Source organism: Felis catus, chromosome A1, assembly GCF_018350175.1.
Source record: "Felis catus isolate Fca126 chromosome A1, F.catus_Fca126_mat1.0, whole genome shotgun sequence".
Taxonomy (NCBI): Eukaryota; Metazoa; Chordata; class Mammalia; order Carnivora; family Felidae; genus Felis; species Felis catus.
The window spans coordinates 202,003,285-202,147,463 of record NC_058368.1 but is presented as its reverse complement, the minus strand read 5'-3'; the positions used below and the strand labels follow the sequence as shown (position 1 = coordinate 202,147,463).

Sequence of the window (144,179 nt, the reverse complement as noted above, 5' to 3'; positions counted from 1 at the left end):
AAATATTAGGGATAAAGAGGGACATAACTTAATGATAGAAGAATCCATTCAGCAAGAAAACTTAACAATCCTAAATGTGTATTCATCTAACCACAAATCTTCAAATACATGAACCAAAACTGACAAAAATTAAATGAAAACTAGACAAATTCATGGATGTAGTTGAAGACTTCAACACTACTTTATCAGTGATCTAGTAAACAGAAAATGAGCAAGGTTATAGAACTGAATATCATCAACCCATAGGATATAATTGAAATCTATAGAAGATTCCTTCCAATGAAGGCATAACACCTAGTCTTTTCAAATGCATGTGGAACAGCTGCTAAATAGAACATATCCTAAACTATTAAGTAAATTTTAACAGATTTAAAGGAAATGAAACTATACCAAGTATGTTCTCTGTTCATAATGGAATTAAACTAAAATCAATAATATAAAGATTCAAGGGTAAAGTCTCCAATGCTTGGGAACCAAACAACTCATTTTTAAATAATTCATGGTTCCATGAGTAAGCCTCAAGGGAAATTAGAAAATAATTTGAACTAAATGGAAATGAATTTACATATTATCAGAATTTATCAGATGCAAATAAGGCAGTGCTTAAAGGGAAATTTACGGTATTAAATGTTTATAGTAGAAAAGAAAACTTCAGGGGTGCCTGGGTGGCTCAGTCAGTTGAGCGTCTGACTTCGGCTCAGGTCATGATCTCACAGTCTGTGAGTTCGAGCCCCGCGTTGGGCTCTGTGCTGACAGCTGAGCTTGGAGCCTGCCTCAAGATTCTGTATCTCCCTCTCTCTCTGCCCCTCCCCTGCTCATGCTCTGTCTCTCTCTCTCTGTCAAAATAAATAAAAACATTAAGAAAAATTTTAAAAAAGAAAGAAAGAAAAGAAAACTTCAGATCAATAACCTAAGTTTCCACTCTATGGGACTGGAAAAAAAAGCAATATGAAACCAAAAAAATTAGAAGAAAGGAAATAATAAAAATAAAAGAAGAAATCATTGAAATAAAAAATCAAAAACAATTCTGAAAATCAAAGATACTAAAAACCAGTTATTTGAAAATATGAATTAAAAAATGTAAGTTCTAGCAAGGCTCACAAAGAAAAAGAAGAAAGAAGACAAGAATTTCCAACATGGGGGGTAAAAGAAAGGATATCACTACAGAGCATGCAGATATTAAAATAGCAATTAGGGAATACTATAAACGACTCTATACATGGAAATTCAACAACTTAGATGAAATGGACTAATTCCTTGAAAGTCATTGGCTATCAAAACTCACTCAAAATGAAATAAATAATCCGAATAGCTTTATAAACTACCAAAGAAATTGAATCTATAGTTTAAAACCTTCTGAAAAAGAAGTCTGGGTTGTTTTACTGGTGAGTTCTTAAAAAACATTTAAGAAAGAAATAACACCAATCCTATACAACATCTTCCAGAAAACAGAAGAGTATAGAACACTTCCTAATTCGCTTTATGAACCCTAGCATTAATGTGACACTAAAAGTGAGAAAAGACAGGATAAGAAAATACAACTACCTACCAACATATTTCATGAACAAAGAGGAAAAAATCCTCAGGAAATATTCACAAATTAAATATAGCCACGCATAAAAAGAAGAGTGAACCACAATCAAGTGTAGAATTACCCCTGGCATGCACAGTCTGGTTCAATGTTTGAAAATCAATCAATCCACCACATTAACAGTATAAGGGGAAAAAACACATTATGATATTTAGTGCAGAAAAAGCATTTGACAAAATTCAAGATCCATGCATGATAAAAACTCTCATGTAATTCAGCATATAAAGGAACTTCTTCAATCTTATTTTTTTAATACCTTTTAAAAAAATCTACATCTAATATCTTACTTAAAGGTGAAAACGAAATGATTCCTACCTAACACTGGAAGCAAGACAAGGGTGTCTGCTCTCACCCCTTCTATTCAACATCTCACTAAAGTCCTAATCAGCACAATAACACAAGAAATAGAAATTAAAGGCATACAGATTGGAAAGGAAGAAATAAAACTCTTACTACTCATGGGTAACATGACTGTCTATGTAAAATTCTAAGAAATCTATTTTTTAAAATTCCTAGAACTAATTTAGTGAACTAAGTAATGTCACAAGATAGAAGGAAAACATACACCAATCATATTTCTACATACCAGCAACTGGAAATTAGAACCATTGGAAACCAAAATTTTTTAAATCATATTTACAATATCTCCAATATGAAGTTATTAGGTATGAACCTAATAAAACATCAGCATGATGAAAACTAAAAAACACTGACAAAAAAAACTTTAAATGGCCTAAATAAATGAAAAGGTATATTGTGATTATTACATACTAAAATTATTTAAAATTTAAGCATTTCAATAATATCAAGTGCTGCTGTGAATGTGGAACAAAAGCAACGCTCATACATCGTTGTAAGAATGCAAAATGAAACAGCTACTCTAGAAAGCATGTGACGGTTTCTAACAAAGTGAAATATATATTCACCATGTATCTTAAAAGTGAAAGATGAAATACGACCCAGCCCTCCCACTCCTGAGTACTTGCCCTAGAGTAATAAAAACATATGTTTACACAAATGTTGTCGACAGCTCTACCCATAATCCTCCAAAACTGGAAACAATCCAATGTCCTTTAATAGGTAAATGATTAAACAAACTGTGGTATATCCATGCAATGGACTCAACAGTAAAAAAAGAACAAGCCCAATATTTGCAATGTACTGAATGAATATCAAAAACATTATGGTGAGTGGGGCACCTGGGTGACTCAGTCGGTTAAACATCCGACTCTTGCTTTCAGCTCAGGTCACAATCTCACAGTTCTTGAGATCCAGCCCTGAGTGGGGCTCTGTGCTGACAGCTGGGAGCCTGCTTGGGATTCTCTCCCTCTCTCCCTCTCTCTCTCTGCCCCTCCCTCGTGTGCTCTCTCTCTCTCTCTCTCTCAAAATAAATAAATAAACAAAAAAAAAAAAAAGAAGCAGCAGCTAAACTGACTTAAATAAACGAAGGTTTATTTTCATATCTAAGAAGCCCCAAAATAAGCAGTTCGGTTACCAGGTCTTGTTTGGTTAGCGGCTCATGAATGCTTTCAAGGCCACAGGCACTTTCTATTTTCAGGTTATTAATCTTGTTGACTTTTCATCCTAATCCTTGTTGTCTCTTGGCCAAATATGACCACTGGGGCTTCAGGCATTAAGATCTTGCTTAAGGCTGGAAGAGGGTGTTAAGAAGAAAGCTGTATCTGCCCTCATTATCAAGAAATCAAAGCCTTTGCAAAAGACCACCCACTTCCAGCAGACTTCTCTTCACATCATTGGCCAGAGTGAGTCTTGACCCACCACTGTATCCTGGATTGTGTTTCCAATTAGGAGTGAAAGACTGGGGGGTTACCTTCATTCAAAAACTCATGATTCATCTCCAGAAGTTGCTACCCTGCGGTAAAATTAAGCAAACCACCACACAAGTAACTACTTACTTCTGCAATTAAATAGACTATGAGCTAAAGTTTGCACATTTGTTATTTCAACGCAATATATGGAATGTTTTTAAAAAGACTACTTCACTTTTGAAGTGAAGTATTACTTCATTTTTTCTAATTAAATAATCATTTCAAATCCTTATCGCAAGTTTTTAATACATCCAGCCCATATTATAGAAAATGCATTTTGGATAAACTTAAATTTATTTCACATCAAAGACTTAAAAAATACAGGTAAAGAAGAAGTGTGCATGAATGTACATGCAGAGAAACTACTGCTTTAAAGAAAGGAAATTGATACAAATACCTAACAGAAATGTTAACAGCCAAAATGTTTTCATTCTACACTCAAATCTTTTTTAAAAAAAAATTTTTAAAGCCACCTTAAGAAAGTATTTTCTTCAGAAATGCCTGATGTCATTTGCTTAAGAACTCCATAAGAATATTGTCAAAATACAGGGGATCTGGAAGAAGGCAATAAAGATGTGAAAATACATTCTCACAAAATTCACATTTCCTTTTTATTTTAAAAGTCTGCAATTGCTTTGTTTTGTTTTGTTTTGTTTCAGTGCAGCCCTTACTCATTCCTGATCTCACTTTCATCTTTCATGTTCTGCACAAAATTTCCAACTAGAGAAGAAACATTTGGTACCTTGGGCTGTTTGTCCTTTTATAGCCTTGCTGATCTTTGCGTCTGGCACCTCCTTACATTTTCTGGTTTCCCTTGGAGTGTGCAAAACCCAAAGAAAGGCTTATTTTTGTCCAAGATGGTGTCAAAGAACAGTATCCAGTGTTCATGTAAGCACCTGCCAGTGGGTCAGCATTTAAATAGCTCAGGTGGAAATTCAAAGAGAATTCAGACTCTTTCTTCAGATCTACTTTTATGAGTGATCTTGCTAACCTCACATCACATTTTGTTTTTAAAAAACGCTAAGCTCTACTGAGCGGCATACAGATAAATCAAATATAAACTGCTAAACTACGTGCGTACCAGCTGTAAAAGATACATCCAGTGTCTGGCTCCTGTTGGTTACTTTCCCCTTAGTGGGGAAAAAAAAAAAAGAAGCCGTTGCTCTGAGCAATTTCTAGTAACTCACCAGTCCTATTCGAGAGTAACAAGTTTCTTTAAGGATGGCAAACCATAAAGGTAAGTTAGATATGCTTGTGAAATTGCACTCATCATCTACAAGAAGGCAAAACATTAAAAACCTATCCTCCTCACTCCCAGCCCAATTTCTGGCATTTCGTTGAGGTATTCTAATAAGAAAATAAAGATGATTCTCTACATGCATGCACCCAAAGAAAGGCATTTATGCTGGCAAACATGTTCAATGAATAGATTTATCTAAGTAGTATCATTGCAGGGAATTTAATCCAATAGCATAGATTAGGTTATAAACTTATTCATCTGTTTCTGTGATTTGTAAGTCCAATAGTTTACTTGAACATGTAATTCACTAAATTCTAAGTTAAACTGTAAAATTACCAACACCTCCTTTTACTCTTAGAAGATTAATTTAAATACTGCTTCATCAAGAAAATAGTATCTATCATATATAAACTTCCACAAATCAGTGACTTTTTATTCTTACCTGTATCTTTTTTCACGAAATTTTACTAGTCCTTGAGTTCAACCCCATGCTCCATACTTAACTAGAGGTATGACCTTGAGCAAATTAGTTATTATATCAGTAATTCAATGTCTTTATTCTAATGTCAATATATTAATAGCACTTACTTCAAAGGATTATTCTACAAAGTAAATGGATTATTACCCATAGGGTATTAAAACAGTACTGATAACATAAGCCATCTCTAATGTTAGCCTTTATTGTTCTTTTGTCTTTTCCCCTAGATTATAAATTTCCTTAAGTAGTGGCACTATAAAAACTTTAACAGTAGCTAACAAACAGTACTAGCAAATAAATGCATGTCCAATGTCAAATGTGTAAACTTATATATCTCATGCCATATATATATAGTATATGTGTATACTATATATAACCTCACATAATATACATATATTTATATGATACACTTACATAATCATGTATAACGCTTGCATGAGTCCCATAAGATAGATATCTTCATCTCCACTTTAATAGATGAGGAAAAGAGGTTAAGGGAGATTGTATTATCTGCCCAAAGCCATACAGCTCATCAGGATTCAAATACAGGCCTGTCTTTCTATAGCATCCCTTTCCCACTACTGCATACTATCTAAAGTACCTAAGACAATTTATTCATACCACCAAAACAGCATTTACTAAATAACTAAAATTATTTCGTTTTGTCTATCTTCTCCACCTCTGTGAATGACTCAGTTAGCAGGTAACATATTATATTACTCAATTAATTAATGGCAAGCATTAAACACATAAATCAAAATGTGGGCAAAGAACAAAGTGATTTAGAAGGTAGGGACGACCAATTTTTAAACAATTAATTAATGTTTGGTGAAGGAAAAGTCACAGATGACTCCAAGCTTTCCAACTTAGCCATTAAGATTTAGAGCTCTGGAAGAAGAGAGGGTTTGGGAAGAAAGATGTCTAGACAGAGTGTCACAGGACAAATAGACTTCAGTGCTCAAAAAGAGAGGTCTGCTCTAGATATAGGTATAGGGTTCATCATCATATAGGTGGAGTAAAAAATATTGGAAAGGAAGAGTTCACTCAGAGATTTATTTTTTTAATTAATTATTTATTTTGAGAGAGTGTGTGTGGTAGCATGAGTCAGGGAGGGGTGGAGGGAGAGAGAGAGAGGGAGAGGAAGAGAGGGAGAGGGGGAAAGGAAGAGGGGGAGAGAGAATCTTAATCCACAGCCCTGGGATCACAACCTGAGCCAAAATCAAAAGTCTGACACTCAACTGACTGAGCCACCCAGGCTCCCCAAGAGTTCACTCAGAGATTTAAATGAGATTTCTTTTCTTACAGCAGCTCCAAAGCATTAGCAGCCTACATAAGCAAACCAAAATCTAAACCAGAGTCTATTCCTGTAAATACCACTTGTATCAGAGAAAATAAAATTTATAAACAACCAATCACAAAGAGGCAACTACGCTTTCCCAAATAAGGCAACTGCTTAGGCTGTACCTAATCAGTTAATTTTCTTGCTGTGCTTCCACATCTGCTGTATAAAAAGCCTTTATTCTAGGTTATGCTAGCAAAGTGTTCCTAACCACTTTTGATTTTGTGCTGCCTGATTCAAACTAACGGTTGTTCAAATTCTTGGGAAAAATTTTTTTTGCAAATTCTTGAAAATTTTTATGTGACTCAATTTATCTTTTGACAGAAGGTAAAAAATGTACATCACAAATGCAATACAACTGTGTCACATTTTAAAAATTGACCTTGCTTATTTTCATCTAAGATTAAAAGACTGGAACTTGGCACAGTTTCTAGCAACTTCTAAATAAAACAGCAGCAAATAAGGTACAGTAAATAGAATAAATCAATTTCAGAATGTTAAGAAACTAAGGCTGTTAGGACACTAATGACCACCTATCCTAAGTGGAAATCCATTTTATTGTCTTACAGGAATCTATTCCCCCCTCTCATAAAAAATGTATCAATTTTTCTTCAACAAAAGAACCTTTCCCTTTAGGGCATGTCCTTGATAAGACTGTAAATCAAGGGGCTCAATTCTCCTCTGACCAATGGGTGGACAGATGACCTCAGTTTGGTCAATAAAATTTGGGTTATCTCTCTACCTGAAACTGAATCTTGTTCAGAAAATATGCTGATGGAACTCCTTCAGAGTCCTACAGGTAGTTAGCAGCAAATTAAAAAGAAAATCCTACTTGTGCTTTCCAGAAAACTGCTCTATTTTGCCCATACTTTTCAATTTCCTATGTGCTAAAATATTCTATACCAATCGCAGGAAAGATATATCACCATATACCATATTTGCCCTCCACTGACATTATTCAACAGAAAAGATCTTTTTCACTCTATTTGTATGACAAATACCTACACAAAATTTCTTAAATACCCAAATACTTAGTAGCCTACAAATAAAGGCTGTTTAAAAATAACATTCAAGATACTTTATAAAATATAGTTGTACAATTGTACAGTATAATGAATAGGAGAGGCTTTCCAAAATACATAGCTAGCTCACAGCCCATTATCTGCCTCTCCTGCTATTTTGGTGCGAATGGCACGATTATCATTAAAAACAACTTATTTAAGTGTACTTTTTATTTACCAGTAGCTGGTCTCCTGGGACGAACTCTATACACCTCGCAGCCGCGGGAGGGTCAAGTGCCCTGAGGCTAAGGGAACAGAGAGTTGGGGTTGCCGAGGCCTGGGACCCTGGCTGACTTCCGGCTGCATCCCAGAGCTCCGCACCAGAATCCGGAGGGCCACCTGCAGCCTTCGGTCCTCAGGGAAACAACAGTTTTGCGGCCCACGGTCCACGCCTGCGCAGTTCACCGCCTCAGTCTGCGCTCGGCGGGTGCGCCCTTGCACAGTATTTGGGCAGCAGCCCATTCTCCCCACACCTGGCCTGGCCCCTGGAGCCAAGCGCCCGCAGCACTGTCTCTCAGGGGGATGGAAGGGAAGGAATTGGAGTTTTCCTGATAAGCCAAAGGAGTCTGGGAGAAGAACATCTGCACCTGACATCCCGTGTTGACTCCCCTGCCGGCACCCGTAGATCTCCAAGATCTCGAGATATCGGGCTTTTTCCTGGAAGAGTGGCTACAGAAGCCGTGCCTCACGCCTGATCCAGCCTTTTTCTCAGCCTTTCCTGATGCTGAGCGCATCCCAGCCCCTTCTCTCCCTGCCCTTCCACCAGGACCTGCGCTTCTTCCCCCCACCCACCTAAAGCCACATAGTGCACCCTGCGAGATATCAGGGTTCCTGTTTACCTTCCTGGGGAACCCCACCCTCCATCCCCACACACATCCGCACCACCAGCTCCCGGTTCTCGCCCGCAGGCTTCCCCCATGGTATTCAAACGAGGGAAAACTTCCTTTTTTTCTTTTTTTTTTTTTTTTAATGTTTATTTTTGAGAAAGACAGATTGCAAGCAGGGTGAGGGACAGAGAGGTGGGGGGGGGGGGGGGGGGGGGGGGGCCGGGAGGGACACAGAATCCAAAGCAGGCCCCAGGCTCTGAGCTGTCAGCAGAGACCCAGTTGTGGGCCTGGAGAGCTGTGAGACCATGACCTGACCGGAAGTCCAGCATTTCACAGTCTGAGTCACCCAGGCACCTGGAGGAAAACACTTTCTTATAGAGGAGCTTAGGTAAAGGGGTCAGGTCCCCAAGTGCAGAGTGCTGGCTAGTTGGCTGGGTCTGAAAGAGATCAAATCCCTGGGGTTGTCCTTCAGGGGAAAAGCTTGAGGAGTTGGAGCAATAGACTCCTGGGGAAAGTTCTAGACCTGACCCAGCTTCAGGGAGGAATAGCTGGCCTCAAGGATAATGGAACCATGAATTGGGGATGCTACGACCTTTGACCTTGCCAGACAGGCATAGACCTACTGCCTCAGGAGCCTGCCCCTGTATCCTGAGTCTTGGGTCTCAGGGCCCTGGGCATCCTGGAAGGTGATAGACTCCTGGTAGGTGCATGTGGAGTTCCCTCCCCAAACACGGCTCATTTGGCCTTCTTCCCTTCGCACCTCTGTTGAGACAGAATCCAGCTCTTCAGTCCTTGCCCAGCTCCTGGGAAACATCGACATCCAGATGGAACTTTGACCATTGTTTCCAGGGAAGTTTCAGAGGACTCAGGGTTGCTTGAGAGATGGTGTGAGCCAGACTCCAGAATGATGAGTCTGGGTAGAGTTGCTTGAAACGCCTAGTCCACCAATTTGTTGTTGGCTGTGTCCATACTTATCTTCTTGCTTGGAGATGGCAGGCGGAGAGGTTGTCTCTTTGAGGTAGTTGTGGCCGAACACCTCCGACATAGTCTCCTGATCAATCAGATGCCAGCAAGGGTGGGAGGGTGGTGGAACCTGTTAGGAGATGACACAAATGGGCAAGTGAGCATCTAACGTGATGAGATTCATTATTAGAGTGGGATGGAGGAGGGGCTGAGTTTTACGGCCAAAATAGCAATTATGGTAATTATGATTATTGTAAATGTTTGTTTATGCATGTAAATTAGGTAACTTTAAATATAAAAAAAGACTATCATTAAGTTATACATCTGCATAAACAATAAACAAACATGTAAACAATTATAATTTCTTGATTCACCATTGTAATTATTACCTTTATTATTATTATTATTATTATTTCTTCAGGTTTCATAATTGTAGGAGCAGCAACAAAACACCCCTGTAAAGTTTTTCTATTAAAAAAAACTCCCAATTGTGGCACCTGAGTGGATCAATCAGTTAGCCTTCTCACCCTTGATTTCCACTCAGGTCATGATCTCATGGTGTGCGGGTTCCCCTCTTCACCACCCCCACCCCCTGCCCGAGGCTGGGTGCCAACAGTGAGGAACCTGCCTGGAATTCTCTCTCTCTGCCCCCTCCCCCTACTCACACTTGCATGTGCGCGCACTCTGTCTCTCTCTCTCTCAAAATAAATAAAGTTTAAGGAAAAGAATCCCCTGGTTTATCTAAATTTACTTAATACTCTAGTTAGCCGTTTTAGATTAATTGTATCTTGGGTAACATAACCAATAGTTCAGAATGAGATATTTGAGCTTAGTTCAAGATCTGGGAAAGGTAGTTATGAAACATATCCTGACAGTGGAGAAAGGGTTGCCTGGAGAGATCAGGTCATCAATTATCACTATCAGTCCTGGACACAAGTCTGTGGATTCTCACAGTAAGTAAAACAGTCAGTCACCAGATGTTAAGGAAAGTGGAAAACTGGGATGGGAAAGCCCTAACTCTTTCTACTTCTCCATAATCAGCAAGGAAATTCCATGACAGAAGACAATGGAAATTAAACAGTCTTCACCTAGTGTAAAACCAGTCCACATACCAGGCAGTAAATGAGAATTGTGCCATGAAGTGATTTCATAATGCAAGGCTGGCTTTCTATAAAATGTCTAAAATTAGCTCTCAACAGAAGATTTTTTAATCTTCTTACTTTGTCTTTTTTTATTCCCTATTCTTGCCTGTTTTTCCACTGTGCCCAATATATATATGTATGTATATATACATATATGTATGCATATATACATATATATGTATACATACATATATATGTATATATACATATATATGTACATATACCTATACATATATATATATATACATATATATATATAACTGTTTTTCTTACAGGTGGATTCATTTCTTGCAAGTGAGAAATTTCTAATATTTTATAAGCTGCCTTCCCATTTCTTCTAGCTTTTTAGTTCTAAATGATACAGAGATTATGTATATGCTTAGAATTTCTTTAATTTTTTTTAAGAAAATAGACTCAGATCCTCAACAAGATATTAACCAACTGGATCCAACAATACATTAAAAAAATTATTCCCATGACCAAGTGGGATTTATACCTGGAATGCAGGGCTGGCTCAATATCTGCAAAACAGACAATGTAATACATCACTTTGATAAAAGGACAAGAACCACATGGTCCTCTCAACAGATGCAGAGAAAGCATTTGACAAAATACAGCATCCTTTCTTGATAAAAACCCTCAAGAAAGTAGGGATAGAAGAATCATACCTCGAGATCATAAAAGCCATATATGAAAGACCCAATGCTAATATCTACCTCAATGGGGAAAACTGAGAGCTTTCCCCCTTAGGTCAGGAACATGACAGGGATGTCCATTCTCACCACTGTTATTCAACATAGTATTGATAGTCTTAGCCTCAGCAATCAGACAACACAAAGAAATAAAAGGCATCCAAATCGGCCAGCAGGAGGTCAAACTTTCACTCTTCACAGATGACATGATACTCTATATGGAAAACCCAAAATGTTCTACCAAAAAACTGTTAGAACTGATCCATGAGTTCAGCAAAGTGGCAGGATATAAAATCAATGCACAGAAATTGGTTGCATTCCTATATGCCAATAATGAAGCAACAGAAAGAGAAATCAAAGAATCAATCCCATTTACAATCGCACCAAAAACCATAAAATACCTAGGAATAAATCTGACCAAAAAGGTGAAAAATCTATACACTGAAAACTTCAGAAAGCTTATGAAAGAAATGGAAGAAGACACACACAAAAAAATGGGAAAAAGATTCCATGCTCCTGGATAGGAAGAACAAATATTGTTAAAATGTCAATACTACCCAAAGCAATCTACATATTCAATGCAATTCCTATCAAAATAACACCAGCATTCTTCACAGAGCTAGAACAAACAATCCTAAAATTTGTATGGAACCAGAAAAGACCATGAATGGCCTAAGCAATCTTGAAAAAGAAAACCAAAGCAGGAGGCATCACAATCCTGGACTTCAAGCTATATTACAAAGCTGTAATCATCAAGACAGTGTGGTACTGGCACAAGAACAGACACTCAGATCAATGGAACAGAATAGAGAACCCAGAAATGTACCCACAAATGTATGGCCAACTAATCTTTGACAAAGTAGGAAAGAATATCCGATGGAATAAAACAGTCTCTTCAGCAAGTGCTGCTGGGAAAACTGGACGACATGCTCAAAAGTGAACCTGGACCACTTTCTTAAACCATACACAAAAAATAAACTCAAAATGGATGAAAGACCTACATATAAGGCAGGAAGCCATAAAAATCCTGGAGGAAAAAGGAGTCCAAAACATCTTTGATCTCAGCCACAGGAACTTCTTACTCAACACGTCTCCAGAGGCAAGGAAAACAAAAGCAAAAATGAACTATTAAGACCTCATCAAAATAAAAAGCTTCTGCACAGTGAACGAAACAATCAGCAAAACTAAAAGGCAACTGATGGAATAGAAGATATTTGCAAACGACATATCAAATAAAGGGTTAGTATCCAAAATCTATAAAGAGCTTATCAAACTCAACACCCAAAACACAAATAATCCAGTGAAAAATTGGCAAAAGACATGAATAGACACCTCTCCAAAGAAGACAACCAGATGGCCAACCGACACATGAAAAAATGCTCAACATCACTCATCATCAGGGAAATACAAATCAAAACCATAATGAGATACCACCTTACACCTGTCAGAATGGCTAACATTAACAACTCAGGCAACAACAGATGTTGCCGAGGATGCGGAGAAAGAGGATCTCTTTTGCACTGCTGGTGGTAATGCAAGCTGGTGCAGCCACTCTGGAAAACAGTATGGAGGTTCCTCACAAAATTAAATATAGAACTACCCTACGACCCAGCAATTGCACTACTAGGCATTTATCCATGGGATACAGGTGTGCTGTTTCAAAGGGACACATGCACCCCCATGATTATAGCAGCACTATCAACAATAGCCAAAGTATGGAAAGAGCCCAAATGTCCATCGATGGATGAATGGATAAAGAAGGTGTGGTATATATATAATGGAATATTACTCAGCAATCAAAAAGAATTAAATCTTGCCATTTGCAACTATGCGGATGGAACTAGAGGGTATTATGCTAAGCGAAATTAGTCAGAGAAAGACAAATATCATATGACTTCACTCATATAAGGACTTCAAGATACAAAACAGATGAACCTAAGGGAAGAGAAGCAAAAATAATATAAAAACAAGGAGGAGGACAAAAACATACGAGATTCTTAAATATGGAGAACAAACAGAGGGTTACTGGTGGGTTTGTGGGAGGGGAGATGGGATAAATGGGTAAAAGGCATTAAGGAATCTACTGAAATCATTGTTGCACTATATGGTAATTAACTAACTTGGATGTAAATTAAAAAAAATAAATAAATTAAAGGAAAAAAAGAAAAGAAAATAGACTTAGGGCACCTGGGTGGCTCAGTTGGTTAAGTTTCTGACTTCAGCTCAGGTCTTGATCTCATGGTTCATGAGTTGAAGCCCCACATCAGGATCTGTACTGACAGCTCAGTGTCTGGATTCTGCTTCAGATTCTGTGTCTTCCTCTGTCTCTCTCTTTCTCTCTCTCTCTCTCTCTCTCTCTCTCTCTCTCTCAAAAATAAATAAACATTAAAATTTTTAAAAAAGAAAAAAGAAAATAGAACAATACGTAAGAAAATAATTACTCATGACCCAGATTTTCCACTCTTAACATCTTATTTTTTGGATCACAGTTATCTCTTTTATTTGCTCTCTTGTTTCTATGAACATTATATATACTCATACAGAATCAAACAGTACAGAAAGTACAAAAAAACCTTAAACTTACCCTGAAACAACCACTGAAAATTTATCATCGTTGCTATTAGGTAATATCATCCTAATTTTTTGGAATACGCAGATAGGAAAGTGGAAATGTACAAGGTAGACCAGTACATAAATCACTAAGAAGATAGTAGATAGATGTCAGGACTATTTTTATTAAAAAAAAATCAGAATAAAGAGGGTTTTTTTTTAATTTAAAACATTTCATTTATTTGTACTTAATTTAAATGTTTTTAATGTTTATTTCTATTTGAGAGAGAGAGAGAGAGAGAGAGAGAGAGAGAGAGAGCATAAGCAGGGAAGGGGCCAAGAGAAAGAGAGACAGAATATGAAGCAGGCTCCAGGCTCTGAGCTGTCAACACAGAGCCCGATGTGGGGCTCAAACTCACAAGCCATGAGATCATGACCTGAGCTCAAGTCGGACACTTAACCAACTGAGCCATCCAGGAGCCCCTGTACTTAATTTAATAAGGAAAAAATAAAACTAAAACTTTGAATATATCTTCACTACAAGAAATATTATTTCCTAAAGAATCTCATCAATGTTGAAATGAAGAAAAACAGATTAAGATCAGCAATATTTTTATTATTATAAGTATGTCCCTTGCAATATTTTCTATATACTTATTCTAAAATAATATTCATTGTTTATCTGAAATCCAAATTTACCTACACATCCTATAGCAAATAAAAACATGACACTCAGTTAAATTTGAGTTCTGGATAAACAATAAATAATTGTTTGTTATATGATTTTTCTAAATGTTTTACTGTTTATTTATTTTTGGAGGGAGAGAGAGAAAGAGAGCTTGGGTCGGGGAGAGTAGAGAGAGAGAGAGAGAGGGAGACACAGAACCTGAAGCAGGTTCCAGGCTCTGAGCTCTGAGCTGTCAGCACAGGGTCCGATGCTGGCCTTGAACACAGACTGCAAGATCATTACCAGAGCTGAAGTTGGAAACAGGCAACTGAGCCACCCAGGCACCCCTCATTATAAACGTTTAATCTAGCAGCCCATATTGCATTGAGTTTGGAGTGGGATTAGAGACTGGGGCAGGCCATTCCTATAGGAGAAATACCTTTGAACTTTGAATCATTTCCCCAGTTCAGAACATAGAGCTAGAACTTTAATTCCCAAGGCCTATTATTTTCTTTCACTTCATCTTTACCAGAAAGGATCTCCACTGTGCTTCCTTAGAAGTTAGGGGGAAAGTGTATCAACATTCTATTTTTCTCCAGGTTTGGGGTTATTAGTAAAAATTCTCCACTCACTAAGAGGCGTTTGAGGTTTGTGGTTACTATAAGGAACAATACCAGGCTATGCTTTTCTTTTTTTTTTTTTTAAGTTTATTTATTTTTGGGACAGAGAGAGACAGAACATAAACGGGGGAGGGGCAGAGAGAGAGAGGGAGACACAGAATCGGAAGCAGGCTCCAGGCTCTGAGCCATCAGCCCAGAGCCCGACGCAGGGCTCGAACTCACGGACCGCGAGATCATGACCTGTGCCGAAGTCGGACGCTTAACCGACTGAGCTACCCAGGCGCCCCCAGGCTATGCTTTTCTATTCTGGTCAGAAATGTATGTCTCATTCTTTACTGAGACATTGGTTTTTGTTTGTATGTTTGCTCTGGTTTTAGAATTAAATGATGCTATTTACCCTATGTGGTGATGGTAAATTTGTGGTCAGTTTCTTTTTTTTCTTTACATTTTTTGTTCATTTATGGGAGATTTGACAGGGAGACTGGAGTCTATAAAGAAGTTATAATCTTCGGGACGCCTGGGTGGCTCAGTCAGTTAAGCGTCCGACGTCAGCTCGGGTCATGATCTCACAGGTTTGTGAGTTCGAGCCCCACATCAGGCTCTGTGCTGACAGCTCAGAGCCTGGAACCTCCTTCAGATTCCGTGTCTCCCTCTCTCTCTCTGCCCCTCCCCTGCTTACATTCTCTCTTTCTCTCTCTCTCTCTCTCTCTCTCTCTCTCTCTCTCTCTCAAAAATGAATAAACTTAAAAAGAATTTTTTTAAAAAGCTTTAATCTTCCCTCTTAGCTCATAAATACTACCTTCCGAATTTCTATTGACTCTATATACTTGGTGAATAAAACCATTTTAGGGAAAATCTTAGAGTAGCAAACAAAAGCTTGCAATGTTTTGGTTCTAGTATAGAGTGCCTAAAACTTGGGCCCTTTAATCAAACTGCCTGCATTCAAAAGTCAGTTCTACTTTTTTTCCTCTGGAAACTTAGGCCTGTCTCAACCTCATTAATCCTCATTTCCCCACCTTGTCATGGGCTGTAATAGCATTGCCTTTCTTGTAGACATTTTCTGAGAATGAAATGTGACAAGGCAATTACTTAACAGTGTCGAGTACGTAGAAAATGCTCAGTAAACATTGATGACTCTTATGATTTCAACCATTAAAATATATCCCCTATTCTTAGAATCACAAGACATTAGAACTGGAAGAAACCTTCACACTGACTTAAAAAATTTTAAATGCATGTGGTAATTTATTCTTTCTTGGTGCCATAAATAATGAATAAGACGTTGTTGTCCAATGTCACATTTTCTCAGCATCATTTCTTTCCTGGAAAGGAGGAGTTATTAAGAAAGTTGAGATTTATCTGTAGTAAGAACAGCAATCCTATATTTAGAATGTTTTTTTTCTAAACAATGTGATAAATTCAGGTGCTAGGAACCTTTTATATGTGACACAGGATTTTTTCACTGTTGGTGCTGTTGTGAAAGAAGGGACTTTGGGGGTGCCTGGGTAGCTCAGTCGATTAAGCAACTGACTCTTGATTTTGGCTCAGGTCATGATCTCACAGTCCTTTGGGTTCAAGCCCCGCATCAGGCTCTGTGCTGTGGAGCCTGCTTGGGGTTCTCTCTCTCTCTTTCCCTGTCTCTGCCCTTCCCCCACTCACATGCATATGCATGTGCTCTCTCTCTCTCTCTCTCTCTCAAAATAAATAAACATTGGGGTGCCTGGGTGGCTCAGTCAGTTAAGTGTCTGACTTGGGCTCAGGTCATGACCTCACTGTTCATAAGTTGGAGCCCTGCATCCGGCTCTGTTGACAGCTCAGAGCCTGGAGCCTGCTTTGGATTCTGTGTCTCCCACTCTCTCTGTCCCTCCCTCCCACCCTCCCCAAAATAAATAAACATCAAAAAAGAAAAAAATATATATACATAAAAAAGAGGGGACTTTGAATAAGGTAAAGATAAGACAGTATAGACGAGTAGACTCTAATACTTTGTGGCTTAAAATTAAGAGCAAATAAACAGAGGTTTTCAGCAATTGAGCACACTCTGACCCCCCCCCCCACCCGCCAATGACAAGGGATGTCCCTGCATAGTGTGACACTGTCTGTAGCTGGCTTTCTCCCCAGAAGCCTGTATGCTTAAGCTGCAATTCATGTACTTGAGCAAACTTAGGGCCCCAGAGAGCACTTGTTCTGTCAGATTTCATGCACAGACTTGATTCAGCAACCTGACAAGCATGGTTAGTTTTCTTGTCTGAGCTCAATTTTTATTTTAAAGGTGTTTCCACACTTTGATTTACTAAATGGTAAAAAGAGAGAAAAGAAAGAAAGAAAGAAAAATGGTATTTGGGGAGGATTCCAGCCAAACTATTGCTCAAAGCTTCTTTATGAAATAAATATGTGGAATCCATACAATTACGTTTGGACATAAACACTTCTACTGATGAAGCTAAGATTATAAGTTCAATTCCCTCATGGACCGATTAGTTTCTTTTGTTCTTCCTCCATAAATTCTACGTAGTCATTCATTCAACCATTTATTAAGTGCTTGGTACTGGCTAGGCCCGGGCCACATTCTAAGAACAAATCAGTGCTTAGTCAGGGCTAGCGTTAGCAATCAAAGAGCGTGTTCCAGTGACTGTGCCCCCAATTCCATCTGGCCAAACCGTAAATGTGAGAAAAATCAAAGGAAGAAAGCATAGAGAAACACGTAAAAATATATCATCATTTTTGGACACTAACCTATGGAGGAATCATTTTTGTATATAAATGAGAGCTTACTCATCTCAGCAGATACTGCTTTTATAAGCCAACATCCAGTCCACGGCAATAGAGGGTAATAGCATGAAGCATGATGGTTCTATTGCAGGAAGTTAGAGAATACAGAGAACAAAAGGCAAAATTGGATTCAAGATTCACAGACCTTGGAGAAAAGCACCTCATCAGTTGGTTAAGATGACTTGTTTATGTGACAGAAGTCTCTGTAACATTGCAGAAATGGTCTCTTGAGTAGAGTTAAAGAAGAGAGAAGGGCAGGATCAGACCATTCTAAATACATGCTAGGAGCACCTGGGTGGCTGAGTCAGTTAAGCATCCGACTCCTGGTTTTGCCCCAGGTCATGATCTTATGGTTTGTGGGTTTGAGCCCTACATTGGGCTCTGCGCTGACAATTCTAATAAACTTTAAAAAATGACATGCTAATGAAAAACAGATCTTTTAATTCACACAGCAACGCCAAACTATTTATTTTCAAGTTTCAAAGCTGAGTTATCATCTGTCCAGTGAAGAGCTCTCTTTGGATGCTATAGAAAAGAGATTTCTATCAGTTGTTTGGTTGATCATACTGTGAATTCAGTAGGGATTTTTAAAATATAGAATTATTTAAATGTTTTAAGGAACACTTAAAAAAAGAAGGGGCACCTGAGTGGTTACATAAAAAAAGGGGGGGGGGACACTTACAGTGACACAAATCATTATGTTATTTTATGGAGATCAAGACCATTTAGATATCCTCTGATGACGAGGAGTTGTACAAAAATATTTTATATTTATTCAGCAATTGAAGAAAAGCTTGTGGAAGTGAAATTAAGGGGAATCAATAAGATGGCCTTCCTGGAGAAAGAACAGACATTTTGCATGTTTGGGAACTATTGATTTTTTGGTAAGTTTTTTCTCAAAAAAAATTAATATTATTTCTAACAATGATATCCCATAATCCTGCCCCTCAGTGGGTGGGGCGGGGGGGGGGTAGGAAGAAAGAAAAAGAAAAAACAATATTGTGTGTAGAAAAACAGCTAATAAAGACTGTCATCTATCTTCATAGGAGGTTTTAAGAATCCAGCCATAGGAGGCACCTGGGCTCACTTGGTTAAGCATTGGACTCACGATCTCAGCTCAGGTCTAGATCTCAAGCCCCATGTTGGGCTCTGTGCTGGGAGAGAAACCTACTTAAAAAAAAAGAAGGAGAAGGAGGGAGAAGAAGAGGAAGAAGACAGAGAATTCAGCCATAGATTTTCAAAAGAAAGGAGAAATTTTCTATGGGCTGTATCAAAATCTTCATTGAATCTGCCCTCCCTGGGTAACAACACAATAGGCTTGGCCTGTTGTCACACACATATACATGTATATTCAACCACAGATAATTCTTCGCTTAAACTGCCTTTTATATGGGCTTAGATACCCAAAGGTCCATTTTCTCTGTCCGATTTCATAAGAAGCTTAAAACATGTCTCAAAAAGTTGGGTCATCCTTCATGAAATGAATATTTCCTTTCTCTCTCTTTTTTTTCCCTTCTTTTATTACTAGCTAACTTTCAACTCCTAATACATGAATTTTTATTTTCTTTCTTTTTTCTCTTTACTAGTGACTATTATTAAGACTTTCTTTTCATGTAGAAATATTTGTCATCAGAAGCACTTGGACAAAATGTAACAAAAAAAATTATAAAGCATTATTAGTATCATAATTTTAGGTAAATTTTAAATATTTGAAATAATGGTTAACTCATTCAGAAAACTTTTGTGTTATTCTCAAATTAGTTCATGTCCATGATTAAAATTTTTAAAAAAAGAACATTTAATCCTTATAAAAACCAACAAATCTTACAAAAAAAAAAAAAAACAGCCATTTCGCTAGAAAATGGAAACTGCACTCAAATGTACTTCTAACATTTAATGGAATTATTTCCATAAAGGTTGCACTGATTACATGTGTTCACAGGAGACTAAAAACCCTATGTCTTGACAGCTGATGCCTGCTTGAATGGCTTAGTAGTTTTTAGTACTCAGAACTAAAGATATTCAATTAGAAGCTTTTCTATGTGATTTCGCAATTAAGGGACTTTTAAAAAGCACTTTTGATAAAGGGGTAGCTCTATTCAGAACTTTATTTAGAAGGTAAAATATTCTAAAAGCTTTCCAGTCATTGATGGCAGCAATTGTAACTTCCGTCAGGATTTTTATTTTAGGGAATATGCAAATTATCCTCTATTGGACAAACATTTCTGGAAGGTACAAAGAATAGATAATACTTTTACCCATAAATAATCTAGCTTGTTATTTCCCAAGTGAACACTCTTCCTACATAAAGTTTGGGAAATCTATTCTGGAATGCTGTGTTATATATAAGCATGTATCCTCATCTGAACAGATATGAAAGTCTACCCTAGCAAGAAATGAGTGGACACAATAGTCTGGCACATCTATAGTAACATACAATGCCTTTACCTTTCATTCTAGAGTGCACCGTCCATCTCTGGTCAGCTCACATCAAAAAGCAAGCAAAGAAATGAACAAAACCAACAACAAAACCTCAACTATACATGCATATCTTGATTTCCAGCCAAAGTACAGTAATGCAATTCAACAGATAGTTGAAAACTACTACAGAAGCTTCAGAATGCATAATATTTCACAGAGGGAAGCTTCGAAAATAGTTTCAGTAGTGAGTGCCCTGTGCAACTTAGTATCAGTAAGCAAAGCCGTCTGCACTAGCTGACAGAGTTCATCCTTTTAATCAGACCAGCAGCAGTATACCAAATGGTAATTCTGCAGAAAAGGCACATGCTATTGGAAGCTAGAAATAGCGTATATGAGACACTGCTAAGAAGAGGTAAATAAAAGATTGTAAGAAGCATACAAAAACTAAACAAAACTCAGTAAAGAGACCCGCTGAAGTATGAAACAAGGGCTCCAAACAGTGGAGAGCTGGGAAATAGCAGCAAGAAAAAGATTAATTTGCCCTACAGTAATTATGAATCTCTTTTTCTCTCAATCTCTGTCACTGTCTCCCTGTCTCTCTCTTTTCTATGAAGCTTTTTAAAAAAGAGAAGGGAGGGATGCCTGGGTGGCTCAGTCGGTTAAGGGTCCGACTTTGGCTCAGGTCATGATCTCTCGGTTCGTGAGTTCAAACCCCACATCGGGCTCTGTGCTGACAGCTCAGAGCCTGGAGCCTGCTTCAGATTCTGTGTCTCCCCATCTCTTGGCCCCTCCCATGCTCATGCTCTGTCTGTCTCTGCCAATAATAAATAAACGTTAAAAAAATATTTTTTAAAGAGAAGGGAAACTCAAAAATGATACTCTTTATGTGGCTACTATTCACCCATACCAAACAAAACTATTCCCATGCATTTCAGAAATTGGGGGAAGCTCTGAGATCATAATGCAATATGAAATCTATAAAAATTGCATGATGTAATAGGTACACCTTTGACTTTCAAAATTTGCGTCTCTCCTTTTAATAGTTCATGATGTGTTGGAAAATATTTGTGAAATATTAATATGTTTTACTGGTATTTTCTCTCCCATACTCTCATTTGCCTTTTGCCATGTTCAAGCTCCCTGGGTTTTTCTAATGCTCATTTCCTCAAGAAAGGGAAATGTTAGGGGTGCCTGGGTGGCTCAGTCGTTTAAGCATCTGACTTCACCTCAGGTCATGGTCTCATAGTTCCTGAGTTTGAACCCCACATCAGGCTCTGTGCTGACAGCTCAGAACCTGGAGCCTGCTTCAGATTCTGTGTCTCCCTCTCTCTCTGCCCCTCCCCTTCTCACACTCTGTGTGTTTCTCTCTCTCAAAAATAAACATTAAAATTTAAAAAAAGAAGAAGAAGAGGAGGAGAAAAGGAAGAAGAAGAAGAAGAAGAAGAAGAAGAAGAAGAAGAAGAAGAAGAAAGAAAGAAAGAAAGAAAGAAAGAAAGAAAGAAAGAAAGAGAGATGCTAGTTGAGAGTGATTAGAGGATCTGAGAAAGAGGGGACAGACGCCGAACAGCCGAGAGAGGCCTGAAAAAGAATGAACACCACACATAAATTGGTGGGATCTGAGAATAGGCAAGTATGTATGCTGCTTCAGAAGTATAATAGCCCAGAAACAGCAATATTCCAGGGTAAGAAAAGATCTCTATCATGCATGGACAGACAGGGCTGTAAATTAAATCCTTGGAGAGAGCTCCCTCAGCTGGTCAGCCCTGGAGGCAGCCGAACAGTTCCTTCCACAAGAACGACATACAAACAGCAGAAAAACCCACTAGATCTAAAGTAGTGTTAAAGGCAGAAACAACATAAAGTTGTATTTCTATACATCATCTAACTTTTGCTGACTGAGACTTGTATTTAGCTAATTTTCAAAACACTTGTCACTTTAAAAATGTTATCATCCATCCATATGGCATTTCTAGGTTTACCAGAGGAGTTTAGAACATGGAATCTGGCTACTTGATTTTAAATGATGAGCTCAGCGAGTCACTTATCTGCTTTGTGTCTCAGTTTTCTAATGTACTAACGATAGCACCTACCTTATAAGGTTGTTATGGGATTAATACGTTAATATTTGTGCTTTTTAGGTGTTTGATAAATAAAACAAGAAATAAGCAAGTGACATAACAAAAGCAGAAACGAGCCATTATATTCAAGGGTCAAACAAAGGCTAAACAAAACATTGCAGACAGCAGGGTGAGGGAAACTACAAAACTACCTTCCTTTTAATGTTAAAAGTATTGTATTAAAGGGGTGCCTGTGTGGCTTAGTCAGTTAGGCAGCCAACTTCGGCTCAGGTCATGATCTCACGGTTCATGGGTTCAAGCCCCACATCAAGCTCTGTGCTGACAGCTCAGAGCCTGGAGTCTGCTTCAGATTCTATGTCTCCCTCTCTCTCTGCCCTTCCCCTGCTCATGCTCTGTCTCTCTCTCTCTCTCAAAAAACAAATAAAAACATTTAAAAAAATTTAAAAAGAAAACGTTTAAGCACAGTATCACCATCCATAAATGATCACTGTTAATAATGCGATGCCCTTTAATGTATATACATTTTTTTATTTTTAAAACATTTTTAATGTTTTTTTTTCATTTATTTTTGAGAGAGAGAGAGAGAGAGAGAGAGAGAGAGAGAGCATGAGTAGGGGAGAGGCAGAGAGAGAAAGGGAGACACAGAATCTGAAGCAGGATCCAGGATCTCTTTGTCAGGACAGAGACCGACGCGGGGCTCGAAAATATGAACCATGAGATCAGGACATGAGTCAAAAGTCGGTATATACACTTTTTAAAATTATGACCCTTTAATATATCAATATACCTGTTACAAATACACACACACACACACACACACACACAAATGTAATGATAACTGGATACTGCTGGTTCTCAGCTAATAATATTATGAAATCATTTTCATATACATGCATAAATGCTTCCCTCATTTTTTAATTCAAGCAATAAGAATTTTTAAATTTCAACTATGAATAAATAATGCCAAATAACTTTCCAGATCTTGCCATTTCCCAATCAGTGCACTAATATCAAGTTCTTATCTAAAAGCATGTCTTAAAGGTTCTTCTCCCAACTTGTAGAATAGAATTATGTATTTCCCCCCACCTTATATTCAATTTACTTTATTGAGTATCTCGAAAAAGTCACAAAACTCCAACTCTTTGCCCAACGTGAATTTTTGTATCGTATAAGGTAGTGTGAGTCTGACACCTGCTGGCTATCTGTGAAGTTACACAATTGTCACAAATTGGAATTAAAATTTAAATTCAGTTTATAAAACTCACTGCTTCCCTGTGAAGCAAAAATCATCAGTGTTTTTTTCTTTCTGATAGGAATTTCAGGTTCTACTTTTCTTAATAAATCTGTATATAATTTTATATTTTTGTGCTCTTGAAACGTGGGTCGATATTTTAAACAGAAGTTTTCAGAAAGATTTAAATTTCAATATTATTTAAATTTTATTTAAAAACTATCATATGATAAAATTTTGAACTGAGTTAAGTTATAAATATCCTTATAACTTTTATTGTAAAATAATGTAACAACCTTACCAAATTGATTATTTTTAAAACATTAAGTAAAATGAAGATATATTGCCCCGCCATGCAAATACAAACTATATTCCCATTCAGGAGTTTAACCAGTTTCCACCAGTTTCTATATGCTATGTTCAGCTTACCAGAGTTGTAATCAGAATGACTTGCATATTAATATTTCGGTCTTTATACTTATCACTACCTATTTAAGATTTTTTTTTCACGTAATCATTAGCATCTTCATTTTTCATGGATGCTTTGAGTATATGCTGATTTACTTAATCATTCACTTTTTGTTAAAGTCCTCACTGTTTCCAATTTTACTTAAAGTTGTACTGAAACGAATATCTTCATTGAAACTTTTCTTTACTAAAATAAGTGAGATATTCTTACACATCAAAAACTGAAGGCCACTGCCCAAGATGAATATTCTTTTAGGCATTTAAAACTAACATTAAATCTATTCGAATTCTACAGCAAAATGAGGTATGACAGAGATCTATGTTGTGACTCCAAATGTTAGCAACAGGCAACTATTCATTGAGTCCTCATTCGTGTGAACCACTGACTTAGTACAAGAAGGAATGAGAGTTGTGTCAATTCTTACACTGGAAAATACCATTTGTAGAGATGAGATGTAGACAAACAAATGAAAATATGATTTCCAGAGGAATATTCAAGGAAGGCTTTATTAATAAAAATTAAATTTAAAATGGAGGTATGAATTCCATTCTTTTCTTCCACTTACTTAGTTTCTATGTCTTAATGAAAGTAAGACATACTTTTCCGACATAATTTATGTCAGATGTGTTCCATGCTGGCTCATGATCTGGCTCATTAATATGGGAAACCTATGAGGTGATATGGCACATTGAAGTGGTATTATCTGGGATTTACTAAACAAATTCCTACTAATTAAAAAAAATATATAGCACAATGTAGTGGAAAGAATACTGATAGGGCTGAGTTTCTGCTGATGTAATTTCTGGATTCATCTATTCTTTTTTTCTTAATGTTTATTTTTCAGAGAGAGAGAGAGATTCAGAAAGAGAAAGAGAGAGACAGAGAGAGAGAGAGAGAGAGAGAGCGAGCATGAGTGGGGGAGGGGCAGAGAGAGAGGAGACCGAATCCAAAGCAGCTCCAGGCTCTGCGCTGCCAGCACAGAACCCAACATGGGGCTCAAACTGACAAACCATGAGATTATGACCTGAGCCGAAGTCGGAGCTTAACTGACTGAGCCCCCAAGTGCTCCTGAATTCATCTACTCTTTGCAAGATCATATCCAAAAGCAGTTCAACCCACACATTGCATATCTCTGCCTCAGTTCATGATATATTAATAAAGCGCACACGCACGCACAGAGTGGCTTTCAAGATTGTTTAAGTAATAGAAGGAATTTTATAAAGACGTTCAACATACAAAGCAGCTAAAATTTCAGGGGCAGGAGCCTGTGAGAGCCTGACGGATTTTCTCAGCTCCTTCCTCCACTCTTGCTTCATCTCTCAGAAACTTGACCTTCTTAGAAGAGATATGTTAGAAAGGAAAAGGGAATCCCTGACATCTGAGAGCCAACCTGACACAAACAGGCCATGGCGCTTTTAGAAGCTATCCTGGTGCCCATGTTATCTTGTTGGACATAAAGAATCTCCCAGAACAACAAGGTCACTCTGCAACCAAGAAGGTGTGTGACAAATCAAGACCTCTTGATAATTTTGTCTAAGCAGAGAAGAAAACAAGGTCAGTGGGCAAACAACAGAATGTCCAATAGCTTCCTCCCTGGGCCAATATGACTATATTAAGTATATCACTTCTTTATAGTTCGGAACTCTACAGTAATATACTTTATCTGCTCCTTCTTTACCAAGTATGACTTTACCCTAGCTCTGTTCCGCCCTCCTTTTAGGTAAGGTTAATCAAGATGCACAATTGTATTGTCCCCACTTTCTTGCAGCACCTTATTTAGAATCCCTGCTTACTTGGATCCTTCCCAAATCGCCTAAAACTCATGCCTTGTACAGTGTATGTTCTTCCAGTGTGTTCAATTCCAAGTGTGTTACTGGTAGTCTTTGATGGTATGCAAGCAATTAATTCTTATATGTTAATCTTCTATCCTGCAAACTTGCTAAACTTGTTAAATTAATTTTTATTTGTTTGCTTTTGCCATTTGCATACAATTTTCTATATTGACTGTCATGTCCACAAATACAGTTTTACTTTTTTTCTTTTCAATCTGATCACCTTTTATTTCTTTGATTACACTGATGTTGAATAGGAGCGTTGAGAGTAGAAATCCTTGATGCTGATCTTAGAGGGAAAGTATTCGGTTTCTCACTATTATGTATGATGTTAGTTGTAGGTTTTAATGGTACCCTCTTAGTTTAAAGAGTATTTGAATTAGGAATAGTTATTGGGTTTTTTCTAATTCTTTTTCCTACATCTATTGAGATATTAATCCAGTTTTTAATTGTTACTAAGGTAAGTTATATTGATGGATTTTTGAGTGTTAAAACAAACCTTGCATTCTTGAGGTGAATTGTATTTGGTCATGATGTGTTTGTTATTTTTTTAACATATAGTTAAATTTGTTAAAATTTTGTTAAGAATTTTTGTCTGTATATTCGTGACAGATATTGGTCTATAGGGTTTTTTTTTCTGTGATATATTTTGTCTAGTTTGGGTATTAGGGTAATGCTGGCCTCATTAAATGAGTTGAGAAACATCTCCTTTTCTATTTCCTGTGTTTTTTTTCTTCCCGAAATATTTAATATTCTCATTGTGTTATTTCCTGTGAGAAATCTGCCAGCATTTTTATTTTTATTTTTTCCTATGTAATTTTTTCTCCAATATACCCCAGAGAAGCGAAGAACTTCTAAGATTTTTCTCTTTATCAGTGATTTTTATTAATTTTGTTCTGTGACCTGTTGGCTCTCATGTCTGTCTGCTCCTTCTTGCTCACTATCACATAGCCACACTGGTTTATTGGCTGTTCTTGAATATTCCAAATATACTTCCACCTCAGAACCTTGTACTGTTTTCTATGCCTCAAAAGATCTCTATACTGCTCTTCAACTCCTTCAAGTTCTTGCTCAAATAGAACTCTTTGAGTGATGCCTCCTGTGATCATGCCATATAAAATCTCCTACACTTCCATACCACACTTCTTATCACCGATGTAATTCCATAACACAATTAATACATTTTTATTCTGTCCTCCCAACTGAACTGGAAGCCATAGGAAAGCCGGAAAAGTCTGTTTTGTTCTGTGTTGTATACCTAGTACCTAGAATAACACCTGAAATGGTGTGTTGTCAGAAAATGTTTATGAGGAGAATTAATTATTGAACAAATGAAGACAAAATTAACAGCTTAACTTGAAAATAATATTTAATGGGTGCCTGGGTGGCTCAGTCGGTTAAGCCTCTGACTTCATCTCAGGTCATGATCTCACAGTTCATGAGTTCAAGCCCCGAATGGGGCTCTGTGCTGACAGTGCGGAGCCTGGAGCTAGCTTCTGGTTCTGTGCCTCTCTCACTCTCTGCCCCTACCCTGCTCATGCTCTGTCTCTCTCTCTCTCTCTCTCTCTCTCTCTCTCTCAAATATAAACAAACATTTAAAAAATTTTTTAAGAAGATAATATTTAAAATAAGTGTTGATTTGGATTGGGATTTATTTTATTCTACAAGAGCCTTAATTTTATCTGTCTTCCTGGCAATTAATAAACCCTTAATAAATATTTATGGAATGAATGAATGGTAAATTCTTTATTATATACTTAAAGGAAGACCACATGTTAATGTGATAATTTAGTTGACAAATTTAGCAGAATCCAAATTCACTGGTAATTTAATTTCTAGGGCATTTGCCATTAATAATTTTTTATTCATTATTAATAATTTTGACTGAAATGTTCTTTTGTCATTTTAAAACTATTTTTAAAAATTCTTTTAAAGTTTATTTTGAGAGAGAGCACGAGTGGGGGGGCAGAGAGAGAGAGGGAGAGAACAATCACCCTATTTTAAAAATATTATAGGGGTGCCTGGGTGGCTCAGTCGGTTAAGTGTCCGACTTCAACTCAGGTCATGATCTCTTGGTTTGTGAGTTCGAGCCCCGCGTCGGTCTCTGTGCTGACAGCTCGGAGCCTGGAGCCTGCTTCGGATTCTGTGTCTCCCTTCCTCCCTGCCACTCCCTCACTCATTCTCTGTCTCTCTCTATCTCAAAAATAAATAAGAAACATTAAAAAATTTAAAAAAATAAAAAATATTATAATTGGTGTAGTACAATCAAAAAATTATGGGGCACCTGGGTGGCTCTGCAGGTTGAGCGTCTGACTCTTGGTTCCAGCTCAGGGCATGATATCACGGGTCACGAGTTGGAACCCCACATAGGGCTGTGCACTGGCAGCACGAAGCCTGCTTGGAATTCTCTCGCTCTCCCTCTGCTCCTCTCCCCCTCTCACGTGCTCTCTCTCTGAAAATAAATAAATAAACTTAAAAAAAAAAATTATATTACAATCAGAAGACCTAAATTCAGGACCTAGGTTTGCCACTTTCTAGATCTGTGACCAAGGAAAATCTCTTCAATTTTCTGTCAGCTTTCTTATTCATTTTTTTTTTTCAATTTTCTTATTCTTAAATGAGGACAGTAACTGTAAGTCCTCCAAGTCCTTTCCAAGTCTAATGTTCTGGGAATCTGTTGCAACAAATCACCTGTCCAAATGCAGAGTTGTAAAAGATGATGTTTTACAGCTAGGCAAGGTAACTGCCATAATAATAAATATCCATAATGATAACTTCAAGGCATTTTAACATCCTAAATTTCCTCCGGAGTCATCTTAAATGTATGTTAACTTTTAATTCATCCTTCCCAAGGAATTAAAATACACATGCGTGTATACACACACGTATACTTGGGAAGTTGTAGGGAAGAGACTGTAGAAACTTTTTCTTCCTTGTCCCAGAGGTGTATATTTGCTAATCCTGTTATAACCTTGGTGGCCTTTTGGAAAACAGGCTTTTTTTACAACTATATAACATACTATCCTAACAACGGTATTTTTATAACTTAGTTATCCTTACGTCTTACAATTACTACTTAGGTCTACAAAATATACAATTGGGGAGATTTTCTTGTCATCTGAAATACCTACTGTTGATCGCCTCACGAATACCTTCCTTCTCCTGGGCTCTGTCTTGTCATTGTCTCCAGTGTTTGCTAATTGATTTACACCCTTGCTATAGGAAGGCTCTTAGGCTACACAGGGCCTTGACAGGAAGAAAACAGTTCTCTAGACAAGGAACCAAGGAAAGGATTCCCTGCATCCTGCAGACACCATAAAAATTTTCAAATTTCCATGTAGGTAATCATACTTACGGTTTCCAACTTTTTATTTTGCCAAGGACGATTCATTTAAAGCAACTACCTTTTCTAAATATTATTTTATAAAATAAAAGATACTGCAACTGCAAAATATAAGAAAGACTAATTTTTTAAACAACTCATTCTATTGACTTTTTTTCTCATTTTTTTTTTCAAGAAATTGCTAAGTGATCATAGGATGCTCACAGTTGTCTGGGAGTCTGTGCTCTATGACACTCCCCGGGTCTTTCAAACTAACACCCCACAGAAGTGTGAATCATTTCAAGCTCATCACGCGTGGGTGATACTTGAATTTCCCACAGACTGACGGAGAAAATCACCAAAAGGACAGAATCCAAAGTGGCCACTTTAGAACTCAGGATACATGAGAAGAAAATGTCTCTGGAAGAAAATCTAGGTAGCATTCTGTCATTCTGTAAGTTTATCCTCCAGATATCTCATCTCGTTGACTGCAACAGCACCAATTCCATAAATACATGGCCTTAATAGACAATGACTCTATCTTCTCTCTTTCCTTTTCTCCTTCCTCCACTGATGCTTCTGTGTCCCCCCTTCATTTCTATATTCTTCAATGAGAACATGGAAGAGGAGAGATAGAGGAAGAGAAAGAGGATGGTGACTTCAGAATGTAGTTACCAAAGGAAGACATAGCACACGTGGCTGTTATCGACATTCTCACTCACCATTATTGAGCTGTACTCTATGTTGATTCTTCCTCAGGCATAGAGGGATGAATGAATACATGCATGTCTGAATACATGCATGTCTGAATACGTGAATGAATGAATACGTGAACAAGTTAAATTTACCATTCCATTTAGATTCAATATAGCGTACAGGAATAAATGATTGATTTGGAGGAAAGAGTGGGGGGGTTAGTTATAATAAAGAGGTAGAGGGGGGTATGGTTTTCAAAATGGGAAAATCAGTATTGGATAGATAGACTGGTTTAGAAAGAAGAGAGAAGAAAACATTACAGGGACAATTAGGTAGTAAAAGATCATTGTTTGGGGGGGATTCTATCACTCTCTGATATAGGTTTTAAAAAAGAACAAATTTAGGCTCCACATTCATTCACCTGGGCAACTCATTAAGATGGAAATTCTGAATCTGAAGGTAGAGAACAGGAACCAAGGCTCTATATGTCTGAGATGACCTGTGCTGGTCCATGAACCACAGTATGCAGAGAAAAGTCTTAGAACACAGCAGGCACTAATCAATGGTCAGGGGAGTTCTCTCATTTGAGTGGGATGACAGTAGATCTCACATCTGCAGCCTCCAGAAGCTTCTCATCCTGAGTGATGCAGAGCTCAAACACTGCAGACATGGCATTGATATCTAACTCTTGTAGGATTTTTGTCCCCATCTTCACTTTTATTATATTGAACTATGTTTTTTTTTTCCTCCCACCACCCTAACTCCTTTAATTGCTCATCATACACATATCTTTGGCCTCCTAAAAGTAGATATTCTACAAAGTTCAGTTTGGGGATCCTTTATAAACAGATCCCATTTATGACTTTAATTAAAACTGCCACACATTTGATTTTCAGATGTGTGTGTGTGTGTGTGTGTGTGTGTGTAAAGAGAACACTCAGAGTGATTTAAGCAAAAAGGAGATCTACTATTTTGTAAAAAGGAGCAATGATATCTTCAAGCAAGGCTTGATCAAGCTCAAGTCTAACATATTTCTTTGCTTCTGCCTGTCTTTTGAGGTGCTGTCTTGATCCTCAGACTTGACCTAGTTATCTCTGGAATATCCAGTTTCTTCCTTTGTGTTAGGAAAATGATTATCAAAGTTTGCAGCCTCATTTCCTATGAAAGAAAGAGGTATTTCCCATTCCCCAGAGTCCCACTAAACATCTTTTCACATCTCACTGACTCTAATTTGCCCAACACTGTACTAATCATTGAGGTGGTACAAATTTAGCTTAAAGAATTTGGGTGAAGTTAATAATACTACCCAAACCCCATAGGTGAAAATGGGAAAGAGTACTTTGGGCAGCAGAAAGGAGGAAAGAGCATCAAGGAGCAAATGGACAAAGGTCCCCTGCAATCAGTTCTAGATCCCTATCTCAAACAGTTTTACCATATTGCCTAACATTGCCCACAACTCTAGGTAAGATATTCTTCAAAAAACACCTCTTATCTCAAATTTCTTCTTCTTGCCATTCACTCTAAAAATTCACACCCTACCCATCTTTTGGATCTTACCTCACAATTGACCTTTGACCTTTTTGAAGCACATTGTCTCCCCCACCCAGCAATATTCTTTTAGTTTATATTATTCTTCAATTATTTTATATGTCTCTTTCTATCCAACTAGGTTATAAGTACATTAGAAGATCAAGATATTTTTCCATTGTTTATATCCTTCTTCAATACCAAGTAGATTATCAGGCACATAGTCTGCACACAATAAACAATTGCAGAATAAACCCTTTTATAATGAAACAGGCAGCACATTGAGGCAAAACAACACTGAAGTGAGAAATACAGCTTTAGTTTCAGCTCTATCTTATACCCGTGGCCAATTTTGCATAAAGTATTTAACTGAGAAGCCTCACTATGACATCTACAAAACAGGCAGCTGTCTATATGCTGTGCCTATCTCATCGATTGAAATGAAGTTATTTAAAAAGAAAAGGACGCTTACAAAGAAATTCAGAGGAGAATCTGGCAAAGAATTCTGACCTTTTAGGGAACACTTCCAGGAGGACAATGTAGCTGAGCTTGTAAATGTGAATATCCTTCAAATAAGGAGCAGGAGAAAAGAAAGTACACCTGCTGGGGGAAGGAGAGCAGGGCAGAAGTTTAGGAATGAACATAGCCTTTTCCCTGAATCCTAGAAAACCACCCTAACCAACACTCATCCTTTTCGAGTGAAATTGAAAAAAAGAAGCCTTTTGCAATTACTCTTTTGACAGTGGGGAATCCGGAATTTTCCAGCATTTTCAGCTAATCCCTAACTCTGGCTCTGTGAAATATCAGGAGTTCCTTTAGGGAAATAAAAGCAGCTATTGCCAGTCAAACCACTTATACCACAAAAATCACAGAATCCCAGAAAGGGAAGGAACAGTAAGAAGGTATCTGGTTCCTTTAAGAGATACGTCAAGTTTCTGAATCAGACAAGAAGCCAACTTTTCAAAGGCTACAAGGAGCTTTTAAAACAGTCTCCTTTTGATGTAAATTCTTATTGTGTGTCTATATGCAGCCTCATACACATATAAATGCATTTAGTTGGCCCTGAATCCCCAAAGCCTTAACTTTGGAAGGGACTAATAGTCTCTCAAACCTAAGACTACAGAAGAGCTAACCAGAGAGAGGTTCTTTGTGAAAACAACTGTAATCTTAACTGGACACCTGATTCTTTTCTTTGCGGTAACATCACATTGTTAGCTCGTGCTTAATGTAAACGTGATATCCCTGAGAGAAATCTAAAATACCCAGCAAGATTATTACCTAACAATAAGGACAAACAGCAAAGCAGATGGAGGTCATTTGGATATGTTTCAAATCCCTAGCCATTTGAATCCAGCAAACAAATGTAAGCAACTGTCAAAATAACATCTACAGGATACCAGTATCTTTTCTCTGATATCCTTTCCATCTAATTTTAGCAAGGGAATTCTTTGGAGTTATTTCTGATGAGTTTAGTAATCACACAATGGTAACTTTGTTTGGTAATCAGCTTAAGTCTTTCTTTAATGCAACTCAGTTCAGTTTCTTAAACCCCATGATACATTTTTATAAATTTTGACCTCACAAATATCCTATAAAGGATAAATAATAGCTTTACAAATAATAAAATATAAATATATGCTTATTTCTTAGTTTTAGTTTTTCACTTCATTATCTGTGTGCTTCATTTCATAAACGGAAGAGCAACTGTAACAGAGTACAATATTTCCTCAATATCTACCTTTAAATATGAGACATTTAAAAGTAGTTTTCAAATAAACGGACTTTTATTGCTAATAGGACTATAGAGAAAGAACACTCCATTCATTGTTGAGTATATATAACAATTTAACTTTTACAGAAGACATTTTAATTATATTTTAAATTTTTAACCTAGAAATCCCATGGCCAGAATTTTACTTATAGATAGATAGGTATAGAAATTGTATCAAAATATAGGTACAAAGATTTCATTTCAGCATTTTTGTGAGTGCAAAAATAAATTAACAGCAACAACAAAACAGCAAATACAAAGGCAACTATCTCATCTGCAGGGGACTGGTTAAATAAGTTTCAGGATACCTACCAAGAAAAATGGCTACCGTAGAAAAGAAAAGTGAATACCAGTCGTTCACACTCTTTAAAGTACATGTTCAGTGTAAAATTCAAGATGCAAAACACTATATATCATGTGATTTCTTTCCTGGAAAGCAACAACAAAAAGAATATGCAAATAGACATACCTGAATGTTCTTTTATTCTTCTTTTTGAGAAACTGGAAAATTTTGGGGAAAAAAAATCAGTCATTATCTTTGAGAAGTGGAATGAAACAAAATGGACGAAGGAGGTTTTTATTTATTTTTATGTTTTTACACAATTTTTAAAATCAATTTATTTACTTTGAGAGAGAGAGAGAGGAAGCATGAGTTCGGGAAGGGGCAGATAGGGAGAGAGAGAGAATTCCAAGCAGGCTCCAGGCCATCAGCACAGAGCCCAATGGGAGACTCGAACCCAGGAACTGTGAGATCATGATCCAAGCTGAAATCTAGAGTCAGATGCTTAACTGACTTAGCCACCCAGGTGCTTTGAGGAGGTTTTTATTTTTAGTCCTGTAACTTTCCATACTGCTGAGTTTTCTATTCTTACATATGTGCAGTTTTTACTATTGTTTTAAATTGTTTTTAATTTTATTTGTATCTATGCAGTGAGGTTAGAGGCTATAATTCTTTTCCTTTTTCAACTACTATGTGCTTGAAAAAAAAGTCACAAGTCATACATACATGTTTTATTTTCCATACGCAATGAAAATAGGAAGTCTGGCTACTTAGGGCTTTAATATGAATATGAGGACTTTCCAGGACAGGAAGAGGGTATGCAACATGTCTCAAAAAGTATTTCACTGCAGAACTTTTTAAAAAATAATATCCACAGACTTCAATATTCCATGCAGGAAATGTTAAAAAAAAAACTGACTTCACCGATCAATAAAATATCCATTGAATGGGTTCCTTCTTACTGTTAATGAAAGAGATTATACAATGCAGTTGACTTAAGTCCTATGAGTATTTTTACCTTGATGCATATTTTTTAAGTTTATTTATTTATTTTTTGTAATCTCAACACCCAATATGAGGCTCTAACTCACAATCCCAAGATCAAGGGTCTCATGCTCTTCTGACTGAGCCAGCCAGGCACCCCTTGGTGCATATTTTATAACAATTAAATTTATACTTTTGTAGAGCAGGCGTCACCTTTTTCTGTAAAGAGTGTAGGGATCAAGGGCAGGCTACGCCAAGATAGGCCACTTTGGCCTGAACATTATTTTGAGTTAATACTAATCAAAATTCAGCAAATGCAAGAAAAGCTCTCTTCCAGGTCCTCAATTGCCTAAATTGACACTGGAAGGAAGAGCCTGTACCAGGAAGAGAGCTGTTAACAAAGACTCCCCTTTACCTACGAGATTTATCTGCATAATAGGGCAATCTTTGTGTGTTTGTTTGCTTGTTTCAAAACATTTTCTTTCACCTTCTTGCTAATGGCCTTCCTCCCCTTTATATCCTCGGACCTTACTCCTCTCCTTAGCTCATATAAGCTTCATGTTGCCTCACTTTTTTTGGAATTTCACTTCTGTGTGGATGCCCTGTGTATACGTTGTTAAATTTGATCTTCTTTTGTTAATCTGTCTAACATCGATTTGATTCTAAGTCCAACTAGAAGGACTTTGAAGAAGAGGGGAAAATCTTTCTCCCTGACTTTTGGCAGATTTGGGAGGATACTTTCACTTGCTGGACACTGCTGGCCGCAGACTCTGCTACAGCTGAGAGATCCTTGGGACACCTGACAAGCAGCCAGCAGAAGTTGAGATTTCTTGTCAGACTCCCAGAATCTCCATGGAGTCCTCTGGAGCAAGAGTGGTGACAGTCCTCTTTCTCTCTTTCTAGATTTAGATTAGCAGGAGAAAATATTTGTAGAACTAGTTCCTTGGGCCTAGCAACTCTTTGGTTAAATTTGGTAGAGTACTCTTTTGGATACTGACCCATTTCCTCCCAGAGATGGTCTTTGTTTTATTGTCTTTTTTGTTTGAGGTGCACATAAGGTAAAACTGTTGCTAAGGGATACCTCAGAAGTCAAAGTCACAAAACTGGTGGGCACAGGTCAAGCACTTAAAAGCTGTTACAGTGCTTCCCACCTCAAAAAGACTCCTGTGATAGGATAAATTGGTCAAAGAACAAATTGGATTGACACGCAGTCACCTGCCAACCTCAAGAAAATTCCATGCAATGAGGTACAGTCTAAACCAACATATGGTCTCTAACCCCACAACGGATCCCTCTTAGGTATTAGTGTAGCTCCAAGAGACTCAGGGCTTAGCCAAGTTTGTTGATGTGCATATATTTCCCTGCTGTCTTGTTCTGTATCCTAAGAGCTTGGCTTTGTGACCAGTGAGAACATTCTTTTTGGTTTTTCTTCTCCATTTGGAGATGTACCTACCAAGGCTCACCTTGATGACCAAATAGACTAGGGATCCCACTCTAACTTGCTTCCTCTCTCTCTCCCTCTCTGTCTGTCTCTGACTGTGCCAGCTGTCAGGGGTGTTTGTCATGAGAGGTTCCAGCCCATTGGAACCTTTGTTGTCTCAACCTTTGTTGCTTACTAGTGCTGAAAAGTCCCATACCAGTATCACTTTCTTGGTGTCACACATTAGTGGGTCTGTGACTAGAGGCATCTCATAATTTTGTGGGAGACCAGAGACATTATTTTCACCACACACCATCCTTACTGCCTGTGCAGCAAAGGTCCTTCCTTTCTTAGACTAGTTTTGGGAGTAAACTTTTGGATCAAGGGGCTGTATTACCTTTGCCTTCTCTGGAGGCATCTTGCATCTTTGGCTAAGCCATTAAGGCTTAGTTGTTTGAGTCACTATTAGCTCCTAGTTGTCATTGGCCAGATGAAGATCCTTTAATCTGGCTACCTGTGAAAGAACAATAATCTTTATAGAAAGCTCTCATTTGTCTTATTGATAATAATGGCTAACCTTAGGGATTCCCTTGACAAAAATGAAACCAAAGAAATTAGACTTAAGATTTAAAAATAAACCTCCACCTCCAATGTAAATTTTTCTTAAAATCTGGCCTCATCTACCTATTTTAATTTACCTTTCTTATAAGATATCCAGGGAGCACTCAAGCCTAATCTCGAAGTTCGTGTTACTCATGTAGTAAATACTAAAGCCAGGAAATACATCTAACAAAAGCACCTGAGAATGGCTGTAAGGCTTGCTTTGATCCTACCTTCCAGGGATTGATAATCCAGCCCTGCCAGCCTCAGGCATTCCTATGCAATGCCCCTTACAGGTGTATTCTGGATCCCCACTGCAAAAGAATTCCTGTCTCCTCCATAGCAAAAAGTTTTAAATGATAAAGCCCTGTACTTCCACATTGAAAAGTTCCTACCAAATTTAGAGATTAAAAAGATTAATGGCAAACCCCCTTTACAGGAAAACAAGACCAAAAATTTCTCCTGGGCTCTCCTACAAATGATCTGTGAAAGGCCAGTGTTCTTCAGGGCCAATAGAAGCCAAGGTTGAATTACATACCCGGAAAGAAGGCTTTTGTTAAAATGCTTTATACAGGTTTTACAAAGATGAAAATCTTTTGATTCCAATTTTAGTTAAAAATCTCCCAATATAAAAGAAGCAAATTCTGTTTAAAAGGCAGTCCAATTGCTTGAGATTCAAGTTGTAATCTAGTTCTCTGCAGAATTATAAACAACTTTTTGTCCTTCAAATCTTTACAGAACCAGAAATGCAACTCTAGAAACAAGTCAGAGCTCACCACTCTTCACCAATCCCCAAACCTCACCTATTCCAAAATGTTTGTAGATATTATGAAAGATCAAGACTTTGAAACAAGTGTCCTGTACTTAAGAAAAAAAAGGTAAGTTTTAAACCACAATTACCCTAACACTTTGTAAACAAACAACAAATTCATTCTTTCTGTCCCTTCAAATTATAAGCCACATGTCTTTAAAACATAAACACAGCACACAATTGCCTGAAATTGAGGAAATAAAAGGGAAAAGGACTTTAAATTTTTTTTTAATGTTTATTTTTGAGAGAAGGAGCATGAGTTGGGGGGGGGGGGAGAGAGAGAGAGAGAGAGAGAGAGAGAGAGAGAGAGAGAGAGAGAGAGAGACAGAACCTGAAACAGGCTCCAGGATCTGAGCTGTCAGCACAGAGCCAGATGTGGGGCTTGAACTCCTCAACACGGAGATCGTGACCTGCGCTGAGGTCAGACACTCAACCGACTGAGCCACCCATGCCCCGAGTTTTTTTGTTTTTTGTTTTAATACAAACTGCTAAAATGGCTTTTGTGTCCGGACTCTTGCACCTCTCATAACAGATAGCCACCAAATCTCTACCTTGGAGAAAACATTAATACTTCCTCTGTCTTTATGATGTAAAATTTCTACCCCCACCTTTCTAGGACTTAAGAGCCATTCTTTGAAATACAAAAAATTATGGAGGACTTTCAGGAAAGTTTTTCACAAAAAGAAAAAAAAAAGAATGTATTTGGGAATTGGGCCTTTAATGTCCTTTCCACAAATAGAATAAAAGCCAGAAGACTTTGCATTTTGTCTGTGTGTGTTTCCATGAATTTTGTCTGTGTATGTATTCATATATGCTATAAACATAAGACATTTTTTCCACCTCTGGATGGTATTGCTAAAATTAATTTGCAAAAGAGCTCTTTTTAGGTGGTTCTAAAGCAGGCACTTGTAAAAATTGGGCATTCCAAAATCCTGAAAGATAGAAACAAATCAAAATGCTTTTTTTTCATGTTTACGTAACCTGGGAAAATATTCAGTACTAAAGTGAATTTAAGGTTGTTGGTTTAATTAAAATAAAATTGCCTTCTGTTTATGCGTTAGTTGGAAGACTTTTATCTGTGTTTAATGAAGGTCGAATAGGTTCGTGTTGTCTCTGTTGCTTATTTGTCAAAAAGAAAAATTAAAATAATGGTTAACTTTGTCCAGTGCCCATGATGTTTGTGGGTAATCTAAACATTATTGTTAAGAATAAGTAGGTTAAATACATGTAAATAAGATTGAAAGGTTTATATGTAAACTACTGGGTGGCCTCCAAAATGTTTGGTAACCTGAAAGTTCAGAGTTTTGCTGAGTTAGATGAAAAGTTGAATTTGTGGGGCGCCTGGGTGGCGCAGTCGGTTAAGCGTCCGACTTCAGCCAGGTCACGATCTCGCGGTCCGGGAGTTCGAGCCCCACGTCAGGCTCTGGGCTAATGGCTCAGAGCCTGGAGCCTGTTTCCGATTCTGTGTCTCCCTCTCTCTCTGCCCCTCCCCCGTTCATGCTCTGTCTCTCTCTGTCCCAAAAATAAATAAATAAATAAAAAAAAAAAAAAGAAAAGTTGAATTTGTTGCATGTCTAGCTTGTCCAAATAAGATAAAATAATGAAAGGTTAAGCACTAAATTTAGATTTGTCTACTTTTGTCTTATGTCAATAAACTAAAGATACTTATGAGTCTGTTAGTAAACTTGATTTATGCTTTAATAAAATTGCACATTAAAAACACACATTTCTAGGGGCGCCTGAGTGGCTCAGTCAGTTAAGCGGTCCAACTTAGCTCAGGTCATGATCTTGCAGCTCGCGGGTTCGAGCCCTGCATCAGGCCCTGTGCTGACAGCTCAGAGCCTGGAACCAGCTTCAGATTCTCTGTCTCTGTCTCTGTCTCTGTCTCTCTCTGCTCCTCCCTCAATCGTGCTCTGTCTCGCAAAAATAAACATGAAATTCTTTTTAATAAAATAAAAAAACCACATTTCTAGAAATTATAAAATGTATTCATAAATTTGCTAATCTAAAAAATACTGGTATAGCAAACTGTTCACAATTCCTTACTACTTAGTTTCCACTAGAAACTAAGGTTTCTAAGAATTAAGAATTCTTCTTTTTAATGTTTTTTTTTTTTAAGAGAGAGAGAGAGAGAGAGAGTGAATGGGGGAACGGCAGAGAGAGAGGGGGACAGAGGATCTAAAGCAGGCTCTGCCCTGACAGCACAGAGCCCCATGCGATGTGCTAACTCACAAACCGTGAGATCATGACCTGAGCCAAAGTCAGATGCTTAACTGGCTGAGCCACCTAGGTGCCCTGGAGTTAAGAATTCGAAAAAATGTAATTAAGACTCCTAGAAATATGAGAAACAATGCTGTAAGCAGAAAAAGTAAGAGTTGAAATTTTAGGGGAAAAAAAACAGTGAGGAATGGAAAGACATTTTTCTTAAGGGAAAAGAAAGTAATTTTGTCCTATGACTGGTTATTTAAAGAAGAAAAACCTTGTTAAAAGTAAAGTTATAGAAGGTTTATGGAGATGGAATGGTGTAGAAGGGAATTTTGTGTATGCAATGCTGGCTAAGATTGGAATAAATGTAAGTAAATGAGTTTTAATATAAAAATTCAAATAACCAAGTTCTTTGTTAAAAAAAAAAAAGTTGTCTTAGACAATTGATCTACTCTTAATAAGATATTGTAAATGTTTTTATCTTTCAAGTTTCTGCCTAGAAAACAAGGATTAAAAAGGTAAATTTTTCTCACATCTGTGTAACCTTATGTATTTGTTTTTGATATCTTTTATTGTCACTTAGGTTAAATGGATAATTAAATATTATTTCATAATAATCTATGATCCTATTTAATCAAATGTTCAAATCTTTTGATATTTTCTGACGTACTTCCCAAAGTCAAATTCTAAAATGAAATCTTCTGACCACAATCTAACTGAGATGTTCCAGAGAGCTGGAACATTTCAAAGATTTTGTAAGAAATTAGACTAATTAGACTTATTTGGTGTGTTAAATTACACGGAAAACATTGTCAAATAAGCAATACTATTTGTTAGATTATATTTGTGTAGCTTGTAATTAAAATAAGTGTTCTAAAAATTGTATAAAACCCTATTTATGATATTGAGGCATGTTATTACCTTGTGGTGTGTGTCACAGAAATAACAAAAGGTCCATTGCATCATAATGAACTCTAATCAGATTTTTAACCATGGCCATTTTTAAGTTTCTGTTTTACACTGATGCTATTGCAAATGTGTTTCCTCTTCAGTGACTCATAAAAAGAACTCTTGAGTATAAGTTTCTGATTAACATTAAGATCACAAATTAGAATTTCCAAAACTAGTGGAAGAACTGGATTCTAACAAAACAAAAATTAACATGGACTGAATGAACTGAGGAAGATAATCATAATTTCTATGGCTTTCTGTTTAAAACTCAGCCACTTTTTAAAATGTTTTGTTTTTCCAGATCTAAGGAAATCTTTTCCTAAGCTAACTGACCCATAGCAATTTGATAAATTATACCATTATAAGTAGAATTGAAAATTTTCCCTCTCCTCCCTACTGAACCCTCCAGAATTCAAAAACCCAGTGAGTATTCTTATATTTTTATGGCAATATATTTATTTGCATAAGTTCAATAAGAATCTGTTTTACTTGTTTTTCTTTTTTTTTTTTTATGCTTATTTTTGAGAGACAGCACACGAGCAGAGGAGGGGCGGGGGGTGGGGGGCAGAGGATCCGAAACAGGCTCTGTGCTGACAGCAGTAAGCCTGATGTGGGGCTTGAACTCACAAACCATGAGATCATGACCTAAGCCGAAGTCTGAAGTTCAACCCACCCAGCCACCCAGCTGCCCCCAGAATCTGTCTTTCTTGTAAGAGGACACCATTGGAAACTTTAGTTATATTATCAAGACTTCGACTGGAATGTCATATTTGAGACATGCATAAACTCAGATATGACCAGACAGATTTAAGGAACTAAGGCTGACTTTAGGGAGCCAATAGGGCCCCTTGGAGATGTTGGCCAGATACCTTGTCTATAGAGTTTCCAGCAGCCTCATTGCCAGGTGAACTGGAGAGAGCCTGGAACCTGAGGCCTCAACCCAATCGCTCCCAAAGATGTCACTGAAGGCTCTTGGTCTCTTCAGGAGAAAGAATTCGAGGACAGACACAACACAGTGGAGAAGCAGAACAAGCAGGAAAGTTTACTAAAGCAAAAGTACACTGTGGAGATATAAGAGCAGGCAAGTTCAAGCCCAAGAGATTGCATACACCAGAATTTGAGTTTCTCTTTTATTGACAGTGGTTAACAAGGGGGTGAAATATTCATTACTTGGGGCAGGGATTTCTTGGAAGCAGGGTTTCACACTTTTTCTTCCTTATTTGGTCAAGTGTTTCCTGTCATGGCACCTGCCATCTTGGGCCTGTCTGGGTTGATCTGGCTTCTGTTGGCTTTGTTGTGGAGTGTGCTAAAACACGCTTTGGACAGGCCTCTGACTTGCCCCATAGCAGCCATGGCTTTCTTTTTGCTGGCCTTCAGGCCTCCTGTTAGAACCTAACTAGATTCCTCATATGTACACTATTAAATCTGATTTTCTCCTGTTAATCTTCTTATGTCAATTTGATTCTAAGTCTAGCTAGAAGGACCTTGAAGGGGAGAAGGTCTTCCTCCCTGACAAGAGCCTGAAAGTAAATACTTTAGGTTTTGTGAGCTGTATGGTATCTGTAGCAAGTACTCACTCTGAAGATCCAGAGGGAAGCAGCTTCTGAATTCGATGGCTGTCTGAATTTGGCCTATAGGCCACAGACTGAAAATCCCTGGTTAACATTATTTTTCATGTACATCATTTAAACTAAGAACCAAATAGTTCTATAAAGGATGTGGTATGCTGAGTTTGGGGATCATCCACTCTGTAAAAGGCTAGACAACTCTATTTGGCTATGGGTGATTCCCATGGATCGGTGACAGCTCAGGACTGAGCGAGGCAGCATTGCTAGCAGCCAAGAGAAATATTCTTCAGTCCTAAAATAGGAATTGGGGACATAACACAGTATTCGCTATGACCCTCTCTTCAACACAGATATCTGAATCAGATTACTATCAGTATATTTACTTATTTGCTTAATGCTAGAATACACCAGAAATACTTTCAAATTTGCCAACCCATCCCACTAGGGATTTGGAGAAGAAAGCTAGGAACTAGATTTCGATATTGGTTAGCAGTCTTTTTCATCCTAATGGACATATTTAAAATACTGTGTTCAAAGGTTACTAGTATTCCTTCTTTTCTCGTCTTGTTAGCATGCTTATGGTATTCATTTGAGACTTGTTGCTGTTTGTACTTTTTTAAGATTTTTTTTCTTTAATCTCTGTTGATTTTATTCATTCATTCATTCATTCATTCATTCATTTTAGATTGGAAAACATTAACATGGTTCCAAAAGTCAAGGCTATATAAAATACATACCCAGAGAACTATCATTCCTCTCCCCACCCCTTTCTTCTATTCCTACACCCTCAGTTCTCCCATCCTGATCCCACCCATTCTCTGTAAATAACCCATCCCACTAGTTTTTGGTATTTCTTCTGGTGTTCCTCTTTATAATGTTAAACACATATATTTAGATTTTCTTATTTCTCCATATTCTTATATAAAAGTAGAATACTACTATTAACCTTTTTTTTCTTCACTTTTTTAACTTTATGTGTTTTGGAAATCCCTCCATTTCAATTCCTAGGAAGCTTGTTCATTCTTGTATAGAGCTTCCTGGTTCCCCAATGTGTGGGAATACTATAGTTTATTCAACTAGTCACTTATGTTGGAATATTTTAGATTGTTCCAATGTTTTGCAGTTGTAAACAATGTATCAATTCAAATTTAAGCATATACATTTTTGTGTTTTTTGGAACTTTATCTTCAGAGTTAATTCCTAGAAGTAGGATTACTAGGTGTTTTATGTTAATAGATTCTCTTTTTTAAAAAATATTGAGCCTACCTTGAATTCCTGAAACAAATCCCATTTGTATATAATATATGATTTTATTAATGTGGTGTTAAATTCTGATCATCAATGCTTTATTTAGTATTTTTACAATAATATTCATAAGTGACACTAATCTGTGATTTCTTCTTATTGTACTCACTTCATCAGATTTAGGTGCCATTGTTATACTTCTGCCTAAAACAAGAATTAAAAAATTGTCTTTTATTTTATCTTGGAAATAATTCATGTAGATTTGGGACCGTCTTGTTTTTGAAGGTTTTGTAGAAGTTTCTGTGAAAATATCTGATATTAGTGCTTTTTTGTCAGTATTTCCTAGATAATTTTCTCTATTTCTTCTACAAAACTTTCTGTATCTTCTAGAAACAATATACATTTAATCTAGGTTTTCATATTTATTTGTTGGAAATGTCAGCAGTTTCATATGTTTTAAAGTTATTCTCTTTAAATATTTATTTTATCCCTTGTCAACTATTACATGAATATTGGTGTTTTCCTTAATTTTTCTAAAGAAGTCTGTTAGTGGTTTATTTTATTTTTTAAGATATGATTTTGAGTTATTAATTAAATATAATGTTTTCAATTTCCTACTTCATTTAATTTCTATTTTTATATTCATCATTTCTGTGTATGTGTGTATGTATATTGCTTTATTTGTTCTTCTTTTTCCAGGTTTTGAGTTGGGGATTACATTATTTTTCATCTTTCATTTTTATTAATTCAAATGTTTAAGGTTATAGATTTCCCACTAATGTGCTTTAAATGCACTTCAGGGGCACCTGGGTGGCTCAGTCAGTTAAGCATCCGACTTCAGCTCATGTGATCCTGCAATTCATGAGTCGGAGCCCCGCATCAGGCTCTGCACTAAGAAAGCAGAATGTTAAGAAATAACATGGAGATCCAGGATATCCTTCGTTTAGCTTCCCACAATGGTAATAATTTTCAGAACTGTGAGCCTTCTTCAGATTTCACCAGTTTTCCTGTATTTGTATGTGTGTATTTACTTCTTAACAATTTTATCACATATATAGATTTGTGTAACCCTCACCACAATCCATATACAGAACAGTTCCTTCACAAAAGATCCCAAAGTGGGTGCCTGGGTGGCTCAGTTGGTTAAGCATCTGACTTCGGCTCAGGTCATGATCTCAACGTTCATGAGTTTGAGACCCACATTGGGGCCTGGGCTGATGGCTCAGAGCCTGGAGCTTGCTTTGGATTCTGTGTCTCCCTCTCTGTCCTTCCTCCACCCATTCTCTGTCTTTCTCTCTCAAAACGAAATAAACATTAAAAATAAATAAATAAATAAATACAAAGATCCCTCATGCTGTCCTTTTATAGCACAACAAACTAGCTGTCTTCCCTATCCCTAACTCCTGGTAACAAATAGATCTGTTCCCCATCTCTATAATGTTGTAGTTGCAAGAATGCTATATAAATGGAATCATACAATATGTAGCCTTTTGAGATTGGCCTTTTTTCCTCGGCCTGATACTTTGAGACCTATCTTAGTCGTTGTATGTATCCAGAGCTCATTCCTTTCCATTGCAGATTAGTATCCATGGTACAGATATACCACACTGTGTTTAACTACTGGCTTGTTGGAGGACATCTGGATAGAGTCTAGGTTTCGGCTGTTATGAATGAGGCATCCTACCTATGAATATTCATGTGCAAGATTTTGCATGAACATAACTTTTCATTTCCCTTGGATACATATCTGAGAGTTCAATTGCCGGATTGTACAGTCATTACAAATTTAGCTTTGTATTAAGCTTCTATACTCTTACCCAGAATGATTGTACCATTTTACATTCCCACCAGCAATATATGGGTAATGCAGTTTCTCTACATCCTCATCAGCATTTAGTGTTATAATTTTTTTATTTTAACTATTTTGATACATGTACAGGGCTATCTCAATATGGTGGGTTTTGTTTTTGTTTTTGTTTTTGGGCATGAAGCCCAACATAGAGCTTGAACTCAGGACTCTAAGAGTTAGTTGCTTAATCGACTGAGCCACCCAGGCACCTCTATCTCAGTATGGTTTTAATTTGCATTTCCCTACTGGCAAATGATGTTGAACATCTTTTCACTGCTTATTTGCCATCTATATGTCCTCTTTGGTGAAATGTGTGTTCATGTCTTTTGCCAATTTTCTAACAGGATTTTTCATTTTTTTAGAGTTTGGTTTGAGAGTTTTATATATTCTAAATACAAGTCCTTTTCCAAATATGTGGTTTGCAAATATTTTCTCCCAACCTGTAGCTTGTTGTTTTCTCCTCTTCACAGGATAGAACAATGGCTTTGTAAAGCAAAACTTTTTTATAGAGCAAAGATTTCTAACTCTGATGAGGTCCATTTTATCAATTTTTACTTCTATGGATTGGCCTTTTGGTGTCAAGTTCAAGAATTTTCACTGAGCCCTACATCCGGAATATTTTCTCTTATGAATTGCTTTTATGTCTTTGTCAAAATTTTCAAAAATAAAAGTGTATTCCTCCAATAATACCACAGTCTTGATTACTTTAGCTATTTGGAAAACCTTAATATCAGCCACAATAATTCCTCCCACTTTATTCCTTGTTTTTTTTCAAAATTATTTTGACTATTCCAGGTCCAGTGACTTTCCATGTAAATTTTAGAATATGGTTATCTATGTTTACAAAAAACCTTGCTGAGATTTTATTTTTATAAGAATTGCATTATACCTATAGGTCGATTTGAGGAGAATCGATTTTTTTTACTATATTAAGGCTCTAATCAATGAACACAGTATGCCTCTTCATTTATTTAGATCTTTTCTATTTCTTTTGTCAGCATTTTATAATTTTAACCTTACATATATTGTCCATTTTTTAATGTATATCTAAGAATTGTACTTTCTTTGGAGCAATTGTGATACTGTGTTTTTAAGTCAAAATTCATTCTTAGCATGTGAATTAATATCTGTCTGTTAGCCTCATATCTTATAACCTGAGACGACTTGTTAGTTCCAGGAATTTCTTTTGATAGATTCTTGCAATAACATAAACAATAATATGATAATATAATCTATAAATAGAAATGATTTTATTTCTTCCTTTCTACCTGTAAGCATTTATATTCTTCTTCTTACCTTTTGCACTGGCTGTAGTGTTTTTGCCATTATTTAAAAAATTTTTTGTTTTAGTTTGTATTTATCCTTTTCCTGAGGAGAAAAGCTAGTAAAAGCAAGATAAAAGGGGCCAGCCAGATGTCTGAGGCTGGATACTCCCCTTGCATACTTCTGGCTTCTGTAATCTTCTGGCCTCCACTGTCCACCAACTGCCCAGATAGCATCACTGATAAGTGCCCCCTCCCCTTTTTCTTTTGTCTCTCAACCCCCTACCATCCCAGCCATGAAAGGAGGCAGATGCCAAGGTTTGGGGCTCAGCCTTTGGAGGTGACTCCGCTGGGCTGGCACCAGTGCGCAATAAACAGTCTTTTCCTGATTCCCTGAGTGTTTGTGGCTTGTCTCTTCCTGGGCGCCGAGTATTTACTGTAACATTACCAATATACAAATCATGTATTTTTATTCTGTATTTTTGATGCTTTCACATTTTGGGGTCCCGCTGGAAAGAGTGCCCTCCCCAAGGCTAGCTAATTCCTAGAGATAGCAAACAACTCACCTAGGGTATGTCTTTTGTATGCAAACCAGCCAACCCAGAGCCCAGTCTCCCAAACACCTCCTTTATCAGGCTTTCACATTCTTGGCCACTATTCGCCTCTTATGCTTTCTTCCATACACAGAAGCACTATTGTGCTTTTTTTTTTAATGGAGTAGTTCGTATTTTCCTAAGTTTGAGTATATGACACGTGCATTCAGTTTTTGTTTTCAGTCTAAATCATCTGTCTAAAGTGTCTTCACTAGATTTTTCTTGTATAAGTAGATATCTTCCATGATTCCAGCTGATGCATTTAACAATACACAGACTGATTGCTGGAATTAGTAATAGCACAGCACATAGCAGAAAGGTGAAGCCTGTGTATTAACCAATGGTGACTGAGTATCTGTAAAAGTGTTACGACACCAGGCTGGAACGCTGGCAGAAAAACCAAGCGGCACTCGGAGATCTTGGTGGATCAGAGATTGATTTAACACCGGCAGGCTCAGAGGAGACTGTTTCTCCAAAGATCTGAGCTCTGAATAAAGGGGGGGGAAGGGTAATTTATAGTTGTCAGCTTCCTTATCTGTGGTGGGTTTTTGCGCACTTGGCAAACAGGGCAAGAAGAACCCGGAAAAGGGGTCTGTAAGCTAGAGATCAGAGCTTGTTTGAGTCCCTTTGGCCCTTTGGTGTAAAACTTTATTCATTTTCCCAACAAAAGTAGAAACTGCAATGACGCCACCAACCCTCTAAGAAAGCAGTGCAAGCCAACGAGTGTGGTTCACTATGTAGTCCCCATAGTAAGGCATGACCGTTCCTCTTGGGATCTGCGAGCATAACAGTATCATTTCAATGGCAGTTGTCTTCTGATCTTTTGGCCTTGCCATACCTAACTAATGATAAAACCTATATTTTAAAATAAAGAGCTGCTAACAAAAGGTTTTTATTCCTGGTAGAAAGACGCTTTGTTTTATATCTTATAACTAAATTCTAGTTTTATTGTGTTGTTACAAAATGTTATCAGCACCCTCTTTTTATCAGGGTGATGTGGGAGCATAAGGCAACCTTGAGGGCAAAGTACAAGCTAGCATATCCTTCCACCCCCAACCAAGGTGGGCTATGTGTGACATTCCTCAGGCACTCCTGGCTGCCCAAGAACAAAGGAAAGGAAAGAAAACAAATGGCTGACTGATAGAGATCACAGTCATATAGGACATGGGTCTCCATCAGTTTACAAATATCTTAGTAAATTACAAGAAAAAGGCAATCTTATTAATAGCCTTAATCTCCAGAAACCTTTAGACTCAGCTTCCTGGAGCTCCAACATCACCCCTCCATAGTGATGTGGGGAACAAAGACAAGAAATAAATGGCAGGTAAAATTAAATTCCCTTATAACCTGCAGCCCATTGACAAATACTTGACGCAAATAAGGAATATGACATTTCTCCAGGAACCCCCTACTGTCCGAATGTTAATGCTTTGCTAGAGGGAAAAACAACCTTAGCTGGACAATAGCAAGGCCTCAGTTATCTTAGGAGTCCTCTTTAGCATATCAAAGTCCTTCTGGAGGCCTCCCTTTTAACTTTACCTCTCCCATTCCATAGTATACAACCCTCATTCTTCACAACCCCAGTGCAGCTCTTTCTGCTCATGCGTCCTGTCCCTGTGTTTAATAAAATCACCTCGTTGCACCAGAGACTTCTCAAGAATTCTTTCTTGGCCATCAGCTCCGGACCACCCCCCGCCCCCATCATCCCAAAACCTCATCACTTGGGCAGAGTGGAGACTAAACAATATCAGTCTTTTCAATAAATATGCATAGGCTTAAGATTCTCAATTTAGCTCACAAAGCAACACTATATGAGAGCACACCCAAACAAAGGGATCTAGAAAGGTTAAAAACAAAGAGATGGACAAAGGTATACCAGGCAAAGGGAAATAATAAGAAGGCATAGGTTGTAATTCTGATATCAGACAAGTCAAGTTTACATCATATGTATTAAACATGACAAAGAAAGGCACATTTTATCTCAAAGCTACAATTGAAAATGAAAATATAATACTTATGAATGTCTATGCACCAAATAACTATACAGCAGACACCATAGGTAATGTAAGAAAACACTGATAGAAAAAAACTTGGGGCGCCTGGGTGGCTCAGCTGGTTAAGAGTCCGACTTCAGCTCGGGACATGATCTCACAGTTCCTGAGTTCCGAGCCCTGCGTCAGGCTCTGTGCTGACAGTTCAGAGCCTGGAGCTTGTCTCAGATTCTGTCTCCCTCGCTCTCTGCCCCTCCCCCACTCGTATTCTGTCTCTCTCTCCCTCTCTCTCAAAAATAAATAAAACATTAAAAAAATTTAAAAAACGAAGAGACTTTTATACAGTCCAATATAGAAGATCTGAAAAACAAAATCAACTAGGAATATAGTTACCGTTAGATATTGATCTTTTACACCCTTGATGGGGTTTTGGAATGGTGGGGGTGCAGAGCTGGCCGTGGGGGGCTAGGGAGGTTGTGGAGGATGGGGAGGCGTGCTGCCAACTTGCACTTTGTCTCAGCCCGCCCCACGCTCCCTCATCATTTACGGCTGGAGGTCCTGATAACTTTTTTCTTTACATTTAAATTTGAATAGTTTTACTAAAATATGTCTATGGCTTGATTATTCTGGATCACTTTTCATAGATAACTAGGAAGTCCTATAGATCTGTATTTTATTTCTGAAAAGTGTTCTGTCTAATAAATACCAATATTAACGTTATTCCAGTGTTGTTTCTTCTCCAGTAACTTCATTTATATTTATGTGGGCCTTGTTTGTTTGTCTTTTTCAATTGCTGTCTCTCTGACCAATTTTACTCCGTTATCTCAAGTTTGATTCTCTTTGATGTTTTCCTACTTTTGTTTCTCAGGCATCTTTTAATTTAGTCTTCACTTATTATATGATTTTCTTTTTTTTTCTTCTATTTCTTTCCTGAAGTAAGTCAACTACCCTTTTATTATTTTTTTTATGGCTTTGGTAGTTTCTTTCCTTTTTTAAATTTCTAATTCAAGGTTATTGTGATATTTTTATATCACCAAATGTTTGAGAATTTATTTCAGAATATTGGATTCCTTCTGCTGTGCACGTATGCACACATGTGTGCATATGCATAAATGTGTGTGTGTGTTGGGAGCTCGCGGTTAGCTAAAATAGTTTTATTCTTATTTATGGTGTTCTTCTAACAGCTTTCTGGACATCAAAACACCTTTTGCCTTGCATTTCATGAACAAGGCTTCTGGTGTAGGGTGGCTCAGAATATTCTTAGTTGAAGAATGAATGACTCCTTTCCCTTAGTCAGTGTAGGAAAATGCAGTTTTTAAATCAGTGGCACTTGGAGGATAGTTTTTGTGTTTTTAGTTCTATAATTTGTTTTCTTTTTCTTTCAAAATTTCTCCTTACTTGCTCTTGTACTCTTCATTGCATAATTTCCAGAGAACACGTCTCTCTTCCTTTGTACCCTATTGCCTCCAGAAGCAATAACCTTCCAAACTGTATACTTTTAAGTCCCTTATCTGTAACCAGTGCTCTGCTATACAAGACCTCTTTTTTCAGTATTTTAGCACCTAGGGTAGACTTTCTTCTTTCTGGTCATGATTTAGTTCAATCTTAGGCCCTCCATCTCCTCCTATCTTCTGGAGAGTTTTTCAAAATGTCTACCTTCTATTTTCTGCAATGGTTTGGTCAGAACGCAAGACATAGCTCCACAAAAACATGATGTTTGTTTTTCTACCCAACAAGTCATTTGAAGTTGTACTGTTCTCTGTTTTCTACTTATAGTAAAGGCTTGAGATTTGTGTGGTTTTCTTTGTTGTTCTTCCTGATCTGTGTAGGTTTGAAGGACATGTTGTGAGATTTAAATTTAGATGGCCACCGCTACCTTGGCTATCCAGAATCAATGTATGGCATTTAGAGAATGATTGTTGTGTTTCATCTATAAAGTCTTCATTATGTATAGAAGAAAATATAAACTTTTTGAGTTTTATTTTTATTTTACTTTTATTTTTTTTGAGAGAGAGAGAAAGAGCACAGGGCACGCACAGGGCATGCAAGCTGGGGAGGAGCAGAGGGAGAAGGAGAGAGAGAATCCCAAGCAGGCTGCACACCCAGCACAGAGCCCAACTCAGGACTCAATCTCACCACACTGAGATCCTTACCTGAGCAGAAATCAAGAGTCGGAAGCCTAACCAACCGAGTCACCCAGGAGCCCCTAAACTTTTCAAAATTTAATTCAAAATTTTTCACCATATAAATCCAATTTACTTTTGCAGATTCATCAACCCACTTAACTCCCAACTTCCCACATCTATCCTCTATTATAATAACTGGTGCCACAATTTTTAGCATTCATTGATTTTGCTTTCTTATTCCCATCTTTATGCCTTTGCCTGTGCTCTCCCTAACCTGAAAAGCCCTCTCCATTAATTATTCAGTAGTTGAGAATATTATTTGTCCATTGAATTTTTACCTTTCTCTTCAATAAATACTCACTCTATGGTTATATGGAAAGATACCAAATCAGGAGAACTTTCCCAGTCTTGAGACTAGAACCCGCTTAGTGGAATGACTACAAGCAACATATAAGCAAGAGAATATTTTTCTCTTTTTTCAAAAGATAATTATTATGGAAGGAATAAATTCAACTAAATCAATCATCTATGATTCATTAAGATTGAACTCCCACTTAGTGTTTTAATAACATATGGTGACCTTTTCCTTGATAAACATTGATGATCAAGTTCCGGTTTCTGCAACGTTTCATATTCTTCCAAAGAGATATTTTAAAGGTACAGGAAGTTTTAAATTAGTAAAGTCCTGATTTTCTTTTTTTCACAGATTTAGTATTTTCTAATCTTGATTAACTATTACATGAGGCATAGATCAGGACCTTGGATACCCATTTCAAATTTTTTTTAAAAGTCATGCGTTTTTCTAAGGTGGCTCAGTTTGTTGAGCATCCAACTCTTGATTTTGGCTCAAGTCAAGATCCAGGGTTGTGGGATCAAGCCCCACATTGTGCTTGGTACTAAGTGTGGGGCCTGCTTAATATTCTCTCTCTCTCTCTCTCTCTCTCTCTCTCTCTCTCCCTCTGTACCTCTCCCTCACTCACACTCTCTTTTTCAAAAAAAAAAAAAGTGTTTTTTTTTTTTAATAAGACACTTGGATAATTTCCAGGTCATAACTGTGGAGATTGACCTCCACCTTCATTTGGACTCATGAACCAAGGTGATCTCTCAGCGATATCCAAACATCTACAGCAGAATAAGAAGTAAATAAAATTCTGGGGAAGTCTAATTCACTAACAATCTATGATGACTCTATTTGAAAACTTCTGCGTTTTAGTTCCTAACCATTTTTAGATGTGGGGATTGTTCTAGTCCAGTTAAAGTAGATTTATATGGCCATGGCCCTTATAAATCCAACTTGATAGTGTAAGTTTGTTGTTGATTTGGCACATTTATTTATGGAATAACTTCTTGAAATAATTCTGTTAAGCTCCCAAGCATACTAAAATGAAGCATAAAAATACTGAAACATTCTTATTCCTATTCTATATAGGAAGACACTGTACCATCCATCATGCTGCCCCCCGGAAAACTGACTTTTGGTGTCCTCTTTATGTGTGCCTGCTTTTCCGAGTAGTGCTTTCCCAAATCAACGATTGCACTGAAGGGGTGTAGTAAATATCTGTAATTGGTGGAATTTTTCTACCACTGCTCATATCAGACCACAACACAGAAAGCTGGCCTTGACAGCAAGATACCAAACACATCAAGTCATTTAGGAAATGCAATTTAATGCTCTTTAGCTGATGAAAAAAATAATCACTTCTTTCCTGGCTTCTTTTCCTTTTCATATTTTTCTCTCTCTCCACCTTGCTTCAAGGATGCACAACACAAACTGCATTTCCACAGCCAAGTTGGAAGATGTGTTTGTTCAGAAACAAAGCATGCTTTTTCTCTCCTTGGAGAAAATAATCATACATTGTTAAAAAAAAAAAATATTTGGTAGGAATGATTAATGTGAAAAATTACAGGAAAACAGTAAAAACTGTAAGTAACTTTACCAGATTATCTTTCTTTGCTGGGTTTCAGGCCAGGACCTCCCATTAAGATGGCTGTTACTTATTTTTTTTTCTTTCTCTCTTCTTTCTTTCATTCTTTCAACTAGAGTTTGGCTTCTCATTGGAAGGAGATTTATACTAAGAAAAAATTATGTTGCAAAATCTGGTCCATCTAAACCATGGCAAGAAAATGATGGCAAAATGCTTTGTCCTGAGATTATGCTCTGCAGTGAATAACGTTGATTTCAATTATTTCTCTAAACCTACGTTTCACTAAACATATATTAATTTGTCTTGTCATAAGTTTTGCACAAGTTTATATATTTAATATACAGATAGCATATCCTGTCATGGAGATTTGAGGTTACAGAAGAAGGCTTCTGTATTGTCACTTGACCTTTCTATTATTCTGAAACAAATATTAAGTGAAGAATCAAGCAAAGAGAAACTTGGGGAAGTAACACCAACAACTAGTATTTGGCTTGTTCCAAAGTAAACCCTACCTCTACAAATCTAAAAGCCATTACTAAGGTGACATTAATAACGTTTAGTTCACTACTGTAGACTTTTAGCTGGTCTCCCTGCTTCATTTCTTACGTCCTCCATTCTCTACATGGCAAGGTGATTTTTTAATAATGAAAATCAGATCGTATCATGCTTCTGCTCAACACCACCCAATGGCTCCTGGTGTCAGAACCAACTCATTCTCCCCAATACCTATCTACCATTCTTCTTTGAGAATTTAACCCCCAATATATTCACAAATGTCTAGAATGAAAACTACACTTTCTACTTTCTCTCAGAGCTAGGTGTAGCCTTAAGATACACTTTTCAGTAAATAAGTTTATAAATAGAAGCATTTGCTTTGCTCCTTTGTACTTTCTGATCATTGAAATGCAGAGTTGATGGCTGGGGCTCATTCAGCCATCTGGGTCCCAGGCTAAAGCCACATTCTGAGAAGGACTGACCCCTAAGGATAGAAGGAGCTATGCCCCTGACAATTTTTTGAAGCTGAACTGGGATGCCTATATCTTAATGTCTTTATATGAAAGAGAAGTAATCATCTGTCTTTCTTAAGCTATTCTAAATATAAATTTTTCATCACTTGCAGCTGTACCTAATTCTAACGTTTCATATGACTGAGATTAAAATTAAAATCCTTTCTGTGGCCTCCATATTGCTTGGCTAATTTTATCCCTCATTTCCTACCCTTCATCCTCATTCAGCTATACTGGACTTCCTGCTGATCCTTTGACACATCAAGCACATTATTATCTTTCGGTCTGCGTACTTTCTGTCCCTCAGCCTGTCATGCTCTCCCCAGATATATATGTAACTTTAGTCTGGTCTCTGCTTAGACCTCCTCCGGAAAAGCCTCCCAACTACTGTCCTTAAACAAAAGCACAAGTTAGTCTTTCTTTGCTTTATTTTTTTATAGCATTTATTAATCCCAGTTAATATATATTTTATTTGCCTTTTCATTTATCTGTCTTCTCCATTAGAAGGTAAGTTCCATGAGGTAAGCACCTCACTCTGTTTGCCACTCCATCTCCCAGACCCAGAACCCTTACAGGCACAGTTGTATAATATGTACATGAATGCATGAGTGACGGATTACATGTCTAGGCATCCATCTGCTATTCTTATATTGTCATGAAGTATATATCCTATCTATTATACCCAGAGAGTTAGGCTCATAAGCTGATATGACACTGGGCACTTTTTGTTTGATGGAGAGTTTGTTAAAGTTTTCCTGAAGAGCCTTCAAAATCTTACGTGGTGAATTACTATGTTGTTGGCTTCATTTGACACACAAGAAATAAGAAGAAGTTTGGTGAGATTAGGCCATAAGATTAGTTGTAATTTTTTTTTTATTTGATGGGAAGAAACCAAAAAGGAAATGCAATGAATTTGGTGTGCCCTGTTGTTAACTGAACTGGTTTTGACACAAGTACTATCTATTATTATACAATTCAAAATTCAGCAAATATACCCTTCTCACACTATTATGGGATTGTTTTATGGACAAGAGTAGAATTTTCCCTCAGTGGATATTTCTATCATCAGTCACACTGGAAAGATGTCAATCTTGAGGAAGAAAATGAGCCTCCAGAGGTACACCGGAGGCTGAGAAGTGCAAAAGCTTTCATTTTCTCTAAGCGTTTTTCAGACATGTGGCCAGGACTCTGAGAAGGTGAGACAGTGGAAATTCTCCCACTGGTGGAGGCAGCCTGGATTCACACAGGAAAGGAGTCTGGTAACCATTCTGCAGTACAGGGCTGCAACCCTGTAAGAATTATAAATTATTTTCAGGACGCCTGGGTGTCTCTGTCGGTTGAGCATCTGACTCTTGGTTTCGGCTCACATGACCTCATGGTTCAGGAGTTCAAGCCCTGCATTGGGCTCTGTGCTGACAGTGTGGAGCCTGCTTGGGATTTTCTCTCCCTCCCTCTCTCTCTGCCCCTCCCCTGCTCATGCTCTCTCTCTCTCAAAATAAATAAACTTTAAAAATTACTGAAGAGAAAGAATTATATTTTCTATGCTATATTCCCTTATAGTGTAGTGAAGCTTATAGTAACATCTTGGTAAATGTTCTCTATGTCGTGAGGAATTTATTTATTACTGCACTAAAGCCATCATCCCATTTTAACAAAGGCCACCTAGATAAAAATTTCCTTTATGTGCTCTTTTCTATTTATATCCCAGAAATTATTTAGCAAAGAAAGCATTTTTCCCATTGTATCAAAAATTGGCTCTTATTTTTTCACCCAGCACTAGTCTATAAATTCTTTAAGAAGTGCTCCTTTCACCTACGAATTCCCAGTGGCAAGCACACTACTGAGCAAAGTAAGCCCTCAATAATGGCCTGTGGTAGGCATAAACAAGTCTTTCTAACAGCATTTACAGCCATTCCTATGACTTGAATGAAATAACATACATAAAATTTCTGTCATAACAAATTTAATTGAATCTTATGTGGTGGTATGGGCCTTTGACAAGTGAAGACTAAAAAAATGAGCAAGATGAATTTCAGTATGCCTGTATTGCAAACTAGGAGATGAAAGGAAGTGACAAGAATGTTCTGTACAACTTCCATCGAAGTTCTTTCCCACATTTTTGCAATTCCTATTCCATCTTTCAAGACACATAAAACTAGGATTGAGGGTAAAGAACCTGGAAAGAGACTTGGGGATAATTCGGGCCCTTTCCTCTCAGCCCAACTGTGACCTAATTCTGAGAAAATAAACTAGCTTCAAATTATGATCTCTCTAAATACCTTCACTTCTTTCCCCAAAATGCAACTTCTTGGATTTCTGAGGCTAAGGCAAAGGAAAGTGCTGGCTAATAACCTAACTTTGTTCCTCACTAGATATGGGTAGGCAACGGTTTTGCCAGATAACACTTAGTAAACTCCACTGCATTCTATTATGTGTGGTATGAAGACGAAATTGATAGAAGATGAACATGTAAGTTCCTATTAATGATCTCAATGGCTCAAAGCTCCTGAAAGTAAAACATTTTGCCATGGTTCCCAGGATTTTGCAAAAATTCAACTGTCCTAGTTCATTCCTTTGGCCACATTCTTTCTCAAGTCAGCCCAACACAAGACCTTTCAGCTACTGTCTTCTAATAGCTCTCTTTTGGGCTGAGAAGCTTCCAGTCTAAGCTCAATCCTATGGACACTGATTGCTTTTGTGAAACATATTATCACAAGTAATCGGAGCCCATTTAGTCTGCGTGCACAATGGTAGGGACACAGATACAAAGGAATTAGTACTTTTGGCAAATCCCTATGATTAAAACAGAAAAGTAAGAATGACAGATAAATTTCACATGGTGGAAAGTCAGACCAAGAGCCCAAAATGAGATGATGTCTCCTGCTATTTCACAAGAGAACATTACCATTTCTTTCTACAACTGACTTTAATGGACGAGTTTTTGGGTCATGAACTCAAAGTGTACTTTCATGATGAATTGTTAAGCTCTAAATGATATGATAGAAAATAGCAAGACACTACTTAATAGTTGTGAGATCAGAAGACTAATTTTCATGGCTAAGGATTCATTTTCTTAATTGTGGGTTTCCCCTATATAAATAGATTTACATCATTTCTCTCATCTCTTCATGTACTTTTATAACATTTAAAAACAAAACAAAACAAAACAAAACCTGGGAATACAAACTGGTGCAGCCACTCTGGAAAATAGTATGGAAGTTCCTCAAAAAATTAAACATAGAACTACCCTACGACCCAGCGATTGCACCACGAGGTATTTATCCGAGGGATACAGGTGTGCTGTTTTGAAGGGACACATGCACCCCAGTGTTTATAGCAGCACTATCAATAATAGGCAAAGTATATGGGGCGCCTGGGTGGCGCAGTCGGTTAAGCGTCCGACTTCAGCCAGGTCACGATCTCGCGGCCCGTGAGTTCGAGCCCCGCGTCAGGCTCTGGGCTGATGGCTCGGAGCCTGGAGCCTGTTTCAGATTCTGTGTCTCCCTCTCTCTCTGCCCCTCCCCCGTTCATGCTCTGTCTCTCTCTGTCCCAAAAATAAATAAAAAACGTTGAAAAAAAAATTAAAAAAAAAATAGGCAAAGTATAGAAACAGCCCAAACTTCCACTGATGGATGAATGGATGAGAAGATGTGGTATATGTATACAATGGAGTATTACTCAGCAACCAAAAAGAATGAAATCTTGCCATTTGCAACTATGTGGATGGAACTAGAAGGTATTATGCTAAGCGAAATTAGTCAAAGACAAATATCATATGACTTCGCTCATATGAGGACTTTAAGATACAAAACAGAAAGGAAAAACAGAAGGGAAGGGAAGCAAAAATAATATAAAAACAAGGAGGGGAACAAAAACATAAGAGACTCTTAAATATTGAGAACAAAGAGTGGGTTACTGGAGGGGTTGTGGGAGGGGGTATGAGCTAAATGGGTAAAGGGCATTAAGGAATCTACTCCTGAAATCATTGTTGCACTATATGCTAACTTGGATGTATATTAAAAAAATAAATTAAATAAAAATAAAAAGCACCCTTGGCTTCTGTTTCAATGAAATATACTTATTTGTTATAATGCATTACGCTGACTTATTTTATATTTAACTAAAGGTTTTCTTTGCCCCAACTCAGGAAACTTCAGGGCTTTACTAGGAGCAAAATTAAAATGTAATTTGATTATGAGTTTCAGAATTTCAGGACAAGTTTTGAAAACATAGAATGTTTCCAAAAGCATAGAATTTTAATGCTTCCTGAGCTACCTGATCTAGAAGAGTAAATAGGCTGGCTCAAGGTGTCATGAGAGGCAGATGTCTGCCTCCCTTGTAAACACATACTGCCAAATGCAATCTCTATGCACAAACTGTCCCCTGCCACTACAAATCACTGGGAACCCTGACTGATCACCCTTATCTCCTGCTCCCCATGGCAGCAACAATAATGGCTCCACACCCCCATTTAAAGAAACAAATATGAGTTAATATAGTTATGATAGGGAGGGGACATGAATATGAACATTTACTATTATTTTGCATGTGCAGATATATTTTATAAATGTAAAAGGTTTCGATTCAACCTCCTTGATTATGGATTTATTTCCAAAATAATGCAACTTTTTTGTTGTTGTTAGCATAAAGCTAAATTGCTCACATATGGTTAGGTACAACGAGAGATTTAATATAATTTCCATTTCTTACATAGATACAATAGCTCAGAATAAAGGTTCTTATGCTCAGATGATCTTTCTCAAGTTTGTACATAAATATTGTCAACCAATCAATGATGGGAAGAAACTTATAAACATGTATTGACATTTAAACAAGAATAAGAAATGGATTTCTTTTTTCCTGGCCAGGACCATCAGATAAGAAATTACAATCTTAGCTCATCGGTTTGTAACCATCGCTACTCTTTACTTTTTCACCAGCTTTGAGCTGACCTTTTAGGTTGATTTTCTACCTGAACCTATAATTAAAAAGTAAACATTTCTACCATATTCTTTTCAGAATCTAATCATTTAATGCCTAGCCTACTCAACCATTTCAAACATTTTCTTAAACATTTTAGTTTGAAAAAATTATAGATTCATAGGAAATTGCAAAGATAGTTCAGAGAAGTCCCATTTACCCTTAATCCTATTTCCCCCAAAGGTAATACCTTAGGTAATTGTAGTATAATATCAAAAGAAAAAAAATGGCATTGGTATAGCATGTATGTAAAGTTCAATGCCTTTTTCACATATGTGGATTCACACAACCACCAACATACACAACTAACGGATCATCACAAAGGTCTCCCGAAAGCTATCTCTTTGTAATTACATCTGTGCCCTCTTCCAGCATGGCTAACCCTTAAGAAACATGAATTCATTCTCCATCTCTATAATCTTATTTTGAGAATGTCATGTAAATGGAATCATACTTTTTGAGATGGCCTTTTTTTCACTTAGCATAAAGTCTTGAAATCCAACTGGTTTACATGTATTACTAGTTTGTTCCTTTTTATTGCTGAGTAATATTCCGTGGTTTGAATGTAATACAATTTGTTTAAATAGTCATTTTGGTTGTTCGAAATTTGAGGCTATTATAATTAAAGCTGCTATGTACAGTCATGTACAGTATTTTGTGTCAACATACGTTTTCATTTATCGGACATAAGTGCCTACGAATGTGATTGTTCAGATAAGGAGTGTTTACTATCGTTAAGAATCTGCTACACCAGGGGCGCCTGGGTGGCGCAGTCGGTTAAGCGTCCAACTTCAGCCAGGTCACGATCTCGCGGTCCGTGAGTTCGAGCCCCGCGTCAGGCTCTGGGCTGATGGCTCAGAGCCTGGAGCCTGTTTCCGATTCTGTGTCTCCCTCTCTCTCTGCCCCTCCCCCGTTCATGCTCTGTCTCTCTCTGTCCCAAAAATAAATAAAAACATTGAAAAAAAAATTAAAAAAAAAAAAAAAGAATCTGCTACACCAAAATGTCTATACATCTCCACAAGCAATGTAGGTCAGATCTCATTTCTGTGCATCCTTGCCAGCATTTGATATTGTCAAAATTCTTTATTTCCACTATTCTCATATGTATATAGCAATAGCTCTTCATTTGCATTTCCTTAATGACTAGTGATGTCGAGCATGTTTGTATGTGCTTATTTGCCCTCTATATATCCTCTTTGCTGAAATATCTTTGTGGTTTTTGCTCATTTTCTGATTGGATTGTTTCTTTTTGTTTCTACTACTGAGTTTTATGAGTTCTTTATATATTCCAAATATGAATCCTTTGTCAGGATACATGTCTTTTTTTTTTAATTTTTTTTAACATTTATTTATTTTTGAGACAGAGAGAGAGCATGAGAAGGGGAGGGTCAGAGAGAGAGGGAGACACAGAATCCGAAACAGGCTCCAGGCTCTGAGCTGTCAGCCCAGAGCCCGATGCGGGGCTCGAACTCACGGACCACGAGATCATGACCTGAGCCGAAGTCGGATGCCCAACCGACTGAGCCACCCAGGTGCCCCTGGATACGTTTGTCTTTTTATCCTAAGGGGATATTTTGCAGAGTAAAACTTTTAAATTTTGATGAAGTATAATTTTTTTCTTTCATGGATTGTTTTTTTTGATGTCATGCCTCTACTCGCTTATACCAAGCCCTAGGTTCAAAGATATTATTTTACTTTTTCTGCTAAAGGATTTATAGGTTATTTTTTTTTCATTCTATCACTCTTTTTTGTTGTTGTTTTAAATTGTAATAAGGGGCGCGAAGGTGGCTCAGCCGTTAAGTGTCTGAGTCTTGGTTTCAGCTCAGGTCATGATCTCGCAATTCATGAGTTCAAGCCTCGTGTCAGGATCTGTGCTGACAGTGCAGAGCCTTGCTTGGGATTCTCTCTCTCTCTCACTCCCTATCTGCCCTCCCCCACTCATGTGTGCACTCTTTTCCAAAATAAATAAAACTCTTAAAAAATTGTAATAAAATTACCATAAAGAATATTTGCCATCTTAACCATGTTTAAATGTACAGTTCAGTAGCATTAAGTATATTAACATTGTTGTAAAACAGATCTCCAGAAGTTTTCATCTTGTAGGACTGAAACTCTATACCCACTAAACAGCTCCCCCTTTCCCTCTCCCAGCAGGAGCTAACCAGCTCAAGGCACACTTTTTTGTTGGGCTCTCTTGAGAAGGATGAATTGTTTTACCAAACTTCCCATGAGCATAATGAAAGGGAAAAAAATCAGTTTTTTCTATTGAAAATTGAAAATATATTTTCTTTTTAAAAAATGTTTATTTACTTTGAGAGAGAGAAAGAGAGAGAGAGAGAGAGCAGGAGAGGGGCAGAGAGAGAGGGAGAAGGAGAGAGAGAGAAAAAGAGAGAGAGAGAGAGAGAGAGAAACAGAGACAGAGGTGGAGAGAATTCCAAGAAGGCTCCATGCCAATGAGGAGCTCCATCACAGAAACTGTGAGATCATGACCAGTTGGTTGTGGAACTTAACCAACTGAGCCACCCAGGTGCCCAAAAATATATTTTCTAGTACTCACTTAAATCCTTAATTTGGAGGAAATTTTATTGAATTTAATTGCATATTAAGTACACTCTTTGAGTTATATGCAACAAAAAGCTTTCTTTAAACATTCCAATACAGACATTTTCTGTGCTATTTACATAAATCAGAAAGGCATTATGGAAATTTAGACACGTATGCTAAAAAAAGAGAAAATATTAAAATTATTAGGAAATATGTCATCATAAATCCATGGTCCTTGATTTAAAAAAAAAAGTAAAGTTTATGGTCAAATTTTTATCTTAAGAGATACAAAAGCTGTTAATATAATCATATTTTGTGATAATTTTGTGCCATTAAATAACATTATAGTTAATTACATATGTAATATGTCTAATATTTCCATTTATCAAATAAAACATAGAAAAATGAGAATTTGTGCTTTCCCTGAAGTACAGTACAAGTTAAATAGCAAAATCAACTTTTGTGAGTAAAAGTTCTGAACCATAATAGATAACACACCAAAATAATATAAGATTTTAACCAATATCCTGTAAACAAGTTTCCCTAGCATTTTCTTATTTGGAAAATGAAAGAGTAAGAAACATAGGTGTTCCAAGTTAATCACGTGATTAAAAGTAATTTTGACAATGCTATTCATGAGTAATCTTCACCCATTTTGTAAGTAAATTTTATTATAAAAGCATAATGAGGCATTCCTGATTCACTGACAATCACAGATATTATTATGATACATTAATCACAAAGATAAGCAGATCCAAAGAATTGCCCAATTCATTTCACAGGTTATCAAAAACATGACTTTCTTTTCCAACATCTCTCACAACTGTGAATCATACTTTTGAATTATAATAAATTTTAATCACATTACCTTTGGAAAGTAACAAATCTTTAACTTACTAAATTGTCTCATAATAGGTATTTGTCTATAGTGACTCTCACCTGGCATTTTCTAAAGATAGTTCTTTCCCCGACCTTGAATTTATCACTCAAACTTGCTATACATGTCACTGCTATGCCTAGGCTAGAATATCCATAAAGTACTTAGTTCTTCCCTGCAGACAAAAAATGTGACCATACAGGTCCATTTTCTGTCTGTTGTCCTGGTGAAATGATACATACGCTTTCTTTCATTCTCAGTGTTTGGATGATAAAGCTAATGTTCACACTAACTACTGAGGAGTAAAAATAGGGGGAGGTGGGAAGAAGGACTCTCCAAAGGAACAGAAGGGTCATGATTCCCCAGCACCACTCACAGGGACACAAGTATGCCACAGCACAGATCCTATAAGCCTTGGGGATAAGATTGAGGAACTTCTTTAACTGACCATCTGAGAAAATAAACATTTTTTTAAAAGATACTTGATATAGATAATAGCCTCATTTTCTAAGACGCATGTAAGTAGGGGCTAAAGCTGTTCAACATGGTTGTTAAACGAAAACTCCTGCGAAGGACTCCTTGAATTTCCATACCAGCTCCAAACACCGTCTCCCCAGGCTTTGGGTTTCTCATCTCTAATACAGCAAATGGTAATATTTCCTGTAGCATAAGGATGTGATGTAGGGATTCAAGGAGGCAACACATGTCAAAGCATTCAGCACAGTGCCTGTCACATGCTAAGCACTCGACAAATGTCAGGTTTTATTATTTAATGAAATTTATATATTCTTAATGAGGAACTCAATTTGGCATGTAATTGACCATCTAGATTCAGTACAAATACATTCCTAAAGACCACAGAATTGAACATAGGCAGTTTCAGTTTTCTTTTTCTCTGGATAGGATAGAGTCAAAGTTAATTAATCAGAACCAAATGTAATCAGAATCATATGTAAATATGTATAATTTAAGATTCCAACATAATTGGGTCATTCATCTATTTTTCATTCATCCAATAAATATTAACTCAGAGCATGCTTTAAGTAGGTCACTGTGCCTTTTTTTAAATGTTTATTATTTATTTTTGAGAGAGAGAGAGAGCGAGAGCGAGAGCGAGCCTGAGTGGGGGAGGGGCAGAGAGAGAGGGAGACAGAATCCGAAGCAGGCTCCAGGCTCTGAGCTGTCAGCACAGAGCCCGATGCAGAACTGTGAGATCATGACCTGAGCCGAAGTTGGACACTTAACCGATTGAGCCACCCAGGCACTCCTGTGCCTTTTAACTAATACTGCAACACATACTTGAACTCACTCCCACCTGAAGATGAACAAGGGTAATAGGGAGTAAGTCCCCTAATTCACTGACTGCATAGACTTTTTCAACTAGAAAAGTGCATTTTCTGTAAGGAAGTATAGTAAATATTCAATAACCATCTTATATAAATCTATTTAAATGCCTCAAAGATGAAGACCTAGGGAATAAGTGAGCGGAACTGACATTTTTTTTCTTTCATGAATTTGATTAAAGACAAATCTTCAGTGATCAAAACTAAACAATGAAACCTTTCTTTAAAAATTTTTATTTAAGATAGAATTTTGAATGGGATTCCGAGATACTCTAAAGTACTATGAGGTATTGGTGGGGAAGAGAAATGAGAAATGAGTTGGGGGGTGGGGGGGTGGGGGACACTACAGCACCATGCAAAGGCTATAATTGCTAAAGTTGTTTATATTTAAATTCAATACATTATCTCATTAAAATAAAAGATAAAAATAGGGTTAATATTCCAACTGTCCATGAAAAATAGAGGACAATAGGAATTTTAAATACATTGAAGGGGGCATACCTTGTATAGCAGTTTAGGAATCAGAGCTCTCTTCACTCACTTGATATTAATACATTATGAAAATCTGATGACGCTTTGACTCTATTACTGTGTAGTTTTCAAAGTAATAGAAGCAAACGTTGACTCAAAACATTGTTTATCTCTTAAAATAATGTGTTTTAATTCTGATGTCACAATTTAGACTGCTCTAAAAATAACTACAAATTTATGAAATTTGATTGACTTTTACTGATACATTTACCTATTCAACACACATTTTGTGACATCTCTAATGCACCCTCTCTGTGGTAGGTTAGGTACAGGACACAGGAAGAAGACAGATGTTACAGGGTAATACACACAAAGAAATGTGGAGTTATTTGATGAAATAACATGGTATATATTCCACTGGGTGTGAAAGATCTACCAGGAAATAACATCAGATTAAAATTTTGAAAGCTAAACTCGAGCCAGTCCATGGAAGGAGCACAGGGTGGGGGACAGCATTCTGCACCGGATCTCTGCATATCAAGGCTAAATCAAGACACTGGGGAGAGATTAGCAACTTGGAAAACTGCAGTATTAAGAAATGGGCACCTGGGTGCTCAGTCGGTGGAGTCTCCGACTCTGGATTTCGGCTCAGGTCATGATCCCACAGTTTGTGAGTTCAAGCCCTGTGTAGGGCTCTGCGCTGGGATTCTCTCTCTCCCTTCCTCTCTGCCACTCCCCCGCACACACAGGTGCGTGAGCACATGCTCTCTTTCTCTCCAAATAAACTTAAAAAATAAAATAAAAGGAATATCAAAGGTGAGTCTGCCGAATGGAAGCTGCCATATTAAGTTAGCATAGCGAGATCTGTGTTTTAGAAAGATGAGTCGGGCAGCAGTACAAAAAATGGACAAACAGAAGATGAGACAGAAGAAGGAAAGCCAAGCCCTTGCTACTGCAGTGGTGAGAGTGGGGTGGGGAAGGCAATGGGTGGATGAGTGAACTACTGAGAAGGGTAAAGAAACAGATTCATTAATAATGAGTATTAGTTAATAGAGGAGAAGAAAATGTCATAATGAGCTCTGGGTTTTGGCCTGAGTACCTAGATGCTGAGAAAAAAGAGACAGATACAATGGGAGAGCAGATTTACATTAGAGCATAAACTGAATATGAAAGTATCTGGGAATTTTAAGACATCATTAAATCTACTTATTCTGCAAAACCCTGTTAGCTGGAAAGATTAATAGAACTTCCCAACAGGTCTAATATATAAACATAGAGCAGTTTTCCTACTTCAGCTTTTCTGCTTACTTAGAATTTTCAGCCAATTTACAATTGGTTATTATGAGTTAATCCATCTATCTTCCACATGAGGTTAGTTAATGGAAGCATTCCATTGTTAATCTAAGAGTCTGAAGTAATTTTCCAGAAGTTCTTCCAGAGAGGATCTAAAAAGCCAAAACTCAACTTTAATTTTCTGAGTACTTTTTCTGCTTAAAGTCACTGAAATGAATTGCCTTTGCTAGGAAAAATAGCAAGCATTGACCCTTAAAAATTCAACTTACTATTTAAACATTTCAGATTACCAAGGGGCAGCAATTTTTCTCGCTTGAAAAATATCTTAGCCTAAATAGTGTTGCAAAACGTAAGGATGCGTACTGCCTACGAGCTACAAATTGTTTTGTATATACCAATCATAAATACACCATTTTGAATTGTACTTAGTCAAATAATAGGTCTCATTTTTCACTGAATTCAAATTGTTTATATTAATTAAGTGACCTGATTGGTTGTCTGCCATCATATAGATACCATCCAAGAGAATTTTATCAAATACTGAATTAAACCAAAACAATGTAAGGCTTATGGCTCTGAGACTAAGAACGAAATAAAATCTGCCATTACTTAAGGGATGTCTAGTTCAATAAAACGTGTATGTGTAGTTAACATGCTTTACACAAAATACTCTGCAACAAAACAATGAGCAGCTTCTAAGTCACGACTTTATGTGTATTACTCCTATTAGTCATACTTTTAACATTAGTTAAGATGCCATATAAACTCCAATTTTCATTAACACGATTTTATTATTTTCTCAGCCAGGACACAATGTAAATTTCTAGAAGTTATTATTATTATTATTATTATTATTATTATTATTATTACAAATCACTGAACTCCTCTTCTCCAAATGTGAGTCTCCTAGTCACCAAAAATCATGGGTTTCTTGTCACCATCCCAACTCTTCCCTCTTGGCTTCTGCTTGTTCTGATGGCTGCTATACTGGACCCACCAGCACTAGGGACACTGAGGCTTCACATCATCGTCTTCAACACAGTCTAGTATCCTGCAGTATGATTTTAATAGTCCACTCAAAGCCACTGACAATTTTTCATGATCTATTTCATTTCATTTAGTTAAAGTGATTTTATGAAATATTTCAGTTATACACACCATTGGAACCATTCTAATTTTGAAGAAAGGTCTACAGCATTTACAACAACAGAGAAGAAATACTTTAGGACCTCTGGGTTTCAAACAAAGGAATCATGACTAGAAAGCAGTAGCAAAGCCTTTTTAGATATTTAGCTACCCATGAGTATCAGGGCACCAGGTACCAAGTCAAAGATACCAGGAAACCATGAACCACAGAAGCAGTGCTTCTACAGAACCCTGTAGCAGTGCTATATTATGACTATATGGACCTATATCCTACAGCATCAGCCCAGGTGTAACTTATGAATTCCCAAACCCATGGCATTTAAAAAATGCTCCACGTAAAGACTAAGAGTCACTTTTGCCTGGTGTCCGAAAGCAGTGGAGAGGAGTGAAACAAAGGTTGGGAAATGGGCTTTTTTTGTGGTGAAGGGAGATTTGGGGCAAGTATATGGTTATATTTCCTTGCCTTAAACTGCTATTTGTGGAGGAAAAGTATGTTTTTCTTGTGGCGATTGTGAATTGTTAGCGAAGGCAGAAAGTATTCATTTCCTAGTGAAAGATGTTTTTTTTCCAGTGTGACAGAGGATGAACCTTACATGAAAATTATTACAAATATTTCTATACGTAGTAAGCATGATTAGAAAAAAACAACTTTTTAAGGCAAATGGCAAAGATTTTCTCTTTAATGAATTCTTTGGTTATAAACAGGTCTTGAATGACATTAGTTCTGTGTAGTATTAACTGGTTTTGCTGGTATCTGTTCTGTGCATCCCTTGATGACCAGGATGAAATTAATTATCCTAGGTTATAGCTCATAGAACATATTTAATATAATTTACCTTGCTTTAATGTAAAAATAACTGCAGACTGAAAATATATCTTTAGATCCCACATACATATATTATTACAAAGCTACTGCTGAGCAATATATTGCATAAACTTTTCATCCTTTCAAAAATAAAAATTCAGATGTTCTTAATAGGAAGCATAAATAAAGCTGAAATACAAACTGCACATGTTCCCATGACTCTTGACACGATGTTTCGCTTTCATTGGCTCACGGATTCCTGAGTTAAATAAAGCATAATGAAACATAATTAGCATGTCCTAATCATTCTAGAACTACTTATCACTCTAGCAAAGCAAAAAGTGCTAGCAAGGAGTGATCCAAACCACTGCCAAAACCAACAGTATCCATCCTAAATACTGTGGAAAAAATGTTGATGAACTATGAAAATTTGGATTCTAATCAGTAAAGAAAATAAGCTAACATGGATTTGTTCATAGCACCAAATATATGGCAGTATATGAGAATAAAAGAGGAAGATCCAGAAAACCTCTGATAGAAAAAAAAAAAAAAATAAGACTATATGAAAAGTAGTAAAAGGAACTAGCTAGCCCGTGGTGATATATATATATATACACACAGTGCAACAGATTTACTTTTAGGTTTGTTGCTGCATGTTCTATGGTAGAAAAAAGATGTCATTTATTCTTGCAGAACTATAAATTTTCTTCTATAATATTGTAAACAAGCATATTCAAGCACATAGTAAATGATTAGGTCTTGTATGAAACTAAAAAGTGTAGCTGGAATAAGAGTCTGTGTATATGAATTTTTCCTTTTATTTGGAATATCCTTTGGAAGTAACTTACATTTTTTCTGTGCCTGGGGGCATTATTTTCTACACCATTGGTATCGTCTGATTTCCTGTATAGAAAACAAAAAAGAAAACCACTAGATATTTACATTACATAAAATCAAGTCAGTACACCATCTATACCGTGGCCATCAGGTTAAAATGTAAAAGGTCAATACAGAAAATTCATTTTTCCTAAAAATGTTTTACTCATAAGGTTGATTTTGTTTTTATACCATTGCTTAGAGAAGAAGTATTGCCATAGATGACCGTAACCAAGTCCCGTTTATTTTATGCAGAGGGAGAACTGCTTCTCGCCCAACATGAGTGAGGACTTGGGTATATGACTATAACTTGTGTGCTGTCTTGAGGCCTGCAAGATAACAGCCAATCAGAAATTCAGCCAACACATAAGAGACGGGTGCTGTAATCTAACATGTTTATTACAATTAGATGTTACACACAGTTCTCTGTCTACCCGATGTGCATCAGGGCAAGACCACAAATACAGGCTTCAGATTCTTAAAGGCAAGGATGACTAAACAAGGTAACAAGAGTGCATAAGAATACCCTTCTAGGTCTTTCGGGCAGGCCTGAGCTCACTAAGCCGTTACCACCAGATAGTAAATTCAACCACTTAAGCAAAATTTGGGGGAGGGGTGAGTAGATGAGAGTGTATGCATTAAACATATGAGTGGATCAGATAAATGAATGAGCTCCTCATTGAAATACATGAAGTGATTAGCTTGTTTTGATGTTACGCACTTAGTACTGTTTTTAAGATTTATTTTCATCAAGGAACTCTATGACTCTCCCTGGCATCTAAACATATAAACATTATATATAAAATGTAATGATAATTCTAAACTAAAAATTCTAAAAGAACATTGGTAAAAGTTACTGCAAATGAATTCAAGTGCCCTTGACCCTTGTATTAAAATTAAAGATACTGAAATAAACTGGAGATGAGCAGGACAGGGTAGAGAAAATTATGTACACTATCCCAATTATCCATAAAAGAAAAGAAAGTTAATCATTATACTATAGATTGAATCAGTTTGACGTTATTCTTAGGGTATTCTAGACAAAAATACTGTAAGAATATTTTTTAAACTGGGTAAGCTAGATACATGAAAAGTAAATTGAGAATTGATGTCTATTCCATGCTTTTCTGATGTCATCCTTTCAGAGTATGTGTTACACAAACCACAAAGCCTCCAAATGTGAGTGCAAGGGAATGGCTAGAAACACTGGGGCAGCTGAGCTGGAAGAACAGAATTCAGGCAAGTCTATAACTGTTTCAAGTATCTGAATGATGGTCTTGTTTTTATATGACTGCAAGTATAACAATGGGAATCAATACGCGGGAACCAAAAAGATAAAACATTCAAAGAGATAAAACATTCAAAGCCGTATAAACAAGGTATCCAAGTTCTCCAGAAAGAGGTGCAACTTCCTTCCAACTGTAAGTGTTTATGCTAAGACAACACTATTTTGTTTTGTTTTCTTCCTATCTGTGGTTATAGAGCACAGAGCTCCTGATATAATTATTTCATATCCTTTAGAAGTTCATATTTATTTTACTGACCATATGTGAACAGAGTAAAAAGAACTATCTGAATAACGTCTGCGAATATCTAAATGACAGCGGTCTACCTCGCTCCCACTCTCTAACCATGGCTATAGACCACACCTCAGAACTTGTGTCGGCTGACAAAGATAAACTTCAGTGCCATTCTGTATTGGTCACATTTGCTCAGGCCTTCCATTTCCTAGGTTTCTATCAGCTGCTTTAACCTGGTCTCGTTTTCCTGGTCCAGCCCTTGGCTATGTTACTCAGATCTTGAATCCCAGACTTGGGCACCTCTATCTATCACTGGACTCCATGTTCACTCCTCCAGTTTAGAGGACCTAGTAACTCCCATCTTCGCCACACTAAGCTACTTTCCTGATAATCTTCTTCTCTGCCCTCTTCAGGCTTGACTCTCAACAAAGGGGCTGTAAGAGAACCTGTGGCACAATAGGTGTTCTCTCAAAAAGTAGTGACTAATAAAATTCTAGGCCAGTGATTTTCAACATGACAGAGAATCAGAATCAGTGATCGACATTTTAGAGAAATGGAGATGCCTAGGCACCAATCCCAGAGGTTTTGATCCAGGAGCAAACTGCTCAAGTCTGAGCAACTGTATTTTTTAAAAAAAAATTTTAATGTTTGTTTATTTTTGAGACAGAGAGAGAGACAGGTGTGAGTGGGGGAGGCAGAGAGAGAGGGAGACACAGAATCGGAAGCAGGCTCCAGGCTCTGGGCTGTCAGCACACAGCCCGATGCGGGGCTCCAACTCACAAACTGTGAGATCATGACCCAAGCTGAAGTCGGACGCTTAACTGACTGAGCCACCCAGGTGCCCCCTGAGCAACTGTATTTTTAAGGAGCATCCTAAGTAACCAAAGATATAGCCAAGTTTGAGAAATACTACTTTACACAATAATACTTCCTTATGGTTATTGAACACCCCTGTGCATCAAAGCCCAGGCTAAGCATTTGGTCCAAAAGACTTGTATGACAAATGCTATCATTAAAGCCATTTTGTTGAGGAGAAAACCGAAGCACAGAGAGGTAAAAGTGAGTGGTGGAGGGAGGAGGGGAGGCTCCCTTGCAGGCAAGCCTCCCCACAACACAGATGTGTACAGAAAATAACACCTGCATAATGTTACACTTGTGGGTTTTGTTTTCACCTGCAAACTTTTATATTCAATTTCATACCTGTCTGTATTTTACTCAAGTGAAAATTAATCTGTAAAAAATAATACTTACAGCTGTTCAACTTGTTCAAATTCTTTCCCATCATCTGTGTAGCAAAAGAAGAATTTATTAAGATTGGTTTGTTATTCTTACGGATCACGTATGTTGAATTCAACTTTCCCCAAGTTAAAAATACATTTGTGCAGTTTTCTCTCTTTGGAATGAAAGAGATATACCACACAAGACACTTGCACATCGATCATGTTCTCCCCTTTCCCTGCTCTCTAGACCTCAACTGCAATTTTTAAAAATTTTTATTTTATTTTTTTTAATGTTTTATTTATTCTTGGGAGAGAGAGAGACAGAGAGACAGAGAGAGACAGAGCATGAGTGAGGGAGGGGCAGAGAGAGAGAGGGACACAGAATCTGAAGCAGACTCCAGGCTCTGAGCTGTCAACACAGAGCCCAACGTGGGGCTCGAACTCGCGAGCCGTGAGATCATGACGTGAGCCAAGGTCAGATGCTCAACTGACTGAGCCATCCAGGCGCCCCTCCTCCAATCTCTGATCAGGCGTAGTCTAGTGTCTGGGATTTTCAAAATAGGGCTGACTAATTTGTAATTATTTAAGTTAATAAAAATTTAGTACAAAATCAGAAAAGTATATAGAATGTAAGATACATTTTCTTAGGGGACCATTGGCTTCTCAACCTGTAATCTGTAAGATACATGCTGCAAAAATAGAAAACTGATCAGAAAATGTCTCTTTTATAAGAACTCCAGAATGTTTGATAAAATATTTTTGAAATGTGTTATCTAACTGAAAGACAGTCTTTGAGATCTTCTATGTTAAGCTACGATGGGACTTTCTAATATTCTAGTACCAAACCACATATCACCTAATTGGTGTTTAGGTACCAGTAACACCAAAGAAAAAGGGGGAAAAAAGTATATTTTCATACTAAAATATTTTAGGAAGTTGAAACAGAAAGTCTATCAGTATAAATTCATAGTACTTTCACCATTAATATTAGCATAAATACCACTCCAAATAACAAAAGTTAGACATTTCCCCCAAACTCTAAAGCCACTATAATGTATTAAGTCATAACGTGAGAACATTACCTAAAAAAAAGAAATCTTACCTATGTGCTTCTTTTTCTTCTGGGTGTATGTTTCACAAAGCAGAATAACAGCCACTAAAATAGCAACCTCAACAACTATTCCAAGAAATGGTTTGAGCGGCACCAAGTAACTCAGCACCACAAGTTGAACGCGCTCTTCACTCTCGCCTAATTGGAATACTGCATGGCACCAGTAAGATCCCTGATTGTCCTCTGTAAGTTGCATTATCTTCAGCCTTGTTTCATTAGCATTTGTTCTATTGATCGCATACTTCTCGCTCATTTGAACATCAATAGGAACCTAACATGAGGAGACATTAAAAGCCATTCCTATCATATTGCATAAAAGATACACATCCTCAATAATCTAGTTTGAGCAAAAGGTATAAGGCATAGTAACAGAGTCCAAGAGTTTGCTCTCCCAAAGGTAGCAAAGGAAAGGGATATTTTAAGTGCTAAGCACTCAGTCTTTGAAACTAGTGTATAGGTGCTCGTGGGTAAATATCAGAATTAAAATTACACAAAAATTCCAGCCATCTGGGTTACATGTTCTAAGCCCTAACTAGCTGTTTAAAGTACTTCCTCCCTCCCAAGAGCAGGCATACATCAAATCAACTATTGAACTTAATGAATTAATGAAGCTATTAAATCTGATCATTTGTATAAAGGAAGATCACTGGCCCCTGGCACCGGGAGGTCCTGAGACTGGAACTGAGGGTGAAATCTTCAGGCCTTTGAAGCTGACATAGAGGGAAGGGTAGAAATCCTCTGTGAGTCTGGTAAATGTGCTTGTCTGCACACCTTCTGTCTTCTCATATCTGAATTTCTTTCTTTATCAGGCAAGGTGGCTTCTGGGATTCACTGGATTTTCCCCAGCCTCTAAAGAGCCATATGAAACTGCTGTGGAGCTGATTTATTTAATCCATTTAAATTAAAATTTATTCTCAGGCCATTTGATGCCTTCACTGCACTATCACTCAACTGCCCTGCTTGAGAAGTGCTAATCTGCATACAAATACTTAGAGGTTATCTGATAAAGAATCGTCTGTGAGTTTATTATTTGCACCCCCCACCCCGCCAAAATTTTAGCAACCTGGCTCCCTGTGCACAGAGCTGCCTGTGACGTTCAAACAAAACCCTCTCTAACTCAGAACTGATGAATCACAGTAATGCATGTTTAACAGGCACCCCGGATGACTCTGATGCAGATGGTTTGTCTACATTTTGAAAAAGAACACTTAAAGTTTTGACCTGCACCCTCTTCCTTACACTTTCCTCACATCCTAATATGACCCTAGCTGAGGACCAAATTGAGAGACAATTACGATAGCAAATGAAGAGAGACACAGACTACATCCTGAGAGTTTAATATCATCAGATTTAGGTTAGTTTTTGCCTAGTATCCCATATACATAAATAAATCAGGCTATATATTTCAAGTACTACAATTGATACTTATCTTTATAAATTTACATACTTAAAAAAATATTTACACACACAAAATGATTGCCTTTCCTAATCACCAATGAGAAGATAAGCAGAATTGTGACTGGTTTAAATTTACTACTAAGTGACTTGGAGCTTTCTCTGAAAAATCAAACCCACCACAGAATCAGACACTCTCCCTTTTAAGTCCTTCCTCTGGTTCTCTTCAACAGTCTATGGCAGTATTAATTTTGTCTAAGAAGGAATTTAGTATTTCATTGTAAGGTCTACACTGTCTCATGCTGTCCCTCCTAGAATTACAGCTTGTTTTAATTTCACTGTTCACTAGTAGCAGAGTAATAGACGGTGTTCCCCTGGAGGACAATGTGCTAAATTTCCTTGCTCTTAGAGGCTATTTGGGAGGAAGAAAAAGAGTGAGAAATGATTTTTTGAATGCTCATGTTTTTCTTATTATCAGCTCTTTGAACAGCCACTAATTCTTTAACAGGAATGTAAAGTCTTTGGCTTCCCTTAGGATTCCAGAAGGCCAAGAAAGGCCAATGACACTCCCAAGACCTAAGTTTAGGTTTCCAAATTTTTATTCTTTTCTCAAATGGCGCCACTGTGTTGTATTCTATCACAAATGTTTCCAGAGACAGAAGCTGAAAAAGAAAACTGTCTACTTTTTCTGGATACTTTCATGGGATGATAAGAGAAGAGAATCTTTTTGTTAGGGTCATTTCTAAACTCATCAACTAAAAGCGAATTATAACTTCCTTTCAAAAAATTTAAATTAAGTCGCTAAATCTAAGAAACAAAGTACCAGTTAATGAAACATTAAGAGTATCTTCAGATGTAAAACGTAATATGCTAAAAACATTCAATGACAACGGCATTTATCACTGTTCTTCTTCATGAATACATATTAAATAGTAAGATAATAGAAGTACAAATGGTCCTGGAAATTCTGATTCTGCTGGTAATCTTATTATTTATGAAATAAAAGTTTCCATTTTGTTTTCTTCAGATCAAAGAAATACGATCTTACCTGCACACTCCCATTACTATGGTACCAGGTCCAATGTAAAGGAGAGCAATGTTGACATTTACACATCAAGACAGTTGAATCCCCCACGTAAGTGATCAATGGTTTGTTTTTTTCCATGAATCTCAGGGACTAAGAAATATTTAGAAAAACATGTTACTGAAAGAGTTTGAATAAGGAAACTCATTCAAGTTGAGGACAAATTCTCCTTTCTTTCATTTTCTCATTAATATAATTTGCTTTATGTAATTTTAGCTTCATACAACGTGAAACCATTTATTTTTTAATTGGAGCACAGGTGACACACAATATTACATTAGCTTCAGGTGTACATCACACAGCGATCAGATGAGTCTATATGTTATGCTTACCACATGAGTAGTTACCATCTAACACCATGCGACACTATTACAGTATCATAGACTATATTCCCTATGCTGGACCTTTCATTCCACGCCGAAACTGGAATCCTGTACCTCCTACTTCCCTTTACCCATTTTGCCCATTTTCCCCACCACGCCCCACCCCTCTGGCAACCACCAGTTTGATGTCCATATTTATGACTCTTTTTCTGTTTTTGTCTGTTTGTTTTGTAGGACAAATTTCCTAAGAAATTTACTACTCACCGGTAACAGAATCAAAGTGAACACTGAATTTAGAAATGTTAAGTTTTAAGGACGTGAATGACTTGGTAAAGAAAATTAAAACAAAAGAACATAAGCAAAGCAATAAAAAGACAGCCACCAGCTCCATGGTGGAATCAGTTTCTTCTTATTGACCTCAAAGGATATATTATGGAATATACTTACACTAGAGATGTAGACTGATCAACAAAGATTACTTTTATTTATTTATTTTTTCTTTTACTCATTTGAGCAGATTTTTGGTTTTGTGTTGTTCTTCCCTTTTTTGTTTGGCAACAGAAAGTATAAAAGATAACTGGGCACTTGCTGGATGTATGAATTGTAAAGATGAGGAAGGGGAAAATAATTACTAATGACTAGGAAAGAAATTCTAACTTGTATAATCGCCAGGGAAATGGTAAAAATAGGTTGGAGAATAGGTTTTCTGTATAGAATCTGTCCTTAGGTGATTAATGTTACAATGATGGGTGTGGGGAGTCTTCTTTATTCCTCATTGTTTAAATTGTGCCTAAATACAATTGTGCGTATCACCCTCTCCTTCATCAAGACTGCTGACCAGCAGAGTGTTGAATGAGGCACTGCTAATAAAAAAGAGATGCAAATAAGAGGAACATATGTCACCCATGACAGTATAAATGCTTTAAGTAATCATAAGAAAGATAACTGAGCAATCTATAAGTCAATGGTTCTCACGCTCCTCATAACTAAGGAAACATGTTTTTATGAAAATGAATGGTCTACAATTTTACATTAAACAAAGATGTGAACTGCCTATCTGAATTTATAATCACCCACTAATAGTATATGAAAACCTAGTAAGGTTCCACTAGGGTGCTCCTGAGAGAGGAGAGAGGTGAGTATATATGACTATCTTGATTGAAGACAGCCCAGCCAGAGAAGATACTCTGTGCATTCCTTTGACTGAGACCACTAGTGTCCCACACTCCTTATTGGTCACCATTAGGCTGAGGGATATTTAGTTAATATGTGGTTAGTATGTGTGCATTTCAAAGGTCAAGTCATTAACTGTTTGAAGGAAGTCAGCCCAATGTGACAATGATGTGACAAAGAATTGATTTGGGTGCAGGAAATACATACATTAAAATTACAGTTTCAGTGTTACTCCTGTTGAGGACATAGGTAGGACATACCTATCCTGCAGTGTTGTCATAGAGGATTAAGTATGGGATCATAAAACATAAAGTACTTGGTACAGAGTAAACACCACAAACTTTTGATCATGGACTAGTTCTGCTTTTCTTAACCGATCCTTCTTACAAGTTGTAATATGCATGGTCTTACTACATAGTGGTCATTAGCCAGCTTACTAGGATAGATTATCATTATGTACGAGGATGATTTCTCGGTCATGTAGTCATTTTGGACAGAGAAGAAATAAGACTTAGAATAAAAAAAGAAAACTGGAAATTCATCTGAATATATGTCAGAACTGTAGGGACCTGTAAAAACACTCCAAAATGGGGGAACGCCTCCAAGCTGAGTCCTTGATGGACCACCCAGCCCATGTGAGAAAGGAGATTATCAAAGTAAAATAATGAAAAATTCAAGGGATGAATTCACAGGAAACAAGACCCAAAAGAATGTAGAAACAGTAGCTTTGAGATGTGGGTGATGGCACCAATCCACCCTTTAATAACATACATTAAACAACTGAGTGAAGCTGTAAAACAAATTCTACTGCTTGACATACACATTCAAGTACTTGGTGAAAGCAATTAAATAAGATTTTGTTTGTATAAAGATTACAATTTCAGTATAAATTAAAACAATTAAATCAGAGTGCCTCATTACTGTTCCTTTGAATGAAATTAGTTCAAAGGTTAAAAAGTTAAAAAGAAAATCTTGTCAGGGTGCCTGGGTGGCTCAGTCAGTTAAGCGTCTGACTTCAGCTCAGGTCATGATCTCACGGTTCATGGGTTCGAGTCCCACATCGGGCTCTGTGCTGACAGCTCAGAGCCTGAAGCCTGCTTCGGATTCTGTGTCTCCCTCTCTCTCCACTCCCCCTCCCCCCACACTCTGTCTCTCTCTCTCTCTCTCTCAAAAATAAACATTAAAAAAAGAAAAAAAAAGAAAAAGAAAGAAAGAAAATTTGTTTCCAAACCTATGTAGTATACGGAGCAGGAAGAATATACGGAATAATTTTACATACTACATATAATCTAAGAACAAAAAGAAAAGGGCCCATCTACCACACACTAGTTTTCACAAGAAAAAGCAGAATAAAGCAACTAATACTTTAACATAATCTATGACCTAAATTTTTAAATCACAGAATAATTGCTGTCCATGTGCCTTTTTAAAAATAAAAGTAGAGTGTGTCCCTTGCATAAGTGTTCTGTCCTATTAAGTCAAACCACTTTTGTTCAGTGTCCTAAGTCTGTGGCTACCCCCCCCCCCCCACTGCCGGGCTCATTCGTAGACTTGGAGAGCCCACTCTAATGTAGGAAAATAACCAATATAAGAAAACTGGAAGCAACTCTAGGATCTAAGAGGATAGACTGACCATCTGTCCTGATATTAACATGCCTGTATTTTAATTCTTGAGAAGACCATACTTTTCAGTGTCAAGATGTTACAGGCCTACATTATGCTGAACCATAGGACATTTTGTTCTGTTTTGTTTTTCTTATGGTAGATCCAGCTTCCTCACTAGACACTGGAGTTGGTGGCTATAGAAACCTGGACTGAAGCCCCTGGTGACCTCAATAGAAGTTCCCTTCTTCCATCCAGCCCTCCAGCTTCCCAGTCCTAAAGAGGAGGATTATCCTGTATTGGTCATGGTCCAGGGCACTGATCAGGCCCTGTTCTTCAGGGATAGAAATTTGGAAGTATAAATACCATAGCCTCATGCTCAGCATATTTTTTTCCAGCTCAGGAGGCTATATACTCTTGTCTTGGTAGTAAAGACCAAATGGACCTTGGGCTGAGAAGGAATATATGGCTCTGCTTTAGTTGAAGGTCAGTACAATCTAATTGAGAAAATAGAAGCCTTCCATGTGGCATAGGCTTCCAAGAATTTCAGCAAGGTTTGTGGCCAAGACTGGCCAATAACAAACTGTTACTTTGCTTGACCATCTGTTTTTTGTGTACATTTTCTTATTTGAGATTTTGCTGTGAGAAGGAATGACTGGACCAAGTGAGAATGAAGTTATTTGTGGGCCTTCTGACAAAACACGATCTATCAATTCAAGATCACTTCCTAATCATACTTCATCCCAGTATGTCCAACACCTGGTGTGGCTTTATTCTTTTTTTTTTTTTTTTTTTTTTTTTTTTTCAACGTTTATTTATTTTTGGGACAGAGAGAGACAGAGCATGAACGGGGGAAGGGCAGAGAGAGAGGGAGACACAGAATCAGAAACAGGCTCCAGGCTCTGAGCCATCAGCCCAGAGCCCGACGCGGGGCTCGAACTCACAGACCGCGAGATCGTGACCTGGCTGAAGTCGGACGCTTAATCGACTGCGCCACCCAGGCGCCCCATATTCTTAAATGAAGTATGAGAACACAGAAGCTCTTGGAAAGATCAACCCTACTTCAGGTGAGGCCTCAACTAAAGACTTATAAATGAAGCAGAGATTTGATCTTGGCTAAAATAAGGATTCTTTTCGGAAGCCACGAGGCTCCTTCCAAACCTCAGATGAAGCAGAGCCACACTTCTTGAGTTTCACATGAAAAGGTACAACATGTATATATCTGGCACTGTTTTTCAGTAGTGCAGCTCTGTTATAGTTACTTCTAGAGCTAGGCTAGGCTCGCCTCAAAACAAACACTGCTTTGAAGGCAGACTTTGAAACCAGTTGTGTTGGCCACTAGTCAAGGGCACAGTTTCTGCTTTCCTTGTTTGTTGATCTCCTATCCCAGATACCTTTCCTGGTTCTCAACCTCAGCATGATTCTTTCTGGAAATTCATTAGGACATACTTTATTGGGAAAATCCGTGTTGAAATAAGATCAAAATATTGAAATCTACCTGTAAGCTAAGAATCAAAAGTGGAAGAAAGGCAACATTTGGGGGAAGAAACATGGCAGAAAAACACTGTTTTTCAGTAGGCCTCTAAGAGGCACAGGGTTGGAAAGCATGACTGGTAGCTGAAAGGGGATTTTCAAGAAAATCTGGGATATTTTATGAGGTTTGGGTGAAGAACATACAGCTCTGCTGCTAAATCATTCCAATGAAATGCTAGGATCAGGGTACAGACAGCAGACAACTAACTGTGCAGTGACTTAGTGATGCTACAGGGAAACAAAAGCAAAATTCTATTTTCTTTTCATCTCCTCTGTTTTCTTGACTATCCCCTAGACTCATGACCAAGAGGACATGAACCACTGCTCTGCTATGCTTTATATGGCTGATAACAGCAGTATGGATCTAAATAATAAAATGCACTATGGTCAGGAAACATGAATTTGTTTGAACTTCTCCAGAGGTCACAGTTGGTTGTGGGCTGCTACTTACGTTTGGAAATATTTATGCAAAGGACAGTGATACAGTAGTCGAATGTGTTCTGTTGACCTTCTGAAACTTTGGATAAAGCAGGACAGGTGAGAGTCTTGGGAATGGAAGAATCCCAAGTTTGAAGATGGCAAAATTGCTAATTCAAACTCATGTCTAATAAGATGCAGTCTGGGATGTACCTGGTGACAGTAAAAGCCCAATGGAGTTGTAAGGTGAGAGATTGATATCTGCATATTCATGGGCTAGAAAAAAATCAGCTTGTGTCATTTTGGGCTCAAAGACATTAAGATATTATCAAATTAGGAAAAAGATCCTTTCCCATAGTTGAAGATAGCTAACTAGACTTCAACACCAGGGTTTGAAGCTGAAGTTCCAACTGACTCTATTATGCTACTCTTCCATACTTTGACTCCTTGGAAACTTCCTAGCAAAGGCAGATGGCCACTCCAAGACAGGTTTTGCAGTATTTGGTACCATTAAAATCTCACCATGACTTCTAAAAAGTTCTATGTGCTATTACTTGTCCTTCACCAACCAAATTTCTGCATCTTTCTACTACGAGATTTTAACATTAATGAATATCGTAGAAGTTTTCAGCAACTATGTCGGAATACTTGACCCACTGCCGAGGAACACCATAGCCCAGCATTCATTCATCTTTCTTGAGGGAAAAGTAATCACTGACATATTAGCACTTGCAAGCTTCCAGGATGACTTTGCTCTCTCGCCTGTACCGGCATCAACAGCCAAACACACAAAGTTTGCTTTATACTAATCAGTGATGTTGAAGCCTTTTTACAGTCTTGTGGTAATAAACCAACCCGCTCCCATAAAGGCCAAAGCAGGGATTTTGCGGATGAACTGTTCTGAGGACTCAGGCACATACCCTATAGTTGACTCATATAGTCAATAGCAGAATGCGTTTTTTGGCTGGATTTAAAATAGAGGATAAAAAAGTCTTTTCAACCACACTCAGCTGTAGCATTGCTAAGGAAAAATAACCCTTCTTCTTAGGAAGAACCACAAACAAGCCATGTGGAGACATAATATAGTAGGATATTTATAAAAATATGTATCTTACAGATCTAACTACATAATAACTAATATGAATGAATTATTCTGCAGATGCCTTGAAATTGTAATCAAATGCAATTTCTCCTCCAAGCAATATTCAATCTAGATGAATTAAAGGAAATTATTATTTTACCAAAGAAGATCTGGAAAGCCCGAACTTATTAATTTTCTAAATAACTTCAGGATACAGTAGATACTTAAAAGTTACATTAATGATAAGTGGGCATTAAAGACTAATAAACTGAACTAAACTACTTTAAGAATACTATAAAAAGAAAAAAAATAGTAAATATTCAGTGGCTTTATGCATTCCTCAAGCATTTGATTTCAAACCTAGGCCTTGTGTTGGTGCTCCGGAGACCAGCCAGAATTAGCCTAGATATCACAAAATAGATATGGAATCCAGAGGCCTTCTCCAAGAATACCCAGCATTAAGTGTATTGGCACATTGAAAAGTAAAATGCTTCTGTTCATCTTCACATTAGAGGCAGGAGAAATCACTACTAAATAATAACTTAAGTAATTTATTATAAGAGAGCTGATAGGAAAAAGTATAATATATTCAATATTTAAATTCTGAACAGGCATTACTAGTACATATTTTTATTTATTTTATTTTATTTTATTTTTTTAATGTTTATTTATTTTTGAGAGAGAAAGAAAGAGACAGAGTGAGAGTGGGGGAGAGACAGAGAGAGAGGGAGACACAGAATCTGTAGCAGGTTCCAGGCTCTGAGCACAAAGCCTGATGCGGGGATCAAACTCACAAACCATGAGATCACGACTTGAGCTGAAGTCCGACGCTTAACCAACTGAGCCACCCAGGCACCCCACTAGTACATATTTTTAGAAAACAGTACTATTTAGGAGAGGGGAAAAGCAATTTTTAAAACTGAATCTCCTGGAATCATTTTAAGCCTGAAGATTTGATGAGTATTTCCTCAAAACTATAGGATTTCTTTACACATTGAAGGGAGACTCAATAAAATGTTTACTAGGATTGTGTGTATGCGTATGTGTTTAATATTCTTTTAGCTCATTAGGAAGGAAGGAAGGAAGGGAAGAGGGGACTGGGTGAGGGGGAAGAGGAAGGAAAGACAAAGACAAGGGAAGGAAGGGAATAAGAGAAGGAAATGTACAGTGTATCTGTCCTTTACTAAATTAAATTAAGCAAACAGAGGAAAAGAGGTTAAGAGAGAATGTCCATGATCAAATAATCAAAGGATGGTAATAGTTTCTGCCTTTGCAGAGACCAAATTGCACGAACACAAGGATTTATTACATTTACCGAGTAGGAACATTTACAAAACCACATGAAGGAAACGAATCTGTGAGTATAGAAGGAATATAGGGAGGGCTGTAGGAGCAAACCATCTTAAATCAGGGCAATAACTGAAGCAGGCCATTCTGCTATTGATGGGGCTTTGGAGATGGTATCCATATTTTGTCAGAGCAGCTAGCCAGACTTCAAAATTTTCAGGAAAAGTAGAGAACAATTTCTCATGTACCCTGGGAAATTAATGTAAAGCAAAGCCCAAAATAGTGAATATGGCAACAGACCACATTTCCCAAATACCAGCATGGACATTGTGGTTCACGAATCCATCACAAAATAGGGGTTTTTCATGAAGATAATTATCCAACTCAAAGATCAGTCTTTATTATGAGATTGAGACCTTTAAGGTTTTGGTTTAATGATAGTAAAAGTAAAATACTCTGATTTCCCTTTGTTTGTACCACAGGAGAGTACCATGGATTGTATTCTGGAGTGTGTCCTTATTTGAGGAGACCAAAAACAGGCAACCCTTTGTGCATCTCCAAATTATTTTTAAATGTTATGGATCCCTGAAACCCCTAAGTCCTGGAGCCACTGATAGATACATAACACCAGATCGCATTCTCACAGTCCAGGGGTGCAATAACAGATACCTAGAGGGATAGTATAAAAGCTCTGAGTTTAGGGGGCTAAGCAAATGAAAAAATAAATGAACTCAAGAGACTTGCAAATAACCTGGCACCCCAATCTTTCAAACTAAAATTTGTGCTTTAATCTAGGGGAGGGAGGCTGGATGGCAAGTCGATTGGGAAACACAAAGTCTACCACTGGGAAGACTGGGAAGCTCCATTTTTAAGGTCACAACTTAGGATTCAGTGAAAAGCATATGATTTTCTCTCAGCTCATTATGTTTAGTGCTGTAATGATAAGTTAAATATTTGGATATTTAGAATTTTAAAAATTTAATGCTGAAATTATCACTATAAATTATTAGTACTGACCTTTGAAGTTAAATGTACCTCTTTGTTCCTTTTCTCCTCCAAAGAAACAAGAATAGCTTCCCATTTGTTTGCTATTAATGATGGTAAACCTAAAGAGAATTTATTAATATAGACTTAGTTCTCAAAACACTTCTTGATCAAACTGAAAAAGACTTAGCATTCAGTCAAAATTCTAAAATAGAAACAGTCCCGTAAATATGCAAAATAGAACATTAGCATAACTTTCAAGAGACAGCAAAGGAAAGAATGCCCAGTCAGCAAAAATGTTAAGAAGTTAACAAATTTCATCTAGCCATGCAGGTTAAAATTTTATATACTTACATGTACTGGGCATACAGGATGCATCCTGTTGCATTGGTGAGATAATTCTCAAGTAGTTCATCACCTTTTTTCCAAGTCACATTTACTGAATTCACACCCCTAGATATTGTGATTTGGCATGTGAGTTCTATATTAGAAGGTCTTTCTAAAGTGATATTTTTTTCCACCGGTACATTGGAATGTTCTATTAGCCACAAAAGAAAACCAAGAAAAAAAAAGTTGTAAAGTTACATTTAGGGGAGACCCAATATATATATATATATATATATATATAGCAGTTTTAAGTAATCAATAACAATGCTCTATCAACCTTTTTTTTTAATGTTTACTTAGTTTTGAGAGAGAGAGAGAGAAAGAGAGAGAGAGAGAGAGAGACAGAGCATGAGTGGGGGAGGAGCAGAAAAAGAGGGAGACACAGAATCTGAAGCAGGCTCCAGGTTCTGAACTGTCAGCACAGAGCCCGATGTGGGGCTCAAACCCATGGACCGTGAGACCATGAAATGAGCCAAAGTCAGACACAGACCGACTGAGCCACCCGGGTGCCTCAATAGTTTCTTAATGTAACATTCCTTTGAAGAATTATTCCTCGGAGCGCCTGGGTGGCGCAGTCGGTTAAGCGTCCGACTTCAGCCAGGTCACGATCTCGCGGTCCGTGAGTTCGAGCCCCGCGTCGGGCTCTGGGCTGATGGCCAGATTCTGTTTCTGATTCTGTGTCTCCCTCTCTCTCTGCCCCTCCCCCGTTCATGCTCTGTCTCTCTCTGTCCCAAAAATAAATAAACGTTGAAAAAAAAAATTGAAGAATTATTCCTCTGTCAACATAGATTAGGTTCCCTATATTAATCTTTTTCATTGTCACAGCTGAAGAAAGGGTTTGTTACATTGACAGAATAGCAAAAGCCTAAGGCTATGATGTTAATCTTAAAATCTCTAGCTGACAAGGATACAGGGAATGAGCACTATATAAAGGAGTGCTTTATGCTGATAGCACAGAAACAGTCCAACTGCAAAAAGAAAGGAAACCTAAGGGAGAGAATGAAGTAACTGTTGGGACTCCTTTCAGGAATCATGTTCTTTGTAGTTCTGACAAGAATGTATCGGTATCCAGCAAATGAATGAAGAAACTCTAGAAATCTGACACAATGATGTTGCAGATCTGGGCATTTTGCATGAATTGCTGCAACCCTCCCCAACACAGAATTGTGTGTCCCTTGGGGAGGAACACCCCACTACCTAAGCTGTACTTTTGTCCCCAAATATAAAATAAAATAAAGGGGGAGAGGGTCCTGAAACGAAGTCTCTAGATCCATCTACCAGTTTACAGGAAATACAGAGGATGGGAAAAACATGTTAAACTGCACCCTGTGAAAATGATCAACAAAATCTGGAGTGTAAGAAAACTCTACATGACGAATGATCTGGTTTTGTCAACTGATAAATTAGAAAAGGGAAAGAAACGAACCTAAAAATAAAAAGATACTTTAAAAACACGCCTTTAGAAAAGGAGCTAAAACCAACCTATAATATTTAGGGATGTACACCTGCGTAATAAAACAATTTTAAAAACCAAGGCAGCGACTGTATAAAAATCAGAGTAGTGCTGGTTACTCTTAAAGGGAAGTAAAGGGTTGTGTTTGTGGGAGGGCACTGCCTTATATAAACATGTTTCTCAATCTCATGCTCAGTAGCATGGTATCACTAAAAGCAGAACGCAGAGCCAAAAATGTGGAAAAGAAAAAAGAGAACCTAAGTAGCATAACATCACTTTTAATTCCACTTAAAACTTTACAGAAATGCTTCCTTAAGCAATGACCAGGTGCAAAGTTAGCACAGGTAGTGTGAGGTGCTTGGTGAGCACAAGCTTGAAATAACTGCTCTCGGAATTACAAGAGTGCTGAGTAAAAAACAAAAACAAAAACAAAAATACCTAGGTATAAACAGATCTTAACAACATTCATTTATACAGGGAAAAAAACTGAGTCAGACAAACTGAAGGAATTTACACGTTTTGGCTCATTTTCTGAGTACACCAAAAATAAGACTAGGTACTCGTAAGCATGAGACAATGTTTTAAGATTTTTTATATTCGGTCCTAAGCTTCTGTCTTCTGTTCCTCATTCGCCTTTAGCTCTGGGGTACCCTTAAAAGTTAGTCCTGTCTCTGTCAAATGAAGAAATTTACTTCACTGGTCAATTTCATAAAGGAGTTCTCTACACAGCCTCTGCCTTCACCCAATATAGCATATTCTGGTATCTTATTACCACATTACAAAAAGTGCTTTACCATAGGTTAAAAATGGTGTTGTTTAACCTGACTACCTCTTTTCACAGCTCATGTTTTATTTAATGTCTCCCAAGTATCAGCCATTGCCAGGGACTACATACGCCTTGAAATTCTCTTTCCCTTGCTTCTATTTCAGGATTTTAATACTTTGCTGGCCACACAAACTCCTCCAACTACCCATAAATGTGGTATCCCTTGGGACTTTGTTCTCTGGCCCCTTTCCTTTTCAATTTGACACTCCCATGTTGGATTCAACTATTATCTCTAATATCCTTTATTCACAAAACTCTTAGCTCCATTCCAGACTTGCTTCTGGATCCCCATGTCCATAGCTCTGAGTGTCTACTGAGCATCTAAACCTAGATATCCCGCAGGTGCTTCAAACTCAATATATCCAAGGGAGATGCATTAGCCTTCTCTTCCCCTGACCCACAATACTGAATCACATATGGGAGAGTTCAGTTGATTCCACCTCTGAAATGCAAATCATAGTTGCCCAGTTGTCTCCAGCCACTTTTAATTTATGCCTTTGAGGTGATTCAGGACACACTCCCCTCAAAATATGTCACCTTGGTATCCTGGATTTTTAAAAAACATTCAGCATTTGCTCATAGCAGTTATGGTCTTTGCTGGTCCTTCAGGGATCCTTAGAAAGCTGAGCTAGTTTGCTTTATCTCCTTGCTGCTGTGTGACAGGAAATCTTAACTTACAGAGAAGGAAGGGGCCACAGGAGGTCAAAATGTCCAAGGCGGCGTGTCTACTGAAAATTCTTTCACATCCTGCAAAACTGCTCACTTGTTGCTTCAGGGACAAAGTCTTTGGAGATTTCTGTGAGTCTTTTCCCCAGGGCTAAGCTGAGTGTCAGTCATTACTGCTGGCCTCTGCTCAGCAGAGTTTATGCTGGCAAGGCACCCTTGCTCAGAATGAGGAGTCCCAGGCCTTGGAGCTGTAGGCCATTGAGCTGCCAGAGGCCCGAGAGGCCGGAGCACCCAGAGAAGGCTATTTTGACCCTTGCATTATTTCCCTGGCACCTCGTGGGGCTGACGACAGACTATCTTTCTTGCGGGAGGACTCGCGAGAAGACATGGCAACACTATCACTCCTAGCAGGAGGCCTTTACATTCCAGAAGGTGACTCTGGGACACCACGCTCTTTTCAGTGATGTGGCTCATTGGAGCCTTCCAACATTAGGAAGTTAGAATATGAATTTTCACCCCCATTTCACAAGGCAGCAGCCCAGGGTCAGGTTCCTTGCCTGACGTTGCTGACAGGGCAATACAAAGTATCTTCGTGTTGGACACCTCAGTTTCCTCAATTGTAAAATGGCACAATACATATTTCCTGAGACCGCAGAAGGAATTAAATGAGCTATCATGGGGTAAATGTTAGTAATATATTAATTGCTGAATAATTCCCCCACTTAACTTCCTCTCACCATTTATCTCACTGGGGAATATAACAAAAGCTATGTGTTACCTAAAGTTATGTATTTTTCACATCATTCCATCTTTATAGCAGTTCTATGACATAAGTACCATTTTTATCATTCCTACGTCATAGATGAGGAAGCTGAGGCAAAGGAAGGTTACCCATCTTTCCCTAGATCACATATCAAGACAACGACAGATGTTAATACAAAATTAGGTGTGGCCGGGTTCGGATTCTTACAACCAATGATGTGTACTGACTCTCAAAGATACGAAATTCTTATGATAATGGAATGTGCTTCCTCATCACTTTCAAACTATTAAACTGCGATCTTAAATGAAAGAAAATATGAATAAAAGATGAAATAAACTTATAGTGCAGCAACATAGCAATGTGATGACAGATGGTGTGATCAACATACTTTAAACATTCACACTTTCAACTGAATGTGTGTAGCCTTTCTTTGTGTCAGGCCAGTTTCTCAGCCTTCCTTGTCACCTCCCTGCTTCTTGTAATACTTCGCAGAAGCTTCTGCAGCTTGCTTTCCTATCAGAAGATCAAAAATATGTAAAAAGTTTTGCCTCTATTTTGTAGTTAGCCAACAAACTAATATGTCCATTGAACTCAATGGACAATGTTTCAACTTCCCCAAAACCACAACTGCAATGTAGTTCTGCTATTTTGGAGTGTTGCAAAAACATCCATGAAATCAACATTTCTAAGACTATACCCAATTGCTCAATTTCTGAACTATATTTTTAAAAGGCTCTTCTTAAAGTCAAATGGTAATTTACATCTGTCTCTTATTTTCCTAATTCTCTTTTATTTTCATAATTAAAAGTTTTTAAGTATATGGACATTTAAGCAATTTGAAATCTTCAGAGAAATGACAATAGTAGGACCTTAATGGGTCTATTTAGGAATCATATCACTCAAAATAAAAGTCTACTTTGTTCTTCTATAGAAAAAAAGTGGAAAAGGCAAATTGAAATTTCTTGCATAAGACAGTGTTTCCAAACATGCTTTAAAAGCAGTAACTTTTATTTGCAAGAGTTAAATGTACCACAACATAAAAAAACTGGTAAAATGGGACAATTCTGACTGGGGCAGAGATAGGAAATATAGGGCTCTTCTTTATTTTACCGTAGATGTCAATGAGGTCCCATGTTACATCCTAAAATATAGATGGAACATTTAGAATCCTGACAGAAATTGTCAGAAGGCCACTCTAACATGAGGCCAACATCTGTACACAAAATGGATTCCTATTTTTAACATTCTGTAGCTCCATTTATATGATGCTTCTTACTGTACGGAGTTTAACTGACTTTATGAAACAATTCCTCTGAATAAGAATAAAATATGGTATCTTAAACTTCATATTCAAAATTTGTACAATAACACAAGAAAATTGCTCCTTGCTTCTTGTAATTTTCAGCTCCTCCCAAATTAAATTTCATATTGAAGTAAAGAATCATGATCATTTTTTTTCTCTGCATCTGTTATTTAGATGCCATCTGATCAGCACAATACTGATGTGATAGAGTCTAAAATACACATGGTTTGTCAGTAAGATACTACCTCACACTAGTCAGAGTGGCTAACATTAGCAACTCTGGCAACTACAGATGTCGGCAAGGATGCGGAGAAAGAGGATCTCTTTTGCACTGCTGGTGGGAAAGCAAGCTGGTGCAGCCACTCTGGAAAACAGTATGGAGGTTCCTCAAAAAGTTAAAAACAGAACTACCCTATGACCCAGCAACTACACTACTAGGCATTTATCTAAGGGATACAGGTGTGCTGTTTCGAAGGGACACATGCACCCCATGTTTATAGCAGCACTATCAACAATAGCCAAAGTATGGACAGAGCCCAAATGTCCATCGATGGATGAAAGGATAAAGAAGATGTGGCATATATATACACACACACAATGGAGTATTACTTGGCAATCAAAAAGAATGAAATCTTGCCATTTGTAACTACGTGGATGGAACTAGAGGATATTATGGTAAGTGAAATTAGTCAGAGAAAGACAAATATCATTTGACTTCATTCATATGTGGAATTTAAGATACAAAACAGATGAACATAAAGGAAGGAAAGCAAAAATAATATAAAAACAGGGAGGGGGACAAAATATAAGAGAATCTTAAATACAGAGGACAAACAGGGTTGCTGGAGGGGCTGTGGGTGGGGGGATGGGCTAAATGGTAAGGGGCATTAAGGAAGACACTTGGGATGAGCATTGGGTGTTATAGATAGGGGATGAATCACTGGAATCTACTCCTGAAAACATTATTGCACTATATGCTAACTTGGATGTAAATTAAAAAATAAAATTAAATAAATAAATAATAAAATACATGTGGCTCCTGAATTCCATAACCTTAGAACAGAAACTCACCAACATGCACAAGAAACCTAAATGGGTATAAGCCTAACCTGAGTATAAAATGTATATTTAAAAAGTATATAATAAGGGGCACCTGGGTGGCTTAGTCGGTTGGATATATGACTTTGACTCAGGTCATAATCTCACAGCTTGTGGGTTCGAGCCCCACGTCGGGCTCTGTGCTGACAGCTCAGAGCCTGGAGCCTGCTTCAGATTCTGTGCCTCCCTCTCCCTCTGCCCCTCCCCTGCTCGTGCTCTGTCTCTCTCGGCCTCTCAAAAAATAAATAAATGTTAAAAAAAATTTTTTAATGATGTAAGAAAAGTATGTATGTGTATGTATACGTGTGTCTGTATACACACACACACACACACACACACACACACACACACACAAAGTCTCCAAGTCTTCCCTTTGGAATCCCTCAAGCTCTAGGAACTATGTGACTGGTGTTATATAAGCATAGCTTAGTCTCAAAATTTTTGGAATTTTATGCAGGCAGCATCAAAAGTGAGGGAAATACTAGAAAATGTAGATGGCTTCTACACAAATGAAGCCAGGTTTACCAACCATAATTCAAAGATTCAGCAATATGATGGAAAATGTTATAAAATTAGCCAAGAAAAGATGTTAGTTAAACTTCATTAAACGAAGTTCCTGCTGGTAACTTAGTACCAGGTATAAAGGTTATTCCTCTACTTTCTAAACTGACTTGAAATCATTTCAAATAACCATTTAAAAGGGACATGGTTCCATCTGAATTTTAGAGAGGCACATTTCTTCTTGTTTTCAACAATGTAGCCTTTAATTTGAGGTATAGCATTGAGTAATAATCCATCAACTAAATACCTTTTTATACAACATAAGGAATAGGAGGTACTATAATAACTGTTCATATCAGTTAGAGAGAAAATACAACTAATAGTTAAACTGTTTTAGTAATAAAACAGGTTACTATTATTTCCAGATAAATAACACAAAATTAATCCAACACTGTAGTAGTAGATTATCATATTTTTGATAACCAGAATCTGAATACCATATCCGTACGTGTAAGTTTTAATGAGAGGCAAAGCCCCCTCAGTCACTATGTAAGCCGAACAACCAGATATTTCTTCTACCTCTCTGAGGGTAAGGGCATGGCTACTTGACAAATCACATCCTCCCATCCAGGACTTTAAAATTAGAGAGAATGACTTAAGGCCCTACACAGAATTGAGAAATTAATCACACAGCAACGGCAAACATCTAGCAATGATAGGGTATGTGTTCATATAGTCATCCATTCAAAACTTATTTACTACGTGCCTTTCATTCATCCATTCATTCACAATTGTACTAAAAATCTACTAGGTGCCTTTACTCTGAGCATTGATATCAAGAGTACAGTACTAGCAACAATATCTTAACCAGATGATTTCAGGGTTTCTTGCTGTCTGCCCTCCTTAGGTCTTTGGCATATTCTAGACTTTGGTTTCCATCTGAATCATAAACCTGGAGAAATAGAAAGCCTGGGGGACAAGCTTTTTGACATTGGTGTGGGCAATGATTTCATGGATATGAGCAACAAAAACAAATATAAACATGTGGAACTATAGCAAACTAATAGGTTTCTGTATAGTAGGGGTACCCAGGTGGCTCAGTTGGTTAAACATCTGACTCTTGATTTATTTAGGCTTAGGTCATGATCTCAAGGTCATGAGATAGAGCCCCGTGTTGGGTTCCACACTGAGTGTGGAGCCTGCTGAAGACTCTCTCTCCCCCTGACCCTCTCCACTGCTCACTCTCAATCTCTCTCTCTAAAATAAATAAATAAATAAATTGAATTGAAATGAAATGAAATGAAATGAAATAAAATAAAATAAAATAAAATAAAATAAAATAAAATAAAATAAAATAAAATAAAAACAGGCAGAGGAGCTGAATAAACATTTCTCGAAAGAAGAGATACAAACGGCCAACAGATACTTAAGAAAAGGGAACTCCTGTACACTGTGAGTGGGAATGTAAATTGGTTTAGCCAGTATGGAAAACAGTATGGAGATTCCTCAAAAAATTAAAAACAGAACTGCCATATGATCCAGCAATCCCATTTCTGGGTAAATACCTAAAGGAAATGAAATCAGGATTTCAAAGAGATATCAGCACTGCCATGCTCACTGCAGCATTGTTCGCGAGAGCTAAGATGTGGAAACAACCCAAGTGCCCACAGAAAGAAGGATGGATAAAAAGGATGGAACATTATTCAGCTGTGAGAAAGAAGGAAACTCTGCCTTTGACGATAACAGGGATGAACCTGGAGGACATTATGCTAAGTGAAATAAGCCAGACAGGAAGAGACAAATACTGTATAGTTTCACTTTTATGTGGAACCGAAAAATAGAAAAAAGTTGAACTTGTAGAAGCAGAGAGAGTAGAAGGATGGTAACCAGGGATTGGAGGAGTGGGGGAAATGAGGAGATGCTGGTCAAAAGGTACAAAGCTGCAATTCTGCAGGGTAAGACTAGAGAGCTAATGTACAGCATAAAGACTACACTTAATAACACCGTACTGAACACTGCAAATATGCTAAGACAGTAAATTTCAGGTGTGCCCATCACACAAAAAACCAACTTTGTGAGATGCTATGTTAATTCATTGACTATAGCAACATTTCACTATATATGTATAACAAATCAGTATGCTGCACACCCTAAATACACACAATTTTTATTTTCTTATTTTTCTTTTTCTTTTTTTTTAAATTTGCATCCAAATTAGTCAGCATATAGTGCAACAATGATTTCAGGAGTAGATTCCTTAGTGCCCCTTACCCATTTAGCCCATCCCCCCTCCCACACCCCCTACAATAACCCTGTTTGTTTTCCATATTTATGAGTCTCTTATGTTTTGTCCCACTCCCTGCTTTTATATTATTTTTGTTTCCCTTCCCTTATGTTCATCTGTTTTGTCTCTTAAAGTCCTCGTATGAGTGAAGTCATATGATTTTTGTCTTTCTCTGACTAGTTTCACTTAGCATAATACCCTCCAGTTCCATCCACATAGTTGCAAATGGCAAGATTTCATTGTTTTTGATTGCCAAGTAATAATCCATTGTATATATATACCACATCTTCTTTATCCATTCATCCATCCAATGGACATTTGGGCTCTTTCCATACTTTGGCTATTGTCGATAGTGCTGCTATAAACATGGGCGTGCATGTGTCCCTTCAAAACAGCACACCTGTATCCCTTGGATAAATATGTAGTAGTGCAATTGCTGGGTCATAGGGTATATTTCTTTAATATATTTTAAAGAGGAAAAAAATTAATTGTAATAGATATTCTAAGTCGAATGAGATTTAAATCACAGGTGATAATATAATATCAGAAAATCATTCATTCCCCTCCAAATTATTCTACAGATTCAGTGAAAATCAGTCAAAAACCAAGCAGTATTTGTTGTGGAATTTGATTCCAAAAAAATCTACATGAAAGAGTAAAAATGCAGGACATTGGAAAACCTATTAAAAAGAAAAGAACAAAGATATAAAGATGTATCATAATGTTTCACAAAATTAATATTAATGTATTCATGATGCTAGAAAACACCAAGAAATTAATGGAATAAAATTTCTGGATTGCAACTTGGAAACTATTAGTGGTCAAGAAGTCAAGATAACAGTTACCACGAGATTTGTTTTTTAATGAATTAGAAGAGAAGAGAAATTATCAGTGTAACACAACTATTAGGTGTGGGCATAGCTTAATGAACATTTTGTTTAGTGTGTGTGTGCATGTGTGTGTGCTGCGTGTGCATGGGTGGTGAATCAGGTTATAAGGTAAATTCATTTCTTACTGTGCCCAACTCTATAAAATGTCCAAAACACATTGAAACAATAAAGGAACAGAATAGCACATGGGAATTTGGAATATGATTAGGGTGATGTTTCAAAGCTAAAGGAAGAAGGAGAACTATTCAATACTGAGGGTTGAGACAATGGCTATCTACATAAAAATAATTTAATAAAGTTAGTGCCCTATCACACACAGTAAATAAAAGTACATTTCAAATGGATTGAAAACTGAAAGGTGAAAAACTCCTATGAAAATACTTCTATAAAAATGACAGGAGAAAACAAAAACAGTGAAACTTCCTCACAATAAAAAACACCATGCAAATGTTTAAAGACAACTGGGAGACAGTATTTGTAATTTCAATAAAAAGTACAAATCAGTACTTAAAATTTATAGCTGTCTTCCAGACATCAATTTAAAAATATATAAGCCCAATAGATAAATGGATACAGGATGTTAACAAACACACATATACATATATATAAGTATGTCCAACTCCAAAATGCAAATTAAAACAAAAGTGATATAGCTTTTAGCGCTCATGCTGCCAAAAACCAAAGAGTTTAATAATATCAAGTGCTGGTTAGGATCGAGGGAGAATTATAGTCAAATATGGGACTAAGGGAGAGGTAAACTGTCACTTTAGAGGGCAAATTGCAAGTCTGTATTAAAATTAAAATGCACATAATTTCTGATTCAGCAATTCTACTATGTGGTATTATCCCTAGAGGAGCACATGCAGTCATGCCCAGAGAGAGAGATGTATAAAGAAGTGTTCATTATTGAATGGTTTACAATAGAATAAAAGTTCAACAAACTGGGGTACATTGAGAGGAAAATGTCTAAGAAGGCTGGTATATTTATACTGTGTGCACAAGTAAAAGAAACAAGTTATGCCCATGTAATATGGCTAGATCTTCAAGAATTAATACTGAATGATAACAGAAAGCAATATGCAGAACAATACATTTGGGTTTAAAACACTAATTTTAAAGAATACAAAACAATGCACACAGTACTCTATAGTTTCTATGAATACAAACACACACACACACACACACACACACATTGAACAGAGGTTACTCCTGGAGAGGAGAGACTTGAGACAGAAGCAGGGGTTGTGCAAAAGGGCTTTGACTTCCTCTGACAAGTTGTTTTCAACACCAGAAATTCTATTTGGCTATTTTTCAAACATGCTCTGTCTTTTTTTTTTTTGATAGCGTAATATTTTCTCATGTTTTAATATTTCTTCTTCTATACCTCTACCTACTATTTCCATGATATAACAACTCTAGACAATCTAATCCTGCTGTTCCTCAGTTGACTCTCAGTCTTGGGGACTACTCCACTGTATTTTGTATTTCTGACTTGTAAGTCCTCAGTAGAGATTCCACAGCCAGAGCAGGCAATGTGTCCTTCCATAAAGTTTTTTCATTTGCTTCTCTGCAGAATTAATACCTGCCAGGGTCATGTTTGTGTTATTTTTCAGCTTGCAGGCTCCTGTATAATCCAAGTAATGTAAATGTGCACTCTAAATCTCATTGAGGGCAGGCCCTTGACTTTGAGTACTCAGGGTCTTTGTTTTTGATGCAGAACAAGGCTAAACCAAAGCTAAAATCATGGCCTGGTGCTAACCCACTGTTCCCCACCCCTTCTCACTTCCTAGGCCAAACCTCTTTTCACTGTATTTATAGCTTTCTGGCGGTTTTCAGTTCCACCTTTCTGGAAGGATCGGCTTTCTGGGGATTTTCAGTTCGAGCTCCCCTCCTTGCTTAGATTCAAGGCCTTATTCTCAGATCTGTGGCTCTTGGAACTCAAATACCTTGTTGACAAACACAAAGAAAAGCAACACATCAGTTCACAAACTTGGTGGCTGGTCATTAGTTTTGGCTGGCAGATATTGTTTTTACTTTTTGTGTACTTAACTAAATACTTAAAAGAATGTTTGAGATAATTTAAATTTTCTAGATATGGTAGGGGATTTTCAGATTCCCTAATTTACTATATTGCTGGAAATAAAAGGTTACAATATATTTTTTTTTAATTTTTTTTAACGTTTATTTATTTTTGAGACAGAGAGAGACAGAGCATGAATGAGGGAGGGGCAGAGAGAGGGAGACACAGAATCTGAAACAGGCTCCAGGCTCTGAGCCATCAGCCCAGAGCCCGACGCGGGGCTCGAACTCATGGACCGCGAGATCGTGACCTGAGCCGAAGTCGGACGCTTAACTGACTGAGCCACCCAGGCGCCCCACAATATATTTTTTTAATGTTTATTATTGAGAGGCAGAGAGAGACAGAGCATGAGTATGGGGGGGGCAGGGACTGAGGGAGGCACAGAAGCCAAAACAGGCTCCAGGCTCTGAGCTGTCAACCCAGAGCCTGACGCAGGGCCTGAACCCACAAACCGGGAGACCGTGACCTAAGCCAAAGTTGGACACTCAACCAACTGAGCCACCCAGGCGCCCCAAAATGTTTCAATATTTTTGAAAATCAACTCACTTTTACTTATGTAATTAAAAATTAATTTAAAGTGCTAAATACAAAGGTGCCTGGGTGGCTTAGTCAGGTAAGCATTCGACTTCAGCTCAGGTCACGATCTCTCGTTTCATGAGTTTGAGTCCCACGTCAGGCTCTGTGCTATCAGGAGCCTGCTTCTGATTCTGTGTCTTCCTCTTTCTCTGCCCCTCTCCCGCTCACACTCTGTCTCTTCCTGTTAAAAATAAATAAACATTAAAAAAAAAAACTAAAATGCTAAATACATATCAGAGAAACAGAAACTACTTCTCTATATGTGCTTCATTGAAGATGTAGCTTTTGACTTAATTCTGAAAGACTGGGAAGATTTGAATGTAAGCAGCAGACAAGGGAAGAGATGGGACTATATCCTATCAGGTTCCCTGTCCCACTTATGCTAGGATGTCCCGTCCCTGCTCCTTACCACCATCATCTAACTTTTCCATTAGATTCTTCACCCAATGTTAACAACCACGTGATTATTAAATCATTTGTCTTCTCATGTTGACGGGGTGGGACACAGTTACACAGCTCTTCTTTAGGTATAGAGCAGTAGTTCTCAACTGGGTAGATTTTGCCTCCCCAGGGGACATGTGGGTGGCACCGTGTGAAGACCTTTTCGGTTGCCACGACTTGGTGAGTGCTACTCAAATCTAGTAGGTAGAGGCCAGGGATGCTACCAAACATCCTCCAGTGCCCCCCGGTAGCCCCACTGCCCCTACAACAAAGAATGATCCCGTTTAAAAGGTCAGTATTTCTGCTAATGAGAAACCATGGTGAATGAGTGCAGCTACTGCCACTTATATCACTACGGTGGCTCCCTCTTCCATATCTTTCTGTCACTCTGAATGCTAATATTCACTTCGTTTTTCTCTGTACATCAGCAGCGCCTGCAGAAGGTGTGATGACTGAGAGTCCGGCCCTGAGAAACATCACACCCATTTGAACCTCCTCGGAATCATTCTAAGGTCTTCTCTGCCGCAAAGGGTCTGAGCAGCCAAATCTAAGGGACTCATTATTCTTTTTCCTTTTCGACTAAAAAGTCCATTTCTTTTTCTCTCTTCCTGAATCCTTTTTCTCAATCTCATGGACCAGGTTAGAGTCTGAGAGGTCCTAACCCTGACTTCTTGCCTCTAGCTCTAGGCAACACGCCTACCTTCCTTTCCCAGCCTTAATGACTCTTCTCAAATTTCACTCCATACCTTAATTTAAATATCTATTCCATTAGTGACTGCTTTGTCTGACTCCTCATCTCACCAGGACCTTGCCAGGCCAGCTGCTAACATTTCAACATGGCAAATAAAATCTGTCATCAGGGAGAGCCTACCCCAACATTACCAGGGTGGTCAAGAAAACTGCCCGCTGATGTTTTGATTTTAACCGCTTTAGTTAAACTATAACACACTGATTGAGATACCAAACACTATAATATGCAGAGGGAAAGAAAAAAGAATAAAGTAACAATAAAGAAAACACTCTAACTGCTGTAACACAGACAATGAATTTCAAACACTGACAATGGAAAAATTAGTGATGTAAAAAAAAAAAAAAGTCCATTATCAAAAGAGCAGTTTTAAAAGCCCAATGATATCAGAAGAGGGGAAAAAAAGGGGGAAAAAAAGAAAACCTCTTATTCTTAATCAGTTATACTTTCACAAATATATTCATTATCTCCACAAATGTAATTTCTATAACAAATGTATTTAAGAATAAGGTAATTAAAATATTTGTTTTCATTGTTTTTGAAACTTTATATATTTTCAAAAATAATGTAAGTTTCCTTAAAATAGGTATAACTCTTTTAATAATACTGTTGAGGGAAATGGATAATTGGGCATTAAGAAAGACAGCATATATACTGATTAATAGCATGGCCCCCGGCAGCACACTTCCTGGATTCAAAACCACACTTCAACTTCTCATCTGGGACCTCGGTCAATTCACTTGATTTCGTTGTGCCTCCTTTTCCTCATCTGCAAATTGCAGATAGTAATAGCACCCACTGCACAGAGTTGTTATGAGAACTGAACTACATTATATTTAGAAATATATACATTGTCTGTAGTCAATCAATCCCATGTGCCTGTTAAGTAAATAATTAGCAACATTTTAAAAACATAAAATAAGTAAATGGTCAGGCATCCATGAATCAAAGGTCATGTTTTCCATTCTGCCAGGCACAGGATCCTGTGTTTCCCTAGTCTATAGCATCTTTGGTAAGGAAGCATGCTAGGAGCTGGGCCAGTGTCGTCATGATGGTTCAAAATGTGCAACTAATGTATTATATTTGAATCTCTCTACAAGAAACATTTTATCTCCTAACAGAGAGATCCATTTCTAAAAGGGCCTGAGGGAAAGAGAAAATAATAAGGACAACCTAGAAATGTAAGTGCAGTTCAAGTACACAATAATATCACAGTATGAAAACATTCCACTCATAAAGTGGATTAAAAATCCTAGTGACAGCAATAAGAAGAAAGCCCATGGTTCCTAATGAGCTTCAACACATCTTCAGACTTAACTTCTGTATTTCAGTAAAGGCGGTCCCTAACACCAAGCATTTCGATGGGCAGGAACCATGAGAACAACCCTACATGAAGACGCAACCAGCTCAAAAGTCCACTGTTTCAAAATCAACGTCAAATCTTTTCTTTTGTCGAATAAAAATGAATTCAGATTTACCTAAGGAGAGATTTTATTCAAAGAGTCTATTGCGGTAAGGAAGATGCTCCAGACTTTGGATCTGTCTGCAAGTATCTCAGAACCAAACAGAAAACACTTTCCTTTAACAGGAAGCAGGGGTGTGGGGCGGGGGGGGGGGGGGGGGGGGGGGGGGAGGGGCCGGTCAGTGGGCACTTTTGAGGGGAAACAGAACAAACTGGTGGATGGAGGCAGCACGATTGGGCTGTGCTCAGGGTGCTTGCTCAGACTTGGGGCAAACCAAAGTTCAGGGGCCTGGGAGGAAGAAAAAGCCTGACTAAAGCTTGATCAAGCCAAGGCAGATGATAACTAATAGACCACTGTGAGTGCTAGGTCTCTTCCGAATGGCAGGAATACTGGTTTTAATAGAAGAATTAGAATAAGAGAGTAGTTAGGAGTTAAACCCTCCAAACGGGTTAAGTAAGTAAATAACCAGCCCAATACCAACTGAAAAGTCCACTTTTTTCTCTCTTCCCGGACACCAACCCTTTTTTTCTCAGGGTCCTTACTGGGTAAGTGAGGGGCATGATGTTGCCAACATCACCTGGCTTGTCAAAGGATTTGCAAGCTTAGGTTCTCATATGGGTCTGTCTTGAAGAAACATTTCATCTGACGAAGAAAACCAACAAGTAGAACATGCAAAAAGTAAAAAATTAGGTAACAACACAAGACACAATTACGTTTTACAATTAAGGATAATTCCAAATACTGGAATAGAGACTGAGAACAAACAGTTATACAAAGTCATAAGAAATGGTCTCCGGGGCGCCTGGGTGGCGCAGTCGGTTAAGCGTCCGACTTCAGCCAGGTCACGATCTCGCGGTCTGTGAGTTCGAGCCCCGCGTCGGGCTCTGGGCTGATGGCTCAGAGCCTGGAGCCTGTTTCTGATTCTGTGTCTCCCTCTCTCTCTGCCCCTCCCCCGTTCATGCTCTGTCTCTCTCTGTCCCAAAAATAAACAAACGTTGAAAAAAAAAAAATTAAAAAAAAAAAAAAAAGAAATGGTCTCCAAAAAAAGGTCAGTGCAAACATACTGCAAAAAGGTCAGTATCAGAGGGGAGATGTGGGAAGCATACTGTTTGTATGAGAAAAAGAGAAACAGTTCTTAAGACAAAAGGACAGTTAAAGACTAGACAGGTATTGGATAAAACATGCTATTGACCCAATAAATGGGTTTACAGTATTTTAAATTCTAGTTATACTTTTAACATTGTTACTAAAACAGACAACTACTCTTACTCATTTAAAAAAATCTGAGATTACTTTTGAAATACTAGAATCCAAAACTGTGAAAACGAAAGCAGAGCTGAGTTTCAGCACAGAATACTTTACTTATTTTTCCACATCACTGTCATTGACTCATTTGACAGCATCTTTCATTTCCCTGCCTAAAGGTCTCCCGGGACCTCCTCAATGCAGAGACATTTGAATGGACGTACCAGCAAGAATTGATGAAAACATACGAGCATCTGCCAATCAAAATGAACCTTTCCTTCTTCTCTGGCGTCCCTCTTCTAGAGAGGCTTCCTTAACCTTCCCACATCTGACCAGCTGCCCCCTCCCTGCACACCAAGCACATTACCCTCTTTGCCTTAGACTCCTACATGCTCCCTTCTAATTGGATGAGGTACTGGTGTGTTTCTCCCATCAGACCATGAGCAGGGATTAATACCTCATGAAGCAAAATGCAGTCACTTAACCAAACACAAAAACTTTGTGGGGGGCACTGTATTATTTGAAATGTGGTACATTTACCAGCCAGTGATATGTTATGACTCTCCAAGGAAAGGTTAGAATACTTTGTCATCATTTCTCCTCGGATGGGTAGACTTGTCAAAGGTGAAGCTGTAAGAAAAAGATAGGTGACTACATATTATTATCAAGATGAAACAATATTTTACTTATTTTTCCACAGCACTGTCATTGACTCATTTAGTAGCATCCTTCATTTCCCTGCCTAAAGGTCTCCCAGGACCTCCTCAATGCAGAGATTTGAATGGACGTACCAGCAAGAATTGATGAAAACGTACGAGCATCTGCCAATCAAAATGAACCTTCCCTTCCTCTCTGGCGTCCCTCTTCTAGAGAGGCTTCCTTAACCTTCCCACATCTGACCAGCTGCCCCCTCCCTGCACACCAAGCACATTGCCCTCTTTGCCTTAGACTCCTACATGCTCCCTTCTAATTGGATGAGGTACTGGTGTGTTTCTCCCATCAGACCATGAGCAGGGATTAACAGTTCATGAAGCAAAATGCAGTCACTTAATCAAACACAAAAACTTTGGGGGGGGGGGGGGCACTGTATTATTTGAAATGTGGTACATTTACCAGTCAATGATATGTTATGACTCTCCAAGGAAAGGTTAGAATACTTTGTCAACATTTCTTCTTGGATGGGTAGACTTGTCAAAGGTGAAGCTGTAAGAAAAAGATCAGGTGACTACATATTATTACCAAGATGAAGCAATACTTTACTTATTTTTCCACAGGACTGTCATTGACTCATTTAGTAGCATCTTTCATTTCCCTGCCTAAAGGTCTCCCAGGACCTCCTCAATGCAGAGACATTTGAATAGACGTACCAGCAAGAATTGATGAAAACGTACGAGCATCTGCCAATCAAAATGAACCTTCCCTTCCTCTCTGGCGTCCCTCTTCTAGAGAGGCTTCCTTAACCTTCCCACATCTGACCAGCTGCCCCCTCCCTGCACACCAAGCACATTGCCCTCTTTTTTTTTTTTTAATTTTTTTTCAACGTTTTTTATTTATTTTTTTGGGGGGGGGGGACAGAGAGAGACAGAGCATGAACGGGGGAGGGGCAGAGAGAGAGGGAGACACAGAATCGGAAACAGGTTCCAGGCTCTGAGCCATCAGCCCAGAGCCCGACGCGAGGCTCGAACCCACGGACCGCGAGATCATGACCTGGCTGAAGTCGGACGCTTAACCGACTGCGCCACCCAGGCGCCCCTCATTGCCCTCTTTGCCTTAGACTCCTACATGCTCCCTTCTAATTGGATGAGGTACTGGTGTGTTTCTCCCATCAGACCATGAGCAGGGATTAACAGTTCATGAAGCAAAATGCAGTCACTTAATCAAACACAAAAACTTTGGGGGGGGGGGGGCACTGTATTATTTGAAATGTGGTACATTTACCAGTCAATGATATGTTATGACTCTCCAAGGAAAGGTTAGAATACTTTGTCAACATTTCTTCTTGGATGGGTAGACTTGTCAAAGGTGAAGCTGTAAGAAAAAGATCAGGTGACTACATATTATTATCAAGATGAAGCAATACTTTACTTATTTTTCCACAGGACTGTGTCCACAGCACAGCTGCCCCCTCCCTGCACACCAAGCACATTGCCCTCTTTGCCTTAGACTCCTACATGCTCCCTTCTAATTGGATGAGGTACTGGTGTGTTTCTCCCATCAGACCATGAGCAGGGATTAATACCTCATGAAGCAAAATGCAGTCACTTAATCAAAAGTAAAAACTCTGGGGGGGGGGGCACTGTATTATTTGAAATGAGATACATTTACCTGTGGGTGGTACGTTATGACTCTCCAAGGAAAGGTTAGAATACTTTGTTATCCTTTCTTCTTCAATGGGTAGACTTGTCAAAGGTGAAACTGTAAGAAAAAGAACAGGTGGTTACATAGTATTATCAAGCTATGTATTATCATACATACAAGCTAGTATGTAACAGCTAAAATGTTATATTGTATACTATTGAATGAAAAATGTTTCAGGAAGCTCCAATGAACTAGGTCTCATATGCTCCCAGACATTCAGAAATATATGGAGCTATCAAATGTGACCAAATTTCCAACTTTTTCTATATTCTTTTTTTTTTTTTACTGAAAAATACCTACTGATTTATATCAAGTAGCTTTAAAAAAATTCATTGTCTTATCCTACCACTTGTAGTTTCTTTATAAAACATAAATGAAGACATTGAGGAATTAGATAAGAGTGGTAGAAAAGACAGACATGAAGAGGCAGAAAGAAAATGAGTAAACAAAGACAGAGAGACCATAATAAAGGGGCATTAAAAGAGGACAGAGAAGATACAATGAACACACAGTGAAGGTTTCTGTTTGTCTTCCAGTGACAGACCCAGCCGCCCTCTACCAAAGTGACTTTTGGTTTTCCTCTGTCACTTCTTTCATCTTTTGAAAACCTTTATTGAAGAAGAAAATTTCCATTTCCACCTGGCCCACTCGTCTGGAGAGTATATTCTGGTTACAGTTTCTTTGACTTCAAGGCACCTGAACTTACCTCCCATGAAAACCACCCCAACTCTATCAAGTAAGTCAAAAAAGGGAAAAAGGCTTATTTATGAGTGTAGTCTTGGCTGCATTCTTTCAACATCTCATTCAATTTAAATTAAACCTGAGCCTTTTTTTATTTCACTTTCTTAATACTCTGCTCAGAAACTTACTCCTAGTGCAAGATTAGATTTCCAGTTCTTTTCTCATGTGCCTGAAAAATATTATCAAAATTAGTGATCACCTTTGTTGGTTCAGCTTATACATAGCTTTTACAATACTGCCTAATAAAAAATCTACCTAGCAGAACCTAGCTCTCCAATAAGCTGTATTCCAAAGGCTTGATCACTTCAACGCAGCTTTGGAAGGTAGAATGCACTTCCTCCTTAATCCTTTAATGAAATTAATATGTAAATCATACCACGCTCTGACAATGATTATAAAGGAAAATACACCCTGAGTTTCTCACTGGGCTATCAGGAATACAAAACATTTCTTCCACCCACATCTAATATTCATTCATTTATATTCTCTCTCTCTCTCATTTTCTCTCTCTGTGTGTGTCTCCCCACCTCTCTTTCCCTGCCTCTCTCCCTCTCTCTCTCTCTCTCTCTCTCTCTCTCTCTCTCTCTCACACACACACACACACACACACACACACACGGCCAAAAGGCTCTTATCATCATTCTTCTCCTGATAAAAAAAAAAGTATTGTTTTTTCCATTCTTGAGCATAGCTCACTTAGAGGTTGTATTTAAGAGGAAATATCTCAGGAAGATGAAGGCGGATGTGATTGACTTGTGGATCGGAAGCCAGGAGGGTGCGGATGGGAAGGAATGAGCTGTTCTAGATCATCTGTTGTTGATGCAAAACATCAACTTGGATATCTTTGCTTCCTTGCTTGGGAGTTCTCTTTTCTTGGCCTAGTCTGCTGCAGAGCTGAATACAATCGTGAGGGTTCCCACCACATTCTTTACCCCTAAGAAAGCCTATAATCCTTTGAAAATAATATCGCTAATAATACTAATAAATGATATGAGATGGTCTAATATCTGATATTTATTAGACCATATCATTTAGTAGTAGTATTCGTACCACCAACAGCAATAAAAAAGTGACATAAGCTGATAAAAGTGTTTTATTTCTAATTCTTATTTCACTGAAATAAGTAAATATGTAGAGCCCCTGATACATGCTGGATGCTGGTAAGGACAATGAGGCTGAGTAAACTTGGTCCCTCCAGGGTGACATGGGTCATATTAATATCGATTAAGCCCACAATGTGATTGAGAGTCATTAAAATTTCAGAGTGCCACCCACTGGCTGTATTGGCTATAACTAGCTTGTGTATTTCCCAAATTTGCGTGTGAGCTGCAGAGTACGAAGCCAGGTTTCCATCTCTGAGGGACTCTGGTGATGGAACAGAGGTGGAGATAACACCAAGGAGATGGGCTTGGAGGCTGGGGTCATTTTGCATTTCTTGATATCAGGACCTGGATGGAAGAGCCCACCAGTATTGGAGCAAGAAGAGAAAAGAGGTCTAGGTGTGGCATGGGCAAAATCCAAGCTGACAGAAGCTGAAGGAATAGGAGGAAAAAGAAAAACCAAGCTTCAAGAGCAGGGAAGTTTGGGTAGCTCCAGAATGTGCTAACTGTTGTGACCACTTTCCACGGCCAGTCCGTATATAAAAATAGAAATATATATAGATATATATATATATCTATATATATAGAAATTTATATAAAAATATAAATATATGGCCAGTCCATATATTAAAAATACAGACATCCGTAAACCAGCTGCCACATGTATCCTAACTTTATATCCCTTCTAAAGCATTCATTTATCTTGATCAGGCTCCAGGTTCCACTGAACAAGCCCAAGTGCAAAAGGAAATGTGTAACTCTTGTGATGTTTTGCCTTGGGAACAGTCCCTTTAAGAGGCAAGGTACACAAACCTCTTGAGTGGAAAAAGCAGGGCAAGTCTCCGGAAGGTGTGAGAATAGTAACAGTGAGAAGTCCTTTGTTTTTAATCAAAAAAGTGGGAATGTAAACCTTACTGCTTTCAGTAGGAGGACACTGGCAGGAGGCTGATTCAGCTGAGGTTGATGTTTAAAGGAAATTGGCAGGAGAGTCAGGCAGATTGGTTTGAATACTTTTCCAAAAGGATTAGACTGAGTCGCAGAAAGAAATTCAAAATGGAGAGGCTGGGATTTTGTATCCTAATCCAAGTGCTGCCTCTGACTTGTTACCTGGGGTTTCATTTCATGGAGGAAACAGGAGGGATCAGAAAAGTTGTATAATATTGAGTGACGGTACCAAGATCATAGCACACATTCCTCAATGTATCCTGCTCACCCCTTTCTTAACCGTTGCTGGAGATTTTCCACTTGACATTCTTTTATAGGTAGTGGCCAAAATGCCACATGAAATAGTAACATCTAATAGTTTTTTCTTTTTTTTTTTTAATTTTTTAATGTTTATTCATTTTTGCAAGACAGAAACAGAGCACAAGTAGGGGTGGGCAGAGAGAGAGGGAGACACAGAATCTGAAACAGGCTCCAGGCTCAGAGCTGTCAGCACAGAGCCCGACACGGGGCTTGAACTCACGGACCACGAGATCATGACCTGAGCCAAAGTCAGATGCTCAACTGACCGAGCCACCTAGGCACCCCACATCTAATAGTTTTTCTAAGGATTAAAGATTTTTCTCCCTCTACAGGGGCAATGGGACATGAGGGTGTTGCAGCAAAGAACTGAGTAACATCCTAATTTTCAACTATTGTTAGGTTCATGTAAGATAGCAAAATGGTCTCTACTTAAATATCTTTCACATATTATATTTTAAAATAGACATTGCTAGATGGGTTTATAATTTATACTATTAACATTTTTAAATGAAATAAACATGTTCTAATTTCTACTTAAAATATTAAGGTAACATTTTCACATATTTAATTCTGGAGCTCCATTTTAATTGAAGTAAATTGGGAAGATAAAGAAGAGGGTAAGTAACACTAGAACACTGCATTGGGTCTTAAGATTTGCTTTCACCTGTATCAGAAAATAAGTTCAACCATACCTCTGTTTAAGAATAAGCATTTTCTCTAAATCCCTCCCCCCCCCAATCTCTTTATTATATTTTACAATCTTGGAAGGACTTCATTTAGAGAAAGGTGTAAGTAAAAGCCATTATTAGGATAAATATCATTCTCTCTCTTTTTCTCTCTCCTCCAAATAATGTGTTGATTGCTATCAATATGTATAACTTTGTTTTTAATAAATCTTAATTTTAGCGTTGTCTGATACACAGCATTATAAACGTGCAGCCCAATTACAAAAAGACTATAACCTAGGAATGGATAATATATACTATTTATACAACAGAGGTTTGGAACTCAGAATATATTTCCTCATGAAAGCAATGCTATATATAACCATGAGATCCCATGCCAAATTGCAAAAGCCTTTTAAGCCATGATATGACTAAACTATAGCATTAAAATATCGAATTACCAATATTTCTAATAAACAGTGCTTTTAGAATTTTACTTCTGGATTCAAGGAATATGGTATTCCTATCCCCTGCCTGTAACAGGAATAGTAGAAAGAAGAGGAGAATAAGACTATATTGATCCCAGACACATAATCCAGAGAGAGTTTGTCAAAAGAGAAAAGAAGGTTTGACAAAAAATAAATTCCTGATGGGGACATTTACAAGTCAGACTTTCTAAGTCAGGGACAGATAAAAAAACAAACAGGGAACTCATATTTTTTCTACATAGAATGAGAACCATTGGACAAAAAGGCCATTTTTAGACCAGCAAAAACAGACAAACAAACAAAAAGCTGAAGAACAATTAAAAAGCCTAATGGGAAGAACAGTGTGCTCTTCTACAGAGACTTGTAAAACTGTTTTTAAAACGTGGCCACATTGAAATATAAACAAATTGATCCTCTCATTTCTTTTAAATATGATTTTCACAACAAAATATATTTTGAAGGGCAGTGTGAAAACTCTTGTTTCAAACTACCTCTAAATGGCCAGTAAGATATTTTAACAGTGAAACTTAGGCCAAAAAAAACTCTTAAAAAATAAACCCCCCAAGGTTTGACTGTGGGTTTGTCGAATGTGTCACCCACTAGATTATTCTTTAATGAGACTTACATTCTGTTCAGTGGTTGTCAGCTTGGGCTGACCTTTGCCTCCACAGGCCACCCGACATTCCGGAGGTCACAAAATGGAGGCCGTTACCACTTGTATCTAATAGGTTACAGTAGTTTTCTAGTAATGCCACACAAATTACCACAATGTAGCAAATTACCACAACAGAAGTTTATCCTCTCACATTTCTAGAGGCTAGAAGGCTGAAATCAAGGTGCAGGGCTTTGCCCCTTCTGCAGGCTTTAGAGAAGAATCCTTGCCTCTCCCTGGCTGTTGGTGGTTGCCCGTAATCCTTGGCATTCGTTGGCTGATAGCTGCATCAGCCCAATCTCTGGCTCTGTCTTCACAGGGCCATCTTTCTTCTGTGTGTGTCTATCTCTGTATTCAAATCTCTCTTGTTTCTTTCACAAAGACCACAGTCATTGGGTTAAGGGTCTATCTTAATCTCCTATGACCTCCTTTTAACTCGATTACATCTACAAAGACCCTACTCTCAAATGAGGTCACATTCATGGGTACCAACAGCCAGTACTTGAACGTATCTTTTTTGGAGACACAACTCATGATATAGGAGAGGCCAGCGATGCTGCTGGGCATTCTAAAATGACAGCCCCCCACAATAGAGAATTATCAAGCCCCAAAAGTCATAATGCCAAGGTTGAGAAACCTTGATTTCAAAACAGGTACCTCCTTACTTCTGATTCTTCAATGTGATTATTTTTAGTAATCTTCAAATGGCCCTGTGGCCCTCAGGTCCTGTTCTACACACTTTAGGTGTAGATATTTTAAAGCAAGAACATCTCTTGCCACCTTTTTTGCCAGCCACACCCTCCTGCCAGGGGCCTTTTGAGGACCTTTCACAGACAGGCACTAAGGGCTGGAAGGAGTTTTGAAACACAAACCAGGAAATCTATTATAGCTATTAGCTAGCTCCAGCCTCTTGGCTACATGAGGAAAGCACTTGGGCTTCAAGATCAATCAAATGATGTATCTAAATTCCCTTTCAGGATGTCAGAACTATGTAATTATAAGGCTATTGAAAAAAAAAAGATTCTATCTTTGGAGTGAAGATACATTAGTAATAATATAATCACAACTTTTTAAAAATAATTTTTTTAATGTTTATTTATTTTTGAGACAGAGAAAGACAGAGTGTGAGTGGGGGAGGGGCAGAGAGAGAGGGAGACACAGAATCCAAAGCAGGCTCCAGGCTCTGAGCTGTCAGCACAGAGCCTGATGCAGGGCTCAAACCCACGAACTGTGAGGTCATGACCTGAGTCAAAGTCAGATGCTAACTGACCAAGCCACCCAGGCGCCCCAATATAATCACAGCTTTAAAAATTGCAGAAAAACATTATTTCTGATTAAAGGAAAAACACCATTTTCAAAGATAACATCTATTATTTCTAACAATATACTATTTGAGATATTATATGTGAACAGTGACTATGTCTTATCAGGAGTAGGGGGTTTATTATTTTCATAGAATATTGTGAGGTTTTTTTCTTTTCTTTTCAAGATTTTATTTTAAGTAATCTGCACCCAGCATAGGACTCAAACTTACAACTCTGAGATCAAGAGTCACGTGCTCTACCGACTGAGCCAGCCAGGTGCTCTGAGGTTTTTTCCTTCTATGTCACTGTGTGTGTCTTGTTTTTTATTTCTATGGTTCACATTATATTGTGAAATATGGAGGCCAGTGATACAAAAGTAATTTCAAAAGAATATACTGTAGGATGAACAGCCTCCACACTTACAATCTGTTTAAGGACAAAAACTCCTTTGAAAAATGATACTTAATTACATAAACTAATGACAGTTTCTCAAATCTCATTGTGGTTTAATGTCAATGTTAACTAAAGCTTTCCCAGAAAGAGTTGAAATTCTTTTTTTCTTTAAGTTTGTTTGTTTGTTTGTTTGTTTGTTTGGAGAGAGAGAGAGAGAGAGAGAGAGAGAGAGAGAGAGAGAGAGAGAGAAAGAGAGAGAGAATGAATGGGGAAGGGGTAGAGATAGTGAGAGGGAGATAGAGAGAATCCCAGGGAGGCTCTGCACTGACAGCCCAATTCAGGGCTCAAACTCAAATTGTGAGATCATGACCTGAGCTGAAATCAACAGTCGGATGCTTAAGCAACTGAGTCACCCAGGCCTCAAGAGTTGAAATTCTTTTTCCTTCTTTTCAAACGATCTCAAAGAGAAGAGTTTCAAGCACAGAAAATTTTTCCCCTGAACCATGTGAGAACAAGCTGATGACCTGATGACCTATTCCCCTCTGAAACGTTACTATACATTCCTTACAAAGGACATAACCCTCACAGCATCCCACAATGCCATTAAAATTGGGAAATTAACATTTATGCTATTACCATCTCATCCCACATCTCATTGAAGTTTCAACAAAAGTCCTTAAAATGTGTTTTTTAGCCAAAGGTTGCAGTTCAGAATTACATGTTGCTCTCAGCTGCCGCGTCCCTCTGTTCCCCTTCACTCTGGAACAGCGTTAGTCATTCTTGACTTCTATGACCAGTATGGCTCCAGGATAGGTATGTTGAATATGATTAGATTTGGAGTAGACCTCTTTGGCAAATATATCACAGAGGTGATGTTGTGCTCTCATTGTATCCTCTCACATGGCTCACAATTTTTAATCCTCTCTTTGCTGATGGTTTTCACTTTGATCATTTGATTAAAGCCTTCTCCACTGTAAAGTTGTTCTCTTTACCTTTTCATGAATACAACTTCACCAATTTTGTGGGAAGTTACTTTAAAATTATGTAATATTTTGTGCCTCATCAAACTTCCAATTGATTCATTTAATTAATTTATATCAGTATGTACTCATGAATACCTATATTATTCAGTGGGCATTCTCCAGTGGATACTAATGGATACTAGTCCATTATTATTATCATTTATTTGGATGCTCAATTTGTCCCAGGTTTGTCCACTGGGAACTCTCTAGCTCTTGTATCTTTTTGACACGGCCCATCATTCTTTGAGCACTTCATTGCTTTCTGGCACAAGAAGTTCAGGGTTTATCTTACACTTTCTCTTCCCTTTTTGTAAAATAAGTCATTTTTCCAGGAAGTCCTAGTTACCCATTAGTAAAGAATCGTATATAGAGTCAAGATTTGGCTGCTAAGTATGGTCGTCACAATTGAGAAATCAGTGGTCCCCACCTCTGTGGGCAGAGCTAATGCATGTGTATATTCACACACACACACACACACACCGTAAATAAATATATGTGAAAAGTATAACATACATACATATATAAATATATGTGATGTATATGCGTTATATGTATACTTACATACACACATCTATATCTATGCATCTGTTTATATAGACACACACATAAAAGACAAATAGATTTAAAGTCATGAATTCACGCTAATGCTGTCAACTGCAACCCAACACTGCAAGGTTCATTCTAGTTTCCCCTCTTTATTTCCTTCTGCTGTAAGAGAAAAACCTACATCCTATTATTCTTACTCATTCTACTTATTTGCTCAGTCCTCTTGTATGTAACTAATCTCCCACTGCCACAGCCACTCCTGGCCCCAAAGAAATGTTTTCCTCACCCATTTGGGCTCCAACATCTTGCACTGTTGGCTCTTCTGTGTGCTTTCCCTACACCCCCCTGATCAAGATCAGACAGCACAATGTCCGGCTGCCCCTGCTTTGAAGCCCCTGTCACGCTGTTCAGCTCTGAGACCTGGCTCTAGGCCACCCCTTTGCAGGAGGACACATCTCAACGTACTCGGGCTCTAACACTCCACACGAAGCTGCTCCCCTACCTGGATGCCATCCTGACCTGGCCCACTTTCTAATTCCCTGACCTGGGACCCTCTGGCTTCCTCTAATAAGGGAGCTTGCCTCCCCGCATTCCCCAACCTAATGACTATAGAACCCATTCCTAGAAGGAAGAGGAGGAGATGGCAGCAAGAGGTGGGGACCAAAGAACAGGAAGAGGTAGAGCCAAGAACTAATTCTTAACAAATGCTTATATAATTTTAAATGTGATGATAATTTAGGCTCAAAAGTTTGATGCATCAGATATAACTCTATTAAACATAAGCTTATAGTTAATCTGTTCCTTTAAACAGTTTAAGGAAATGACTCAAAACTGCTAAAAAAATATTGCTGAAGTTTTCTACTTAGATCTAGACTAACACAATGTCAGGCACGTGTAGGTGCTTCAATAATACCCGTTCTCACAAATATTTATTACTAGGTGGTTGCTGTATATGTGGGATGGGGAGTATCTATAGAAAGGTAGTTGAGCTCTTCCTATCTCTTCCTACCTCTTCCTATCAAGAGATCTCTTGATCCCTTCCTATCTCTAGGAAGGTGGTTAGTCAAGAAAGTATATAAGCAATGTCCCCCAGAAGTTAAAAATGATCACTTCAAATGTTTCCCTTGCAAACATATTTTTCAAAAGATAAACACAACCCAGGGCACCTGGGTGGCTCAGTCAGTTAAGCGTCCGACTTTACCTCAGGTCACGATCTCACAGTTTGTGGGTTCAAGCCCCGTGTCGGGCTCTGTGCTGACAGCTCAGAGCCTGGAGCCTGCTTTGGATTCTGTGTCTCCTTCTCTCTCTGCCCCTCCCTCACTTGTGCTCTGTCTCTATCAAAAATAAATAAATGTAAAAAAAAAATTAAAAAAAAATACACATGACCCATCCCCTCAATTTGTTCCACATAAGAGTAATATTAATGATGTTTAAATATTCCCATTTATCTAATATTTGCTTTAATAAAGTGATTTTACATTTCTTATTTAATTGAAACAGCTTAAAAGAATTAAAGTGAGTCCCTTTGTCTAACTTTATTCTAGAACTCAAAGTGTGTTAGCATGCTCTTCAGCTGAAATCAAGCATTTAAATCCATACACCGTGTTCTGTCAGTGGTTCCAAACTTTCATAGACATATCCAGTTATCTCAGAGAGACGAGTGAATATTGTGTTTAAGAAAACAGATATTGGAGGGGGCTCCTGGCTGGCTCAGTTGGTAGAGCATGTGACCCTTCATCTCAGGGTCACAATTCATGCCCCACATTGGGCTTAGAGCTTACTTTAAAAAATTAAAAAATAAAGAAAACAGTCATTGGAGTCAGACTGAACAATGCTTAATTTCCTATTCTACTGCTTAAATAATTATATATACTTGGGCAGTTGTTTAATCTCCCTAAATTCCAATGTCCTCATCTGAAAGTCAGGGACAATAAAAGCTAACCCATAGGGTTATATACTGCACAGTGTAATGCCTGGCCCACTTGTTATATAGTAAATATGATAAATTATAACCACGTTTATTATTAAAATTTTGCCCAAACTCTTAGGCTTATAGAATACCTATTTCCAAGTAATTCAAAGTACCTACATAAAAAATAGTCAGTAAACTTCACAATAGCCTTTAGCAAACAGAAAACTGAATCTCCCAGAGATCAAAAGAGATTCTATAGAATAAAATGAGGTTGCTTCATGATTTTTAATCCTGCCTTAAAATGAGATGCTAACTTCATGCCTTTTATACAGCACATCATTCTACAGTTTTCGCCTAAGCGGAGGTGAAAGGCCAGGACTGACACTATATACATACACAGACAATTGCCATACCTACATACACCATCCCAATTATTTACAACTTTGTTAATTTAGCCCACTTTCATTTGTTCCCTACTTTTTTCTCTTTAGAAGTCTGCTCTGAATGTCAACGTAAACCTGACTCCCTGCTACCAACAGCATATAAATATTCACCCAATGGTGCACTCTCTAGGCCACCGCAATTTTAAAGCAGTGGGTTGAAAACCAGCTTAGGATCTCTTGATTAAATCATACGGGAGCTTTCAAAATACCTGATGTCCAGCCCAAATCCCAGGCCAACTGAATCAAAAGTTTTGAGGGCAGGATCCAGTATTTGTAAAGCTCCCAGATAATTTTAACATACAACCACGTGGAGAACCATAGGACTTACCCAGAATGCAATGGGCCTCAGAGCTGCAACAGTCTCAGGTGAACCAGGGGTGAATCAGGAATGTAACGGGGGTGGGGTGGGGGGTGGGGTGGGGGGTGGGGGTGGGGGTAAAAAGTCCTTGACCAATCTTTATAAGTGGTAGGAATGAAAAAGAGGTACGTGGCTAGGAAGTGGGGCAAGGAAATTTAGGAACTGAAGCAATCCATAATGCTTTGTCCAAGTTAACAACTAGACCCTTTAAAGGACATGTAAAAAACTGAAAAATCTTATCCTTTGATTATCTTTCCATCTTTATGTTACAAAAAAAAAAATCTACATGCTATAAGCTCATGAAGGTGGAAAATCTTGTGTATACTATCTTAATTTTAGTTGGTGATAGGCAGTACCTGTCAACCTGAAAGGCAGTCTATTCTCCTAATTAGCTGCTAACACTTTGAAATTTGTAACACAGAAACCTGCATTAGAAAGTAGGTTGGATGAAATACTTTCAACATGGCAAGTGATTATAAACAGGTGAAACTACAATGCCAAATCTGGTGTTGGTTTCGGTAATGTTTTGCACACAGATCCCTGTTTCAAAGTGTCTGAAAAAATTAAAACAAAACTCGCAAAACCTTCGTTTTCAGAGACCGTGGTGTTTAAAAGAAGATACACTACCCAATGAGCGGGGGGCTTTGGTTGATCGGTTGTGGTTACGTTGTTATTTCAACTCAGCTCTAAAAAACATCTTCAAGTCCAGCCCACCTGCCAGGCAGGGAGGTGATATTTAAACCGACTACCGATTCCAGCGAAGGGAGTTGGCCTCGGGGAATGTGGCTTTCAGAAATCCTGGCACTTTAGCGGAGCGAGTTCCTTGCTCCCGCTCGCACCCCCACACCGTGCCGCCCTCGTCCCAGGAACACCCAGACCCGTCCGGCTACCAACGCCCCCGACTCGCGGGGCGCTCTCGGTTCCAAGATTCCCTCCCCGGAGCGGAGGAGCCCGAGCCGCCCCAATCCTCCCGTCCAGCTTGGACAACCCAAGCTGGCCAAAGGACGGAGGCGACCGCCGCTGCGCACCCGCGCGCGGTCTCCAGCATCCCCGCGCCTCTCCCCACCAACGCCTCTCCCCACGGGGACCGAGGCTCGCGCGTCCCTTGCAGCGCACCCTCCTCCCAACTCGGCCCTGCAGCCATCGCACCTGAAGGCTGGCCGTCCGCCAAGCTCCCGCGCGTCGCGGCGAGGAGACACAAGAGGGCCAGCGGCAGCGCTGCCCGGGGCCCCAGCAGGCCGGACGGGGCGCGCATGGCTCCGGCGGGTCAGCCGCGGTCCTCGCGCACCGCCGTCGGTGGCCGAAGGCCCTGCGCACAGTCGCCGGTACCCCGGCGCCAGCAGCTAGTCCCCGGGGCGGGGCTCGCGACTAAAAGCAGAGTGGGAGGGGCCCAGGCGCCCTGCCCTCCTCCCCTGAGACGCTCTCGCCGCGCCCGCCTCCGACCCAGGGCTGCCCGCGGTCCTCCATCAATTATGCAGCACGCTGGCCGCGGCAGGCGCGTCCGGCTGTGCAGTGGCCACCTCCGCGCCGCAGCCTCTCCTGCCTCCGCCCTCCCGGCTCTGGTAGGGCTGGGAGGGAGCCTGCTACAGACGCGGCAGGTGATGTCTAGCCCGTGTCCGGGAGGAGAGCTTGAAACTCCTAATGTGTGCACACATATATATATATATATATATATACATCTACAGACTATTCTGTGCAGTTCGTCTGAAGCAGCGGTCACTTATTTGATGACACACAGGAGAGGATGGAGAACACTTTCCCGCTCCCCCCGGGACATCCCTGGGTTATTAAGGGGATTTATGTTTGCGCAGGTGGTAGGCGCTCTCCAGCTGCCCTGCATCTCGGACGACTCTCTGCTCTCCAATCGCACACACCCTCCCCTCCGGTCTCTGAAGGCTTAACCGGTTCTCTCTAGATTAAGGTTTCCGAGTCCCAAGGCCCCACAGAGTCTGCTTCTCTTTTCCTTTTGTTTGCTTTGCCTAACAGCTTTTAAGGAGCCACCTAGAGGTCAAGAAACAGAAACTACCGAAAGCAGATACTGTGTAAATGGCACAAGCCTGTTGACCTTCGTCAAACTCGAACACAGTTTTAAGAGAATACTACTTCTAACCCGGCAAGACTGTAGCTTGGGATTTTCAGTGCTCCCCACCAAATAAGGTCAAACTGAAAGCTATCAGAGAGGGGAGGAGAAATCTATGTTATAACATAAGAGGCAGTAAGACCTTATGATTCTCCAGGGTGTTAGAACACATGAAAAGAGTTTAAGTATTTCTCATGAATCTTGTTCCCTTTTCCTTTGTTTTGGGAATGCCAGATTTGATACTCATAAGTTCATTTTATATCAGTGTCAAAAAAAATTAAAGAAGATGCGAGACACAAATTTTGAAAACTGAAGCGCTAAACAAGAGAGAGCGATGCTCACTTTACTGAGGAATGGTTACGTTTTAATTGGTGTACTTATGAAGTATGCCTGTTTCCGGTTCAGTATTATATAGGCAAAATTTCGGAGGAGTGTAGATTATTTAAATTGGTGTTTAGAGAATATGAGTAATACAATTCACTAAGCATATTAATATTAGTTAATATTAAATAATCTGCCAAGCGCCAGGCACTGGGTTCAGAATAGGCTGCATGGGGGGCACCTGGATGGGTCAGTCAGTTGAAGGTCAGACTTCCCTCAGGTCGTGATGAGTTCAAGCCCCACTTTCTGCTGGCTGCTGTCAGCAAAGAGCCCACTTCAGATCCTCTGTCCCCCTCCCTCTGCCCCTCCCCCACTTGCACTCTCTCAAAAATAAACATTAAACACACACACACACACACACACACACACGAGAACTACTTATTTATGAACTACAAATCTCAGGAAAAATTCTTCTCAGTGAGAAAATTATGGTTATAATGATCAACCCTTTCTAAACAAAGCCTTATAAGAGACCCTGTAGGATTAAGATTTTACATCATGGACTCTCTTGGGACCTTGACCAGACTTGCTAAACCCAAATTGCCTGATCAATGGTTACTAAATCACATCCCTGTCTTGCTGCCCTGAATCCTGTCTCAGGATTAACTACAATCATTTGTCTATACCTTCAGAGTTTGAACAGCAAGCACTTTTCCAAACAAGCTGAACATTGACTGACCTTCCCCAGGTGTTCCTGGGAAATAGGCCCAAATTCACTTTATTTCAGATGAGCTGACCTTGTTTAAGGAAAAATTATCTTCTCGGTTGAATCAATGTGTTGGTGAACAGGAAAAAGGGACTTGCCCAAGCTGAGGCAGTTGCTTTTGTTGTTACAGCAAGATAAATTGAGAAAGAAATAGAATTCTTGTTTTGCTAAGCCTTTTTTTATTTTTTTTTAGCCTTTATTTATTTTTGAGACAGAAAATGAACAGGGGAGGGTCAGAGAGAGGGAGACACAGAATCTGAAACAGGCTCCAGGCTCTGAGCTGTCAGCACAGAGCCTGATGCAGGGTTTGAACTCACGGACCGCAAGATCATGACCTGAGCTGAAGTTGGCTGCTTAACCGACTGAGCCACCCAGGCACCCCTTGTTTTGCTAAGTCTTTTGACAGCCTTTTCCCCATTGTTACCTGCTTTATATTTAGATAGTTCATATTTTTGACCTTATCTCAACTTCATTTTTTCAAACGTTCTATAGTCTTTGAAACCAGGGTCTGTAATACTTTCCCTGTATAGCTTTTTCTGACCTTTCTAGTCCAAATTGACCTTTTCTTTCATGATGAATTAAACATGGCCACAAATACTTTGACTAGTCCTCACCACGTGGAGTACTGAGGGGAAACAAGACTCCCGTGTTTCCCTTCTTCACGCTGGCTGGTTGGTCTCTGTGACTTCTCTGGTCTATTGAACATGGCAAAAGTAACATTGTGTGAGTTTCCAAATCCAAACCACAAGAGCATCTTCTTCCTTCCTCCTCGTTCTTGCAAGACAGACGCCAGGAAAGACGTGTGACTACTTTGAGATCAACATGCTGTGAGAAGCCCAAACTGCATAGAGGGACACGACCAATGAGATGCCGGGTGGAGAGAGGCCAAAGAGCAGGAAGGTGCTACATTTGTGACAGTCTCTTCTTGGAGCCTTAGGCAAGGTCAGTCCCCAGCTGAGTACCGTGCAGTGACCCCAGCTGATATTCCGTGGAGAAGAATTGGCCAGCTGAGCCCCGCCCGAACTCTTGGCCCACAGGATTGGGAGATAGCGCTGTCACTTTAATCCACTAAATTTTAGGGTAGCTTGTGTCACCACAGTAAATTATCCAACAGTCTCCTCTGAACTCATACTGTCCCTAGGATTAATTTGACAATTAATAATTTATAGCTTTGTGACTTGACCTTCATTGTTGGCTTCAAGTTACATTTAAATATTTTATTAGTATTCAACTGGTTATGTGATTATATCTTCTTTCCCAACTATATTACAACTCTTCTCAGTACCTCAAAATAGTTCTATACATCTTTGTGTTTCCTGCAGTATCTTAAAAAAAATAGTTACTGCTAGTGTGCTCTGTTTTTTACTTCTTAGAGAATCAGTTAGGAAATACACTTTTTTCCTTTTTTTGCTAAAACTTGTGTTTGTAGAATAATGCTATAAAATCTTTATTTTTTTTCTTCTTTTAGGATATAGGCTGTTGTTGAGTGAAAAGTATATGACAGGATCCTAGAAAGGTATGAAAATGAGAATGGCAGGGGGAGGGGCCTGGGTGGATCAGTCAGTTGGGTGTCCGACTCTTGGTTTCGGCTCAGGTAATGATCTCACAGTTTATGAGTTAGAGGCCTGCATTGTGCTCTGTGCTGACAGTGCGGAGCCCGCTTGGTATTCTATCCCTCCCTCTCTCTCTCTGCCCCACCCCCACTTGCCCACACTCTCTCCCTCTCTCCCTCTCTCCCTTTCAAAATAAATAAATACATAAATATAGAAACACATAAAGTGAGAATGGGAATGTGGGTTACCTCTTTTGGAAGGCACTATTTAATTTTTAAAAATTTTTATTGAAGAAAAACATTATATCAAACAGTAATACACGAGAGGGAAGGATGTAATATGTTTACCTGTATCACTCAACAAACCACAATTTCTGTCTTTGTCAATCTGACAGTTGAAAACAGCATGCATTTACAGTTTATATTTGTTTTATTGTAAGTTGGGGTGAGCATTTTTAATATGTGAAAATGTAATGCACAAGCATTGTTGCAAACAACAAAATTCTGTCTCAGTCGTTGAAGCAGAAAAACAAGCATTTAAAACTTGTCAGGTACTTCTTGGGATTGTTGAAAAAATAGACTCAAGGTAAACTTTGAGGAACACCAGAATTCGTGGAGAGCACTGATGCCTGCCCCATCAAACACGAAGGCCAGGGACTCGGTACCCTGCGTCCACTTCTGCCTCCATCCCTGAGGCCTCTTGCGTGTCAGCAGCTGACCCTTGGCAATCCCTGCAGCCCCTTCACCAGCCAAGCGGGAGGGCTGTTCTGCTCCCCTCCGAATCGGTCGCTCACCTGGGAGTGTAAGGCCAGAGCACGAGCCTGACTGCTAGCTTCCAGAGACGCTGAGTGTTTGAGAGAAGGCAGGATTCCTAATGTGGAACTCTCCCTAAATACAGAAGACTTTCCCAAATACAACCAGGGGCCCTGAATATGTCAAATATCCACTCCAGTCCTCCTCACTGTGACAGGCAAACTTTCTTCATCCTGATTCTTTAAAACAACAGCAGATGCTCCCCAACTTGATATGCCTTGTACCCACTTAAATGCAGACACGCCATCCAACACACAAAAAGAACCTGCCCCACTAGAAGAGGAAGCTGGATCCCTGCCTTGTACTGATGCACATTCTCAGGCCCCGGGACAGGAGCTCGTAGTGTGTGCATTTGACATATGCTTTTGTAAAATTTGCTAAAGTAAACACTGTAACTGGAATTATTTAATATGACCACTTATATCTACCCCAACTGCTCTTGTATCTCACTTTCCCACAAGTCAGATGGCATGCTGGGCGCGTTTCTGGGATCCCCCTAAGAGCAAGTTGAGTTAAGGATACATTTCATAGGGCTTTATTATAATATAGTTTTCTGTTTTGTGGTCCCTTTGGTATAGAGACAAGTTATTGCTAGCCACCCAGTTTAGAAATGGCTTAAAGGTATACAGACTTCTTGCTGTGTGACCCAACTAGCACTGTGACTGAGTCAACTCTCTGGGCATCTTGACATAAACGTGAAGAATCGAAGACCAGATCCTGATATCATATTGTCACTTGGCACCAGAAATAAGTTGATAGGGAGGAAAAAGGATGCCATAGCCAAACCAAAAGTGTATTGGACTGAATTGTATCCCCCCCCAACCCCCACAACCAAATTCATATGGTGAAGCTCTAATCCTCAGTACCTTAGAATGTGACTGTATTTGGAGATAAGCCTTTAAAGAGGTAATTAGGTTACATGAGGTCATATGGGTTGGCCTAGAATCTAATATGACTAATCTTGGACCTAATCCAATATTGAATCCTTATAAGAAGAGGAAGAGATACCAAAGGAAGCACGCATGCACACACACACACACACACACACACACACACACACACACACTCAGAAAAGGCCATGTGAGGACACAAAGAGAAGGCAGTCATCTGCAGGACAAGGAGAGAGGCCTGGAGAATCCAAGTTTGCTTCCATCATTTGTCACTGTCTATTTAGTTTTTGGTAATAACTTTTCCCAGTGTGCCTTCTGTCTTGTGACATTACCACCAAGAATTATTTGTTATGTAGCCAAATTAACCAGTCTTTTTAAAAAGGGCTTTTGATACAGAGAAAGATACCATATGGTTTCACTCTTATGTGGATCCTGAGAAACTTAACAGAAACCCATGGGGGAGGGTAAGAAAAAAAAAAGAGGTTAGAGTGGGAGAGAGTCAAAGCATAAGAGACTCTTAAAAACTGAGAACAAACTGAGGGTTGATAAGGGATGGGAGGGAGGGGAGGGTGGGTGATGGGTATTGAGGAGGGCACCTTTTGGGATGAGCACTGTATGGAAACCAATGGACAATATGGAAACCAATTTGACAATAAACTTCATATATTGGAAATAAAATAAAAGTAAAATAAATAAATAAATAATAAAATAAAATAAAAAAGGGCTTTTGTTTCTGTCATACCTAGAAAGGCCTTCATTGCTTTAAGGAAAAAATAAAGACATCCTATGTTTTCTTCTAGTACTTTTTGCTTTCTCTTTTTTATGTTTGAAATTTAAGTTAATGTAAATGTTAATCTCTATAAATGTAAAATTATTATAAAAATTTATGGTACTAATTATGACTTACCTTCCTGTCATTTTCAGATATCTTGTACTTTAGAATTTTATGTCATCTCTGCATTTGGGCAATAAACTAAACAATCATTTAAATGAATTGTTTGTTATTTGTTTACTATTCCTGATTCTTTCTCATATTTCAAGTTACCTTAAGGAAGTGGCAATGTCTAGTTAAGAGGATGGGTGGGGGGAGAGGCTAACCAAATACATGAATAAGAAGGAGAATTAAATAATCTGAATATCTGAATATGCACCTGAATATATACCTGAAAGTAGAAAAGATTCTGTAACTGGACTGAGTCTCACGAGATCTAGCTCATGTTCACATTTTAGAGACAAAGCAATTTATAAAAGGCAAAATCGAAGATCTCAAAGCCTTTATCCCTAAACTTTTATCTCAACCTTTACAATGTTGGGGGGAGATGGAGAGGGAGAATATTGTTCACTATAAATGATTTCAGAGTTTCAATTATTTTTAATTTTTTTAAATTTATTTGGAGAGAGAGTGTGTGTGCACGCACGCATGCGTGCACTTGAGGGAGGGGCAGAGAGAGAGAGGGAGAGAGAGAATCCCAAGCAAGGTCCATGCTCAGTACTCAGCACAGAGCCTGACATGGGGCTTGATCTCATGACCATGAGATCATGACCTGAGTGAAAATCAAGAGCCGGAAGCTTAATTGACTGAGCTGCCCCAGGCACCCCTACAATTTCAGTTTTTATCCAAATGTTTGACTTTATGCAAAGAGTCTTATCTCAGAATAGAACCAATATATTACTTCCCATGACATTTTAACTGTTTTGTTAGTTTTTTTAAATAAGAATTAAAAGTTAGATAAAATGAATTCATCTCTACAGCTAGATAGTTACCCGTTTGTAGTGATGTCCTTGTTTCTTTTTCATTAAACCGTTACAGAGAAAGCGTGCTCTATTTTAGTTTTAACAAACTGTGAGGTGCTCTATAAAGGTCTTTTTGAAGATGTGGCATAATCAATAAATAGTAACTCTGGTTTGTGTTCTGATGCAAAGCAGCTTTGTATTCACCCTGGAAGATTAATGGTTGCTAAGGAGAGTGTTTATCTGATAAATGTAGGTTTTGTTTGGTAAGGAACTTTTGAAGAAGGTTTAGTTTTTCTCAGTGTAGAGAATCAGCAAAAATGGAGAGAGCATGTGAAAAAAGAAAGCTCTGTGTGTGGATAAGACAGCCTTGCATATTCACACTGGTTAAAAGGATATTTGAAGGCAGTAGTTTTGAGTCACAGCAGTACCACTTAATCTTTTGGTGAATTTAAAAGTAACTACCCCTCCAAATTTTTTAAAAGTAACTACCCCTCCAACTACCTCTCAGTTTCTCTTCCTTTAAAACAGGGGGATAGTACACATCTGTCAAATGTTGTTGAGATAAAAGTTTTGGCAGTATTGCAAACTATAAAATAGAATATTTGGATGTTTGTTGTAGTGATTTTTGTTGTTACTACTATTATTGTTATAGATTATACAATTATGGTATTTTTTTGTCTTGAGGATCTTTTGTGCAAAAATGCATCCAATTTGGAGCTGTGTTTTGTTGTGCACTGTAGCTGAGAATAAATGTTACCAAGTCACTCTAGTGGATTAAGGAACAGAATTTATTGACAGGGGCGCCTGGGTGGCTCGGTCAGTTGAGCGTCTGACTTCAGCTCAGGTCATGATCTCAAGGTTTGTGAGTTCAAGCCGGGCATTGGGCTCTGTGCTAATAGCTGGGAACCTAGAGCCTGCTTCAGATCTCTCTCTCTCTCTCTCTCTCTCTCTCTCTCTCTCTGCCTCTCCCCTGCTCATGCTGTGTCTCTCTCTCTCTCAAAAATAAATAAAAACGTTAAAAAAAAGAATTTACTGGCAAACCTTACAATGGATGTGATCACCAGAAAGAAAGACACGAGCCATCCAATACCTCCTCTTAATTAGCACAGCACCCCTGAGGAGGCCCGCTCGTGCCAGAGTCCACCAGACACACAACGTAGGTTTGGCATTCAGGGGAAGAACTGTACCTCACTGTTGATAGACAGCAGCCTTTTTGATGGAGTTTGTGGCCAACACATACAGGCATGGTAGAGAAATATCAGCTGCCAGTATGCTGTGACCTTGGTGCCCGTGCAAAGCGAGATTTAGACACAGCAGCTTTGTGAGGGACCAAAGGAAGAAAAGCGGCACTGGAGTAAAGAGAATTGTGTAACATTGAATTTAGAAGCAGATCTCCAGGTCCCCACCTGAATTGTACGTTGTTGGGCAAATGCTCCTCTCCCAGCCTCAGAGAAAACGGAAAAGAGTAAAACTGGTCTTTAGTCTTGATCTGCAGACTTGAGGGTGTGGGTACTCAGGACTGGACACATAATTTTGGGGGCCCAGAGCAAAACTCAAATGCAGGCCCGATGTTCAAAAATTGCTAATTTTGAGAGGACTACCATAGAGAATTAAACCATGTGTAGGGCTGTTATTAGGACTCAGTGTAACTATACAAGTTGGTTCTGCCTCCTATATAGCTGGCTGCATGGGTACTTTACTGAAAATAGTAAGATCGGTGTCCACACACACACTGAATGCTTGCTGCTAAGACCTCTTTTATTTTCTTTTTAAAAAATATTTTGGGGCACCTGGGCTGGCTCAGTCGGTCAAGCGTCCAACTTCGGCTCAGGTCATGATCTCATGGTTGTTTGAGCCACGCATCAGGCTCTTTGCTGACAGCCCAGAGCCTGGAGCCTGCTTCAGATTCTGTGTCTCCCTCTCTCTCTATGCCCCTCTCCACTCATGCTTTGTCTCCCTCTCTCTCTGTCAAAAATAAACATGAAAAAAATTTACATTGTTTAATTTAACTAAAGTTGACACATAATGTTACATTAGTTTCAAGTATACAACAGTGATTTTATAACTATATGGTATGGTCACAAGTGTAGCCACCATCTGTCATCATAGGATGCTATCATAATATCATTGACTATATTCCTTATGCCCTACCTTTTATTCTCATAAATATCATAATAAAAATCCTCAGATTAAAAGATGATATTGTATCTATGAAAAAAGAACAAGCTGTTATGAAAAAAGAACATTTAAGGGGAAAAAAGATCAGATTTTAAAACACGATAAAAGAAACGAAAGGAGTTTGGGAAAATAAAGTTGAGGAAAATCTCACAGAAAGTAGAGCAGAAAGACAAAGAGATGGCTGTAAGAAGAGAAAAAAGATAGTATTATATAATTAGTCCAGGAGGTCCAATAGCTAAATAATAGAGAAAATGGAGACAATCGACAACAAAATAATTCAAAAATTGGGTAAAACTGAAGGAAATGCAAGCTGAAGGTTTCTACTAAGTTCCTGGTTGAATGAAAATACACCTCTCCTGTATAGCTGGAAAATACCAAGGCACATCACTGTGAAATTTCAGAACACTGTGGATAAGAAGAAAATCCTATAGGTTCCATAGAAGAGGATATGGAACTGGTCAAAAAATAGAATGGCTTTAACATTCTTAACAGAACAGAAACACCTCCAAAATTCTGCAGGGAAATGTTGTCAAGCTAGAGTTGTAGGCCCTGTCAATTAATGTCAATTAAATATGAGGACAAAAGAAATGTATGTTAAAGTATGAACTATCTCAAAAAAATTATCCCCCGTGCATACTTTTTCTCAGAAAGCTACTGAAGAAAGTTCTCAAAAGTAAGAGAGTCAATCAAATTAAAGGGGAAAACGTGGGAACAGGAAGGGAGCTCTTAAGATGAGAAAATATTGCAAAAAATATACTCATCAAAGCATACTGAATAGTAGCAATGAAAGTGTGATTTATTTTCTTACTTTAATTAGAAATCCTATAGTAATCTGTTGTTGAATGGAATTTTTGTTGCTAATTTTTGTTAGTTTCTCTTTCCATATTAAATCTTCTCCTTGCGTGTTGGGTGATGTTGAATTGTTTATTCTTGTTTAAGATTGTGGGAATTAAAAGTTTATTTTAATCACTCTGAGCACATATACGGGACTTTTCTGACTTTGAGCTTCACTTGAAGGTTCTTTTTCTTTTTTTTTTTTTTAAGGTTTTATTTTTAAGCAATCTTTACACCCAAAATGGGGCTCAAACTCACAACCCCAAGATCAAGAATCTGTATAGACTGTATCAAGATCAAGAAGCTGTATAGACTGAGCCAGCCAGGCATCCCCACTTGAAGATTATCTTAAATGTTTTTGAGGAATCTTGGGCTGGTTGTACATACCTGAAAATACGGTTTTTGATAGATACCCATAATTATACAAAGGAAGTTTTCTTTTATTCCTAAATTACTAAAGGTTTTTTGTACTTAATGAATACTTTTGAATCAATCTCTCATGATCAGTTACTTTTAAAAGTAGAATTTATTTATTTATTTATTATGCATACATGCATGAGCTGGAGAGGGGCAGAGAGAGAAAATAAGAGAGAGAGAGAGAGAGAGAGAGAGAGAGAGAGAGAGAGAGAGAGAGAGAGAATCCTCAGCAGGCTCCATGTTCAGCATAGAGCCTGATGCCAGGCTCAATCCCTTGAACCTGGGATCATGACCTGAGCCAAAATTAAGAGTCTGATGCTTAACCAATTGAGCCACCCCGGCTCCCCAAAAGTAGAATTTAAAAAGAAATCACACTGAATTTACTGATTGATTTAGGGAAGGTTGACAACTTTGTAATGTTGATTCCTCTTTATTTGGTTGTCTCCATTTTATGTAGTCTGAGGAAATGTTTACTTTTCCTTCATGTAAATTTTACACAATCTTAGTTAAATATTTCTTAAGTATATAATTCATAGCATTGTTTTTTTTCTGTCATTGTTAAGGTTTGGGTTTTTTTTTTTTTTTTTTTTTTTTTTTTTTTAAGTAGGCTTCATGCCCAGCATGGAGCCCAACACAGGGTTTGAACTCACCATCCTGAGATCAAGACCTGAGCTGGATCAAGAGTCAGATGCCCAACTGACTGAGCCCCCAGGTGCCCTTAAAGGTATTTTAAAACAAATGTTTGTATTTTGTTATTTCTATAAATTTTAAAAAGTGGGTTGGACACAGAGACTGGTGGGAGGGCTGGGGGCAGAGACCCAAGCCTAGAAAAATGGCTGACTAATGGAGGGTGGCCTAGGAGGGGGTGGTGCACAGGTGCCGGCTGGGGTCATAGCACCTGAGTACAAGCAGAATGGGCTTTGAGCTCATGAAGAAGCTGGGGTCTGGACTTCCTGCCAGGGGCCCTACCCAACATTCCAGGGGCAGGGGTTACGCTTTGCAAAGGAGGAAACTGAGGCCCAAGGAATTTGGGTATCTTTCCTAAAGTCGCAAAGCTGAGTCCAAACCACACTGGGACTCTCTATCACTAGAAGAATCGTTCCGGTCCTTGTGTCCTCATTCTGTCCTCCCAGCTTCCCAGTAAGCACACAGCCCCCAAACCATCCTTGACACCTTGAGCCATGCTGTGCATTCCAGAGCACCGCACTTACCCACCCTTCTACTGTCTGTGGCGTTGCTGAGCAGCCTGTGGCCGGTGGGACTGGCCCCATCCTCACCCTGGCCCCGGAGCTGCCGCAGGAGCTCCCGCTACTGACCTGGGCTACACAGCCCTATCTGGCCTGCTCCTGAGCCTGCTGTCCCACCCACTCTGAGCTGGTGGAGGGAGCACTCCCTGGGCGGCTGCGATCTCTGCACGCCTCTGCCCTGCTCCCTCTGGCTGCTAGCCTAATGGGTGTGCTGCACGCAGGCCTCAGGGTACCCAGTGCAGCTGGTGGCCATGGCCATATGCCTGTCCACCTGGTCACGCTGGGCGGGGCAGGGTTACTATCCTAGACAGCCACAGTGGCTGCTGCCATGGCTACATGCTCAACAACAAGCCCCCCTTCCTGCAGCTCTTCTGTGGCTTCCTTGTTGGCCTGGTCCATGCAGACAGCGCTTTCCTGTGGCTGAAGCTCTCTGAGCTGTGGCTGCAAGCACTGCAGAGAGCATCTTGTGCAGGGCCCGGGCAGGGTGCCCTTAGACTCCTTCTTACCTCGGGTGGCCTGGCGGCGCTGCCCGTCACCCACCCCGGTGGAGGGAGGCCTCCAGCCCCTGGACCTCCTTCCATGGCCTCCCCTAGCCTCAGGCCCCACGGTGAAGGCTCAGCCCAGCCCCCGCCAGGCCTGGAGACAGTGCAGCAGACCTGGGAGGGCTCCTCCGAGGTGGGCCCGGCCTGGGCCCCACTATGGGCAGACCCAGAGGAGCAAATGCTGCAGGTGGGGATCCAGCCCTCACTCCTTGGGTGGGAGGGGGGACAGCCCAGGGTGCCGAAAGCCCCCTGTGGCTGCCCAAGTCCTCCATCCCCGCTCTGCAGACACAGCAGCTGGAGCACACGGGCTTCCCCACCGGCAGGCAGCAGCGGCAATGGCAGACACAGGCCACGTGGAGGGCGCCATGTCACTCCTCGTGGGCGGGGGCGGGGAAAGGTGGCACTGAGGTCCTAGTGACTCAGGGAAGAAGCTGCTTGCCCACCCCCGGGGCCCTGGTCCTCCCTAGCACATGTAAGCCTTCGGGTGACGGGAGGCTTGGCCTGTGGGTGGGTAGTCCGAGCCCCAGACCTGTCCCCAGACAGCCAGACAAGCAAATAAGCAGGGCAGGGTAGAGCAATGGTGGGAGTCTGAGCCCGTTGGTCCCCACAAGCTGGCAGAGAGAGTCTGGAGAGGTTTGCCACAATGGTGGAGTCAGGTAGGAAGTCCACCTGCTGCAGCACCTGGAAGAGCGTCGCTGACCTCTGTCCCCTGGTGGTATCCTCTCCGGGGCCTCAATAAGCTGCGGGGAGATACCGCCGCATTTTGCAGGACCCAGTGCAGAATGTAAACGTGGGGCCTCTGTTCAAAAAGGAAGTCCCGTTACAGACACTAAACCATAAAGTTGTTACCTTTCTTCTGCGGTCTCTCTCTTGACTTCTGTCTTTTCTACTCGGTATCTAATGTTGTTCTAAGTAGAAGAAAAAAGTTGTAATTATTCGAAAGAATTAACGCCATTTATATTGTTCAATACCAGATTAGATGCAAATGTAAGAGCATTTAACTCAGATGCAGACTCACTGAAATGACAGAATATAATTACTACCTATAAAATACTGTCATCTCTTTAAAATATTTTGTTTGCAATAAAGATTATATAACAATCAAACTTTAGAAACTGTTAAGATAATGTCTTATATTTAAAGTTAAGCAAGCATTTTACTTTAGAATATTATCAGAAATAGCTCAATGAATATATAGCAAAAACCTTTTTAATTAGCCACATCTCATTTTCCCTTTCTTTCTTTCTTTCTTTCTTTCTTTCTTTCTTTCTTTCTCTCTCTAAAAATTTTATTTATTTATTTATATATTTCTAGGGCTAAACATATTTATTATTTATTATTTATCTATTTATTTTAATTTTTTTAATTTTAATTTTTAAAATTTACATCCAAATTAGTTAGCATTTAGTGCCACAATGATTTCAGGAGTAGATACCCCTTAGCCTTAATGCCCCCTAATGCCCCTTATCCATTTAGCCCATCCCTCCTCCCACAACCCCTCTAGTAGCCAATCTGTTTGTTCTCCATATTTAAGAGTCTCTTATGTTTTGCCCCCCTCCCTGTTTTTATATTATTTTTGCTTCCCTTCCCTTAGGTTCATCTGTTTTGTATCTTAAAGTCCTCATATGAGTGAGGTCATATGATTTTTGTCTTTCTCTGACTGACTAATTTCACTTAGCATAATACCCTCCAGTTCCATCCACATAGTTGCAAATGGCAAGATTTCTTTCTTTTTGATTGCCGAGTAATACTCCATTGTACAAATATACCACATCTTCTTTATCCATTCATCCATCAATGGACATTTGGGCTCTTTGCATACTTTAGCTCTTGTTGATAGTGCTGCCATAAGCATGGGGGTGCATGTGTCCCTTTGAAACAGCACACCTGTATCCCGTGGATAAATGCCTAGTAGTGCAATTGCTGGGTCGTAGGGTAGTTCTATTTTTAGTTTCTTGAGAAACCTCCATACTCTTTTCCAGAGTGGCTGCACCAGTTTGCATTCCCACCAGCGGTGCAAAAGAGATCCTCTTTCTCCGCATCCTCGCCAACATCTGTTGTTGCCTGAGTTGTTAACGTTAGCCATTCTGTCAGGTGTGAGGTGGTATTTTGATTTGTATTTCCCTGACGATGAGTGATATTGACCATTTTTTCATGTGTCAGTTGGCCATCTGGATGTCTTCTTTGGAGAAGTGTCTATCATGTCTTTTGCCCACTTAAAGATTTTATTTTTTTAAGTAATTTGTCCACCCAACGTGGGGATCGAACTCACAACCCTAAGATCAAGGGTCACACGTTCCACTGACTGAGCCTTCCGGGTGCCTCAGTCCCATTTTGACTTTAAAAGCAATAGTATTTGGCACATTCTGGAGTACTTTCAAATAACTGGTTATGCCCACCTGTGACCCCACACAACCTATGTTTCCTATTTCAACAAAGCCTTTATCTTTGAAGTGGAGTAGTGTGAGATCAGATATTGTTGTTCCCTAGGGAAGTGAAATTTTAGACACTCATCGTTCAGTTTCACCTTTCTGATCAACTCAGGTTTATAAACAGGAAGAAAGGGTAACATCTTATATACACAGAGGAAGAGAAAGGCAGAAGAGAAGATAAACTCTTGCCAATTTCTTACTCCAGAACCTCCTCGGTGGAATTTGCTTTCTTCCACGAGTTGAGCTGTTCCAGTGACTTTATATACATTTCCAGTAGAATTAGGACTTGACTGGGTTAGCATCTCTGCTCTCAGTGTTATTGTTTACTTGACGGCAATAGACAAATGTTTCTCTAAAATTTGAACTTCTCAAAGTTCCAAATAGAATCTGGTCCTAAATATGTACAGTTGTGTGTGTGTGTGTGTGTGTGTGTGTGTGTGTGTGTATGTGTGTGTGTGACATATGAATCCTGATCATTCTCTATTAGGTAGGATCTATACTTTATATATCTAATACCAATTTCAAGGAGAGTAAACACAAAACAATTTTATCAAACCTAAATGATTTAACTTTAAATATGTATATATATATTTATCAGATATATTTATCAGATTTATATATTTATATATTTATCAGATAGCTGTACTGCTACATTCTGTGTTATACATAAATGGACTAGAAATATAAAATGGTATTTTTCTCTGTATTCCCAACTAATAGGGAATTTCATCAACATTATATTATAATTTCATGCTTTGGGGACACAGCTTTTAGTATTATTTCTTGTTCTCTATTTAATACCTTTTATTGGCTTGAATTATAATTAATTATATAAAACACTTTAAAAATATTTTGTTTGTTATGTCTGCAGAAAAGAATATTCAGAAATTCTCAGTTAACAAAACACTAGTGCTCTCTTGGAATGGAAGTATATGAGATGCCCTTAAAATACATAAATTCATTCTTAATTGCTCTCACACACACGTATGCACACACATCTATATATCTAGATAAGATATCTAGTTATACACACCTATATAGGTTTATATATATATATGTATATATATATTCATATATATTATTTCAAACTCATATATATGACCAAATTTTCAGTTAAAGTCTATATCCCCAAAAGTGTGATTGGAAAAGTCAGAAATATCTGACTGAAAGTATAAATTCTTTATAAAAAAGCAAAATTTAATGTATATTTAAAATATAAAATATGAAACCATATATACAACTTATACATTACCAGAGCATTTTGGAATGTGAGCTGAATACTGTTGTTAAAATAGCAACATAATAATCCTGTCAAATAACAGTGGCTGCTCCATTTAAGTCTAATTTTCCCAGTCTAGGATCAAACCTAAGTTTATTTCAATCTCTCTCATTCTCAAATCAAACTATACAGTAAAAAAGGGCAAAACAAAAATGCACTGTAGTTTGAAAAGTGTATGTTAATGAAGCAGTAATATTGGTTGATTTTTAAAAGTATTTTACTAGAAAACAATTTCAAACCACTGAATTTAAAGACATCTAAAAGTATAGCAAATGCAAGAAAGTACAATTTTAACACTGTAATCAGTTGTGGTTAATTTGGTTTAAAAGCCAGGACTCTGGATGTACAATGTTCTCCTTTAACATTCCTGTATTGTATTCAAGTCAGCATTGACTTTGAAATTTTTTTATGACTTCAGATTTTGTGTAGTTATTTTTCTTAGGCTTTTCTATTTTTAAGATTTTGTTATGGAATAATTTAGAACGACATTCCAGGTGATTCTTGTTGTGAGAATAAGTTTAATGGAGATGAGCTTCTAATGAGGGTTTTTTTTTCCCCTCATTGGAAACATTCTTTCTGCCACTATCACCCATATTTATTCAGCCTCCACAATCTGCTTTTTCTTATAGGCAACATGTTAATACAGTTCTTTCATGTGTACCATTGAATTTATAATCTAATTAATACCGAAGAGAAATTAATCAATAGAAATATAATTTTAAAACTCTTAATGCCTCAAAATTTTTCTAATTTTTAGTAAAACTGTTGAGGAACTCTAAAATGGAGATGTCAACATCTTTTCAAGGAAATGGTCAGTTTGCCGAACAAAGGTCAACTCAGAAAATTTGCTGGTGTTTGATTTACAGGTGATCGAAGGAGACAGCAGTAAAATGTGATCCAGATCCAGAACCGGAAGAGACATTTGCTGATGCGATTCCAACTGGAGGTGTCACTCATGTTCTATTAGTAGATCAGCAGCTTACACTGGACTCATAGATGATTTTTTTGTGGTTGTGTGTTCATTTGTTTATCAACACATGACCACATCCCTCAGATGATGGCTCTCAAACCTAGGTGCACATCACCATCAATTCTGGAAATGTCTCAAAATGCAGTTTTATAGTAGCATCCAATTCAGTCTACTGAATCAGAATCTTTGGAAGCAACACCTATAAATCTTTTCCTTCTGTCCATCCCTCTCCTCCGTTCCCATCCTTCCTTCCTCCCTCTCTCCCTCTTCTTCCCTTCAAGCATATTACAAAAACAAAAACCAGAGGTGCAATATAGAAAAGGAAAGAAATAATAAAGAAAGATAAATTAGTGTCAAAAAATCCTTACAAAAGCAAATATTCAAATAGCTCTGAGATTCTTTTTCAAGTGAAAAACATGATGGTTTATCCCGTTCATTCAAAAATTATACCAATAGTGGTCCCCACTATCATTTTCCTGTAAAGTATGTTATTAAGATGGTTTAGCTGAAAGCCTAGTCTGACCATTGACTTATTTGCCTACTTAGGTTCCTATAATATGAATTCCCTAAAGGAAATTCAATAGTGCCAAGCTTGTCCCTAATTTTGTTCAATTTACCCTGCCCCTTAGTTGCTCCCACTGTCTAAAACACCCTTTCCCACCTTATTCAGCTCTTGAACTCCTATTTATCCTTCTAGATGAAACTGGTACATTCAGTAGATAATTTAATGACTGAGTGCCTATTTAGTACTAAGAGTTGTGATTGCACAGAAAATACAAAATGGAATTAGGCTTTGTCCCTTCACCAAGGATATTACTGTCTAGCTATTGAGAGTGATAAGTAAATAAACAGTTACAGCAGGTATGATAAGAATGATGCTAAGAACACTTTGCTAATGCAGCAAAGCAACATATAAACTGAACTGAAGGCCATACCAAGGTGAAGCAAAAGTACCATGTGTCTGTGCCCTGTTCTCGAACCTTTCCTCTTAATATTTTTATCGTTTGAATGGAAACGTAGAAAATATTCTTAGCAAGTCTTGAGGGAAAGCAACACAGCAGATGGGAGATTTAATATACTAGAGAGTTGAAGCAAGATCCAAACTAATGTCAACAGTCTAGGTTGATGGTCCAAAATCAAGGTAATCGCACTGAACAAGGGAAAAATATAGTATGGGATGGGAGGCACTTATCTGGATGATATTTTTAACAGAACATATACAGATTTAAGAAGATAATTTTTATAAGTCCTCACTGTCCTACAGCTGTCTAATATTTCTTTAAAATTCAAAAACGCTTAAAATTAAATAATGTCTACATTAGAACCTTAAGAAAAGCAAAGGAACGGTAAGCATAAAATCCAGAATAGTGGTTACCTAAGAAAGAGGGGACAGGTGGAGAAATACAAATGCAACAGTGATGGCAGTTGCACCAGCAACTGGCGTTGGCAAAGGGCAACCAGCATCAGGTGTATCAGAAATGTCTTGCTTCACAAATGGGGTACATCAGTGTGCGCGTGTGTGTGGATTATTTCAAAATTAAATTTGAAAATAACAAAAACTTACTCTAATTGTATCCATTCAACTAGGAAGTCAGAATCACTAGGAGAAAAATATATATAATTTGCTCCAGAGAATTGGGCAACTGTGGGAGCTGGTTAAGCACCCCTGGTGATGTGGTTGTTGCTGCTCTTCATGCTGATGCATAAAGTCTGCTAGGAAGGCAGTCAGGAAGGGAAGATAGCTGGAAACTGGAGGAGACCAAGGGGAAATTGGAAGCCAGAGGCACAAGACTGAACCCCAAGAGGACAGACTGAAACCATGTTAGTTTCTTTGCCTTGGACCTTGTTGACAAAGGTATTCTGCAAGATTTCCAGGGTCCTCTGTTCACAGAGCTAACAAATACACCTGACTGAGGAATAAAAGAAACCAAACTTGGATCCAGGGCAAACTAGGGCGCTTGGCAGACCCAGCTGCTACTTCACCCCAAGGAGGTGATTCAGCAGATTGGAAACGACATGTGTGAGCTTGGAAACAGCTGTTGCTTCCCGTCTGCTTCCAACTCTCCCAAGTACCTCCCCTGTGGTCCGCCCTACCATACGACAAAGGGAATGGAAAACGTAGTTCAGCATGGTTTACACAATAGTGACGAAAGGTTGACATACCAGGCTGTTTTAAAAAAAGGCATCTCATTTGTTAACTGCATTTGGCAGACGGTATCTAATTCAGTTCTGAGTATTGCATTTTAAGAGGGTCTTGTAGAAAATGATATGGGATCTGAAGATTTATTCATAACATCTAAAGAAGGAAGGTTCTGATGATTCTTCAGATTTTTAAAGACCTCTCATGTGGAAGAGGCAGTAAGTTTGTTTGGTTTGATGTAGAGCATCAGCAATTAAAATGTTACAGGAAGGTAGACTTTTAGTTCAATTTAAAGGCTAAAAATCCCTGTCTTTATTTATTTATTTATTTATTTATTTATTTATTTATTTATATGTATATGTTTTTAAAAGAATGAAAAAAATTTAAGTTTATTTATTTATTTTAACACACACAGAGTGTATGCACACATACACAAGTGGGGGAGAGACAGAGAGAAGGAGAGACAGGATCCCAAGCAGGCTCCATGACATCAGTGCAGAGCCCGATGCAGGATTCAAACTCATAAACTGTGAGATCGTGACCTGAGCTCAGATCAAGAGTCAGACACATAACCGAATGTGCCACCCAGACTCTCCAAGGCTAAAAATCTCTTCAGACTGCAAATTCTACAAAAGCAGGAAATAGTGTGTGTGTTTGCGGGCATATGCTTTTAACTTCCAATGTTCAGTCCGTATTTGCATATGTGTAAAGTGATAAAAAAATGTTTGTTGGATTAGTCAATTAATTAATGGACAATGGAGACAATTTTCTAACAAATAAAATTGAACTAGCTAACTGTGAAATGGACTATGTACATATTACATAATTCCCACTTGACCACAGCAGAGTAAACACACCATCTCTTCATAAGCATATGTTCTTTCAAGGTTGTAAAAATCAAATAACAGGAAAGTTTAGAAACATAAGCAATCTCCATAAAAGAGTCATAAAATCTCAGATCTTTGAGAAATTACAGTTTAGTAAAATCATAAAAATAGCACAATGACTAAAAATATTTTATACTTCCTTGGGCAGCTTGAATGTGTCTACTGGATTATAAAACTAGGTGGAAGGTAAATAAAGGTTTCCATTCTCTCTGGTAATAACATCTGTTAGTTCCATATGCGATAATAGACAAAAATACAATTTCATTTTTCATTTACTTTCAGGGGCTTAGAAGTCACCAATCATTTGAATGTGACTAGTTCTACTTCACAGATAAAAACACCAAGGAGACAAAATAGTGATCACTTGGGAATGTTTATGGTTTTGCATATAGATACCTGGCATCCTTTGAGCAATATATATATGAATACATATTCACTAATATTTGCATCACAGGGAGCCTGTGTCTCTCCCAGTGACCTACGGGTGCAATAAGAATACCAATCAATTCTCTTTAAAACCCAAGGATTTTGAAATGTTTGCATTGTTTTATGGAGTAGTCCCTTTCCTTTTTTTCTACTTTTGACTTTGTACGGGAGGGGGAAAATTCCTTTACTCTCTAACATTCTTTCAGTCGGTTTAGTAATTAAACTGACCTGAGACAGATTAGCAGGAGAAAAAGTTTTACTATGTGTACACAGAGGTCCAATAATGAGACCCAAAGAAATGGCCAAGTCAGGTAATTTTTATACATTTTAGACATAGAGACAATAAATTTGGGAGGAATTGACAGGACAAAGAAAACAGTGTGGGAGTTTTAATTAGTAAGAAATTCTAAGTGGAATTGGGGCTGGGGTAGTAGATTAGCAAAAAGTAACAAAGTTGTTTCTACAGCTTTCTCTGCTTTAAACTCCCTATCTTCAGTGATAAGGATGTCATTTTACTGCTTAGTACATGGAGCGTACCTTTCACATGAGAGAATTATTTCCTGTCTCCAGGGAGACAGAGGAGGGTCTGAACGTCCTTGTACTGGCTCTTTCCCGAATAGCTTCAGCTCAAAATAATTAATACGCTATTGGGGCAGTCTGCCTTGGGTTCCTGGAGTTTTATCTTTTAAGTTTTGTAATTTATTTTTCAATTTTTTTAAGTTTATTTATTTTCAAAGACAGAGAGAGAGAGAGAGAGAGAGAGAGAGAGAGAGAGAGAGAGAGAGAGAGCAGGAGCCAAGGAGGGACAGATAGAGGGGGAGACAGAGAATCCCAAGAAGCTCTGCACTGTCAGCACAGAGCCCGATGCAGGGCTTGATCCCACAAACCATGAGATCATGACCTGAGTTGAAATCAATACTCAATTCCATTGATCTGGACACTTGACCAACGGAGCCACCCAGGAGACCCATGACTCAACCATTCTATTCTATTTTATTTAAACTTTGTAATTTAACTTTATTTTTTTATTTTTTAAAATTTACATCCAAATTAGTTAGTATATAGTGAAGTAATGATATCAGTAGATTCCTCAATGCCCTTTACCCATTTAGCCCATCCCCCCTCCCACAACCCCTCCAGCAACCCTCAGTTTGTTCTCTATATTTATCAATTTCTTTTGTTTTGTCCCCCTCCCTGTTTTTATATTATTTTTGTTTCCCTTCCCTTATGTTCATCTGTTTTTCTCTTAAAGTCCTCATATGAGTGAATTCATATGATTTTTGTCTTTCTCTGACTGACTAATTTCACTTAGCATAATACCCTCCAGTTCCATCCACATAGTTGCAAATGGCAAGATTTCTTTCTTTTTGATTGCTGAGTAATACTCCATTGTACAAATATACCACATCTTCTTTATCCATTCATCCATCAATGGACATTTGGGCTCTTTCCATACTTTGGCTATTGTTGATAGTGCTGCCATAAACATGGGGGTGCATGTGTCCCTTCGAAACAGCACACCTGTATCCTGTGGATAAATGCCTAGTAGTGCAATTGCTGGGTCGTAGGATAGTTCTATGTTTAGTATAGAAACCTCCATACTGTTTTCCAGAGTGGCTGCACCAGCTTGCATCCCCACCAGCGGTGCAAAAGAGATCCTCTTTCTCCGCATCCTCGCCAACATCCTTGTCAACGTTGTTGCCTGAGTTGTTAATGTTAGCCATTCTGAAAGGTGTGAGGTGGTATCTCATTGTGGTTTTGATTTGTATTTCCCTGATGATGAGTGATGTTGAGCATTTTTTCATGTTGGTTGGCCATCTGGATGTCTTCTTTGGAGAAGTGTCTATTCATGTCTTTTGCCCATTTCTTCACTGGATTATTTGTTCTTTGGGTGTTGAGTTTGGTAAGTTGTTTATACATTTTGGATACTAACCCTTTATCTGATATGTCGTTTGCGAATATCTTCTCCCCTTCTGTCGCTTGCCTTTTAGTTTCGTTGATTGTTTCCTTCGCTGTGCAGAAGCTTTTTATTTTGATGAGGTCCCAGTAGTTCATTTTTGTTTTTGTTTCTCTTGCCTTTGGAGACAATGTTGAATAAGAAATTGCTGCGGGCAAGATCAAAGAGGTTTTTGCCTGCTTTCTCCTCAAGGATTTTAATGGCTTCCTGTCTTACATTGAGGTCTTTCATCCACTTTGAGTTTATTTTTTGTGTATGGTATAAGAAAGTGGTCCAGGTTCATTCTTCTGCATGTTGTTGTCCAGTTTTCCCAGCACCACTTGCTGAAGAGGCTGTCTTTATTCCATCAGATATTCTTTCCTGCTTTGTCAAAGATTAGTTGCCCATACATTTGTGGGTCCATTTCTGGGTTCTCTGTTCAATTCCATTGATCTGAGAGTCTGTTCTTGTGCCAGTACCATACTCTCTTGATGATTACAGCTTTTTTTTTTTAATTTTTTTTTTTACTTTTTATTTATTTTTGAGACAGAGAGAGACAGAGCATGAACGGGGGAGGGGCAGAGAGAGGGAGACACAGAATTGGAAGCAGGCTCCAGGCTCTGAGCCATCAGCCCAGAGCCCGACGCGGGGCTCGAACTCACGGACTGCGAGATCGTGACCTGAGCTGAAGTCGGCTGCTTAACCTACTGAGCCACCCAGGCGCCCTGATGATTACAGCTTTGTAGTATAGCTTGAAGTCTGGGATTGTGATCCCTCCTGCTTTGGTTTTCTTTTTCAAGATTGCTTTGGCTATTCAGGGTCTTTTCTGGTTCCATACAAATTTTAGGGTTGTTTGTTCTAGTTCTGTGAAGAATGCTGGTGTTATTTTGATAGGGATTGCATTGAATATGTAGATTACTTTGGGTAGTATTGACATTTTAACAATATTTGTTCTTCCTATCCAGGAACATGGAATCTTTTTCCATTTGTTTGTGTCTCCTTCAATTTCTTTCATAAACTTTCTATAGTTTTCAGTGTATAGATTTTTCACCTCTTTGGTTAGATTTATTTCTAGGTATTTTATGGTTTTTTGTGCAACTGTAAATGGGATTGATTCCTTGATTTCTTTTTCTGTTGCTTCATTGTTGGTGTATAGGAATGCAACTAATTTCTGTGCATTGATTTTATATCCTGCAACTTTGCTGAATTTATGGAACAGTTCTAGCAATTTTTTGGTGGAATCTTTTGGGTTTTCCATATAGAGTATCATGTCATCTGCGAAGAGTGAAAGTTTGACCTCCTCCTGGCCGATTTGGATGCCTTTTATTTCTTTGTGTTCTCTGGTTGCAGAGGCTAAGACTTCCCAATACTATGTTGACTAACAGTGGCGAGAGTGGACATCTCTGTCTTGTTTCTGACCTTAGGGGGAAAGCTGTCAGTTTTTTCCCATTGAGGATGATATTAGCATTGGGTCACTTGTATATGGCTTTTATCATCTCGAGGTATGATCCTTCTATCCCTACTTTCTTGAGGGTTTTTATCAAGAAAAGATTCTGTATTTTGTCAAATGCTTTCTCTCCATCTATTGAGAGGATCATATGGTTCTTGTCCTTTCTTTTATTGATGTGATGAATCACATTAATTGTTTTGCAGATATTGAACCAGCCCTGCATCCCAGGTATAAATCCCACTTGGTCGTGGTGAATAATTTTTTAATGTATTGTTGGGTCTGGTTGGCTAATATCTTGTTGAGGATTTCTGCATCCATGTTCCTCAGGGAAATTGGTCTATAGTTCTCCTTTTTAGTGGGGTCTCTGTCTGGTTTTGGAATCAGGGTAATGCTGGCTTCATAGAAAGAGTTTGGAAGTTTTCCTTCCATTTCTATTTTTTGGAACAGTTTCAAGAGAATAGGTGTTAATGCTTCCTTAAATGTTAGGTAGAATTCCCCTGGAAAGCCGTTTGTCCTGGACTCTTGTTTTTTGGCAGATTTTTTATTACTAATTTGATTTCCTTACTGGTTATGGGTCTTTTCAAATTTTCTATTTCTTCCTGTTTCAGTTTTGGTAGTGTATATGTTTCTAGGAATTTGTCCATTTCTTCCAGATTGCCCATTTTATTGACATATAATTGCTCATAATATTCTCTTATTATTGTTTTTATTTCTGTTGTGTTGGTTGTGATTTCTCCTCTTCTTGATTTTACTTATTTGGGTCTTTTCCTTTTTCTTCTTGATCAAACTGGCTAGTGGTTTATCAATTTTGTTAATTCTTTCAAAAAACCAGCTTCTGGTTTCATTGATCTGTTCTACCGTTTTTTCGTTTTGATAGCATTAATTTCTGCTCCAATCTTTATTATTTCCTGTCTTCTGCTGGTTTTGGGTTTTATTTGCTGTTCTTTTTCCAGCTCCTTAAGGCATAATGTTAGGTTGTGTATCTGAGATCTTTCTTCCTTCTTTAGGAAGGCCTGGATTTCTATATACGTTCCTCTTATGACTGCCTTTGCCACGTCCCAGAGGTTTTGGGTTGTGGTGCTATCATTTTCATTGACTTCCATATACTTTTTAATTTCTTCTTTAACTGCTTGGTTAGCCCACTCATTCTTTAGTAGGATGTTCTTCAGTCTCCACGTATTTGTTACCTTTCCAAATTTTTTCTTGTGATTGATTTCGAGCTTCATAGCATTGTGGTCTGAAAATATGCACGGTATGATCTCGATTTTTTTGTACTTACTTAGGGCTGATTTGTATCCCAGTATATGGTCTATTCTGGAGAACGTTCCATGTGCACTGGAGAAGAATGTATATTCTGCTGCTTTAGGATGAAATGTTCTGAATATATCTGTTAAGTCCATCTGTTAAGTGTCATTCAAAGCCATTGTTTCTTGTTGATTTTTTGATTAGATGATCTGTCCATTGCTGTGAGTGGGGTGTTGAAGTCTCCTACTATTATGGTATTACTATCAATGAGTTTCTTTATGTTTGTGATTAATTGATTTATATATTTGGGTGTTGCCACATTTGGCGCATAAATGTTTACAATTGTTAGGTCTTCTTGGTCTGTAGACCCCTTGATTATGATATAATGCCCTTCTGCATCTCTTGATACAGTCTTTATTTTAAAGTCTAGATTGTCTGATATAAGTATGGCTACTCCAGCTTTCTTTTGTTGACCATTAGCATGATACCTGGTTCTCCATCCCCTTATTTTCAACCTGTAGGTGTCTTTAGGTCTAAAGTGGGTCTCTTGTAAACAGCATATAGATGGGTCTTGTTTTCTTACCCATTCTGTTACCCTATGTCTTTTGATTGGAGCATTGAGTCCATTGACGTTTAGAGTGAGTACTGAAAGATATGAATTTATTGCCATTATGATGCTTGTAGAGTTGGAGTTTCTGGTGGTGTTCTCTGGTCCTTCTAATCTTTTGTTGCTTTTGGTATATATATATATATATATATATATATATATATATATATATACCAAATTAAAATATGCCAAATTAAAATGTACCAAATATACCAAATTAAAATATATATATATATGTGTGTGTATATATATATATATATATATATATATATATATTCATTCTTTTCTCCCCTCAGAGAGTCCCCCTTAAATTTTCTTGCAGAGCTGGTTTAGTGGTCACAAACTCCTTTAATTTTTGTTTGTCTGAGAAACTTTTTATCTCTCCTTCTATTTTGAATGACAGCCTTCTTGGATAAAGAATTCTTGGCTGCATATTTTTCTCATTCAACACACTAAATATATCCAGCCACTCCTTTCTGCCTGCCAAGTTTCTGTGGATAGGTCTGCTGCACACCTGATCTGTCTTTCCTTGTAGGTTAGGGACTTTTTTTTCCCTTGCTGTTTTCATGATTCTCTCCTTGCCTGAGTATTTTGTGAATTTGACTATGATATGCCTTGTTGATGGTCGGTTTTTGTTGAATCTAATGGGAGTCCTTTGTGCTTCCTGGATTTTGATGTTTGTGTCTTTCCCCAGGTTAGGAAAGTTTTCTGCTATGATCTGCTCACATAACCCTTCTACCCCTATTTCTCTCTCTTCCTCTTCTGGGACCCCTATGATTCTGATGTTGTTCCTTTTTAATGAGTCACTGATTTCTCTAATTCTTAAATCGTGCTTTTTTGCCTCATCTCCCTTTTTTTTCTGCTTCATTATTCTCTATAAGTGTGTCCTCTATATCGCTGATTCTCTGTTCTGCCTTGTCCATTCTTGCCGCCGCTGCATCCATCCATGATTGCAGCTCAGTTATAACATTTTTAATTTCATTCTGGCTATTTTTTACTTCTTTTATCTCTGCAGGAAGGGATTCTAATCTATTTTTGACTCCAGCTAGTATTCTTATTATCGTGATTCTAAATTCTGGTTCAGACATCTTGCTTGTGTCTGTGTTGGTTAAATCCCTGGCTGTCATTTCTTCGTGCTCTTTCTTTTGGGGTGAATTCCTTCGTTTTGTCATTTTGAAGGGAGAAAAGGAATTAATCAGGTAGAAAAATTGAAATTAAAAAAATTAAAATTAAAAAAATATTAAAATTAAAAATTAAAAAACACATCCACACAAAAATCGAATAGATGATGCTAGATTCTAGGTGTGTTTTGGTCTGGGTGTAGAAAGTGGTTTGACAAATTAGAGAAACAAACAAACCTACAAACAAAAGTGGGGGGAGAGAAAAAAAAAGGAAATCGTTTGAGAATTTGAAAAAATGAATACACTAAAGTAGACTAAAATACACAAAAGTAGAGAATATAGCAGAAAAATTATAGAAAAATATTTTTAACAAAAGTTAAAAAGAAATATGAATTTTTTCATTTTCTGTATTTAAGAAAAAGAAACACGAAGAATAGAAAAAAGATAAAAAAAAGAAAAAAGAAAATACAAAAAAAGAAATCGTTTGAAAATTTGAAAAAGTGAATACACTATAGTAGACTGAAATAAAATGATGGGACTAAGATAGAATTTGAAAAAATTTACATAAAAGCAAAAAATATAGTAATAAAAATTAAATAAAAATATTTTAAAAAGAAAATGAAAGTAAAAACGAAGTTTTTCTCTTTCTGCATTAAAGGAAAAGAAATGAAAAAGAGATAAAAGAAAAAGAAAGAAAAAAGGAAATTTTTTGAAAATTTGAAAAGGTGAGTACACTGAAGTAGACTAAAATAAAATGATGGAAGTAAAATAGAATTTGAAAAAAATTACACAAAAGTAAAAAATATAGTAATAAAAATTAAAGACAGATATTTTTAATAATAATTGAAAATAAAGATGAGGTTTTTACTCTTTCTGTATTCAAGAAAAAGAAAAGAATTATAAAAGAGAAAAAGGAAAGAGAGAAAAAAAATGGAATAGATGAACCTGCTAACAGATTGAAGTCAGACTGAAATTGCTTCGTTTTCCCCTAGAGTTCAGTCCATGTAGCTCTTTATAGTCCATAGATTAAGCCGGAGGTGAGGTTTGTGTTCTTGAAGAGTGAAGTTGGCCCAGTTGGGCGGGGCTCGGTGTAACAGCTCTGCTGTCCCCTAGATGGCGCTGCTAGCCTACTGGGGTGGATTGTTGCGGTGCTCGTGGGCGCGCATGCGTATGCGCGGGAGCGGTGAAAAATGGCACCATCCAGCCACCCAGTCTGTTCTCCCGGATCAGCAATTGCGCACTGATCCTCTGTCTTCAGCTCTCTTCCACTCTCTGTTTTTCCACTCTCCGTGACTGGGCCCCAGGCAGTACCTCTCTCCCGAGCTTTGTCTCAGATGCGGTGCTTTTCCCCAGCCCCTTACTTCCAAAGGACTGCGGCTTTGACCCGCTCCGCCCCTCTGTGGGAGGGTCTCACTGAGCAATGGCCGAATGAGGAGTGGCCGAATGTTGGCTCTACCCAGGAACGCCTGCTGGACCCTGCTGTTGCCGGTGCCCCGAGACTGCGGCCAGGTGCCAGTCCGCCCACCCAAAAATCACGAGACAGTGTGGCCTCAGCGTTTCAGGGACCATGGAAAATTGCAACACATCTGGCACCAGGCTTCACCCTCAACAACCTTGCCCCAGCACCAGCGAATGTGGCTGCCTTCTGGGGTCTGCTGGGACCAGGTGGCTTCAACAGTCTCTACCAAATGTCCTTCCAGCAGTGGAACCGCTTTTCCCCGTGTGGCCCAAGAACCTCCCGGACCCCACTCTGTTCCTGGGGATTCACCTTTCCCACCAGAGCACCACCAGGTATGGAGCTGCAGAGTTGCAGCCTTTGCGCTCCCCTTGTTTACAGTCTTAATGGAATTTAAACCCTCTCCTTTCTCCTTTCTCCCTTTTTTTTTTTTAATTTTTTTTTCAACGTTTATTTATTTTTGGGACAGAGAGAGACAGAGCATGAACAGGGGAGGGGCAGAGAGAGAGGGAGACACAGAATCGGAAACAGGCTCCAGGCTCTGAGCCATCAGCCCAGAGCCTGACGCGGGGCTCAAACTCACAGACCGCGAGATCGTGACCTGGCTGAAGTCGGACGCTTAACCGACTGCGCCACCCAGGCGCCCCTCCTTTCTCCCTTTTTAGTTGAGTCCCTGCACTGTTTTGAATTTTCCACTTTCTCTCCAGCTGCTTTTGGGGAGGGATGCTTTTCCCGTATGCCCCACCCCCAAGTCTCCGTCCTCTCTCTGCCTACAAAAGGAGGTCCCTACCTTTTGGGGCTTCTTGCTCCCCAAGTTCAGCGCTTCGTGTCACGTACCTGCTGAATTCTGTGGTTCAGGTGGTGCAGATTGTTGTGTTAATCTTCCGATCGATTTTCTAGGTGTGTAGGATGGTTTAGTAGTGTTGGTCTGGCTGTATTTCATGGACGCGAGACACACAAAAAGCTTCCATGCTGTTCTGTCATCTTGGCTCCTCCAACCATTCTATTTTAATTTACACCTTTCACAAATGTGGCTGAAGAACACGCTGTGCTCTCTGGTCTTCTATTTCGTTAATGCAGCGACTCTTTCCTTCTGGGCTCAGCCTCCCCCTCATACTATTAATAATGATATCTTCACAGGTCCTGCTTATTAGTTTAAATTACTCAGAAAACTTAATAATGTTGGCATTTTGCGGCATTAATGAATCACATTTTTAGACTTAGGTTTTCCGAGGTGTGTATATGAGACCACCCACAAAATTCCTGGTTTGTCAGGTAACACAGTAGAAGCAAGTTAGACAATGCATCATGCTGGGAAAACCTCTTGCACCTACTCACAGTTCAGAGGATGTTTGTACACTCTTTTCTTCTCAATAAAGTACACTCAAAGAAAAGAAACTGTTGTCCATGGAGAGAGGTTGTGATCCTATGTAAAGACTTTGAGGTCAAATTGTAGGATTTGAATCCAGTGCTACCTTTTGCTTACTACATGACCTTGCACTTATCATTTAACCTGTTTCCCCATTTACAAAATGGAAATCTTAAGGGACACCTGGGTGGCTCAGTTGGTTAAGTGTCCAACTTCAGCTCAAGCCATGATCTCACAGTTTGTGGGCTTGAACCCTGCATCAGGCTCTGTGCTGACAGCTCGGAACCTGGAGCTTGCTTCAGTTTCTGTGTCTCCCTCTCTCTCTAACCCTTCCACACTCACACTCTGTCTGTCTGTCTCTCAAAAATAAACATTAAAAAAAAAAGGAAATCTTTAAAATTTAGTAGTACATAGTAGCCACTTTATAAATACTAATTCTTGTTATTATGACGGTTGTTTTCAAAGTTTCCAAGAGGTTTTAAGTTCTGATTCTAGAAATCCACTGTTATTATATATCCTTTCCCCCATTTTCTGCC

General features: G+C 38.4%; 1 protein-coding gene and 1 pseudogene across 1 annotated transcript; one reads left to right on the top strand and one right to left on the bottom strand.

The window, feature by feature from the left end:
* Window positions 1–61,477: 61,477 nt before the first annotated feature.
* EMB (embigin) lies at window positions 61,478–114,315 on the bottom strand. The gene is given in 13 exon segments (XM_045037324.1): window positions 61,478–67,653; window positions 68,243–68,297; window positions 71,042–71,075; window positions 72,113–72,392; window positions 74,565–74,675; window positions 74,677–74,693; window positions 83,034–83,122; window positions 83,355–83,538; window positions 100,265–100,354; window positions 100,838–100,927; window positions 101,663–101,752; window positions 102,050–102,139; window positions 114,101–114,315. Coding segments are annotated over 13 exon segments (1,254 nt in total). The 5' UTR covers window positions 114,207–114,315; the 3' UTR covers window positions 61,478–67,635.
* LOC109491853 lies at window positions 114,205–126,840 on the top strand (annotated as a pseudogene).
* The last annotated feature ends 17,339 nt before the right edge of the window (window positions 126,841–144,179 follow it).